The sequence below is a fragment of the Camelus bactrianus genome, chromosome 21 (genome assembly GCF_048773025.1).
Source record: "Camelus bactrianus isolate YW-2024 breed Bactrian camel chromosome 21, ASM4877302v1, whole genome shotgun sequence".
In the NCBI taxonomy this organism is placed as follows: Eukaryota; Metazoa; Chordata; class Mammalia; order Artiodactyla; family Camelidae; genus Camelus; species Camelus bactrianus.
Window position 1 is genome coordinate 8,732,527 of NC_133559.1, and position 137,902 is coordinate 8,870,428.

The following is a 137,902-nucleotide window of genomic DNA, read 5'->3' on the forward strand; positions in this document are numbered from 1 at the left end:
ATGTTTTGTTGTCATCTAGGACCTCAGCTGGGAATGTCAACTGGAACACCTACACCTGACTCCTCCATGTCACCTTGGCTTCCTCACTGCATAGCAGTAGGCTTCCAAGAGCAAACGTTCCAACAGGACCAGATGGAAGCCATATCATTTGCTATGACTGAGCTTTAGAAGTCACATGGCCTCATTTTGATGTAGTTATAGACATGCTGAAATTCCAGGAAAGGGAACAGAGATGAGATGCCACCTCTCAATGGGAGGAGGGCCAATGCCTCTATAAGAAGAGCATGGGGACTGGAAGATTTTGTCATGGCCATCTTAGAAAATATAGTCTGCTATATTCAGTAATTATCAAAGAAATGAAAACTAAATAATGATGCTTGCATTTTTCAAATGAACAATAGACTCAACACAGAGTAAAAGCCAAGTTCTTCTGTATCAGGCCAGATGGGCTAAGTTGTGCTGCAGTGATGATCACACCTCAAATCTCAGTAGCTTAACATAATAAGTCTCAGTGCCGGACAGTGCTTGGCTGTCTCTCCAGGGTGCCACCAGCTGGCGACTCAGCTCATGACATGTGTCACATGCAAGTTAGTAGGGGGAGCCTCTGCTCCACATAGTCATTCATGAGGGACCAAGGCTAATGGAGGCTCTGCCGCCTTGTAGCTACACCACCTGGAACACAGATACCACATGAGGAAAAGAAAGACCAGAGAATCACATGCGGGATTTTTATCGCCTGAACCTGGAAGTGACACGTTACACTTTTCACTCACATTTCATTGACCCAAACTGGTCAGATAGTCCAACAAGGAGCTGGGAAATGTAACAGAGTAATTGGAGTTTTGGGTGAGTGAGTGGTGGTCTCTGCCACATCTTGTATGGTCCCAGTAAGGCCGTACACGATCTGCCCTTCCACCTTACCTCTCAAACCTTTTCACCAGATATCCACATTTTTCCAAAACGCTTATTACTTCTCACATACTAAAGTATCTGTCTGTCTTTGATGCAGTGTCAACTCCATGAGGACATCTATGTCTGCTTTGTTTAATAATGAATCCCAAGTACCTATGATAGTTCCTGGCACATAGAGGGCACTCAATAAATATTTGTTGAAGGTCTGAATTTATAAAAATACTTGCTCTTGGCAAGGTTGTGGTAAGACTAACACTTCTATGCCCTCTTAGTGGGACTATAAATTGGTGCAATACAGTTTTAAATAAACTTTTAATTTTGGAATAGTTTTAAATATACAGAAAAGTCGCAAAAACAGTACAGAGAGTTCCTGTATATTCTTAAGCTTAACATCTTACACTGCTGTGGTACATCTGTCAAAACTAGGAAACCAATATTAACATATTATTAACTAAGCTCTAGACTTTATTTAGTTTCATCAGTTTTCCCATTAATGTCCTTTTTTTTTTTTTTTAAGTCCCAGGATCTGGTCCAGGGTACCACGCTGCATTTGGCAATTTGTATTTTTTTTTTTTAATGTATGAGTACCATGCAGAGGAAGGGGCCCTTTTATGCTACACTCGTGGTGGTAGAAAGGCAACTGAGAGGTTTTGCAAGTCCCACGAGAGTAGGTTTGGGTTGATTTGCAGGAGTCAGGCTGGGCTTCATTCTGGACACAGGACTACTGGCTCCAGTTGGGTGTACCCTTCTGTGCCCTCTTTCTTTGTTACTTGATACAGATTTTCTGGAGGACATTAGGCCACATGTAAAAAGCGCCTTTTATAAAGTGCCTACACTTTGACACAGCAATTTCCCTTCTAGGAATATAGCCCAAGGAAATAAACCCAGGCACAAAGATTTAGGTACAAACATAAGTCAGAAAGAAATCTTTGTACGTAATAAAATGTGGTGCTCAGGAATTTCAGGAGGCTGGGATTTGCTGGGAGATGTTGAGTAGCACTCAGGGTTTAAGGAATGAGATGACTTAACCTGGGAAAGATGACACGCTGACCCCTCTGGGGATCCCAGTGCCAGAAACTGGTGGCTGTCTCTTCAGGGTGCTGCCAGCGGGTGACTCAGCTCCAACTGGCTTCCCTTCCTGGGTGTGGCCCTCAGAATTCAAATTCCCACGGCAGAGGGGAAGGGAGTCTGTCTGTTCTAGAGCCTTCAGCCAGAGGTCCTGGTCAGCGGGAGGCAGATTCTGCTAACCATTAACCCCACCAGTCATCTGGTGGCAGGCGGGATCAGTTCCCTAAAGGAAAAGACCCAGAGAGAACAATGCAAACAGAGGCCCCTACCAAGGATGTGCAACCTAGCAGTCTTTTGTGTACCAAAACTTAAACCCTCTAGGTGGTTATTTTATAGTGGATGGATTAAGTAAATTCTGGTATATCCCATTTAATATGTGGGAAAGTTTATAATGTTAAGTGGAAAAAGCAGTTTACAAAATAAGATGCATATTGTGATTCAAATTACAAATATGATTGAAAGAAAATGCATCAAAGTGTTACAAGTGGCTGTCATTTTGTGATGGTATCATGAATTATTTTTACCTTTTTTTTGCTTTTTTAAATGTTTTCTAAATTTTCTACAATGAATATGCATTATAATCTGAAAAAAACTAATTTTTAAAAAAGTTTATGCTCTTTGATCTAGTAAGTTCTGTTCTAGCATTCTAGTCTAAGGAGATAATTAGAAATACAGATAAAGATCTTATACCCAAAGATATCTATTGCAGAATTATATAAAATACTGAAAAAAGGAAAATAACTGTTCACTATTGTAGGAATGTTAAGTACATGAAATATATGGGTTGTCTTATAGACTTTAATAATGCTTTTGAAGACATTTTAAAGACTTGAAGAACTGTTTTTCATGGCTAAATGAATAAAACAGAAGCTAAGACTGCATATATAGCACGATCTCAGCTACTCCATTCAGTCTCTGTAGTTTAATTCAACAATGCTAATGCATTCTTATGTCACATTACTAAAAGTATGCCCTGTAGAATAGTTCTCCGACTGCAGTGAAGGGCGACATCTTGAAATTTCCCATCTGTTATGGACTGATATTTTTGTGAAATACAATAAAACATAGATACTAGAAAAATGAAATGAAAAGACCTGTGAAGTATAAACTCAATTTTTTATGATTAGATTCAAGGATAAAATTGCTGGCTGCGAGTTCCTAAATACTTGCTCTCAGTTTCTGCATGTACCTGGTAGTGGACCAGGAACAGCTCTTGGAGTCGAGTCCGAGCATCACTGCTCTGGAACATGGGACACGCCAGTCCTCCGTGTTGCTCACACCTCAGTTCTAGAGCCATAACGTGTGTTGGCTTTCTTTTTCATAAGAGTGTATAAGTTCATTGTAATAACAGCACAGAAAGATACTTCCCCTCATTCCTACTCCCCAAAGGTGACCACTGCCATGTTTCTTGTATATCATTCCAAACAACATATACCATTGACAGCTTTTGACATTAGTACACTCAGATCTAGCTCATCATTTCTGTTGCCTGCATTATGTCCCATTGTGTGGTCACTGCCATTACAAACCAGACTGCCATGAATACTCCAGAGCTCTTTGCTCCGTTACCCAGTATCTCCATAGGAAAAATCCCTTCCTGGGCATGTGTGACTACATTAAAAAAAAAAAAGGCTTTATTAAAATATAGTTCACATACCATAAAGTTCACCCTTCTATGGTGTACAGTTGAGTGGTTTTTACTACATTCACAGAGTTGTGCAACCATCACCACTATTAATATTTAATTATCCCCAAAAGAAACCCCATACCCACAAGCAATCACTCTCCATTTTCCCCTTTCCCCAGGCCCTGACAACCACTAATCTACTGTTCCTGTCGATTTGCCTATTCCGGACATTTCATATAAACGAAATGATACAATATGTGACCTTTTGTGTCTGGCTCTTACTTAGCGTAGTTTTCAAGGTTCTTCCATGTTGTAGCATATATCAGTACTTCATTTTGATGGCAGAATAATATTCCATTGGATGGATATATCATCTTTTGTTTGTTTATTAATCAGTTGATGGACATTTGGATTACTTCCACTTTCTGGCTATTATGAATAATGATGCTATGAACTTTTGTGTACAGATGTTTGTGTGGACACATGCTTTCAATTTTCTTGGGTATATACTTAGGGGTGAATTGCTGGCTCATATGGTAACTTTATGTTTAACATTTTGAGGAACTGCCAAAATGTTTTCCAAAGTGGCTCCACTATTTTACAGCCTCCCTAGCAATATATGAACTGCAGTTTCTCCACATCCTCTCCAACACTTGTTATTACCTGTTTTACTTTAGCCATCCTAGTTGGGGTGGGGGGAGTGGTATCTCGTAACAATTTTGATTTGCATTTTGCTAACAACTAATGATGTTGAGCATCTTTTCCGTGTGCTTATTAGCCATTTGTATATCTTCTTTGGAGAAATGGCTATTAAAATTCTTTGCCTATTTAATTGGACTATCTTTTTACTTTTGAGTTCTTAAAGTTCTTTATACACTGTAGAAATAAGTCCCTTGTCAGTTATATGAATTGAAAATATCTTCTCCCATTTTGTGAGTTGTCTTTTTATTTTCTTGAAGGTGTCTTTTGAAACACAAGTTTTGAATTTTGATGTTCAATTTACTTTCTCTTTGGTCACTTGTGCTTTCAGTGTCCTAAGAAACCATCATCTAAATCCAAAGTCATGAAAATTTTTATCTATGCTTCTAAGAGCTTTATAGTTTTAGCTCTTATGTGTTGGTCTATGATCTGTTTTAATCTTTGTGTGTGGTGTGAGGTAGGGGCCCAAGTTCATTCTTTTGTATGTGGATATCCAGTTTTCCCAGCACCTTTTGTTGTAAGACCACTCTTTCCCCACTGAATTGTCCTGCCACCCTGCACTGACATTTTTGATAGTGCCAAATTGTCCTCCAAAGAGGTTGCACTGGTATGTATTCCCACCCATTGGAGCTAAGTGCCTGTATCTCAGATTGGGCATCAATGGTTAAGAAAAGAGTTGATGAACTAAAGCTCATCAGGAACCATCACTAGAGTGGAGTGGGGTGGGCTTGGAAGAAAGTGGCATGAGAGGGTAGGTAGAAGGAAGTGGAAATGTTTCAAAGAAAAATGCAGGGGAATATAAATGCTGAGCCAATGTGTCTGCGTTTAAAGACTTTCTGCCCCTTACCAGCCTTGTAGCCTTGGAAGTTATCTAACCCTCTGAACCGCAGTTTCATCATCTGTTAAACAAAAATGGTGACTGCTTACCTTTGTAGAGTTGTTGTGAGGGGTAAATGTATATAATTTATCCCCGTAGCTATTGTGACTATTCTACATGTGGTGTATGCGGCTGAGATCATGTGACTGGGGGGAGTGTCACAGTGGGATAGTGTTAGAGCCATTTGGTGAGTGTGAGATTGTTAATGATGACTGATCGTGTGTAGAAACTTGCATCCACTGGTATGTGTCACTGTCACCCAGAGCAAGGTGTTACTTGAAGTCTTTGCTGTGACATGTTAAGCGGGGGGAGAGGATGTGACTGAGATTGAATGTGACAGCAAGACAGATCCTGAGTGACAGAATGGAACGGAGTGTGGGGAGGCAGGCTGCAGCGGGCAATCTTGTGTGCACCCACCCAACAAGAGCTGCTTGGGAGTTCGGATATCAGGACAGGTGTCTGTCTAGACCATCCCCTCCTCCAGACTCACCCCCCTCTCACCCCCACCTCACTTCCTGAAAGCCGGGAGGAAAGAAGGGGGGCTTTCCTCATGGACAGGGGATTTTGATCAGAGTACAGATCCTATGATACTAAGGCGCTGCAGCTCAAGCACCTTTGGTGTCTCAAGGCTAAGGAAGAGAACCTGCCGGAAATGTGTGCAAAACGGGTGGAGTAGAACTCGGACTGGTTTCTCCTCCTCTTGGCTGTAGTCTTCAGAGTGGCCGATAAAAACAGAATTGAAACCTAAGCATTCCTTCCTCCTCTCTGTCCCCTGGGGGAGGGAAGAGAGGAATAAATGCCACATCTCATTAAGCATTTATGAGCTCAGGCAGGCAGAGTGGGCCCACAGCGGAGGCAGGCAGGAGGCTGGGGGAGGCTGCAGGAAGGGCTCCCAGCTCACTCAGGGAAGATCTGTCTTAGAACTTGGGAGCCTGCTCTGTAGGAAATGAAGTAAAGGGTTAACAACAGATGCAGGGGTAACAGCTGGTTTTATTAAAATGAAATCAGAAGGGCACAGGGACAGGAAGTTGGGTAGATGTGGGGACAAGAGAGAGACAGTGGCGGGGACAAGACTGCAGATCTACGGAAATTGCCCTGAAGAGTTAGCTCTAAGACACAAGAATCCTGAGGGTAAAAGAGAAAAGGGAAAGACTGCTCTTTGTCCCGTATGAAGCTGAGAAAATGAGATCTTAAACATGAGTGACCCAAGTCGCCTTTATATACAAGGTATAAAAGAATGGCGCAAATATTAGTTTGAATAGGGAAATGGGAGCTCTTTCTCTGAGCTCAAAAAGAAAGAATTAAGGCCATGATTAAGGCTGCACAGTGATCCAGAGTGCAGGAGTAGGAGACAATAAATACCCTAGTGACCCACATGTAAAACAGACCATAAACAAGGGAATGAGATTTGAGGTTAACGGAGGGTCATCTTGCCTATGCTGCCATGGACGACAACAGTGCCACAATGCCACGTGGGCATTAACGAGCGCTGTCTGCCCTGGTGTGAGGGTGAGGGGCTGGAGGGTGTGAGGCGTCATGGCAGCAGAGTGGCTGGGCTTTGGCAGGGCAGGAACACGCACCGCTGATGGAGTGGGGGTGGGGGCAGGGAGCTGAGCCCTGGCTTTGGGGTCTGCAGAGAGAGGGGAGGTGGAGGGAAATCAGGCTGCCAGGGCAGTGCTTACAATACTGGAAGGGCAGCAGCAGACATGAGCAATAGCTGTCCCAGGCCAAAGGGCAGGCCCTAGGTTCATTCTCTACCATCTGGCTGGAAAACCCTGGAGTTCTGGGACTTCAAAGCCACACAGCCAGACTCAGAGGCAATTAGAGACCCTGCCTGTGGCCAAGTAGACAAACTCCTCCAGATGGAGAAAGGTGAGACTCCTTGAACCTTGCGCAGTCCTGAGCTCTGGGTGTCTGCAGGGAAGTGGAGTAGTGCATTAGTGTTAAGAAAAGCATCCAGCGAGGGGAGAGGAGCTCAGGTAGCACCCATGGCCTCTGTCACTTCCGCAAGAATTTCTTGTTGAGGAGGAAGATGAGAAGGTTAACATTGACCTTGGCCTTGTTGAAGAGTTTCATGACAGCCACACCTTCGTACTGGAGCTGCAGGAGGTCCTGGGATGGGGGGAAGGGGCAGGGAGGAGAGTTTGAGGGTTCCTCGTTGTGGCCCAGCCAGCCAGTCTACAAAACACCAATATCCGGGAGCTTTACACAGTCATCCCGGCGCACTGGCCACTGAAGTGGGCGTGGAAACTCCCCTCACAGATGAGGAAACCAAAGCCAAGGGACAGGTACAGTGACTTGACCAAATGTCAATTCAAGCAGAGCCACGGCTTGAAATCATTTAAAAGGCAAAACAGCAATGCAAAAAGATTTGGATTTAAAATCACTGCTTCCCTGAACACTGGCCTATGACTTAGGTCGGCTTCTTAACCTTTTAGCCTCAGAGCCTGTAAAATACGGATAATGCTTCAGAGCTTCGGAGAGGATTAAATGAGGTAACATGCAAAGTCCCTGACATGCGATAGGGCTTCAAATATTAATCCTGCTCTGACATCACCAGCCCACTCCACTCTCCTCATGCTTGGCAGTGGGGTCTGTGTCAGGGCACAGGGAGAGAGGCTTGGGCTGCACAGACCGTCTCTTCAAGAACAGACGGTACGGATAGGATGGGAACAGAGCTGCTGTCACATGGGCACATATTTAGGCCAGTACCTAAAGCCCATCAGGTGTCTTGAGGGCTCATGGGAGGGTCGCCTTACCTGATAGTTAAGCTGAAATCGCTCCATGTCCACACCCAGGAACTTGGCATTTACTTCGAACTTTCCTGCCTCATCTCCAGGGGTGATGTCAAAGATCACATTTCTGAAGCTATCAAGAACAGGATTCAAAACGGAGACACACTGCCCCTTTCCAGGGCCGAAGCCCCACTCTTCCATCCCAGGCAGCAGTGTGTGTCACCTGGACCCAGGCTTCCCCTTTATCACTCCTGGGGAACACACATCTCTTTCTCTTCCCAGTTTTACTTCTGCTCACCACACCTCATCTCTTCTGTCTGCCTGACCTTAATCAGCTGTAATCTTCTCCAGGACACTTTCCCGGCATCTTCTGCTTGACTTGTGTACAACTGTGCTAGATCACGCCCACTGCCATTAACTCTCTGCCTGGAGATGCCCTGTCTTCCCCATCATCCTAACAGCGCCTTTGAGGCAGGGACCATGCTTCTCCCACCCAGTCCCCAGCCCAGAGCTCCATCCCCAGGTTAGGGCATGGGCTGGGTCTGACATTCTGCCCTCCAAAGACACATACTGAGAGGTGGGAAGATCTTCAATTTCCACCAAGACACCCTTCTCCAGGAGCTGGGCAGCAGTGTAATGGAGAGATGGCTGCTTCTTCCCTTTGCCAGAACTCCTGATAAGAAAAGGCCCCAGAGAATTCATCTAACAAACTCTTCAATACCAAAGACACCAGTTCTCTCTGTGGCTGGTAGGAAGGAAATTAGACCCTGAGAAGGACTTCTTACTGATGGAAGGCAAAGAAGAGGGCTGCACTTGAGCCCTAGACTTTGCAAGTGAGACTCAAAGACCAGAGTCAGGAAGGGATCATTCTGTGCTGGGGTGAGATGTCCCTTTCAAAGCTGGTAAAGAGTGGGCCAAACGGCGACCTGGGTGGGAGGAGAGGTCACATGTAACCTTCAAAGTGCAGGAAGGGAGCACTTACTTGGAGCTGGGGGCCAGGTGGTCCAGGCAGGCCCGGATGTACTGGCTGTAGTAGTCGCCCTGCTCCTCATAGAAGGTGGTCTTGGCGCTCAGGCCCTGGAACGTGGTCTGGAGCTTCACCAGCTCTGCTTTCCACCGCTGCCGGCGCCTGCGCTGGTTGCGGATGTCCTGGGGTTGGGAGGGCCAAAGGAGAGGTGAGTTGATCCTTCCCAGGAGAGCCCCAGGGCCTGACTCAGACCCAAGAACAACTCACAGTGAGGATCTTCAGGAAAAGCAGGAAGAAGAAGATTTCAAGGCTGTTTTTCCTAGGACAATCTCAAGGACTCTATCCCAAACCCTCAAATGATGCCTTCAGGGTCTCTCTGCCATTGAAGAATAACCATTTCAAGGTTCTTGTGTTTTAGTTAGAGTTGCAGGAATACCCAATTTCCTGACTAATTTTGAGACCATTCCTTCAAAAAGGACTCTCTGGAGGTCACTTGGCCTTCCCCTGACTGGTGACAGATTTAGGTGGGCGTTCACCAGGGAGAGACCTGCCCTTGAGGTGCCACCACTATGCACATATACACCCCAGGCCTAGGCCGTTACCTTGGCCAGTTCATCCACCAGCCCTTGGTAGCCATCGCTGGCGCTGACCAACCCCAGGCCCTCGAGTCGGCGCAGGTTCCGCAGGACACGCTGCTGCTTCTCTGCCAGCGGCAGGAGGCAGTGAGCTGTCAGTGAGCGGTGTCGTCGCAGTGGCGCTGGGGTCTGGGCCTCACAGGCCTGGCGTCGGCACATCAGCCGCTTGTGGGCTGCTTCCTGTGGGGCAGAGATGCTGGAGCGGTCTAGCAGGCCCTGCCATTCTGCCTCCAAGCCATGGTACTGGTAGGGGAAGGGACGGAGTGGGGTGGCTTCTGAAGAACATCAAAGTATACTACCTCAGACACAGAAGGGCCTGGTGATTCACCACAGAGGAAGTGTGGCCAAGGGACACCCCAAAGGAGTACAGTATAAAGGATTCTGGGTAGACACTGGCTGCGACTTCCCAACAATGGAGCTTTGTGATGGCTCCAGGGTATTTGGGACATTTCCCTCCTTCTGTCCTGTGTTTCAGGATAGCCCTCTACTGGTTGTCCCCACCTTTCCTCTGGGAAGCCCCTGGCTGAGTCGGGATTCCAGCTGGCCCAACTGGCCCCTGGCCCCCTACCCACTTACCACTTTCTCCTGCCTCCAGGCCTTCAAGCAGCCCACTCCCTCTGCTGAGTGCCAGCCCCTTGGTGCTCATGACAGCCTGCCCAGACCGCTTCTTTGAACCCCTAACAACTCCTAGCACTGACATCAGGGGCCGGGGGCCCGGCAGGGCTCACTCTTATTTCAGTGTAGGGGAGGGAAGGAGGTGGGGTCCTGGGACTCTGCAGCCGAGGGTCTCTGCAGAGGCCTCGGCATTACCGGTGAGCGCAGGTGTCTGGGGTCCCGGGGAAGGGATCAGCCATGCTGGCGGGGGGTGTAGAGACAGTACCTACGGTCAGCCTGGCCACTCACCTGCTCTCTGGAGGCTGACAGGGACAGGATCTCCTTGAGGGAGTCCCCGGAATGGAACTGCATGATGTCAGCCAGCATCTGCTTGGTGCTGTGGGAGGTGGGGAGCAATAGGGGCGAGGTGAGGGACAGGGGAAGGTCTGAACATGCGGCTGGCCAGGAGGCTGAGAGTAAATGGACCCCACCCTGCATCGTGGCTGCCAGGGATGCTTGGGAGGCAAGGAGAGAGAGCAGTGGAGGGAAGAATTATGAGAAGAACATAACCAGGAGGAAGACCCAGAAAGAGGAGTTGATGGGCCTGTGATACAGAACTACTATAGTTCTGAACACACTGTGCTCTTATTCCCCTGTGTCCTCTGCATCCAAAACTCTCTCACAAATAGTTTTCCTTTGAGTCCATAGGCCAAAGGACATACTTCCTCCTCTGTGAGACTGTTCCCTACCCAGGTGTCCCTTCTGAGCTCTCATGCACCTGACACCCACCTCTGTCTTGGTGGCTCTCTAATGTGTGTTCACCCCAGCCCCGCCCGGCTGTAAGGCCTTCCATGGCCAGTCAGAGCTGAACACCCGGCTCACTGGTTTATTGGGTGAATGGATGAGCAGAGGGGCTGCCTTGTTGGCAGAGGGATCAAGGTGGCAATCTGGCTCCTCTTCTGCCCAGATGACCATCCCAGCCTTGCCAGGGGTCCTCCCTCACTTTCGCAGAATTGGAGATGAAAAGCTCCATCCCATCTCCTGACCGACCAGGGCTCACGAGGACAGGGAATTAGAACACGAGCTCGTCCACTGACTGGCTGTGGGACTTCAGGCAAGTCACTTAACCCGAGTTTCTTTCCTCCATTGTAAGGCAGGGAAACCATCATCTACCTCATTGTTCCTAAGATTAAATGATGTATAAGAAAGCAGTCAGTAAACAGCACAACAACATGCAAACACCCATGTTGCCAATGTCCTAACTGTTCCTTTGCCAACACAGCCAAAAGCTGAGGCTGTCAGAAGGAAAACAGCGGAGACCGCAACAAGGGGATGGCCAGTTAAGACTTCAGGGAGAACTCTTTGAAGGGTAAGAGAGCCCAGGAAGAAGTAGGATGGCCACTCCAGAGCAGGGCATCCTACTGGCCTGGGGGCGCTCGGGGACCGAGGCTGCTCTCACCCACCTCAGAAGCAGGCTCCGGGCATTGTCATCGTCCACGTCTGTCTCTAGCCCCTCAAACTTGTTGGTGAGTGTCAGGGACACTTCTAGCTTGCTCAGATCCATGTTCCCATCTGCAGCTACGTTCTCCCCTGAGGCAGGTGAGGAAGGAGAGAGACTAGCACACATGCACATGCACAGATGGGGCTGTGCTAAATATGCTGCTCCACACGCCCCTCTGCCAGGAAGCTTTCCCACACTGCCCCGCGGCATGCCTGGTACCTTCAGCCCTGAGCACCAGCGGAAGGGCTGTTACCCACAGAGCTCACCCTTGTTACTGGGGATGTGCCTCCCCAACACCCTCAGCCTTGGTGCCCTGAGGGCAGCGGGGCTGTTCCCCCAAGCCTGGAGCTCCTGGCTCTCTCCTATCTGTCACCGCCTTCCTCCTGCCCTTCCACCCTTGTAAGCCAGCTTCCTTCCATCTCATGGCTCCTGAAATCCCCTCTTTTCAGAGACACCCTTTTGAGACCCAGAACAGGCCCTTATCCCTCCATGTCTATCTCACGTGATTCAACTGGCCATTTATATGACGGTACTGGGTCCCTCTACTGTCTGTCCACTCTCTCCACATCAGCCTGTGTCCATGGGTCCATCTCAGGACCAGAGGGAGAGAGGGAGGGAGAGTGTGGAACCAGCTTCCCGGCACACGTCCCAGACTGAACAAAAACTTGAGAGGGCACGCTGCCCTGCTCACCTGCTTGTCCGCCCCTCCCTGCAGGCCCCCCCGTCGGCCCCAGCTGTCAAGTATGGCACGCACCGACAAGGTCAGGGACGGTGGGCAGCTCCCCAAGGTCCTCCAGGAGCTCGTGCAGGGGGTCGCGGTGATCAGGGGCGATCCAGTCCTGATGTTCCAGCAACAGCTGCAGGCAAAAAAGGCAAAGGTTTGAAGGCAAAAAAGATGCAAGGTTTGAGCCCGGCTCCCTTCAAGGGCAAGCCCATCACCCCATCGTGGACTTCCACAGCCCTGCCCACCTACCCAGTGCCCTCAGGTTGCAGCCCCTCACCCTGTGCGTGTTGACCAGCTCCCCCATGGTGATGTACACCACGGGTTTGGCCACAGCCACCATGTCTGAGTACTCATCCATCGCAAAACGCTCTTCTGGCTCTGGCACCTGGCAGGCTCGGCAGATGAACCTCCTATCTCCAGAGGAAGAGCATGTGAGAGTGGGGCGGGCCAGCACCCCAACATGATCTGTTCCCATCAGCCCTTCCCTGGCCCTCTCCAGTGAATGCTCAAGCCAACCCTGACTCTCCAGTTTCACCTCCAGTCCCTCTGTTCTGCCCCAGCATCTCTCCCAGTGTCCCCTTCCAGCCAATTTCATTAGTCCTCTTTTCTCTCCACTGGGGAGTCCTTCCAGCAATCTATCCTCCAGCCCACTACTACCCTCTACAGCTCTACGCCTCTCTTCCTCATGGACTTGAGAGGGGAACTGGTACATGAAAGAAGATGGGAAGAGGAGAGGGGGACAGGGAGGAATAGGATGCCAGGACCCAAGACCTGAACTTGTGGTGTGTCTCCTCCAGATAGTCATTCAAGACCCGCAGGTGCTGGCTCTCCCTGGAGAAGGCCTTGCCAGCCGCAGCGTGCTGCAGGAGTTGAGCCACAGCCCCCAGGGCGTGGCGCTGGGGGGTGGCCAGGGCGCCGCCCGCTGCCATGGCCACAATGTCGAAGGCGTCAGGGGCCACTACCGCTGGGTTCAGGAATCGGTAGTACAGGAGGTTCCCTACCACCTGAGGGCAGAGGAGACTATCCTAGAGGCGCCTGGGCCCGCCTCCACAGCCCCAGCTCCCCTCTCCCAGCTCACCTGGCTGGAAGGGACCACCTGGGTCAACCAGTCATCATACAGAAGAGAAAACAGACCCAAAGCAGGCCGGCAACTTGCTCAAGGTCACATAGCAAACTTGAGCAAGAGCTGGGACTAGCACCCAGTTCTGACAAGTCCAGGTTGTCCACTGTTAACTCATGTTAACAGTGCCACCTGAACTCTGCTAGTGAGCCAGGCTCGAATGACAGGGAGGAGAGTATTTTCCTTCTTGGATTTTTACAGCATAGAGGTTACGATCCTTTTGTCTCAGTCTGGGGACTCACAGGTACAACAGGGGCAAGGAGAGCTTGGGAGGTTGGGGATGGGAGACAACACCTGCCTTATAGACCTCATTCTCTGTGGCATCAGGGAACTTCTCTGCCAGAGTTGTCTTCAGAACCTTGGCCACATAGCGCATCCCATACCTGGGGGCAAAGCAACAGGCGCAATATGACTGCCCATTCACACCAGAGTTGAGGGCATGAGTGCCTGCCTCTCCTTCCCCGGGCTCAGCCACACCACAGGTGAGCTCAAGCCTGGCCCTCCCCTGTCTACAGCCAGCTTCCTGCTGCCTTCCTCTGAACATCTCCGGGCCCTGTCCCTCCTTCCTGCCCTTGTGTCAACGCCCAGGACCAGCGCCTTGTCATCCATTAAGCTCTCACACAGCCTCCAATCTGGCCCGAGAGCCTCTTCTTTGGCCCCCTTAACCTCCCCTGGGATACACCCCAAATCCCAATATCCATCCTGCCTTCCCCACAGAGGCACCTGTAGCCTGTACCTTAGATGTCTGATACCAACAGCCAGAACCCCATCCCAGGACAGCCTGGGAGGCTCTGAGGCAGCCAACCTTGTCTGTTGTCACAGGGCATCTGTGAGGGGCCTGGTCTGGGCTAGAGGCAGGGGCCAAGGAGAACAAGGAAGTAGAGTAGAAGCAACCAGTCTGACTCCACCACTAACTTGAGATGTCAGCTTAGGCTATTTCGTTCCCCTTTTACGTTTTCAACCTCGTCTGGAAAATGGGAATGCTCACTCTTGCTCTACCTCATAGGATTTTTGGGAGGTAAGGATCAAGTGAAATTATGTCTGTGAACGTAATGGCAGAGTGCTATTCCAACATGCTAGGCTTTTTAAATTATTATTATTATTATTATTATTATTATTATTATTATTATTATTATCATTATCATTATTATTATTATTATTATTATTATTATTATTATTATTATTATTATTATTATTATTATTCCTGCTACGGATGTGTCACCTATCAATTTAATTAAATACATTTAAAAGCTATGTCCACCTCCTAGGGTACCAGGGACAAAAGTTTACAGCTCATCTTGTCCTTTCCTTTTTTAGTCCTAGGCCAATCTTTCTGAACCCTAATTGTACACTCTTAGTCCAGTTCTGCAGGTTTGGGGAGCAGGGTCACGAACTCTGTGGGTCCCCTCTCTAGCAAGGTCCCACCTTGCCCCACAAAGGCTGGCTGGCTGAGTGATGGTCTAGATGAGCCTCGCCTTGTCAAATTTTCAGTCATTTGCTTTTCAAAAAAAAAATTATTGACTAAATTTTAAGACAGGAAAGTTTTACTGGTTTGAAGTTTTCATATTTTTGACTTTGTGGACCAAAGGATTTCATATGTTCCACCATTTACACTCAGACAACAGCATGTCCCCATAATCATTTGAGGTTCCCTTCTCTGGCCCAGTGATGTCCTGACTGTCTACACACAGACCTGTGTGCTGTACTCCAGTTCAAGTCTTTAGCAGGGCTTTGAGCATTCTCCACCTATCTCCTGGAAGACCTCGAGCACCTCTAGCCCAGTTTCCCTTCCTGCCTTCCATCCTTCAGGACTGTTCTGCTCTCCCCATCATAGCCTGGCCCTCTTGAGATCCTGTGCTTAGGCTGGGGTGGGGCTGTTGCACATACGGAATTTGGTCCACGGATGAGATGATGGCTACAAGGAACTTGTCAGTTATGGCAAGGAGGTTGCGGAGGGAGATGTCCAGTCGTCTCTGGACCTCTGGATGGCTCAAGGCCTGCTCTGGGGTTACGTCATAGGGGAGATGGCTGTGGGCAGAGAGAGACAGGGTATCAATCAGAGCCGCCTTTCATGGTCTCCCCTCCCTGAGGTCCTACCCCTTAAACTCACCTAACAACAAGAGCTCATTCATACGTGCTAAGGGCAGCCCACAATGCTTAAGGGGGTTAGGCCAGAATAAGAGAAAGGACTCAGAGAGGACTAGAGCGATGTGGGTGGAAGGAGAAGAAAGAGATGGAGTACCCACGGGGTGGTGGAATAGCATAGGAGGGAATGGAGGACCTGGAGTCTACGGAAAGATCCTAAAAGGAACCAGAGGAGACCAGTGTTCCCCTGCACCTGGTCTTTGGCAGTTGTGGTAGTAGGCCCCTTTGGCTGGGACAGGGCCTTGCAGTTCCCCCACCTATATACCCACACACCAATCAGAGAAGCCACCAGCACTGCCTGTTCTCCTCAGTGCTCCATTTCCCTAGTACCTATGCACTGAGTTAATACTGCCAATTTATAAGGCCAACATATTTCTCCCACTATCTTATTTGCCTATTCATCTATAAATTTGAATATTCAACTATACCCCTATCAGTAAGGAGTCCACATCCCAATTCCCAGCAAACCTGACATATCATTTGCAAGCACTGACATAGCAATTAAACACATTTGCATATTTATCTGTGCTCATTCTATGTTAAGCACACCAGGTCCGGTGTCATTTACATCAGCTCCATGTTAATTACCAGAGGGGGTCTAAAAGGCTACCTTATTTCATCCTATAGGACTGGTGTCATATTTGCATAAATCAGCATGCTCATTTATATGCCACCTTCAAAGCACACTCAAGCTTCCCCAGTGAGGCCCAAGACCATGCTGATCAAAGAGAGCTCTCCCTCTGCCCATCTGCTTACCTGCGCTGCCCTGTTTGGGCCTCGGTCTGGTTGATCCAGCTCTTGTAGAGGTGGACAGGGTCTGTGTGGACACTGAGCGTTTTGTCCTCTAGCACGTCTTGGATAACCTTGCCAAGGATCTCCTGAAGGGCACTCTGTCCCCGCCCGTTACGGTAGAATCTCACCACCAGCCTCACCACCGTTGGGTTGCCTGTCACCATGTCCTGGGGGTGCTCCACTTTTGACCTGTGGATCAAGAGGTCACTGAAGCTGGACTCCTGCCTCTGTGTAGAATAGTTGCTTTTCCTTTTGAGCTTTTGGCTCTTCAAACCCTACTCTGGTGTCCCTCCTCTTAAGGAATGTCCTGTTATTTCTATCTCAGCCTTTGTGCTAACATATCAGCACATGTCCTCCCACCGTGCTGTCCCAGGAGATGTCTTGCCTCTGGGGGAGGCAGAGAAAAGAGGTCTTCTGATTCTGTTTCTACTTCAAACCTCAACAAATTGTCACCTTGTGAAGGAGCCATTTCTTAACCCATTCTCTTCCCATTCCTTTGCATCTGGAAAACCTACTTGATTTCCTCTTGGAGCGCTGTCTTGAACAGCTGGAGCAGGAGATAGGCCTCTCGGCGGTTGGAGGCATAGTTGTACAGACTGAAAATAACTGATTCCATGAACTTGGTGGTTTTGTTCTGTGGCATCTGAAAGATCAGCTTGGCCAGGTAGATGGGTTGAGTCTAAGCAATGAGGGAGATAGGAATGAGTAATAATGCACTTCAGGACTGGTGATCAGATAAAGAAAGGATCCGCAGATTGGAAACTGGGATAAAGAGAGCACTGCCACACTTTCTCAGGGGTACTGGAAATATTTCAGAGAAATGAAAGGAGACAGTCTCTTCCTGGGGACAAGGCATTAGGATTGTGGAAAAGGACACCTTACATGCAGGCAAAGGCACAGATGTGAAGGCCTCAAGGTCCAAGACCCTCAGGAGATGGTGGAGATCTCTCCTTCCAAAGACCTTTGTTCACCTGGAGCAGGTAGAAGAGGTGTTGGTAAGCTTCTAGCTTCTGCCGTTTCTCTTTGCTCAGCGACTTTAATCCCTTCTGCTTGTCCAGAACCATCATATCCGACAGCTGTTCCTTATTCTTCTTGGTCAGCTTCTTGCAGTGGGAGACCACCTCCTGCAGGGGCAGGGGAGCGGGTAATACAACCAGCCCAGGCCAGCACAGAGCACAGAACATATGGTCTAGAATCAGCGCCTTGAAGAGCCAGGGCTTTCTGCTGTTCAAGGTATTCAAGGCACGAGCCAAGGGAGAGGAATGGTTCTAGGGTGAGGAAGGGCCTCCTACTGCCTTGAGACTCCATCTGGCACCTCTGCTCTCACAGGGTGAGTCCCCAAAGAGAACTAGGTTGCCAGGCTGAGGCATCGTGTCTACTATTATTTCTTATTAGACTGTTGCACAAGTCTGAGGTGGAGATATCACCATCACTTCCACCTGTCACTGCATATTTGTACGGTAATTTACGCTTTAAGAAGCTTTCATGTCTATTTTTACATTTGTCCTGGTGAGGTGGGCACTCTCATGATTCCCACTTTACTTAATGAGGAAACAGACTTAGAGGTTAAATGACCAGGCTGCAGTCTCACCACTAGGCACCAGCAGAGCGAGGCATTCCAATTTTATGTCCAGTGCACTTTCTACTGTATCACATGGCCCCAACAAACTACCAGAAGGGCAGAAGACCACTGGGAAAGGACCTGAGCCAGGTGATAAAATCCAGACATTTAAAAAATATTTGCTTAGCAACCAGAGAATGTCCAGCATCACCTCTCCAGAGGCAGCTAGATTTGGGGGAAGGTGGGCCGGGGGGCCCCTCACCTGCAGGGTGATCCGGTTCTTTACCAGCAGGCCAATCTTGATGTCCAAGAGGTTGAGGTCCTGCTCCAGCTGCTGATTGGACCGAATCTTCCTGACCACCTCTTCCTGGAGCTTCAGCAGCTCTGCCTCAGCCAAGAAGTCCTGCTGACTTTGATTCAAGAGGTGGGCAAATCTGCATACCACGCTGAGAGGGGGATGGGGCGCGTGGACTGGCAGGAAAGGAAGAGGCACCAGAATTAGACATGCCCTCACCAGCTTCCTTGCCAGTCCCCTACCCCAGTTATCCCATCCTCAGTCCCCATTCTGCTGAGGCTAGCAGGTCCCCAACCCCAATCCTTTCTAACTAGTTCTGCTTACAGTTGGAGGGCAGTGGGCAGCCTCCCAGCCAGTCCTGCCGCTGAGCTCCTATCTCATAACCAGGTATGACATAAGTTCTGTCCTTCCCCTGTCTGGATTCACCTCCCACACCAAAGTCAGAGCCCTAACACCCTCTGATGATCCCCTTAGGCCCCTCTATTCTGATTTACTTCCTGCTTCTGCTGGGCCAACTTACTTTCATCTTTCATCCCAAGTTCACTTCCACCTATCAGCCCCCACTCAGCCTTGCCTGACCCGCATACAACTCTCCTCTGTCAGGAGTGTCTGCATAGCTGGGAGCACAGATAGAAGGAATGTTCAATGGTTTTTATATTATAGGGAGCAAGGTCAGAGCTAGAAGGATTCTTCTTGAACCTCTTTTGGAACAGGCATTTGAGCAAAGAGAGGCCTCTGAGCTAGGCTACAGGGAACAACAGCAAAACAACAACTAAGACATATAACATTCACTATGGGACAGAAACTGTTTTAAGTACTTTACATACTAAAATAACTCTGTGAGGTCAGCTCACTACAACTTGCTGATGAGATCACTGAGGCACAGAAAGGGTAAGTAACTTGCCTTAGGTTACACAGCTAGTAAGAAATGAAGAAGTCAGATTTGAAACAGGAAAAAAACTAGGCCCTGTCCTTAAAGGCAGTCCAGTAAGGGAAGGAGACAAATAAACCACCATTCACTACAGTGTGGTTAGTGCCCTGAGAGGGGTAAGCATGCAGACCTTTGGGAAAATAAAAGCGGGCCACCCAAGCCCATCTGCAAAGTGAAGAAAGGCTTCCCAGAGGAGGTGAGACCCAAACTGATGTCTGACAAGGTGAGAGCAAGGGCACTTGGCTGTTTTAGGAAGTGCCGGAAGTCCGTTGTGTCAAGAGCACAGTGCAGAGGGTGCAGCTGGTGAGGGACAGGGGCAGGGGTCAGTGAGGTCAGAGGTGCAGGGAGAGGCTGGATTGGAGCAAAGAGCTTCAGAAGCTGTGCTTAGGTGACTGGACTTTATCCTGAGGGCAATGAGACCTCACTGACAGGTTTTAAGGGAGTGACAAGATCACATGGACAGGTGTAATGGACTAATCTGTGTAGAGGACAGATCTTTGGAGAGTGAAGCATGGTGGAACCAAAGATAACTAATGGCATCTTGGATTCAATGATACAGCACATTAACTCATTTAATCCTCACAACAACCCTACACAATCGTTATCTCCATTTTGTAAATGAGAAAGTGGAGGCAATAAAGAAGTTGAGTAACTTGCCTAGGGCCACACGGCTAGTAAGTGGCAGTGCTCTTAGTGGAGCTTGGGATAATGAAATTGGGAGACAGACCTGCGAAAAACAAGTTCTTCTGGAAAAACGATAAACTAAAGAGAAGAAAAAGAAGATAAAGGACGGCTAGGGCAGTGGTATTAACGCAACAGCAAGGGGAAGAAAAAACAGAAAGAGCCAAGTTGGGGAGAGGTAAGGAGGAAAAAGCAGCTCGCTGCCTGGAAGCAGATGGGTTGAGTGTCTTTGGGCAGAGCAGGGCAGGTGGTGTCCCTGCCAGCAGGACAGGGCGGGAAGAGGAGATGAAGGAGGTGATTCCTCAACAGTTACTCAATCTTGAAGTCCAGGAGTGGAGCCTCAGCCTATAGAAGGAAACAAGCCTACCTCTTTGGGAACCCAAGTGCAAACCTGGAGATGGACCATTAGTCCGTCCACTTCACCAAAAGGAGGGGGACCTCTAAGGCTGGGCTTCTGATCTTTATGGACAAGAGTCAAGAACAGCCTAGAAGGACTTCTTTAAGGCTTTAGATGCACGCCCAACTACTGGGAATGGTAGGGCAGGAAGATGGAGCCCCCTCAAGAGCTCCTCCTCAAGCTCCCCAGCACTGTAGAAAGGACTCCAAGTGGCTTCGTGTGTGATGGGCCAATGAGGGTGGAGGCAGAGAGCCATGGGTGAGGGGAGAGGGCAAAGTGGGAGAAGGCTGGAACTCTAGAGAGAGGACAAAGATCCTTCTCTTTCTTTCTTTCTTTCTTTCTTTTTTTTTTTTTTTTTTGCTTTTGTAGTAGCAACAGGAAGATAATCTAAGCCTGGTACAGAGGCACAGACAGAACCTGGTAGGAGGGGCTTTTCCTGTGATGAGGCTGTTACTGGGGTGGGGCAAGGGGGCTTTTGTTACCATTCGTTCCACATTTCTGCACAGACAACTTGTAACTTCTCCTTACCTGCTGTGCGGTCCCAGGAGGGATATCTAGACCTGCCTGACTTTGGGGGGATTCCTATCTCTCCCATCAAACTGGGGGATCTGCAAAGGCAGGAGCTGTTCCTTACTTCTCCACCTACCCTGGGTCCTAAGCACACTCAAAGTTGGACACATCAGCTCTTGGTGAGAGAAAAGGGCTCAAGAAAGCCAGACAACTTCTCCAAGGCCCCAGATGGTAAGCTGTGAGCTGGTGTGACTTTGGGCCTTGCTAACTGTTGAAAGCCATGAGACCCGCACAGACAGACACTTGCACAGACAGAGGAGGGAAGTCAGATAGTTTACCTAATGTCCTGTAGTCATCCCGGGCTTTCCTGGCTCGGAAAAATGCCTGGATCTTCACAACAGCGTTCACCTGCCATGAACACAGATGGGAAGAGGGTTGCTGGCTGCCTGTGCCCTGGTCTCATAGATAAAGGTTGGGTATGGGGACAGAGGGAATGGGATGATGCTCACATTTTTCTGGAAGTAGCCCAGACGCCTCCGGTATCGCCTCCGAGCTGCCCACATCCGGGCCCAAGCCTGGATCTGGGGGCAGAGACACACTGCCTCAGAACTCCAGCCTCAGGGCCCCGCCTTCAGACCCAGGCCCATTCACCACCTCTAAGGGTCACAGGAGGTGAGAGGACTAAAACTTGTTCTCAGCAGGTCCTTCAAGAGACAGGACCCCACCCAAATCATGATAGCTACCTTAACTACAGCATCTGTGTTTGCTTTTAAATATTGCAACCGTTCCAGGTAAATCTTCCTCTGTCTGTAACCCCGCCAATGAGCCTGTGGATCAGGAGAGAAAAAGAGATAATCCAGCTGGTTCCCAATGGCCTAAGAAGCTTGTGGGAAAAGCCTTGTCCTGGGCTTTCCAGGGAAGGTGGGGTGGGGAGGTAGGAAAGTAGAGGGGGAAGGGGAAACTGGCCCTGTTCTCAAAGAACTTCCAACTTCATGGGGAAAACCAGATGTCTGTGTGTAGCCAGTCATGCCCTCTGCCACACTCCCTGGTCCCAGCACGCGCGCACACACACACACACACACACACACACACACACACACACACACAGACACTAACACACACCATGCTATCAAACATACACATTCATGCCAACCAAACCTTCTCACAGAAACAACTGTTAAGATACAAGCTTAAAAGATACACAGCATGCACTATATCCCCCTACAGTACACGGGTCCACCCATGTAGACTACCCACACAGTACCACACACCCCATAGTTTGGAGAGGCACGTGGTGGCATGGATGGAAAGTGTGTGCGGGTAAAGTCATGTGCCCACACACCATCTCTGCCAATGGCCATCTGGGCAGCAGCTCATTAATCTCTCATAACTCACACTGCTCTTTACAAACTACACCACTCAGTTCTGAACCCCAGCTCTAAGCAAACCTCCCCTCCAAGGTCCCCAGTACTTCAGCTGTCAGGCTGATGGCCTCTCCCCCATGACTAGTCTGCTGCAAAGAGTCTAAATGACCATCTCCTCCATAAATTATGCCCACTTTGGTCTCTACTAAGACTCAAAACTCATGGCTCCCTTCCATTTTGGTCTGCTTCCTAGGCACCCCCTCCCTTTCATCCGAAGCTTGTGTGAGATTAATTTTCCTAAAATACCACTCGGATTATGTTTCTCTCAGCCCCAAAGTTTCCAGAAGTTGTCAGCCATCAGATCCCATACGCCCATCTGACTTTCTACTAGGCCCTACTTCCTTCAGGACTTTAGCCACATCAGACATTTCACTTTCTTCTAAACATGATGACTTGTGATCTTCTGCCTCTGAATCTTTGTCAATGCCCACCCTCACCCATCTCTACCTTCTAAATCCTGTCTTTCAGGGCACACATGAAACATCTCCTGGGTGCTCAGGCCCTGGAGGACACTGTACCGCTGACATTGTCACGGTCTGGTACATTAAGAGTGTCCCCTTTCAGCCAACTGTCCTCCCAGCCCTTCCTAAAGCCAGCTCTCCTGGCCAGGCTTTCTCCTAAGACTTACACTGTCCCTGTTTGGAACGGATATAAAAGAGGCAGCTTGGCCCCATGAGACCAGCTGTCCATCTTGGAGCCTAAGGGCCAGGAAGCCCCAGTTCTGTGCCTTTCCTCAGCACTCCCTGCCCTCTCTCTCCAGGTACTTCCTGACATACCTAGACAGATGATGTAGGGAAAGGCAGAGGGGTCTCTTCTATGCTCTTATTAGTGGCCCATCCCCAAGTGGCTTCCCCTTAAAGAGGAGCCCTCCCAATCTGGATTGGTCAGAATTTAGGACCCTGACTGGGGTCCCAGCCAGATCAGAGCTCTCAGGAGAGACTGAAGTCTCGGCACATGCAAGCAGCTTCATTTTGGACTCTCACTCCTTCCTGGCTGGAGAGCAGGTGGCCTGAGGCTCTGGGCCCCTCTCTCTTTCTCTGTATCCCACGACCCAGGCCATAGCCAACACAGCTCCAGTACTGGCAGCAAACGTGCCTCCTGACTCTATCCCTTCTCCCACTGTTGGTGTGGCTTTTCAGCTCCTTAGAGTTGGTGGGAAATTCCAAGCTGGGCTCAGGAGGGAGGAATCTCTATGATTCAAATCACTAAATGCTGATTACCAAGGTTCTGTATTGAGTTCTGGGACCAATGCCCTGAAATTTAACATCTCCTAATGGCTCCCACCAATAGAGCACTTACTGCGCTAAGTGCTACGTGTAATTTTCCTACTTCACCTTCACAGTCAACATGAGGTGAGTACCATCATTATGAATGAGGAAATGGAGAGTTGTAGACAGCTTAGGTAAGGTACCAGAGGTCATATGACCCAGAAGTAGTAGGACCAAGAGGCAAACTGCAGCCTCTGACTCCAAAGTCCGAGCTCTCAATGACCAGCACATGTGCCAGATCATAACTGAGGGCAATTTGCCAGTCTCAGTCTGTGCTTCCGTCTCCCTTAGGGTTTCTGGGTTTATCTTAGTGTCTCTACCATCACAACGCCTAAAATCAACTGTACTCCAGTTCCTTTGACAGGAGAGATGTAATCACATATGTGTGTCTCTCACAGCCCTCTCCCTTGCCCAGTGCCAAGTGGCATCCTTTGCAGATACTGGGCATTTGGAGGTGTTCATTAAGTAAAGTCCTTTTACACTGCCAACATCACCACGAGACCCTCCAAGTCACATCTGCCTGAGGAGGGCTCTGCCTGCTCAACTCCTAATGTTGCTGGCTTGTAAAGTGCCTGGGCCCAAGGCCTATCTTCCCAGATGGCCTCATGTCCCAGTTACTTGTGGGCCAATCCCACAGGCTACACTGGACCATCCAGAGGCTGGAAGAATAAAAATGGAAAGAGCTGGCTGGAGTGAACAGGTAAAAGTTCTTCCCTAAGGGACTCCACCCCTTTTCTGTTTAACCCCCACCACCTCTTCACTGCTCCTTTTTCAGTCAGGAGGTCCTCCTGGTGTCTAAACCCTGAAGGCTCGCTACATCTTATTCCACTCTCCCCATGGGCAAGCTGAAAAGCAGCTCTCACACTCTCTGGATAGTGATGATGATGACAGTGACTAGCACTTATACCATGCTCTTGCCTATCTGCCAGGCACTCTTCAGATGTATTTTAGATTTTACCTCATGACAACCTCTAAGGTGGGTGCTACAATCTTCAGATTCTGTTTTCAGATGAGGAAACTGGGAGAGAGTAAGTAACTTGTCGAGGTCATGCAGCTAACTTGGTGGAACAGGGATTCAAACCCAGGTAGTCTGGGCACCAGAATCCATGCTCTTAACCACTCTTGTTGAGAGGCCAAAAGATCATCCCAACCCCACTCAGCAAAAAAGAAGTAGGGAGGAAACCCCGAAGCTCAGAAAAGTCCAGGCCGTGAAGTCTCAGACAGCCAGAGCCTGCCACCTGGATCTTGACGACTGCTGGGAGCCAGGTCCTCAGAAAGCGAGAACGTTCAGCAAACTTCTGCCGAACCAGGAAGCCACGGAGGCGAGTCTGGAGCCGGATGATGAAGCCCACGTTAGCCTTCCAGAGCTGTTGGCGGTCATAAGCGGCGGTGACCTTGGTGATGGCTGACTGTGGAGGTAGGAGAGAGGGCCTGTGATGTCCTGGTAGGCGGGAGCCTCTCCCGCAAGAAACCTCCCATCCATGAACCCCATTCCTCCTTTACAGGGACCCTGTCAACCTGGATCTCCTCCCGAGTCAGGTGGGAGGTGTTGAGGCGGCAGCCAGTGGGTCGCTCCCAGGTCCCCTGGAAGGTCTGCAGATGGAAGTAATAGGCGGTGCCATCCTTCATGTCATGTTGAACCCAGAGTGCTGTATCCCCTAAGCAGAATCCAAGTAAGCAGAGAAGGCTCAGAGGAGGCGAGAGGTGGCAGGGGCAGGCAGGGTAGCGGAGGGTCAGGGTAGGGCTATTACCTGGACGCCGCTTCTTTGCTACGGTATCTTCTAGGGCTCGTTGGTAGCCATGGGCACACTCGGGAACCACCCCTCGGAGGGCCACAGTGGGGTTCCTTAACACCCGCTCCGTCTGAGCTGCCTTGCCCTCCTTGATGGCTTGATTGATGGCAGCCACGCCGAGAGCCACTAATAGGGGTATGAGGAGGAAGTGGTCAGTCTTTCCCTGGGCCCCTCCCATGGGTCCTATCCTGTCTATCGGGAAGGGATTCAGAGAAGAAGGCCACAAAACCATTCTGGCTGAGAAGAAGGACAGGGACATCCCAGGACAGACAGACACAGATGAAAAGAAGCAACAGGAAGCTGGGCTTGGAGGAGAAGGTAGTAGTCAAGGAAGGCTTCCTGGAAGAAGGCAGTGTGGGGCTGGGCTTTCCTTTGTAAAAGGAAAGTCAGAGCACAGAAGCTCCATGGCAGGATATGGTCAGAGAACCTAAGGCAGTTTCTTAGGAGGAGAATAAAGTCCAAGAAGTGGGGGGAGTTGATGTAGTACCTGCCTTGCAGTCACTCACAGACGGAGGAACAGAGGGACTCCAGACACTGAGAACTAACACCATCAGCACCCCATACCAGAATACCAGTGTCTATTTGCATTGACCCTGCCTACTTTTCCTTAAAGCCAATCCCTCTTGTCCAACTGCAAGACTAAACATTCTCTAACCAGAGTTGATTGTTAGAACTCAGACTCAAGCTACCAGTGAAAAATGGGATGGATTTTTGGCCCCCACCTGACTTCACATGCTCACATTGTGGGAGGAAAGTGCCCACAGAAAGGCACAGAAGGAGGCAGTGGGTGGACTTTGGGCTCTGGACTCCTGAGGATTTCCTGCCCAGCTGACTGCTAGGAAATTCATCCTACAGTCCAAGCAGCAACCCTCCCGTTCTCAATCTGGCCTGCCTCCCCACAGAGGTTGAAATGGAGAGGGAGGTGACTGGGGAGACCACCTGATTGTCTGGGCTCCCGCTGAGTCCACATCTCTTTGCCTCCCCCAACCCCTCCCCCTCCACTTCTGCCCTCTGCATCCCCGGTCCATTTACTTTTCTGAGCTGTGTCTGTGTCCTGGTTGGCTCTAACCACTTCCTGGCGGATTTCTTCCAGCCACAGCACAGCTCCAGGATCCCCTGTCACCTGGTAAATTGAGAGAGATGGGATAAGATGAGAGCCCAGGCTGGTCTCCCCAGGTTCCCAGGCCCAGCTGCCCAGTGGAGCCGAACTGCAGGCTGACATTGGGAGCCACAGGGATAGCGGTCTCCACTCCCCTCTGCCTACCCTGCATAGGCATGGCCTTGTGGCTTCCTTGGATTGCTGCCAGGCTCACAAGGTTCTTTCCCACCTTGCTTTCAGGCCCAAGCATCAACTCAGCTTGGCCACAGCACCCCAGAACCCTCTTAAACTCTCAGGATCCACCACCCTCTCAACAGCTCATCTCCCTGCCCTTGAGCCTCAGCCATGTCCAGGGAGAGCCCACACTGGAGGCTCCACCTACCTGTGCCTCCTCCCCGTTTCCCCACGCCTCAACTCAGTTTCTCAGGCTGACCCTGACCCTGAACCTCCACCTTCTCCATTCCATTCCTCTCCACACTCCTCTGCTGTACAAGGCAGTGCAAAGATGGCACATGACAACAGGTCAAGTGAGCCTCTGCCTGCCACAGTCAGGCTTGTTCCCTCCCTTGTCTCACCTGACCCCAACCCCAGACTCTACTCTCTCCCAACTCCCCTCATTAACAGAGTGAACTTTCTAAGCTAACATTTTATTGAGTGCTATGTTCATGGGCAGTATTCTAAAGCACCTTCTTATGACCTAACATTTGAAAAGCACATAAGACAATGCTTGGCACAGACTGAGAACTCAGTCAGCAGTAGCTAGTACTTTTGTCATATTATCTCACTTAAAGCCTGTGACTCTGAGATACATTCATTATTATCACAAGCTTGTAGGGGAGGAAACTGAGGCCCAGGGAGGCTAAGTAACATGTGCAGGGTCAGGGTGCCAGGGGGCAAACTCTACTCTGGCTCAGGAGTCCTAGCCCTTGAACACTCTCCACGCTGCCACCTGCTCCGGGCGTTACAGGTTCAAAAGCCTGCTACAGCCTTCAACTCACTTGACTTTTACCCCCTCTCCACTAGGTAGGTAGGACCAGGGCATGTAGTATTTTACAGTTGTCTAAGGAGAGCTCAGGGACATTAGGGATTTGCTGTTAAGTCCCATGGTCAGTAGTGTCAGAGCTCCCAGACCTGTGCCCTTTCCATGCTCAAGGACCCCACAATTCTCTCTGTGTTGTTAACTAGAGCTCTGCCCTTCTTCCCCCATGGCCAGATCAGAACCCCTCCTGCCTCCCACCCCGAGAAGGGACTATGTCTATCAGATTGGCTTTCCCAGGGTGCATACTGGGCACAGCTCTACCCACGGGGATATTCTTACTGCTCTGTGACCAAACCAGCCAGCCCAAACCTCACCTGGGCCTTCTGCCTTTTGGCCGCCACGAGGAGGAGATGGTACCGAGGGGCAACAGGAAGGCTGACATCGTCCAGGGCAGCCGCGGGAAGCAGAAGCGAGGATAGGGTCTTCTCATGGTTGTCCTGGTCCAGAGCCTCGTTGATGAGGCTGACCGCAAGGACCTCTGGGAAAGAAAGATCTAGATGGGTAGAGGGTCCAGACTTACAGTTAAAAGATGGAGCTGTCAGAGTTGGGCGGTCTTCCCCCAGTCATGGACTCCACTCACGATCAGTCTCTTCCTGGACCTGGGCATTGACCTGGCTCACGGTGGCCTGCAGGTCATTCCAGCTCAGAAAGGCCCCATCCACTCCACGCACCTGTCGCAGCTTCACCAGAGCATCAAAGTACCTGGCAGCAAGGTGAGCGAGAATGAGGGGAGTGGCACGGGCATGGTCAGCCAGAAGTCAGGGGAAACTTCTGAACTACTTTCCTCTCTTGACCTCTAGGACGTCACATTCTCCTGGTTCTCTTCTCACCTCAGAGGTTGTTCTTTCCAAGTCTCTTCTGCTGGCTCCCCCCTGACCGCTAAACGTCGGAGCATCCCAAGGTTCAGTCTTCAGGCCTCTTCTCTCTCCACGCTCATATCCTAAGTGATCTCACCTAATCTCATGGCTTCAAGCAACATATTCTAATAACTCCCAAAAGTATGCCTGCAGCCCATTCATAAATGCCAGGTGCCTCCTCGGCGTGTCCATGTAAACGCCTGACAATCACCTCAAACCCAGCAGCTCACATCTGAACTCTTGATTCCCCCAGTTGAACCTGTGCCTCCCAGTCTTTCCCATCTTGGTAAATATTCACTTCAGCTTCTCAGGCCAAACATCTTGGAGTCATACCCGACTCCACTCTCTCTCATGCCCCATGTCCACTACATAACCAAATCCTGTCAGTTCAGCTTTCAGAATGCATCCAAAATCGGGACTCCTTTTCACCCCCTCCACTGCTATCGCCCTAGGCCAAGCCTCCATCACCTCTTGCCTGGGTTACTCCAAAAGACACTTGTCAGGTCTCCCTGCTTCTTCCCTTCTAACCCTGTGTTGATTCTTGGCACAGCAGCCAGAGTGATCCTGTTAAAAGTAGGTCAGATCATTTCCCTCCTCGCTCAAAACCCTCCCGTGGCTTCCTTCCTCACTCGGAGTAACAGCCTATATGATCTGGCCTCTGCTACTTCATCTCTCATTATTCTCCCTCCCTCCCTCCACTCTGTCTCATGGCTTCCTGGTGTTCTTTGAACACACCAAGGATGCCTCTTTTCCAAGGCCTGTGTCCCAGATAGCTCATGGCAATCACCTATGCGCTTTAGGTCTCTCTCAAAATGACCCCCTTACCAAAGAGTCCTTCCACAGCCACACTATGTAGCAGAGACAAACTGTCCCTACCCTGTCCCCACCCTTTATCCCCCTTGCCCTGTTTTATTTTTCACCATAGCTCTTCTTCTGTTCTAATCACTTGACATGTTTGCTTTTTGTCCGTCTCCCTCTACTAGCACACTAGTTAGATGAGCACAGAAACTGTGTTTTGTTCCCTGTTGTCTCCCAGCACCTAAAATAGTATCTGGCATGTGAGTGGGTACTCAAACTTTTCTGATAGGAGAGTGAATAAATGGAGGAAAGGGGAATGACTGTGAACCCGCCCACTCCCAGGAGAAATACAGGCCAAGGAAACGTGAATAGACCCAAAGGGTGGGCCTGAGACCAAGAGCACCATGCATGAAGCTAGTCTCAAAGCACAAGAACCTGGAGTCTAGGCTACCTTCCCTCCATTACGCATCCCCTCCCTCAGCCTTTCTAAACCTTTCTCACCGCTGAGCATTCTCTCCTTCCACCTCTGCCAGACCCGTGGCAGGATTCACCAGACTGCTCCAGAAGCCGCTGGCATCTCTGGACTCCAGAGCACGGTTAATCAGGACCACAGCTGAGAGCATCTCCACGGCCACGAAGAGCTCTTCCTGGCCAAGCTCCTACAACAGAGGGAGGGCTGATTCTCCAGCGGGCTGGTGAACGGCCTCAGGGCCTACTTGCCATCCTGCCCCTAAGACTCTCCAATATCCCAGAGTCTCTATCTCAAAACCCCCATGGCCTAATTCACTCACTAATAATTAATCCTACTTAATACTCGAGAATGGTTACCATGCTCAATGTGTAAGTACTTCACGCACATTCATTTAATTTTCATTAACAAGCCAAAGAGGTAAGCACCATTAATATCCCCATTTCACAGATGAATCCATAGTCAAGTAATATAAGTTATACCTAATTGCCTGATACGGGAGCCCACACTCAACCAGTGAGTTCTGCCTGCTCCTCTCTGGTCCTACCACACATCAAGAACTGCTCTAGGCCCTGGGCACACAGAGAGGGAGCTAAAGTGGGCCCCTCTGTGCTGCACCACACACCCCAGAGGCTCCGGCCCCTTCCATGCCCAGTCTTCTCCTCCTTTTCAAACATTTGCTTATGCTATTACCTGTCTGGAGCACCCTTCCTGTCCTCTACAAACAGAATGCTGCAAATAATACTAGTAGTAGTAGTAATAATAATGATGATAATAATAATAATAAATAACTAAAACTTTCATGCCAGGCTCATTTCCAAGCACAACTCATTTAATCCTTAAACAATCCTATGAGATGAATACATTATTGTTCCCATTTTCTATATGAATTGAGGGGCAGAGAAGGTAAACAACTTGCCCAAAGTCACAAGCTGGGAAGTAGTAGAGCTGAAATTTCACTCAGGTGGTCTGGCTCTAAAGTCCACAGCCTCAGTCACTCTGCTTTACCTCAGGACTGATTTTATGCTTCCTTGTACTACAGGCTCAGACATCGAGACTGAGCCCTTCTTGAGGGTCGTGCCTTCAGCTGATGCTCTGTAAATGCCTGCTGTGGGTGAGGACTCTCTGTTGAATCTTTCTTCCAAGAAGCCTTCCCAGACTTGCCCTAGCTCTGCTCCCTCCATTTCCCTAGTTTGAAGGCATCTTCCATTTGCATCACTAACTCCTCCCTCCCTATATTTCTGCCTGGACTCTCGGGTGAATTCTAACTCCTTCAACAGGCTGGGGAGTCCCAGTGTGGGGTGGGGGGCTATCACCTCACTGTCAGAGAAGCTGTACGGACTGGGGCAGGTGGGACAGCAGAGTGGTTAAAAGCATAGGCTTCAAGTACATTCAGCTTTCTATGCACTCCCAGCTCTAGCTGTTTTGGACAATTTGTTTCCTCATCTCTAAAATGGAAAGAATAATACTTACCCAGTAGGGTTCTTTTTAGGATTAAATGAGTGTTTAAAGCAGTGTTTGGTCAAAGGTTTTTGCTGTTACAGTATACTCAGGATGGCAAGGATGGTAGCCTACTTCTCACCCCTAATCTTTTGCTAGCATCTAAGAGGACCCTCAGGGGGCACTCTAGACTGACTGCTCTGATCCCTTCAGCTGCTTGGGAACCTGAGAGCTGGACCCTCACTTCTAGGGCTTACCCCCTGCCGCTGCCGCTGGAGCACTGCCAGCTCCTGCTGGTACACAGCCGAGGCAAAAGGGTACACTGGAGGCAGCTGGGCTTCAGGGCACATCAGCTCCCTCACAGTGTCAGCGGCCACTCCCCTCTGGATGGCTTTGTTGATCCTCTGCACAGCCTGGAGCACTGCAGGGGAGGAGGGAGAGGCTGGTCAGGCGTGGCGTCCAGTGCCATTTCTACTTTCCTGGCTAACTAGTTCTGCTGGGGATCTCTGAGGAGAAATGGATTTATAATTGTTTTTTTGTTTGGTCGGTTTGTTTGTTTTGGGGAGGAATTAGGTTTATTTATTTTTAACGGAGGTACTGGGGATTGGACCCAGGACCTCACGTATGCTAAGCATAGCACTCTACCACTGAGCTATACCCTCCCCTCCATAACTGCTCTTAAAAACTGTTTTGCTAGGTTCAAAATGCGTTTCTAAATGTTCAGGAGGAAAAGGGGCTGGTTCGCTTTAAGAAGAGGCTCCGGAAGAAGCAATTTGTCAGGCCTAGAAGTTGAGTGGCTCAGCAGGTAACATGGAGGGGCTGTCATAGCAGAGGTGAGTTCCTAAGGTGGTGAGCACAAGATTGACAGGAGGCTATGGTACGCAACTAAGATGAGGTTAGTCAGGGGGCTCCAGGGACCAAATCTTGACGGCAGCACAGAGGAATAAGGAACTAGCTCCAAGGTAGAGCCATTTGGGCTGAAAAGGGAAGGAGTAAGCTAAAAAGGGGCCATGGTGCATCAGTGTGGTTTTAGTTTTCAGATGCTGAGGCTTATAAAATGCCAAGCAGATATGGGCATTGACAACAAGGAGCACAAAAACCACTGGGGAAAAATAAGGATACAAAATTACCCACACTGCATTGCTGTCATTGCTGTGACGGGTACTTCCCTTCCCCCAGATGCTCCGGCAGTGCAGGGAGGAGGGATTCTAGGCGGAGGGAGTGGGAACATTTCGCAGAGGAGAAAGCATGTGAGGCAGCTCTGCAGGATATCTTCATCTGATTTCCATGGGGGGAAATGTGGGACAACTGTAATCCAGAGCCCCAGAGGCCTGGCAGTGGGCAAGGCTGGAGGCAGTCAAAGAGGAACAAGTCATCTGACTTGGCTGGGCTGGTGGGGTGTGAAGAGAAGGGTTCAGGGAGACACTCGGAAGGTCTCACCTACCATGCTGAGGAGACGGGACTAAAGTCTAGGAGAAATATGGAAGAATCCATGAGGCTCTGAAGATGTTCAACAAAGCAGATAAGATCAGATCTGGGCTTGAGAGATTACTCTGGCAACAGGAATGAACTGAGCGATAAGGCAGGTAGTTAGTCAGGAGTGGCCTGGGGGCTCCGCGGGCTAGAGCCGGAGAGCTGTACCAGACAAAGGTGAAGGGTTACTGAGCAAGTCCGGACGGAGGCAGGCATTTGTGCCAGGGGCGGGGCCCACAGGCTGCTGCAGGGCAGCCTGGCACTCTACTTCACATCACCCTCATTATCCAGGTTGATCCCCTAGCAGGGAGACAATCACAAACTCACATTCTTTTAATAAAGAATTATATTTGTATAGCATGTTTTTAAGGGCAACTGAGCTGGATCGTGGGTTTCTCCCTTATCTGGGTAATCACTGTACTTCAGAAGCCAAAGGAACTCAAGCAGCTTGAAATGGTCAAAATACAGGGGGAGTGCCTAGAAGGAAACTGCCTGTCCCAGAGTCTGGCCTGGTGTGGTACGTACTATCATTATCTCCAAGGCCTTAATGAACTTCTCAGTAGCATCCCCCTGGGCAACCAGGTATAGGGCACACTACATGAGGGGCTGGAAAATCAGGTAGCAGTCTGCATTGCTCTGCACAGAAGCCATCAAAGGGGTTACATGCTCTCCCAAGATCCAGTGATACACCTAGGCCAGGTCTCAGCCTGGAGATGACTTACTGGCTTGCTCCTGATCACCCTTTATGTTGGCTGCGGCCACACCAGCTTGGACCTCCTCCTTTTCCAGAAGCTCCACCAGGCCTAGCTCCTGAAAGAGGGAAGAATTGCAGCAGAAGAGTCCTTCTGGGGCCATGAACATGCCTCAGGAGCTGCCAACATGAGCTCCCAGGTCTACTCAGTCACCTACCCTCAATCCCACCTCTTCCCTTTAGGCATACTAGCCTAGCTCACTCATCCCTATGAACCCATCTCTAACCTCTGACTTTTTCTTACCCAGCAAACATCTGAAAGAACATAGGCAACACAAGTATAAATAGTGTCCGGGAGAAAGTCAACAGCACTGAAAATAAGATGGCTAAGTTGTGGCCCCAATTTAGTAACGGGGGAGCATATCACTGCCTACTGGACTGCCCCTGGGTTCCCCCAGTCAGTATAAGAGATGCTTAGAGGGCAGAAGCTGATTAGTTTGGTCCATTAGGCTTTGGGGTAATTTAACCATTTAAATATGTAGTCAGCACTTACTGAATACAAAGAATTGACAGTGGTGATGCTTAAATAAGGTCCCCCTCCCCCCATCCTATAGTCAGATGGAGGAGGTAGCAGGTCTTAGAGCCTGACCTGTGCTTTCTGCTCTCTGTCTGAGCTCAGTTGTTCCAGGTACCAATCAGCAAAATCTCTCCTCACTCCTTGCAGGGCCAGGGCGGAGTCCTGAAGGGCCTCAAGCAAGGCCTCAGGGTTCTGTCTTTCCAGGGCAACATCAACAACTTCTAGAGCCCCAAGGACTGAAAAGACCAAGACACCATAATGGAGAGTGTGAGAAAGCCCATCCCTCACCATCCCCAGCCCAGGCCTCTTCCTGCCCATTCACGGATACCCCCACCCCTGCCCCCTGGGGTCCTGGATTCTTAGGGCCCATCTGGTCCAGCCCAAATTCTTCAGCTTGATCTTTACAGCCTTCCCATCTCACCACCCCAGACCCTGAGGATATCCTGATCCAAATGGGCAGGTGCCCACTCCATCCTGGGTCTTCAAGCAGCCTCTCTTGCCCTGATCCCCTATCATCCTCCACTATTTTCTCAAAGGACCCTAGACAAACCGCCCCCAGCACCTAGAGGTGAAAATCCTGCCCCTTTGCCTCTGTTCTCTCCATGGACCACCATTCAAAGAGAAGCCTCCTTGACAGGGACCACTTCTCCAGACACCTATAGCAGTAAAGCAGAGAACACACCGCCTTGACTTTCATCTTTCCTTGAGATAAGTGTTGGCCCAAGTGAGGCTGTGGGTCTTCTGGCCTGAGAAGCCAACTCCAAAACTCCCTATGTGGGGTGGGGGGGTTATCTCTCAAACCCTTCCTGGCCTGTCTCTCTTACCATTGACGTGGTTGATGTTGCCTTGGATTTCAGCCTGCGTTAGGTAGCAGTCATAGATGTCCTGGCTTTCTCCATCATTCTGCAAAAACTACATTGAGAAGGGAACCTGGGAAGACCAGTTCGATCTCTTATTCCTCCCTCCCTGTCTATAACTATTTCTTCTTCTGGGGACCTTCCCAAGGCCAAAGGTCAGTCTGGTTGGAAGGAATCTGAAGAAATCGTGGGATCTAATCCCTGGCACTGACATAGGTTGAACTAACCTTTGGAATCTCTAGTCCAATCTCATCCAGTCCTACATTCCAGTCTCTCAGCCCTGCCTGAAAATTCAACCCCCTCCCCCAAAACCTCTTCCCTTCCCTTCTCTTCTGAATTCTCACCATTCTCCTGAGATCCTCTCCTATTTCTCTAAAGTAACTGACAAGCTACAGTTCCTCTAAGCAACTCTGGAACACATAGACAGGACAAATAGGAGTTCTGGTTTCGCTTAAGATTTTCCAGGACACCCAGTTTTTTGACCCCTGCCCTCCAAGTCCCTTACGTGGTTCCTGGCATTGGCAGCCTTCTCCATCTTGGCCTGGGCCAGAAGCTCCTGGTAGATGGCTGCCAGAGGCTCTCGAAGATTCCCGAGCATAGCGTTGGGATTCTGCAAGGCAGCCAGGGTGTCCTTGACCACCCCTCGCTCCACTGCCTCATTGATGGCAAGAACAGCTGCATGGACTAGGAGGGGTGTGGAAACAAGGTCAGAAGGCCAGAGCATACCCCAGTCCAGTTACAGCATAACCAGCTGTAGGCCACTCTGACATCATCCCCTTTTTCCATCCAGAGGGGTCAGGCAAGGCAGGTAGCCTGATGGCCCTGCCCCCCATGAGAAGGGTCCAGAATTTACACAGGGACTATAAGGCTCAGGGTCCTCCCATACTCACTGAGCTACCCCAGCAGGGGAACCTGGGCTCTACCTGCAGCCTCATCCACCGAGAGTTCATTGGCCAGGATGCCCCCGATCTTGCTGAAGGCAGGCAGCTGGAGGCCATATTTGGCCAGTTCGGAGGCCATGTTGCTGAGTTCCTCGGCTGCAATGATAGCACAGGTGCCCATCATCAAGCCCGGAACCCCCAAGACCCTGCCCAGACTGTGGTGGCTGGGGAAGAGCTGGGCTTACCTGTGAATTTCACTTTCCCGTATAGATCATGTATCTGAGGGGCCAATCCCAGCCGGAAGAGGAAGAGACTGCAAAAGAATGGAAGGCATTGGGGCCTATTCATTTTGACATGCTGCCTATAATAGGTTTGCAGGAGATAACTATGGGGACTTGGAGATGAAGACCACTCAACACCTGCCCTCAAGTCACCTCCCAGCCACAAGGAGAGATGTTATTGTAAGTCAGCCCAAGGCAAGTGCTATAGCATAAACAAGATACTGCAGGGGAGACTGGGAAGGTGTCACAGAGAAGGACACACTGCAGTAGCAGGTCACTGGATGGATATGGAGGATGGAAAGGGCATAGTAAGCAGAAACCTGCTGAGTTAAGACACAGACTTGAAAGGACATGGGAAATGAAGTCAGGAAGGGATGATGTGGTGAACACAGGAACTGGTCAATTACTTTCCATGATTTAGCCAGCTGGCTGCTGATGGCTGGTTGTGAGTAGGACCAAACAGCCTTCACCATTCACACTGACTTGCATGTGACACTCCTGATGCGTCCTATTCTGATGCCTTGGCACCCTAGTTACAAGCTGAACTCTCCTCTGCCTGCCCTTTCCCTTTACCCACATAGGTCACACATAAATGTGCCCATAAGCATGCACATAAACCTAAACAAAACTATGTAGACTCTCTACTGAGACGATTTCACTCTCCAGAGGAGTGCTCGCTATGGTCTAACCTCTGTCCTTCCTGCTGCAATGTTTCTTGCTGTTGATTGGTGGTTGCATCCACCTAGAGAAACCTGGATGACAAAAGTCTTGGTCTCTCACCTGAGTGCATGGATGCAGTAGACCACCCGAGGCATGTTCTTCTTGTCATAAATGTCCGTGGTCTCTGGGAAGAAGGTCTGGAGGGGAAAGCAGCCAGTATTGCCATTGGAGAATTTTAAGCAGCACCAGATATGGGCTGAGGAAGGGGTCTTTCTCTCCCACTTGGGGTATGTGCTCCTTTCTTGCCTGGGGCTTGGCTCAATCTCCCCAATTTTTCACAGCCAGCACTGCATCTGCACATTCAGTGCAAAGGAAAGGCACTGGGGACAGGTACTAAGCCAAGACCCAACCAGACACAAAAGCCTAGATTAACCAAACACCAGACAAGGCTATCAAGGCTATAGGATGCAGGCCACAGGCTCCAGGAGAAACAGGCTCCCTATTCATTGCATAGACACAGCCAGCTTGCACCCCTCACCTTGGCCTCTCACCAGAAAGGTGGCATGCTGAGAGCTGGTCATGATCCCACAGAGGGCCCAATGAGGCATACATTGCCAAGGACAACAAAGAGTCAGAGCATGCCATCCCTGTCTGCAAGCCAGAGGCTACTGATCAGTGGGGACCCCTCTAAGAACTGAGTCACCCCAGGCATGGCTTCCCATGCCACCTGGTGACTGTAATGAGGTTTAACCTCGATAGCTCTTGGTTACCTTAGATACGTAAGAAAGGACCAAATCTAGAGACTTAAAAGTGTTCTAGCTTCTCGGAGGACACCTGGCCTCTACTGCTCTTGCCTCCCACCAAAGCATCTTTCTTAACTGCTGTTCCCTGGTCTCACAGTTCTCTTCTACAATGAAGAAAAACCCTGCAGAATCTTATGCCTTAACTTGTATAGTTCTTTACAATTCACAAAGGAATTCACACAGATTATGTGATCCTCCTGATAGCCTTATAAGGTAGAAAGGGGAGGGATTACTATCCCCATTTTACAGATGAGAAACAAACTGAGACTCAAAGAGTGAGAGGCCAAGCAGCATGCGTCCAACTGGGGTCTCAGACTAGGCTTCCAAGTCCATCACCTAGGGATGTGGTACGTCCTTGCCTCACGCTATGAAATTTCGGTGGCGAGGTGGCCAGCCAATGTGAGGCCCATCTCCTGTGTTATACAGGAGACTTGCTGACTAGTGGAAACAACGCATCTTGGACCAGGGAACTTTCACCTCCCTTTGCTTCCCTTACCTACAGGGAAGTGGAGGCAGAGGCCAAGTAACATGGTTCAAAGACACACAGCCCCAAGGAACTTAAACTCTTAGATTAAGTTAGTTTAGAAGACACATGGAGAAGAGTGCTAAAGGGTCTCAGAGAGATAAAGCATGTGTGTGGTGGGGGTGAAGGTGCCCGTGCAGAGTAGAGATGAACCCCAATCTTGAGGCCCTGTGTTACCGAAGGCAGACCGATGTGGGCTATTGCAGACAGCCAAAAGTTGATGTTGTCTGTGTGACGGAAATGCAAGCCAGTTGCCTGGAAGGGAAGGAAAGAGAAGATAATCTATTTCAATAGTTCTCAGGGTTCCCTCCGGTAGAGCCCAGACCACAGCTTGAAGATTCAAGGTGTCGGGGCAGAGGACTCTGCCCTATGGACTTCCCATCACCCATCATCACATTTGGGAAGGATGTCACAGGGATGGGATTAACAAGCTAGTAAGGTTTCCTAGAAAAGGGGAGTCCAGAGCTGGGAGGGAAAAGAAAGGCACAGGGAAGGAGCAGTAACTTGGAAATACCTTCAAGGTAGCAAAGCCCACAAGCCTCTGAGTGTAGACTGTGGGTAGAAAAGTCTGACTGGAAGTTCTCACATCAGAGGCATCTCAAAGCCCTCCTAGCAATGTCCCTTGCTAAGGATGGTACACATTGCCCAGCTGGGAGATACCAATTGATAACTGTTGTTCCAGTGCAGTGATTAATATTACCCCTTGTCATCCTCAAAAGTACCCAGGTTTGGACAACAAATTATATGGTCACCTTACTCTCACAGCTGTGAGGAGAAGATGTAGTTTGAGAGGAAGAAAGATGAGACCTCTGCTTCCCACCTGGTACCGCAGCTGCTCCACATCATAGATCTTCTTCAAGGGAACCACAGAGGGTGCAAAACAGTGGCCCAGCTTGGCCAGCAGCACTCCGTTCCGGAGGCTCTCCTCCAGCTCCACCGGAGAAGGAAGCTCCTCCTTCAAGCAGGCCTCCATCCAGCTGAAAGCAGGAGAGTAGCTTCTCACCCACTCTGGCAGCCCACAGCAGTTCATTCTAACTGCAGGACCTTCCCTCCCTCTCTCCCTCTAAGCATCTCTGCCTCCTGCTTCTTCCCTACTCCCAACTCCCCTCTCTGCCCATTCCCTGGCTGTTCCCACCTTCTCACAAGCTGCCCCAAACACATGGATTGGCCAATCCTGAGTCTCCATCCACCCCAGTAACATCTTCCCTGGCAGATGCTGAACCTGCCCATCTTCAGTGAAGCTTAAACAGGCTCTTACCTGTTACACAATATAACCTCTCACTCAGTCTGGTTATGCATCTGACTATTGGAACCAATGGAGCAAAGACAGTCTCTTCAACAAATGGTGCTGGCATAACTATACATCCGCATGCAAAAAAATGAATCTCGACATAGATCTTACACCTTTCACAAAAATCAACTCGAAATGGAGCATCAAGTTAAAGATAAAATGCAAAACTGTAAAACTCCTAGAAGACAACATAGGAGGAAAACTAGATGCGCTTGGGTATGGCAGTGACTTCAGATACAACACCAAAGGCACAGTCCTGGAACGAAATAATTGATAAGCTGGATTTCACTGAAATTAAGAACGTCTGCTCTACAAAAGGCAATGTCAAGAAAATAAGGAGACACGCCACAGACTGGGAGAAAATATTTGCAAAAAATATATCTGATAAAGGATTGTTATCCAAAAGACACCTCACCAAAGATATAAAGATGGCAAATAAGCGTCTGAAAAGATGTTTCACACTGTAAGTCATCAGGGAAATGCAAATTAAAGCAATGAGGAGTACCAGCATACACCTATTAGAATGGCCAAAATCTGGAACCCTAACAACATCAAATGCTGGTGAGGATGTGGAAAAACAGGAACTCCCATTCATTGTTGGTGGGAATACGAAATGGTACAGGCACTTTGGACAGCAGTTTGGTGGGTTCTTACAAAATTAAACATACTCTTAACATATGGTCCAGCAATTTGCACTCCAAAGGAACTGAAAACTTACATCCACATAAAAACCTGCCCACAGATGTTTATGGCAGCTCTATTCATAACTGTCAAATCTTAGAAGCAACCAAGATAACCTTCAGTAGATGAATGGATTAATAAACTGTAGTACATCCAAACAATGAAATATTATTCATCTCTAATAAGAAATGAGCTCTCAAGCCATGAAAAGACATGGAGGAAACTTAAGTGCATATTACTAAATAAAAGAAACCAATCTGAAAAAGCTATATATTGTACGATTTGATGTATATGACATTCTGGAAAAGGCAAAACTATGGAGACAGTAAAAAGATGAGTGGTTGCCGGAAGTTGGGGTTGGGGGTTAGGGGCAGAGAGGATGAACAGTTGAAGCACAGAGACTTTTTAGGGCAGTGAAACTACTCTATGATACTATAATGATGGATGGATATATGTCATAATACATTTGTTCAAATCCATAGAACATACAACATGAAGAGTGAACTCTAAAGCAAACTACGGACTTTGGATGATTATGTGTAAAAGTAGATTCCTCAACTGTAGCAAATGCACCACTCTTGTGGGGATTTTCATAATGGGTGAGGCCATGCCTGTTTGGGGGTAGGAGGTATATGGGAAATCTCTGTATCTTTCTCAATTTTTCTGTGGACCTAAAACTACTCTGAAGGAAAAAAAAAAAGTCAGAGAAAAAAAAAAAAAGATGCTATTCCAACTCTCCCTTTCCCATAGAATGGACTCTTGACTTTTTGCATTTGCTTTGGCGGCAGGTGCCTGGGGTGGGCAGGTTGGGAAAGGGAGACCAGAAAGAGGCAATCCCTCTGCTCACCGTTTGGCTTCCTCCAGCCGGCACAGGTACTGATAGGCAACGTTCTGCCGCCTCTGCTCATCCATTTCCTCAGCTGTGAGACGTTCATCTGAAGAGTCAATAAAGGGAGCATAAGATAGAGGGCCATAGCATTAAAGCTTCTTCTTAACAGACTTTCTTAGGCAACCCTGCTCAGAGACCCAAAGCATCTCCCATATGTCTGCCCCCCTATTCCCTGGACACTCTGGCTCCAATCTTCTGCTCCTGGCCAGTAAAGCTATCATAGTCAGCACCCTGTAAAGGGTAGACTCTCCACCCTTTAACAGGGGATTCTTCCTATACTGGGGGTGTTTCTCCCCTTTCTTCTCCAGCCATCTTCCTGGCCTCTTCCTTCCCAAATCTATTTCACAGTCCTTCCCTTAGGACCTCCCAGCAGGGATGTCCAGATCCCTCCTTGGTTGGAAACTGAGCTCCTCATTTCATCCCTAATTAGACTCTGAGTTCTCCAAGAATTGGACTTGTGTCATCCTCCTCAGGTACTCTCCCCGAGGCTAGGTTAACAGAACCAACTAGGACTCATCATTCAACAGCCACTCATTCATTCAGTACCTCCTGGATGTCAGGCACTGGGCTAGTGGACCCATACTCTCAAGAAGTACAAAGATTACTATTAGAAGAGAAAAACATGTAAGTAAAAAACTTCAACCTAATGTGATATATGTAATTATAGCTCATAAATAGTCTACGGAAGCAGCAGAGGAAGCAAAGGATTCTACCTACGAGTAGAATCTTAAAGAATGAACAGGAGGAAAGGGAGAAAAGGCAGTTCAACATACAGAAAATCATGTGAAAAGGCCACTCACTTGGAATTAAGTGGAAGGACAGAGAATTTTAAAAGATCACAAAGATATATTTCCTCTCCCTTCTAGTATAGGTCACCCGAGGAGGAAAATAATCTCCAAGCTAAATAAAATGCAGACAATATTCTGACTCCCAAACTCAAGAAAAGGAAATCTCTTAAACGAGACAGCATTCATATTCTGCCTTAGCCACGGCCTCCTTTTTTATCCTTTTACCCCCTCTTCTCCCTCATCTCTCTAGTCTCCTTAAGGAAGACAATACAAAAATCAGACAAAAATGAGAGAAAGCTACACATATACACCAAGAAAATAAAGTCAGAGACCTTGAAAAGATGCAGAACTTAGTAAATCTGTCTGACTCAGCACTTAATGTCGCCCTGCTTTTTATCTCTTTTCCTTATATTGCATATCCTGCAATATGATTTGGGGGAGAGGCAGGTCTTATTTGAACTGGCAGTTAAACAAGTTAAAACATACACACATGCACACACCCCTCCACATTCAGATTTGGAAGCACTGGCCAATCGCAGGAAATCCATCAGTTCCTCTGAGGGGGTGTATGAGGAACAAGTGCTGGTTGCTAAGCATGGAAAATAAACCAGTAAGTGAGTGACATCACCTCAGAGTTATGAATTGGAGACTGAGAGATGGGTGGGACTTTGTACGGACACACAGTCTTAAAAAAAAAAAAAATCAGCCTTCCTGCCATTTTCAGGTCTGCAACTAGCTTTCCTTCAACAGATCCGTGGACGTGGACTTTGCTTTTTGAATACTAATGAAGTGGCAGGGAAGAGGGTAGAAGAAGGAGCAGATTTTGCTTTTCACTCAGAAGGTCACATAGAAACCTTTCTGCAGGCCCATTTTCCTGGCGCCAGTCTCTCTAAAGAGTTTTTGAAAGTGTTGTCCATGGACTACTTGCATTACAATTATCTGGGGGGTGACGGAAGAAGCACAGCAATGCTCGTTATAAAGGCAGATTATGGACCCCAATCCAGACCTACTGTTGCTAAAGCTCTGGGATAGGATTCAGGAATCTGCATTTTAAGTAGCTCCCCAGGTAATTCCGACATCGTAAAGTTTGAGAGGCATTGTTTCAAAGAGGTATCAAAAAGTCAAGGAAGTTCCCCAGGTCTTATTAGGCGTCCGGTCCCCTTATAGCGTTTGGCAAGTACGGTAGCCTTCAGTAACTGCTGAATTTTAAGGGGCCGTCCAGACCACCTACATTCTCCCAGCCCCGGAGCCCTAGAATTTGGGAGTAAGGGAGAAAACTCTTTGTAAGCTTTGAAGACGGCCACAGAAATCAACGCATTTCTCTGCTCACAGCTTTACTCCAGCCTCCAGGAGTCCGGACTGAGTACAGTCTGGCCGCCCCTTGCCTGGCGCGCCCCGCGTCCAGCCCCCGCCCCAAGCTCTCCGAGGACCACAGAGTCCCCGAACAGCGGCACCACTGCCGGACCCTCCTTGGCCCCTTCTGGCACTCACAGACCGCTCGGCCCGGGGCCGCTCCTCTCCCCTCCATGTTCCTCCTTCTCCCAGGTTTGAATCTCCCGCCGCCCGGCCACCGCCCCGCCACCGCCCCTCACCGTCGCCACAGGCCGACAGGGCACTTCCGGTCTGTGCCGCAGGGGCCTCTGGGACTTGTAGTTCCAGGCTGCAGAGGTGCGCCTCCAGGTGGGAAGAAGGGTACCGCCTTGGGCGGGGAGAGGCGCTCCCCTTCCTGCGGTACTCTGGGATTCTGTTTCTCCAGAGCTCCTTCGCTGCCAAACCGCCTTATTTCAAGCAGTCCCTGCCCCTGCCTCTAACATTCCCCCCTAGTATTTCCATTAGCCCCGCTCCACTTCCTACATTATTATCTGGTCCTGCTAATTTGAGGTCCTACTTGGTGCTATGCACTAAACTGGGGATGCAGAGATGAACAAGCACAATTCGCGCCCTAAAGAATCTTGCTGTTCTGGAATGAGTGATAAACGTATAGGCCAAATAAATTAGAGGTTAGTGATACACAGACAGAGGAGATAATGGCTGTAATTAAGAGCAGTGAAAGATAGGACGACTACCTCGTGGAGGTCACAGTCAGGGTTGAAAAGTTAACTAGAATTGGTATCAGACTGAAGGAGAGAGGGATTTTACTCAGTGGAAACAGCATGTGCAAGATTAAGGAGGAAACTGAGGCTGAAACTGAGCCACAATTCAAATTCTCAGTCCAACCCCAAACTTAAGTTCTCAACCACTATATACTATACCACCCCCAAGGCCCCAGCCATGAGACTGAAAACCAAAGGAGTGAACAAAAACACTAATTGGAAAAGATACAAACACCCCAATGTTTATTATAGCAGCACATTTGCAATAGCCAAGACATGCAAGTAACCCAAGTGCCCATCAACAGACGAAAGGAAAGAAATATTGCCATTTGTAGCAATGTGGATGGGCCTAGAGATTATGCTTAATGAAATAAGTCAGAGAAAGGCAAATACTATATGAGAAAGTCAAATACTATATGATATCACTTATAGTTTCAGTCCCTGACCCCTCCCCAGGTCATTCTGTCCCCTTAAGAGGGGCTGCTGAGTGAACAACAGACTGAGCTGCAAATTTGGCTGTGGTAGCATCTTCAGGCAGTTAGGAAAGCCCCCCTCAGAGATGGGCTCCATCTGTGGCACATAGCACCATGCATTCAACACAGCAGGCATTCAGCAAAAGCTGCCCAGCAAATGCAGGTGAGCCCAGCTACTTCCTTATAACCTGGGAAAATGAGGACATTTGCTTTCTGATGCAGGCCACCCTTGGTGAGTTAGGGCAGTAAGGGCCCATTGTCCTGGGGCCTGCTGTCTTCTCATTAAGCAGATCTTGAAGGCTGCAGTGGAGCTGGGAAAAGGAGTCCGGGGGCAGAGAGGCTCTTCTGATCTCCAGGCCTTTCCTGCCCATCACCCTTTCACCCTGTTCTCAAATATGAAACTACTACACAGAAGCATAGTGTGTAAGAATGTGTCTCTGTTCATATAGGTATATGTGAAAGGGTTCACCTTCTGGGACAGCCCAAGCCTTGTTAAAGCTTGCAATCACAGTTAGTGGAAGGGACCAGAGTCAGAAAACCTGAGCTCTAATCCCAGCTACATGCCTGCTCTGTGACCTCAGGCAAGTCACACCTGTTCTGAGGCCCTTTCCTCTGTGAAATTAGGGAATGGGATAGATGATCTTTGAAGTTGTAACTAGTAACAAGCCCTTGATGGAGCCTGACTTTAGGGGTGGGGAGGGGTGGGGCAGGAAAGACAATGGAATCCAGGTATCTGTGCCCAAGCAGCAGCCAAATTCAGCACTAAGATAGGGCAGCTAAGCTGTCAGTAAAAGAATTCCCTAGGAGTGGAGGGAAGTACCTGGTTGTCTGGTAACCCCAGGGGCTCTGAGCTAGGCACCAAGACCCGGTGGGGGTAGCCAGGAATGCCCCAGGTACAAGGGTCTTAAAAGAGCAGGGGGGGGGTTCCTTTAAAAAGAGAATGTATCACCTCTACCTACTTCTAAAAGTACTTTATGTCTTTTATGACATTTGTCACACTAGGTTAGAGTTGTTCACTTTCTTGTCTGTCAATGTGTGTATACTTAATGCTGCTGAACTCTATGAATAAATGAAAGGATGAATGAACGGAGCACATACAGGGCCTCTCCTCCACCGTCGCCTCCTCCATGTACACCCATCCACTCATAATCTAGGTTCTCCTGCTGTCTCGTTTCAAGATATAATTCAGGTCGGTTCAGTATAAGCTGTTACTTGCACTGAGTCTTAGAGGACTAAAAATTAATTGGGACGTTAGAGTGTGAGTTGATACGGTGTCCAGAGTGATCAGTGAAGCAAAGTGAAGGCAGAGAGAAATCCTTGCAACACCAAGGGTCAGAGGTGGAGGTAGAGCTGATCTGCCCTAGATGAACAGCACTTTGGAGAAAGACAAGGGTGACATACTGACCCCTCTGCTTCCCCTTGTCAGCACTATGTCTTCCCTCAACACTGAGGATACCCTCCAAGAGCCCTCACCCTCAAGTTCTGAGAAGAAAAAGAAACCAGGGACAACCCCATTCTCCGAGCCTGTGCCTTCAATCTGGAGGCTGCTTACGTGGAGACCGGGGACCCAGCCAGAGGCCTTGAGCTGCTCCTACGGGCCCAACCTCAAAAGAAGGCCCAGGGCAGGTGTCATGGTGACCAGCGTTTCAATGTGGCTTTGGCCTACCAAGCCCTAGGCAACCTGCCTCAAGCTTTGGCCTGGTACCACAAGGCCCTGGGCCACTAAGAGGCTGCACTAGTACAGCTTCAGCTGCCTCTGACCTGGCTACCAGTGACCTTGGCCATGCCCTCTAGGGCGACTCTATAATGACCTAGGCCTGGGCTACTCCCAGCTCCAGCTGTTCCCGCTAGCAGCAGAGGCCTTCCTGCAGGCCCTGCCCCTGTGCCGGGGGCCAGGAGAGGAGGCCACGGTGCTAAGAAACCTTGGGATGGCCCACAATGCCCTTGGCAACTATCAGAAAGCCCAGGAGTTTCACCAGAAGGCTGCTGACCTGCATGGTGGGTACCAGGGTCTGGGGAACGGGATTGGGACCAAAGGACTAAAAGGGGGTTCCAGCTGGGGCCCCAAGGCTGAAGAGTAGATGGACACTTAAGACTGATTATGGGGCTGAGAATTTCAGAACCAGAAAGGTGAGGACTAGGGGAACAGATGAGATAACCAGACAGGACAGAGGGATGGGCCCAGAGGCTGTGGCCTGGGAAGGCAGCAATGGGCAGAGGGAAAAGCCCTGGCTGGGAGAGGAAGCTTGAAGAGCAGCCCAGTGTGTAGTGACTGATGTTCAGCAAATCACTTTTGCTTTTGAGCTTGTTTCCACACGTATAAAAAAAACGGAGATATTAATACCTGCCTTGCCTGCGTTTTTGCCTGCCTCAAACTAGCCAAGGGGGAGGCATTCAGGCCAAAACCTAGGGCAAAGAGGCTGTTTTGAGAGCTCAGGCCTCTGTGGGTGCATCTGGAGGTGTGCTGGGGTTGAGCACCAGGACTCCTGGCAACTCTCCATTAATTGTTGGGCGTAGGGTCCTGATGCCCCAGCAGCTGAGGTCCTCTCAGGAGGGTGTGTGCTCTTGTCACCAGGTGCTGTGGGGCAGTGGTGGGAGCAGGGCCAGAGCTTTGGCAGCCTGGCATTTGCACTGAGCCAGCTGGGGGACCACAAGGCCGCCAGGGACAACTACCTGCATGCTCTGCAGGCTGTACGGGACACTGGTGAGGGTGAGGGGGCTGGCAGGTGGCTTAGGGTGGGGAAAGGCTGTGGGGAGGACCTCTGAAGGGGAGGGTCGGTCAGGGTAGAGAGCCATGGGAGGACCTCTCAGGCTCTCTCCCCCAGGGGACATGAAGGGGCAGTGGCAGGCCTGTGAAGGTCTGAGGGCTGCTGCAGCCAGATTGGGGCAGCATGACCAGGCCTTGAAGTACTATGAGGAAGCACTGGCCCAGTGTCAGGTGAGACCCTCCATCCCAGAATCTAACACTTCCCTGCTATCCCCTCCAGCTGCTATCCCTTCTCTGGCTGACATGCCTGCCTTTCCCCCACCATTTATTCACTCATCAATGGTGATGAGCAGAGCTGATGTCCTCAGGGATGTTGCACTTGGCTGTTCATATGTGGTCATCTGCCCCGGGGATACTGAACCATACTTGGGAGGAGTGGAAAATTTCAAGTCCTTGACTGCAGTTCCCAAAAGGGCCACAAGATGGGAGCAGTGCCCCAAGGAAGTTCCTCTCTGTGCCCCTCTTTTTCTGGCTCCCCCTCCCACCCAGGCTCTCTCAACTGCTGCATGTCTTTCCAACTGCCTTCTTCCCTCACACGGAGATTTCTCAGGCAACCGCCTACCCCAGGAATTGAAATTATACTTCAATATTTATTACGTTTGTTAACTAGGTTTTATGTCCTCTTATTTGAAAGGCTAGGACACCATATTTACAATTTGCAGGCAAAATGAAATTTGCCTGGTACAGGCAAGAGGACTGGATCGAGGGTCAGAAGACCTGTGTTCCATTCAGTTGACTACCAATTTTCTGTGACTTTGCCCCTGGAGGCCCAGGGAAGGATGAGGTGGTAGACAAGTTGCTAACAGAGACTGCAACAAAACAGAGGGCCTCACCCTGTAATTTCACCTTCAGACACGTGGCATACCCAGGTTTGCCTCTAGTACTTCTGTCTTTCTGGGGCCATTGTGTGGAGGAGACAATACACGCATGCCACATCCACAGCTGGGATAGCTGTTTTCCTCAGACTGATTTCCTTTTCCCCTTCATTCCCAGACCTCAGCTCGAAGCGGGTCCCAGGCTCCAGGCAGGGCCCGCCCAGTAGCAGGTACCCCAGCCAGGGTGGGAAGGGGCACAGAAGTGCAGCACAGGTGAGTAGGGCAGGAGCAGCACTCTCCTCAGCCTTCCTGTTTCCCTTACCGCCCCTACTTGTTTCCCTGCCTCAGGTCTGACACTGAACCCCAGGACCAGCCCCTCTCCCCTTTCTGCTTGTTTCTCAAGGCCCTGGCCAATTTCCCCTAAACCCTTCCCTAAATTGCCTCTTCCTCCCCACATCCGAGGCTCTCCTAACTTGTAGAACACACCTTGGATCTTGGAGCACCAAAGCTGTTGAAAGCCTACTACATTCCAGGTACTGGGCCCTCTTCTTACTTTAGTTTACTGTTTACTAGTCTCTTCCTGCAAAGGCTTGGAACTCCGAGGACAGAGTTCCTTGCTACTTGTTGCCTTGAACTCACTGATAGTCTTTTCAGTATGTTTTCTTCCAGGCTCCGGTAACAGTGGTGAATTATTCCCCAAGTCTGGCCTCTAGTCAGCCCAGGTTTGCCAAGCACCTGCCCTGCACCCTCCACATACAGTGACCAACACATCCCGACACCCACCCTTCCTTGTTCTTCTGAAGATGTCTCTCTTCCACCATGATTCTTGGTACAGAGACTTGTGATGAACGTGTCCCTCTCCATTCCAGGTCCAGGTCCCAGGGCCCATCTCCCACTTGGAGAACAAGGTCCCCTCCGAATGGAGAACCCTGGCATTCTAGTACCCAAAGGCCCACAAGCCAATAGGTAGGTCTCTGGGGGAAGGGAGGAAGCCTAGAAAATGGATGACAGTAGATGTGGCTTTGGATGATTTTAATGTACCATGATCAGTGTTAAAGTTGGTGGGATACGTGGTCTGAAGCTTGGGGATACACTGCTTTGAGAGCCTCTGTCTTCACCCTTCAGCAGTGTAAACAACCCTCACCCAGGTCTGGAGGCCCGTGGTGTCCCCTGCCTCCTGCACAGCCTGAGTGTCAGCCTCAGAGAAAGGGGGAGTCCTGCTAAATGGGGGAACATGAGGCTTAAACCTCCTCCCTCCTGCCTTGGAGCCCACCAGCAGAGGTAAGGGCCAGAGAGGGTAACAGGAGCTGGAACTAGAGCAAGCTTCCTTCTGTTCTCTCCCTAGTCACTCCCACTGGGAAAGCCCCTCTCTGCCTCCTTCAGGTCCCCCAAACAGCCCGGGGAAACCCCCAGCAGGAACCATCAGAGGAGACACACCAAGTCGGGCTTCTGTATGATCATGTGACCTCACCTACTGACCACAGCACGGCCTCTACAGTTCCTCCCCAACATGCATACTCCAGGGGTTTCTGCGACTGGGCCCTGCCCACTTATCCGCGGGGAAAACTGTATGGACACAACATATCAGCAAGTGGGCACCCACACAGGCTGGACAAGGGCTTCACAGACTCAGCACTGAGGCATCCTGTGCACTCATTGAGATTTTTTGACTCAATACACAAAAAACAGATGGTGAATCTCCCACCATTTCTGGATTCAACCTCATGATTGCTAAAGAATCTCGCCAGTTCTTAAAACTATGACGTCTTGGGTCAAGAGGTTTCCGAGTCACTGACTCCATTTTCCCCTATGGAAAATGGGGATATAAAGTTACAGAAGACACATCACTGACCGACGGACCCACTCTTCTACTCCCGTGAAACACGGAGATGCTGGACACAGGCCTCTCAGCTGTAGGAAAATTGCTGCCACAACAATGTGATGTTAACACTGCTTCTCCTAGTACGTACCAGTCACTGTTCTAAGTGCCTCGTGAGTGCTTTCGTTAACCCTCAGAGCAGATGAATCCCCCTGTACAGATGGGAAGGTAGAAAGGTTAAGCAGTTTGCCTCCCAGGTCACACAACTAGTAAGTGAAGCTGTGATTCAAACATAGGGAGCAAGTGCCTTCCAGCATGCTGTGCAGTTCTGCTCCCCCAGTTAAGCCACTGCTTACCAAGAGTTGGTTGTGTTTGATACCAAATGTGATTATTCCCAGTTGTATTTGCTACTGTAATCTGTAATTTAAAGTGAAGTGTGAAAACAGTTTCTATGAAAACTAAGTTGAATCCTTAAGGAGGACATGATTCAGGTGAGTCACTTTAAAAACTGCTGATGAAAATGTGAACAGGGAGCCTATTACAAATTAGTGGGAAATCATTGGCACAACATCGTAAAATGACTAACTCAGTAAAAAAAAAAAAAGTTTTAAAAAAGCCTGCAACAACAAAAAAAACCAAATTGGTAGGAAATCAAAAATCTAGATGAATTTTGCACTCAGATGGCTTCAAAATACCATTTTTTTGTTTCATCTTAAGGAAACAAACTGCAGGTGGTATCTAATTGGTGACGTTTATAGGAGAAAAATGGAGAACTGTAACTCTTCAAAGACACCTCCGCGCCCCCAGCCGAGAACACGGGGAGGGGCACCCCAGGGCCTTCAGACGGTAGTCGCCCTTGGAGGACCCCGGATCCACAAGCGCGTTCAAAGTGTGGATAACAACGCACCAGCTCCCTCAACTCATGAGAATTTTGCTAGCACCGTTCATCAAAGGACAGCGGAGAGTTGAACAAACGTTATGGGCAGGGAAGTGCCACCACCACGTCCTCAGAACACAGGTCTACAGACACAGGAAAACCAAAGTTTAGAAGTTAGGGGGTTAGAACCAAGGTGCCCACTATCCTCTGAGGAGGGAGCCCAGTATCCCACCACCGCCCAGAGGTTCCCACCTACCCGGAGGCACCCAGCGAGCATGGCCCAACCACCTTCAGAAAGCCCCCTCCCCACCTTCCGCTGGGATTGTGGCGTGGTGTCCTGGGGTTGGGGTTCAGGGGTCGGGCCTCCCTGCCCAGCCAAGACGGTTCACACCTCCAGACGACCGTCTGGCCGCTGGATGCAGGCACTCTCTCCTCTCCATGCAGAGGCCGGGCCTGGGGCTTGGGTCGGTCTCCTCCTGGAGGCTGCTCGACCCGTCCTGGCGGGCCCTCACCCGGGCCCCGGAGTCCAAAGTCCATCTTTCCCCGCTTTCCTGCGAGTCGAAGCTCCACTGAGAGCACGATGTGCGCCTGCCCCGCAAGACCAGGAAGATCTCGCCTGCGCCGCCGGCCTCCCGGAACTCTACCTCGGACACCGCTACCGAATCCCTTCCCTTGCAAAGCGCTCCGGAGGGCAGACGATATAAAAGTGACCGCCAGGCGGCGCCCGACGACTGGCGCCAATGTCAACGGGACAGGTCCGGATCCCAGGAACACGACTTGGGCAGCCCAGAGCCACATGAGCGAGTTCCCGAGCTCTAGGGTGGACTTATTTTGCAGTCGCCATTGCAAAACTGAAACCATACAAGTACCCACAGAACAAGAGATGAGTGTTTTAATTCTATCATTTTGAGCAGAGGTCTTTCTCAAGCATAAAAACAAAGCCCCAAAATCATAAAGGAAATAATTTATAACCTCAACCACATAAAAGTTTAAACAAAATCCGTTTCTGCTTAGAACACAACAAAGTTCAAAGACAAAAAAATGGGCGTGGGGAACATTGGTGCCAATGCACATGGAATGATAAGAATATTCATTTCAGCATTACTTACCTATAATAAAAAATTGGGGGTGACTAATAGCCATTCACTAAATAAACTTCCAGTGCATCTGTAAAATGCAACAGTATGAGAGAGTGCGTGTGTAATTGTGCCTGAAATGCGGTAAATGTTGATGGTGAACTCTTACATGAATTTTTTTTAAAAGGTGCAAAACTTAACTTTGATATACACATATATGAAAGTACATGTATTTGTCCTTAAAAAGATACGTGGACAGGCAAAGGAATTAGAATTGCTACTACAATTCCAACAACCAAAAGAAATGTTGCCCCTAATCTAATGCTTATTTATAGAGCTGATAGAGACTGTGTGATGTTAGACACGTTGTTCAATGAAACACAGCAGAGATTCAAACAAATTTGCCCAAGCCCAACTGATTTTTGGCAAAAGTGCAAAAGCAATTCACTAGAGGAAAGACGGTTTCTTTATGAAATGGGAGTAGGGCAAACTGACATCCACAGCAAAACATGAAAATAAGAAAACAAACAAACAACATTTAGCCTAAACACTTAAACCTTATATGTCATATAAACATGAATTTGAAATGGATCACACACTTCAATGTAAAATGTAGCATTAGAACATATTCCAGGGGGAAAAATTCTTAGAGAAAAATTGGTGATCTAGGGTCAGGCACAGAGATTTTAAAACTTGACACCAGAAGTGTGATCCATAAGAAGAAATGGAGACACTGGAAGTCATCAAAATAGAAAACCTAGTCTGTCAGAATGGCCATCGTTAAAAAGTCCACAAAAGATAAATGCTGGAGAGGGTGTGGAGAAAAGGGAACCCTCCTAACACTGCTGGTGGGAATGTAGTCTGGTGCAGCCATTATGGAAAACAGCATGGAGATTTCTCAAAAGACTAAGAATAGACTTACCATATGATCCAGCAACCCCACTCCTGGGCATATATCTGGAGAAAACTCCAGTTCAAAAAGATACATACACCCCAATGTTCACAGCAGCACTATTTACAATAGCCAAGACATGGAAGGAACCTAAATGTCCACTGACAGATGACTGGATAAAGAAGTCATGGTGCATATACATACAGTGGAATACTACTCAGTGATTAAAAAAAAAAAGAACAAAAGAACAAAACAATGCCATTTGCAGCAACATGAATGGACCTGGAGATTGTCATTCTAAGTGATGTAAGCCAGAAAGAGAAAGAAAAATACCTTATGATTTCACTCATATATGGAATCTTAAAAAAAAAAAAGAAAAGAAAGAAAAAGTAAAGAAAAAAGAGGACACTAATGAACTCATCTATAAAACAGAAACAGACTTGCAGATACAGTATGGTTATGGTTATCAGCAAAAGGGTGGGAAAGGATAAATTTGGGTGTTTGAGATTTGCAAATGTTAACCACTATGTATAAAAACATTTAAAATTCAGATTTCTACTGTATAGCACAGGGAACTATATTCAATATCTTATAATAACTTTTAACAAAAAGAATGTGAAAGAAATATATGTGTACATAAAACAAACAAAAAAAGACGGGACCCTGGTCACACTTTGACAGATAGCAAATGAATGTATTTTTTGTTTTAAGTTGAAATAAAATAGTTCACTCCTGATCATGTCAGATAAGAGAACTTCTACTGTACTGTGAATTACTTCACAATGACATTTTGAGGATTCATTAAAATATTTGTAGAGGACCTACTATGTTCCAGGCACAGAACTAGGTGCAGATGACACAGCTGTTAATCTTCCTTATCTAAGTGGAGCTTCTTATCTTGTTGGGCCTTCAAGATGTCTTGATTAGGGTGCAGGTTCACCAACTGTAACAAAAGCCAATTTAACAGTGCCTTTAAACAGAAATTAAAGAAAGGAGAATGGATTTTGAGGGACAAGTAGCAGTGTCTGCCACACAAGAGTATTGCTACTGGGTCAGGCCAACCCAGTATCAATCGTCACTGGCTTTCCCATTTAATAGCTATATTATCTTAAGAAAACTACTTGACTTCCTCCCTGCTACTCAATTTCTCATCTATAACATGAGGATAAAAATGCATCATAGGAGCGACAGGACTAAAATAGATAATACATGTAAAGCATCTGGAACTCAGCAGGTGCTTAATCCACAAGCCCTTCTTAAACTGGTTTTCAAGGCATTTCCCAAATAAAACTCCAAAAGTCTGAAAGGCAGTAAAGTGGACTAGGTCTTCGGCACTGCCTTCCCAAGGACAGCCCTCATAAATTCCGGGTGTGTGTGGTGGGATATGTCTTGTGTGGTGGGATATGTCTTGTGTTGTTATTTTACACTTACATCTCATCAGAATGAAGCCAGCAGTTGACAACCTTTTAATTACACAGTTCTGCATTTGGAGAGGCATTTCAGCATAGGATAAGGCTTAAGACTGCAGACTCTAGGTCAAGGTGCTCTGATCCTAGCTCCACCGACAGCTATCACTGTATCATTAGACATGTCATTCAACATCTTTGAGCCTCAGTTTTCTCATCTGTAAAGTGGGGATAATAACAGTTTTTTGTGAGAATAAAATGATATGATTCATGTCAGCATCTGGCACATATAAATAGTCCAAATGTGATCTAAATCAAAGGAACATGCTTCACATTGTGTTTTAGAAATGAATCTTCAGAAGCACCAAATTTATTTTCTCAAATAAGTCTGAGGAGAGTCTTAACTAATACACAAAAGTGAAGCTACTTATATGCCAGTTAAGTTATAAAATAAAGCTAATAAGGTCTTGGATAAGATTATCCAATTGTAATGTCAACTCTACATTTCAGTTTAGGTGAGTAAACTCAATTTCCAACCATAAACACGGTCTAACAAAAACAATTTTCCACCACAATCACAGTCTGATAAATTCAATTTCCCACAAGAAACATGTAAAACAAAGCTGAAGGCCAAGGGTACATCCCATAGGTGACAATAAACCTCTTATTAAAAAGGAGATTATCAGAGGAGTAGTAAAAAGCAGGAGGGGTTCTTGCCTTTCTTAGTGAACCAGCCAGGAATACAATTCATGACACAGAAAAAGAATAAAGTAGCATAAAAACAAGACCTTCATTCCACCTGAATGGTTATCTTTACCTTAGTGCCTTAACGGTAACTGGCTTGTTATTTCCCAAACTTCTCCCTTAACCATGTAGGAATGTGCTTGCATTCTTAACAACTCGTGGCTGGGGGGAGGGGATAGCTCAAGTGGTAGAGAGCATGCTTAGCATATATGAGGTCCTGGGTTTAATTCCCAGTACCTCCTCTAATAAATAAATCTAATTACCTCCCTCCATCAAAAACAAAACAAAACAACAACCTGATAGTAAAAACTCATGGCTAAAAAGTTGTCATCTTATCCATGCTTTTCTTGAAATATTATCTAGACCTGGAGTCTACGGTTTCAACTATATTTTTAACCACAGCGTTATCTTGATAAAGAGGTATAATCTTTATATATGATTAGGGAAGCACAGCGTGCTCTCCTTGTAAACAGACAGGGGAAGCTCCTGTAGTGGGGAGGGGGGTTACTCAATTATACAAAATGTTTAGCAGTTTAAGTAAGAACATTAACTTACTTTATACAGCCCTATGTACCCGGAGCTGTCGACAGCTTTCCATGGATTACCATCCCATGAAATATGTACTCGTATCCTCATTTTATAGACAGGAAACTGAAACCAGGAGTGTCCAAGTTCACTCAGCTAAGAAAGTGGTACGGCAGGAAACTGGGCTAACTGCTATACTATACAGCTTCACAAAAGAGCTACAAAAACATGTATTGTTATCAAAGGGCGGTTGGGAGCAAAGCATTTCGGGACATCTTAAAATGCGAGGGAATATGTAAACGTTCCCGCGAAGGGCGGGATCCACACTCTAAGGGAAGTCGCCGGGACCGAGAAGGGGCCGGGGCAGGAGGGCGCGGAAGCCGCGGAGCAGAGCGCGCCGCGAACCGGGAGCCGCTTCCTGCAGGGGGTGCGCGGGGCCTGGCCTCTCGGGGGCGGGGCGAGGTGCCGCGCATGCGCCGGGCAGGCAGGGGAGGGCCGGGGGCGCGCGCCCAGCGAGCTGGATGTCCGGACTGCGGGCGCTGCTGGGGCTCGGGCTGCTGGTTGCGGGCTCGCGTCTGCCGCGCGTCAGAGTCCAGGCCAGCGCCTGTCGCGCGGGACCCACCTGGTGGGGGCCGCAGCGGCTGATCTCGGGTGACCTCAGGGACCCAGAAGTCATGGCGAGTTCAGCGGTGAAGTACCTGAGGTAGGCGAGGTTCCGTGCGGGCACGCGGGGCGCGGGCCTTGGTGAAAGGCCCTCCCTTCCGGGGGCGGGGCCGAGCACCTGAGGGGCGGGGACTCAGGCTGTGAGTTTCCTCAGCCAGGAGGAGGCCCAGGCGGTGGACCAGGAGCTGTTTAATGAGTACCAGTTCAGCGTAGACCAACTTATGGAGCTGGCTGGACTGAGCTGTGCCACAGCCATTGCCAAGGTCAGTGGCGCAACTCTTGACCTTTAGGTCGAGTCGGTGTGCAAGCTCCCTGGGCACAATGAAGTGGGAGGACGGCTGGGCCAAGTCTGGGCTGTCACTTGCCCAAAGCCCCTCTTAATCCCCTTTGACTCTGCCTTCAGGCATATCCACCCACGTCCTTGTCCAGGAGCCCGCCTACTGTCCTGGTCATCTGTGGCCCCGGGAATAATGGAGGAGATGGCCTGGTCTGTGCTCGACACCTCAAACTCTTTGTGAGTATGTGGGGAAGGGCTGTGGGGGAGAGGATAAGGTTTCTAGGATCTCGGCTTCAGTTACCCCTCTCCTTTCTTCATAGGGCTACCAGCCAACCATCTATTACCCTAAAAGACCTAATAAGCCACTCTTCACTGCACTGGTGACCCAGTGCCAAAAAATGGACATCCCTTTCCTTGGTGAAATGCCTCCAGAGGTAGGTGGCTCCAGCTCAGTGCCCTCCTCCTCAGTAACTGCTGCCTGTGCTCTGCTCTTTACTCACTCTTCCAGCCTGAGCTCATCTGCTTACCTTCCTCTCTCGAGGATTAACTCAGAGGGCAGGGGTAGTGCCTGACACAGAAGGTGCCAATAATATGCTATTTGAATTGAAGTGGTGTAAGAACCTTCTCCATACGGTGTGCTCCATGAATTCCCAACACCACCTTCTCTAAAGCTTCATTTCCCCTCTCTCCCATGGTCACTCCTTTCACTCTGTAGCCAGTCCCTCTTCCTCTAGCCTGCAGTAAACACATTATCTGTCCCTATTAGGAGCTGAAGTGACTGCCTCATCCTAAACCCTGTCTTCAATTTATGGATTTAGGAGTGGGAAACTTGAGAACTTTAAAAAATTTCTTAGCACATTTTACAGATGAAGAGACTGAGATGCAGAGAAGGGCTTTGTCCAGAGTCACAAAACTAGATCATGGCAGAGCCAAGAGCAGAACCTTTCCCTCCTGACTCCCAGTCTCAGGCTGTCTTACACTGAGCCTCCTCAATGGTTGCAGGCACTCAGAATAGAAAATGTGACTGGACTCAGCTTTGCCTCAGTGACCAACTTGCACTTAACTCTAGGCAGCAGCATGCCATCTGAATGAGATAAACTTTGTGTCTATGTGAATGGTCTGTGGGTACAGAGGACAGCCGTCTCCTGTTAAGGGTTCTTTGTGCACCTGCTGGCTCTGACATCCTTTCCTTTTCCTGCTCTACCACAGCCCATGCTGATTGATGAACTATATGAGCTGGTGGTGGATGCCATCTTTGGCTTCAGCTTCAAAGGTGATGTTCGTGAGCCATTCCACAGCATCCTGAGTGTCCTGCATGGACTCACTGTGCCCATTGCCAGCATCGACATTCCCTCAGGTGCTGGGTCCAAGGAGGTTGGGGGGATTGGGGCCCTGTCCTGTCTGGAGGTAGGTACTGAGGAGTCCTGGTTCTTGGCCCAAGGTTCAGACTGAGTCTAAAGTAAGTTGAGTCTAGAGGCACAGAGCACAGCTTTATGGATCCCACAAGAGGGCTGGGGAGCAAAGAATTCAGGAGTGCCCTTTACATGTTAACTGCACGAGACCAGAGCCCAGGAGTACACGGAGCTCCAAGGATGCAAATTGCTCAGGTGGGGACCCAGGGGTCTTCCCACACCTTTAGGAGTAGGGTAGAGCAAGGTGTGGAAGTGGACTGGACATCTGGTCTCTTCTGCTCTTCCTGAATACTACCTTCTTTTCAGGATGGGATGTGGAGAAGGGAAACTCTGGAGGCATCCAGCCAGACTTGCTCATCTCCTTGACAGCACCCAAAAAGTCTGCAACCCAGTTTACCGGTCGCTACCACTACCTGGGGGGTCGTTTTGTGCCACCTGCTCTAGAAAAGAAGTATCAGCTGAATCTGCCACCCTACCCTGACACTGAGTGTGTCTACCGTCTGCAGTGAGGGAAGGTGGGTGAGCATTCTTCCCAATAAAGACTTAGTGCCTCTCTCCCAGAGAGCTCTTCTGGCAATAAAGGTTAAGAGATGACAGGAGTCAGAGAGCAACATTGGACATATATATGGTGCCACCTCTCTGGGGGAACGGACTGTGCAAGGGGGGGTTGCTGTGACATTTGGGGGCAATGACAGTTGACTTTCAGAAGCTGAAAAAGGCTCCCAAGTGAGGTGTGCTGTCTTTTACACACAATTCTTATTTGGGACATGGACACGGACAGGGAGCTGGGTGAGGTTCTCCTTCCACTTAGCAGCACAGCAAGACTACAGGAAATGAACAGAAGGAATTTCTTCAGAGGGCTCCAAGGAAACTAATTTGTATTCAAGACCTTCTCAGGCTGGGAATGGAGATGACAGTCAGGACCTATATATAGGCTAGGAGCCCAAACTGATGTTTATTCAGTCACTTGGTATAGTTAGGAACTGGCAACCTATTGGCTGAATTTGCATGGGTGTTTTTTAGCCTTCGCAGTATTTAAAAATCAGTACATTTCCCATAGGTCTTCATTTCCAACTTCTTTTAGGCAAGATGTCCCTTCAGAGGGCGTCTGCATTCCTGTTCCCACAGCTTTCAGCATCCTTGTCCTTTGGCTGCCTGGTTCCTGCAGGCGCTTGAGTTCACAATCTCTGGGTTAGAAGCTGGAAGGGGGACCAGGCCTGCTCCCTCACTCAGGCATAGTACTATCCCTCTGCTCTCAGCAGACTGCTATTCCAGAACAGTTTCCTCCTTCGGAGGGACTCCTTACTGAGGGGGTGCACAAGCCCTGCATCAACTCAGGTCTCTGAAGCGTCAACAACTCCTGAAGAGGAATCAACCAAGCCCCACCTTGGCCTAGCCTTCAGTCTCTCTTCTGTTTCTTCTTTGTTGCTCTCCCGTCAGTGCTGACTCCAGGTCTTTCCTCCTCTGGCTGCTTCTGCCTCCTCTTCTTACCTCTGCCACTCGAGCCAGTGCGTGCTCTGCTCTCCGCTACCCTAGTGCTTCCACCTTCCTCATCTCCTTCGTCCCTTACATCCAAGACATCCTCCTCCTCCTCTTGATGCCTCTGTCTTTTCTTCTTGCTTCTCCTGCTTTTCCCATCACTGCAGGATCTGCTTTCTGCTCCTCTGGTCCCACCATCTACAACAGCCTCCTCAGCTTCTTCATTCTCTATGTTCAAGTCTTCTTCCTCATGCTGCCGCCTCTTCCTGCTTCTGCTGCATGGGTCAGTGTATGCCCTACTCTCTACCTCCTCTGTCCTGACACCATCGGTAGCCTCCTTACATCCTTTATTATCTGAGACCCTCACCTTCTCTTCATGGTGCTGCCTCTTCTTCTTCCTTTTCCTGAAGGACTGATCAGTGTGTTCCCCAGGCCCACTTGTTCCTGTGGTCTCTTCTCCCTCGTTCTCTACAGCTGTTCTCTCTCTCTCATCTGTGACCTCTTCCTCCTGATGCCGTTTTTTCTTCTTGCTTTTCCTGATGCTTTGGTCAGTGTGCTGTCGGTACTCTTCTGCACTCCCTTCAGTTGCTATAGCCTCTTCCTCCTCTTTCTGCTTCCTTTTCTTTTTCTTTTTTTTGGGGGGCTTGCTCTCAGATGGCAGCTGAGGCGTCCCAGGGTCTTGGCCTTTGAGATGAGCCAGGAAGGCCTGCTCCTGGGCCTCTAACCGAGCAAGCTTAGCCTTCATTGTGATCCCAAGACGGGCAGCCCTGAAATAAATGGGGCCCAAGTCAGAGGGAGGGTATCAGGGAAAACAGGCCTAATCTTTGAGACTGCAGTGGAATGTTGGTAAGGGAGGAGCTGCCTATCTTTGGGCAGCTTCAGAGATGGGCAGAGAGTAGGAATCATTTTCTCTGGGGTGAAGAAAGCCAAGAATTGGCACAGGCCATCCTCAAGGGTGGATTTGTGATGGGGAGAATAGAAGGGAGCCGGAGAAGCTAACCACTACTTACTTGTGTGCTGTTCGCCCCTCACAGGCTTGGAGTAGCATCTCATCAGTCAGACTGTTGGGGGGAGGGGGGAAGAATCAGGAATTACAAACAGATCTGGTGGAAAGACTGGACCTCTTCTTCCCTCCAAAACATTCCGTCAGCACTGAGTTCCTATTCAGGACCTGGCAGTTTTCTATGTGGTGGATACAAAGAACAGTACAACACAGTTCCACCCTGAAGAAGTCCACAGTCAAGCACTACATTTGGTCCGTCCTTTTGAGATTTGAAGGCATCTCCTCCCACATGCCCCTAGCACTAAAAAGAAGTCTCACATCTTTGGAGGCTTGGGCACCTGGCTGTCGTCATCACTGCAGCTTTCCAAGTCCTTGTCTGGCTTCTCCCCACTTGAAGTCAGTGTGGCCGTCTAAAAGGAGGGATCATGGGGTGAACAAGGGCCACTGCCATCCCTTTTCCTTCCTGGGAAAGCTCCCCCCTGCCCCCCAGGAATAGGCATAGGCACAAATTTGTCAGCCCCCAACATCACTCCTAGCAGACCCACAGAGAGGTGCACCCAACTGCACACTTCAACTTGGGCAGGAGGTGGGCTGCAGTTGGGGGTGGGTGGGGTGGGTCAGTCTGAGCCTCCCTGACTCACAGCCAGCTAGTGGGCAGAACAAGAAGGGAAGAAGAAGTGCTCTGGGTCTTCAGGTCTCCACAGTGGGACAAGTGCCCCCTATCCCATGGTCATCCCATGGTCCTGGAACTGACAATAAAGATGGTACTTTTCACGCCCCCCACCCCCATACCTATGCATAGTACTTTATTTGAACAGATTAAGAACCTACTATAAACTAAGAGATTGGGGATATAGAGTGGAATAAGAATGAGATAGGTCTAGCCCAGATGAAATCTACATGGTTGAGGGGGAAAGGAATATGGTGAAACACAGGCAATTATGATGAAAGGTGTTGTCTGTGCTAGAGGAGGGGCACCCTATCAGGCTTCAGGGTTGGAGGAATCGTTTCTACAAGTAGCTGAGCTCTGGAAGACAAAAAGTCAGCAGGTAAAGGGGCAAAGGGATCAGAATGTCCCAGGCAGAGGGAATAGCATGTGCAAAAACCTGAAGGTGAAAGAACGTGGTACCTTCAAAAGATTCAGATTCCATCTGGCTGAAGTGTAGAGGTCCTAAGAGAAGTGGCGAGAGAGAGGCAAGGGAAGAAGGCAGGGACAAGGCATGAAGGGCCATGTGAGCCAGTCTGACACATCTGGACTGTGTCGTCCTAGGTCAAGGAGAAGCCAGTGACTCGGTGTAATTTGTGTTTGAGAGAGAAAGCTCTGGACGCTTTGTGGAGGATGAACTGATTGGGGTAGGGAGTGAGACTAGAGTTAGTCTAGTTATGAGGCTGTGAAAGAAATTAGGTAGGAGATGATGATGGTCTGAACTGAGATAGAAGATGGCCACAGAGACAAGGAGAAAGGGGAAGATTTGCTGGATAACACGTAGAGCCCCCTAGCATATAATAGATGATCATTAAATGTTAGCTCCTTCTATTGGCATGCTGGAAAAGGGGAGTCTGAAGACCTGGGTTCTAGTCCTGTCTGCCACTCCTAGCCACTCTTCAGTGAGCCACTTTGCCCCCTTTTGGCCACATCTGCAAAACAAGGACAATGGGTCAGATAATCTCTCAGGTCTCCTCTGGCTTCTAAGTCCTTTGAATTAAACAACCCCTCCCTGCCCTGCTCTGGCAGCTCCTGACTGTGCCCTGCCTCCCAGTCCCTGTTGCTGCCCCCTCAACAGATGGTAGGGATCCATGCAACCTGAAGATTTCTTGCTGAGGGTCTGGGCAGTCTAGGTAAGCAACAGCAAGGTTGGTCACAGGATGCTGATATATTAGGACAGTCCTGAGGACAGGTAGGGCACACAAGGCAACTGTTCAGGCCCCAGGGGAGACCAGGGAAGGAAAAAAGGATGGGCCCTCCCACCGCCAGCCTCTAATACCTTCACAAACTTCTGATACAGCATGTTGGGCTTGGGATGATTACGATGAGTGGTCTCCTTAGAAAGGCGCCTGATTTGTACTCCATCCTGCGGGGAAGTATCCATGAGTGGGCGACATGCTGTGTCTCCCTCACCCCCATGTGTCCCAGGCCCTCATGTTTCACGTGACCATCTATTAGAGCTCATACCTGCCTAGTTTCCACTACTAAGCTGGCTGCAGTCTTGTTGAAGAGCTCATTCCACCAGTGGTTTGTGAACTCCTTGGCAGGGTCATGTCCCACCTGCCAGAGGAAGAAGTATGAACTCAGGGCCTGTCCTTCCCCGCTCTCCCCCTATCCTCAAGGCTGCCCCTGTCCATCCACACGGACCTCCCTCAGCCTGCCCAGTCTTACCCCGTAAGTGTCCTGCTTCAGCGTTACCCTGAGGGCCTGGGTGATGCCGTTCTCTTTCCGGCCCAGGCCTTTGCCTGCAGAAGACAGTGAATGATTCGGCTTATCCCAATGCCTGCCCCAAGCCCTCATGAGGCGCCCCCAGCACACGGCACTCCTTGCCATTCTGCACATCTGGCATCGGGCACACCCCATCTGTCTCAGAAGTTCTCCTAGTTTCACCCTTTCCAGCACCTCTCCATGCGGTCCTCCTGTCTGAACCTGAACTATCTTTTCCTTTATAATTCTTTCAGGACAGAGATCATGTCTCTCTACCTCTTCCAGTCCTCCCAACACTTCCTACTCACTATCCATCATATTCCTTCCATTCTTCCCTTTTCTGGAAAGTCTGATTTTCCTCCTCCAATTGAACAGACTACTTAGGGGTAATCCAGGATGATGCCTCTCCCTAGGCAGAGGGCAGTGAGGGAGCTGGGGGATGTGGAAGGGGACCTGTGGGGATCACCTTGAGTCCATCCATGCTTTAGCAGCTGTTCCTCAGCAAACTTCATCCCACGACTCTTGACCTCTGGAGTGACACTCATGGTGAGAAAAGAGTCACTGTCCTCAGGCCTTCACCAGAGAAGAGATCACTGTCATCCCTTTAAGAGGAAAAGAGAAAGTGCCCAAATCATCCATCAAACCCACCCTGACTGCTCTTGTAAGAATTCTTTCCTTAAGTTGGAACAGAGACAGAGGAAGGAGGCCTGGTCCTTGGGGAGCTCCCTGACTGACCACAAAGAGATCAACATCAACACGTTGAGAGTCAAGGAAGACTGAGATTGATAATAACACCTGTTTATGGAGATGCCACATGTCATGTTATCACAGGCCAGGCTGTGCTAAAGCTTTCCATGGATCATTTCCTGTAATCTTCCCAGCTAAGGAAGATTTCCTGAACTTTACATTCAGGAAAGTATTATTATCCCTATTTTACAAATGAGGAAACTAAAGACTCAAGAGTTTAGGTAACTTGCTCAGGGTCACACAGCTGATGCATGTGGAACTCAAACCCAGGCGGCTTGTCTGCAGAGGTCCCACTCTTAAATTCTCACCACCTGATAACATCTCCCAATTTATTACCATGAAAAACAATGCAGTGAGGTGCTTATTAACCTGAGTTATAATAGTACTTAGCAGAGCCATACCCTATACCTGTGGCCAGCATTTTCACTGTCCTCTTGGTGTGGGGGCTACACACCTCTTCCTTTCAGTCTTGTTGGAGCACCCCTTTTTTGGACTGTCCAGTTTAGGAAGGGTGCTCTTCTTGAATATTTAATGCATAATGGGGGATTACACATATTGTTTTACCATCTCATTTAATCCTGACAGTCCTGCAAAATAGGCATTATCCTTATTTTACAAAAGAGGAAAATGAAGTCAGGTTTCTTGCTTGGGGTTACACAGCTAGTAAGAGATGAAGCTGGAATATGAGCCCAGATTGCCTGACTCCAAAGTGTCCCTCTTTCTATCATATTACCAACTACAGTCATCCCTCAATATCTGCAGGGTGTTGGTTCCAGGACCTGCCATGGAAACCAAAATCCATGGATGCTCAAGTCCCACAGTCAGCCTTCCACATCGCCGGATTCAACCAACCACAGGTGTAGTACTGTAGTATTTATTGAAAAAAAAAAAAACAAAAACGCATGTAAGTGGACTTGTGCAGTTCAAACTTGTGTTGTTCAAGGGTCGACTGTACTTGCATTTCTTTACAGTCACTCAAGTGTTCCTCTTTTTGGACTCCACAATGGCATTATCCAACTTATATACCAACTTTGCCTCTGAACTGGTTAAGATGGCTTATTACACGAGACATTCAAAACTATCACTGCTGACTTGAGTCACAAAAAGTAACTTGTATTAAGATCATTTATCACAGGCATTGCAGACCATTTTCAAAGCTGATTAATGGCACTACTGGAGTAATCCTCTAGCCTTCCAAAGTAACAACTCTGAAGGGTAAAGCTTTTATTTGTGTTTAAGAAGGTCTAGTAAGTATGCTGGTTTAAAAAAAAAAAATCAGACACATCATTACATCACCCCTCCTAAACATTACATTTTAGGGTTAAGAGCAATGACCAGTCTGTTTAGATATAGAGTAGCAAATTCAGAGAAAAAACAAGTAGCAAATTTGGGATGACTCACATTTCTGTTCACATTTCTACTGTGAAGGATGATTACCTGAAAATCTAATTGAGACCTTGAGAGTCCCAACAAAAAAGCACCGAATGAAGAAATGGCTCCATCTTGCCTGATACTGCAAGATTAGTAAAATTCAAACACTGAGGCCTTTAAAGCCACCTCAAATCTGCCTCTTCTGAAGTTATCTCTCATCTATCAGCCCGCAGATTTCAATAATATTAACAACAACACTTATGCATTTACTCAGTGCCAGCCTGTTGCTACTTGCTTCACACACAATGTCTCATTTAATCCTCCCAACAACCCCATTAAAGATTTTTACCGTAACTTACAAATGAAGAAATGGCACTGAGAAGTTCAGTTACTTGTCCAAATCAAATAGCTGGCAGTGGATCCAGGACCTCAGGCATTCCAGAACTGATGTTCTTAACCACTATGCTCCTCAGTCTTTTATAGCTACTTGTGCTTTATGCTGTAAGACTTACGGTGGCCTGTCCCTTGTTTCAGTAATTCGTAACTATACGCCCTGGAAGTCACAAACGGGCTTTATTTCCCAACCCCAGTACAATTAATGCAGCTCCAAGACTCGAAAGTGCGTTATTCGGTGAACTGAATGATACACGTGGGTGGGGATTGCTTTAACGGACTTAGAATGAATAACTGTGGACAGAAGCAACTAGGTCCCAGGCTGCGAGTACACTTTCAGGAACTGTCTTCTCTCCAGTTGACCTGAGCTTTCTGGAAGCTTTCTGGAGAAGGGATCCAGGGCCATAATTCTTACAGCAGTCCCAAAGAGCCGGGTACCCTTTCCCTAGATCTCCTTCTTCCTGAGGTCTAAACTCCAGCCCTCCTGCCAGTTTCACTTGGGTAAAACTACTCTCCCGCTCTCACATTTGCTCCTGAGCCCAGGCTCCGACAGCCACCATTTGGAGAACTGCAGCCCCTTACCTTCATTGCAAGGTCCTCTCCGCAGAAACATGTGGCAGATGTGACTTGTGCGCCGCCATTTCCCCGGAAGTGCCTTCTCGGTCCTTCTAGGCTGTCGAAACCATAGAGACTCACTCCGGACTCGGAGCCTCAGTCCTCCCAGGAGGAACTGTTTTGGATAGGCTCGCTTGCCTGTTTGTTTGCCATAGAAACTCGGGTCCAGAGCGTGCCCATTTCAGAAGATTTGGGAAGTATTCTACTAACTACCTGCAGGCCCTGAGCGGCCGCGGGACTTCAGCCCTAACCCACACTCTCTGGATGCCGAGAACAGCTTTGGGTCCGACACTGACTAGTCTTGGGTACATTTACGAGGAAGGGAAACTTTAGGGGAAAGCATCGAGAGTGGCCTGAGAGATTCATGGAGGCAGAGATGGAGACAACATTTCTGAAGTGACGTGGGGATGAATACTCAGCCTGCAGGGACAGTTATTTATAAAACTCCAGAGGTTTCAGTAGGTTCATCAAACACCTTTTGACTCACTACTGTGTGCCAGGACCTTCCCCTTTGGTACAGGTGATAACAAAGGTTTGTAAGACATGAGCCCTGACTTCAGGGAGCAGGTGGTTTAGCCAGGGAAGGTTGGGACTGGAGAGAGGGTGGGGATTCCGGAACGCAAGGCAGGCTGAGGAGTTTACACTTGCCTTGTTAAGTATGTGGATCTACTGTACAGGGGAGGGGAAGAAGATACTGCAAGGAAATCAGCAAGAGAGGTTGCATACGCTTCCATCCCCACAAAAGGTTCTTAGGCTTCACTGAGCCACCCGAGAACTAACCTGAAAAAGGTATCCCTCTGCTTCCCTTTATCAATATCTACCATAACTTAACGCCCCCAGGAATTTCAAAGAGAAAAACTGCCATTTCACAGTAAAGCTTTGTCACAACTGCTTGATAAGTCATACTCCCTCATCTCCATAAGATTTTGATGCAATAGCACCAAAAGGAATAAAACAGTTAGGAATTTAACAAAACATAACAAAAGAAGTGCAAGAGTTGTACACTGAAAATTACAAAATGTCATTGAAACTAAAGAAGACCCACATAAATGGAAAGGTACCTATGTTTATGGATGGGAAGCCTTAATATTGTTAAGATCACAATATTCTCCAAATTGGTCTACAGATTCAATGCAATCTCTGTCAAACTCCTAGCTGGCTTTTTTGCGTAAGTTGACAAGCTGATTTGGAAATTCAAATTGGAAATGCAAGGGGTTCTTTTTCTTGAAAAAGAACAAAGTTGAAGGACAAACACTTCCCAATTTCTAAACTTACTACAAAGCTATAGTAATCAAGACTGTGGTTCTGGATCAACAGAATAGAAATAAGAGTCCAGAAACAAACCCACACATTTACGAGCAATTAATTTTCAACAAAAATGCCAAGACGATTCAATAAGGAGAGTGTATTGTTTTCAATAAATGGTGTTAAGACAACTGGATAGCCACATGGCAAAAGAATAAAGTGGGACCCGTACCTCGTCTCATATGCAAAAAATTAACTCAACATGAATCCAAAACCTCTAAGAGTGAAACTTCTAAAACTCAAAAGAAATTATAGATGGAAATTTTCATAACCTTGGATGAAACAATAGTGAGACAGGCTGGGACTTGAAGCCTGGGACCCTGGGCTGTAATAATTATACTGGGACAGAACAACAGAATACAAAGAAACTATAAAGAACTAAAAATAACTGTGTGCCTGGAGTTATGAGCAATAAGCTACAAAAAGACCAAAAACCCAACTGCCACTTCTGTGGTGTCTGGGAGCAAAAGCAGGATACTGGGAGCAGAAGCAAGATACTGCGCATGATCCCTGCACACAGCACCACCAAGGGGGTGGGCCAACCACCTAAGCCACCCCTCCAGCTCAACCCCTGGACCTGCCCCTACCCTCACGCGATTTAAGGGACCAGCTCACCCTCCCCTCCTCAGGCAGTGAGCATAGGAACCCATTACTTGTTTCTGCTCCATCATGCTGCAGCAATAAAGCCTTTCCTGAATTTCTCATCTGGTCTCTTATCAATTTCTATTGATTAAGGAGACCAAGAACCCTGGTTGGTAACAAAAGTTTCTTAGCTATGAGTCCAAATGTGCAAGCAACCAAAGAAAAATACAGTTAAGTTGGACTTCATCAAAATTAAAACTTTTGTACTCCAAAGCACACTATCAAGAAAGTAAAAAGTCAATCTACAGAATGGAAGAAAATATTTGCAAATCATATGTCTGATAAGGTTCCAATATCCAAAAATAAAGAATACTTACAACTCAACAATAAAAAGACAACACAATTTAAAAATGGGTAAAAGATTTAGATAGATATTTCTCCAAAGAAGATATACAAGTGACTAATAAGCACGTGAAAAGGTGCTCAACATCATTAGTCATCAGGAAAATGCAGATGAAAACCAGAGTGTGGTATCATTTCACACCTCCTAGGATAACTATAATTTTTTAAATGAGCAATAACAAGTGTTGGTGAGGTTGTAGAGAAATTCGAACCCTCATACATTGCTGGTGGGAAGGTAAAATAATGCAGCTGTCTTGGAAAACAGTTTGAAAGTTCCTCAAAAAGTTAAAAATAGAATTATTGTTAAAAATAGTATTATAGCAATCCCACTCCTACATATATACCCTAAAGAACTGAAAACATGTCTATACAAAAACTTGTACACAAATATTCATAGAAGCATTATTTGTAGTAATAGCTAAAATGTGGAAACAATCCACATGTCCATCAATTGATGAATGAATAAACGAAACATGGCAGATCCACAATGAAATGTTATTCAGTCATCAAAAGGAATGAAGGATTGATACAAGCAGCAACTTGGATTTACATGCAATGTGCAGAGCAGGCAAATCCACTGACATAGGTCAACCCGGGAAGAAGGAAATGGAGAGTGACTACTGATGAGTACAGGGTTTCTTTTTGGGTTGATGACATGTTCTGGAATCAGTGGTGATGGATAAACTCATGAACATACTAAAGACCACTGAATTGTACACTTTGGAAGAGTGAATTTTATGATATGTGAATTATATCTCAAAAAAAAAAAAAATCCACAGTCACACTAAAAATAGAAGGGAAAAATAGTAACCTGTTATAGGCAGTCATTCCAAGGTGACAGGATTACAAAAAGGTGCTTCTCCTTCTTTATATCTTTTCTCTGAATTTCCGGTTTTATACAATTAACATATTTTATTAAAAAAAACTAAAAAAAAAAAAAAAAGGCAGGGGAGGGAATAGCTCAATGATAGAGCACATGCTTAGCATGCATAAGGTCCTGGGTTCAATCCTCTAAAAATAAATGAATAAATAAACCTAATTACCTCCACCCCCAAGAAATAAAACTAAAAAACAAAATTTTTTTTCATTAGGAAAAATAACTTTAAAACAGCAAATGGATACTAATCAAAGTTCCTCAGTGCTGAGGGACTTGGTGCGGAAATGAGGAGAAATATGACTGACAACAGGGAGGCCTTCAGGAGGAAGTGAGTGTGGCCCTGAGAGTACCAACTCTTGAATTCCTTCCTAAATTTCTGGAGCAGAATTAATTCTGAAAAATTAAGGTCTTTGGTTATGTTGCTATACTCATACATATTTCTATAGCACAATGTTATAAAAATCATACTATGCTCACAAATCCCTATGGCACATACACTTGTATAACACTTCCCCTCCACCTCTTCTCAGTTTTGTGTTTTTTTTTGTTTTTTTTTTTTTCTGCTACTGAAATCCGAGCCTGGGGGAAGAGAAAATAGCTTGTGGTTGCAACTACATTGTGGGATTTAAAAACGCTGATATCACAAATACTGCCAGTGTTTACCTAATGTTATTTACTTTTCTATTGAGAAAAAAAAAAAAGGGTGCACCTACAGCTCTTAGGGTTTTCCTTAGACTGATATTATTTCCTAATCCTCAGACCTAGGCAGTTTCTAATTTTCCTACTTCAGTAACCATTGAGTTCATAACAGCAAAATATTACAATCCCTTGTGTAAAGTCCTTTACTATTTAAAAATAGTGGTTTTTATTTAAAACAGTGGTTTACAGTTTAAAATGTCATTTTCACAAACAGCATCAAATTTAATTCTCATCCTAGTCCCATGATGCATGTAATCATCCCAATTTGTAAGTGAGTAACCTGAGGGCCAGCTGGCACAGAAAAAGGAAATGTAATGAAAAGACTGTGGTCTCAGCCACAGACAGCTGTTCACTGATGCAATCTAGTGTAGGGTCTGCTTCACATTTATTTCTCTTTGAAGCACCATTGCCATCTGCCCGTCGGTACCATGCTTCTGGGTCAAGACCTGTCTCTGAGCCCTGCATCACTGTCACTCTAGTTCTTGTCTCTGTCTTTCCCTGGCCTCAGTATCTCCTTCTGTGAAGGGGCTTGAACACCTCAGGGTGTGAATATGCTGGTTGTGGTGGTGGCGTGGGGAGAGTGGATCAGAGGAGGGCTTGTAACGGGCCCTCTTTCCTCTGTAGGGCTTGCTGCCACTTCTGAGTCGTGCCAGAGGAGTGAAGTTTTCAAGGTAGCCCACACATCCATTTGGGTTGTTTTGTATATTTTTAAAAATGAAATATTTTCAGAAACATCAGTAAAAATGCTGTGGAAAATTGCTGAATGGGACAGAATAAAAGACACCAACATGAGTGGAAGTAGAGGTGGGAAAAAGGACCATGCTGGAAAGAAAAACAGCAAGGAATCCCACCCCCTTCTTTCTCTTGGCACTGTTGCCACAAATATGAAGAAAATTGCTTTGAAAAATTGGGAGTCTCTCCCTCTGAACTGGAGCTTAATTAAGCCTTGTCAGAGCCAGAAGTCTGAGGGCGCTCTGAGCCTGAAGACGACCCCAGATTTCTGCCTTTCCATCCCTGAGCATGCTCCGCCTCAGACAAGTGGTGATCCCCCAACAGTGCACAAGACTGTGTATGGACGGAGCCCTGCTCTGTGGTAGGCCCGGCAGTGCAGGTAATGCAGCCTTCTCGCGCCACCTGCTGGCTGTCTTTTTTATTGCACATTAAATCACGACAAAATTCATACACATAGTACAAAATGCCTTGAAAGTTTGATGGGACAGACAACAAAACGTTAAAATTTATTTTCTCCATGTGGTAGGATTTAGGGGGACTTTCCGTTTTTAAATGTTTTTACGTTTGTTAAATTGTCTAAAATGAAGTGCATCGTTGTGTAATCAGTTTTTAAGAAAGCAATAAAATTTGCCTTCCAATTTGCAAAAATTATTATTCTACAATTCATTCTGGCTTCATTTTTACACTTAAGTCTTTGAGCTTCTTGGAATTTATTTCGTTTAAGGAATGCGTTATGGATCAGATTTTTTTTCCCCAAGATGGCTAACTGGTTGTCCCAACCTCTAGCAATGATAGGCATCTTATCAAATAAATTATGCTACAGTCACCCACTGGAATATTATGCACACACATAAAAGAATGAAGAAGCTTTATGTCATGTGCTAATAACAGATGCTCATAACACATTATTAGATTAAAAAAGCAAAGTAAGGAACAGTTTGTATAATATGATCTCAACTAGTTAAAAAAAAAGAATATATGCATAATGTGTGTTTGTACTTATCTGCATTCTTGTAGATTCTTAAAAACTTTCTGGACATAAACAAAAGAGGCTTACCAATGGTTTAATTGTTCCAGAAAGAAATGAGAAGAAGGAAGGCAGGAAAGGAAGCAAGCAGGATTTTACTTTTCCTTTATCCCTTTGTTAGTGGTTTAATTTTTTTCTTTATATTCCTGTATTAATTTTGTTATGTTTTATAACATATAAATGAAAATAAATAGGACATTGACTTGTATGTGTGTGTGGTTTTTATGTCCTTAAAAATCAGGTGATCCCTTAGAATCAATCAGTCAGTATCTGTGTTTTGATTGCTTCTGCTCCCTTTGACACTTCAGCTCACCAGTAGTAAGGGGCTAAGATGTATTGAGTGCATTTTATGAGTCAGGCCCTGTTCTAATTATTGATGTTGTTATCCTCATTTTCAGACAAAAACACTGAAATAAAAAGAAGGTAAGTTGCCTAATTTTATCTAGTGAATAGGTTGTCTGAAGTTTATCTCCAGACACTCAAATTCCAGAGCCTGTGGAACTTAACCATTATGCCCTGTCTTTTGGTTAAGCTTACAGAAACTGGGGGTGGGGGGGAACCCTCAGTTTTATTTGTTCATTTAGTAAATATTTTCTGAATGGCCTAGTGTATGCCAGGTGAGAAAACTGTTCAGCTGTTTCTTGGGAGGCTTCCTGGAGGAAGCACAAGGGACACATTATAGTCTGTGATGTTGCTAATGGAACTGAGTTGCTCTAACAGTGGTGGCCCACTGGAGCAGCAGCCAGCCTAGCTGTAACTACAAGACGGCACTGTGGACTCTTGCTGAGAATGGCCACTTCCTCCAGTGCCCTTGCTGGTCCTCTGCAGGCTGGAGATTCCAAGTGTCCTCCCCTCAAGCGAGTTCAGTCTCGCAGGGAACTCACGTGCTAGTTGTACCAGTGGATCTGCTATTTGAGGGAAACAGAAAGCACTAGTGTGTTGACTTCAATATAGGAAAGTTGAGGAGTGAAAAGACACAATTGTCAAAGTTATTTGTTACTCATGTCAAAGATTTTTTTAACTCATTAATGCGGAAACTAGGAAGAAGACAACAGAGCTGCTTTGAAGAGCATTTGAGAAACAGGGATTTATACAGTCAATAAAAAAAGGACTGCCAAAATAAGATTACTAATTTAGATGTAGATTGGTCAACTTTCTAGGATAATAAAACCAGAACACCCTTGTGGTTGACTTTGCTATTGGGCAATAAACCCTATCATTTTATCAACCTCTGCAAGTTAACCACTAACCATACAGGACTATAAATGTTTCACCTGTGTCATTGTTGATTATTTATCAGACATGCTGGAGCAATAAAGTTACATTTCCCAGGAGAGTCAATTGAGTGTCATGCAATCTTGCAGACAATGCTCTACAGTGATACCAACAAGAACAAAACCCAAGCCATCTTCATTTTGCCTTTTCTAAGTTTGGAGGAATTTTCTTTCACAGAAGGGAGGAATTCATCTACCTTTGGAGATGAGCCACCTGGGTTACTTACTAGCAATTTACTAACTTTCTCTAGACATTGGTTTCCTTGCCCATAAAATGGGAATGATAATACTGTGAGAGTATTCACGTCTCCCATGTGAAAGAATGTAGAACTATAAGTTGGGGCTCACTTTTTCCAGTTATTCACATTCTGGTCTGAGAATGGTTGATTACTACTTGCAAATCTTCTTACTTCTGGGCTAAGTTTGACCAGTGTGAGACTAGGAGTGAGAGTCTGTATGAAGTAAAGTCAGATGCAACACAAATTGGCCAGAAGGAGAACAGAAGCAGGGATTTGAGAGAGCAGATCTTGAGACCTGGGAGAATGAGAAGGGCTGATAAAATGAGAACTTGGGATTTCAAGGTATTTGCAGAAGCGGCTGAACAAAAATACAATTTCAATGGTCTCCTTGAAAATAGTCATGAACTGATGTGACAAACAGAAGTGATAGGTAACACGATCAGTAATATGTAAAATATAATTGTTAAATCTTAGTAACCATGAAAATAGCCTCTAGACGTTTGTCGTTTACTGTTCTCTGCGCTTTCTACCATTTTGCTTCACCCCCATCTACCTTGGACATAGAACAGGTGTTATCCCTCAGGACAGAGATGGTTGACAAACCTGAATATCTGCCAGGTTAAGATGAGGACAAGACACTCCCCTCCCATTCCTTCAGGACCTTTCAGAGCCAGAAAGAAGCTGCCCATGGAGCCAGCCAGCTCCTCCCTCTGGACAACTTCACCTCTAGTTTCTAGGTTCTGATCAGTAAGGCCCACTTCTCAAAAGCCCCACATCAAGGGGCTGGTCTGACCCACAGGGAAATGAGTTCTGTCCAGGACTTCTGAGCTAGGCAGGGCAGCCCAAGATCCGGCACAGTCAGGGCTCCACATGGCATCTGAGGCGTGGTGGTGGCATCCTCCCATTCTTCACAGAGATGGAAATAGAGAGATTGAGATGAAAAAATAGAGAGGGACACCCTCACTGTTTAGAGAGAGACCCCAGCCCCATGAGGGGCCCCGTCTTTTCTTAGAGAATGTGGCTAGTGCGAGGATGAATGGGTCTAATGGGGCTCAGCTCTTTCCCACCTTGTTCTCTCCTTCTTTAAACTTTTTCCCAGTTGAACGAACCATTATAACAATGAACCTCATTCACAGTGTGCTTTTCACTTGGTAGAAGTCTGCTCCATCACCCTCACACCAGCCCGTCCCATTGCGTAGGTGTGGTTCCCATTTGATAATTCGGAAGTCTGAAGTTCCAGAAGGTTGGTATAGAGCCTCATAAGAAGTCAGTATCTGATAAGTGGTCCTGTGTTCCTCCCTGTAGCCTCCATGGCCTCATGCCCCCTCCACCCAAAGGCATGGCCACATCTTCTTCCTTCCCACTCTTGACTCTACCCACAGTACAAAAGCCATTTGGGTGTCCTGAGTGGAAAATATGCCTTTCCACAAGGCTGATATCCCCAGGCTCACCTCCCACATTGTACTACAGTGCAGCCAGGATCCAGCCCCACAAGAGGTCTGAGCCAGGGCCAGAGAAAAGACAGCATCCTGGGGGCTCCCAGGGAGGAGGAGAAAAGTGAGAACCAGCAGCGAAGGAGTGTGAGGCTGCCCTGCAGCGTCTACAGAAGACTCGGCCGCAGGGAGGCAGCTGTGAGTGCACGTGAATTTCACTGGAAGGAGAGGGAAGCCCCGCCAGGCACACCTAGCCTCGCTCTGCTTTGCCAACTCTTCCAGTCCTTCATGCAACAATCCCAGTAGTAAACTGGGACCATGCTTGCCATCACCAAGGGGCCAGGACCTTGGTCAGCTAAATGTGCCTGGAGGGTGGAAGCTGAGTCTGGGGTGTCAGGGAAAGAGGTGGCAGGACTTCATGCTTGTCCAAGATGGTTCCACCTCCCTCTCCCTGGTCAGCCGGTAGCAGGAGTGACAAAGGCCTCTCCTCAGAAGATACAGTTCAGTGAAAAGACCCCAACTCAAGCCTGAGCCGTCTTACCCCATTCCTACCTCGCAGTGTCTCCTGGGGAGAACTGAGAATGAACGTGACCTGGAGCAAACTAAACACAGTTGGATTATTCACACTGTATTTATTCCTGCTCTGTTCCTTTCTCATTCCATCCTCAAAGGGTTCTATCAAATAGTTCCAGGCCTTCCTCCCTGCCAGACTCAATCTTTTACGGATTTACATATCAGAGACTTCCAAACCACAGTTTAAAGCAAGGAGCTGCGAAGGGTGAGCCTGGGAACGGGGGCACTACTGTCATCCTGGAGCCTTTATATGCTGGGTCTCTGCGGGAGGTTGTTTGTTTGCGTTGGGCAGAAGCCAATCAGATGCGCGGGATCAGGGTGTCCTAGCAGAGGAGACAGGCGGCTATTTGTCTGTTCTCGTTTGTCCCTCACTCTGGGAGGAAGAGGGAAGGGCTTAGGAAGGGACAGAGCGGAATGAAAAAGACAGTCACTCCAGTGCCTAAAGGCCATGATCGGGGTGGGCTCCCTGCTATCAAATAAGGCCCCAGTAAAGGCCCTGGGCTCCGCTGTCTCGGAGAGCCAGGAGAGGACTGGAAGAGGGATTAGTGGGCAAAGCAGAACATTCTAGCAAAACATTCTATAACTGCATTCTGTGTGATCTTGGGCAAGTTGCTTTCCCTCCTTTCTGCTCTTTGTCTGGTAAATGAGGAAGCTAAGTGTCCTGAGGTCTCCTCCAGTTCTGAAAGTGTATGATTTAGTGACATGAAGCTACTGATGGTGGGTTGATCAGCCAAGAGAAAAGAGGCTAAGAGGTCCTCTGAAGCTCGAAACGTTTCTAACTGGCTATTTACGGAGGGGGTCCTCCTTTCGCATGGAAGGCATACAAAAAAGAAATAGGCTTATTCTGGCTGTTGGATATGTTGTATATCTTGATCTATGGTAGTTACATGGTGTGTACACATATCAAAATTTATTGAGCTGTACACTTAAGACCTGCCCCTTGTTGTATGTAAATTATACCTCAATAGAAAGGTTTAAAAAATAAGACTTAAATTCCAGCAGGAGTTTAGACTTCAAAAAGAATGTCCTAATAAAATGGACTTTAGAGAAGTGAATTTCCTGCTGGGGATGGTAAGGATCTCCTTTCTCTTGAGAACTTTAAGATTATCCATCTGCTGGAGGAGGTGGGGAACTAGGGAACAAACAAGATGACCTCTCTCGGAGAGCTTTCCAAAGTCTTTCCATCCTCAGAAATTCCTATGTCCTTCCCAGAGACACAAAAAATTCTCCTTGCTGTCTAATTTCCACCTCTCCTATTACAATTCTAACCGCTCATTCTGACCTCCATGGAGCCCAACCATCCCCTGGCCTTATACAAAAATCTCTTTAGAGCCTGAAGCTTAAATATTGAGAGGGACCCTATTTCAACTTTCTCACCAACCTTCTCTCTCCATTTCCCCATTTTCTTTTCCTTGGGGATGTCAGTTCCTGTTCTGAGCCCGCCCTCACCCAGGCCCTTTTTCCGGTGGTGTGTGCCAGCTGGTCCTGCATCCCACATCCCCAGCTGTTGACATTTCGTTGCCATTACCCACAGGATAAAGAAAGGGCCCCTGTTATTCAACAATAGGGGAAAAGAGGGAGACAATGGGAAATTGTGCTTCCGATGGGGTAGGGACAGAGAAGGAAAGGACAGACAGACGACGGACAGGGGGGCTGGACAGAAGGGATCAGGTTTCTTGAAGCAGCTGGAGGTCCTGGAAGTCTGATTCTTACCTTGAGAGTCCCCTCCCACAGGCAATGCGCACCCAGGCACCGGAGGGCAGAGGTGAGGACTATGTTGGGGTGGGTGGTGCTGCGTAGAGGAGGCCTGTAGGGAAAAATGGAGGCAGCTGGAGTTTGACACTTAGGGATCTTTGAGCCTCATTTGTTGTTCATCCCCATACCTATAGGTCCAACATCCTCATACCCACCAGTCAGTCCACCCCTTCTCTGGTCCAAGAGCATCTAGAAGATACAAGGCACTCCATTCTCCGAAATATTCCAAGTAATCATTCCTGTGTTGCCTCCTTTACTCCATCCATCATCATGGATCCCCATGCCTCTTCCAAAGCCCTGTCTTCCCCTGGGCCCAGGACAGTGAGTGCCGCAGATATAGTGCCCAGTCACAGAGCTGGACTCCGGTCACTTAGCCTGGCTTGGTGGAGTGATGGGTGGGGGAGTTCTTGGCACTTTGGCTTCTTTGAACTCAGGGCAGAAGCCTTTCCTCAAAGATGCAAAAGGAGAGACCACACTGACCAGGGGCCCCAAGTCCTGGGGCTCTGAGACACTTGGACATCCCAGGGGACCAGGCAACTCCTTCATCCGGAACCTCTTCCTCAAGCAGGACAAAACGCTGCCAATCACTGCTCCCTCCAACCCTGTGAAGAGACTCGCGTCTAACAGGTCAGTGTCAAAATATCTTACAGCATACTATTGATCAGAATGCTCATAAAATAATTACCAGTGAAATAATTTTATATTATACCTAAAATTGTCCCATAAAAATTATGAATATGTATATTAAATAAAACATCATAAGTTGGTGGGGTTAGGTAGGCACTGGAGCCCTGGGCTGCTCTCTCATGCTCTGTAAGGGGTATGAAGAACATATATGTGCACCTACTTTGAGATACAGAAATACAGATCAGTAATGAAGAGCTTGAACCTCATGTTAAATCCAGATTCAAGTCCCAGCAAACCCCTCCTTTTACTAACTGCGTAACCTCACTCAAGTTTCCTGAAATGTGTGCACCTTTAAGCATCTATAAAATGAGACTTATCATCATTCCTACCTCATAGGATTGCTAAGGGGAATAAATATTAAAGTGGACATGTAAAGTGCTTAGAGCAGTTTCAGGCATGTTAGACTTTAGACGTGTGAGTGGTGGCTATCGTTACTATTGGTCCCTCAATCAATCTGAGTTCCCGCTATCACTGTGCTTACCAGGTACTCCTGTGCAGACGTGGTTCTCTCGCTCATGTCTCTGTCCCAGAGGCTTTCGTTTATAACCATCAGGCAGTTCTTTCTGCGCCTAACCTCTCTCTCCCCTGCTGCACGCTCGGCTCTGTCCTTCATCTGCAGGAAGACGGAGCTCAGCAAATTAGCTTTCTGACTCCTCTTCAGTATTTCCTTCATCTGTGTCCCCACTCTTCTTCCCAGAAGTCCTTAATGTGAGCTCATTCACTAACACACACATTTATTTAGCACCTGCTGTGTGCCAGAAACTATTCTGGGAGCTGCAGATGACAACATATACACAACACTTACTAAATATCAGGCCCTATTTTACATATATTATTTCATCTAATCCTCACCACTACTCAGCGAGGTAGGTAGGTGTGCTATTATTGGCCACATTTTACTGATGAAGAGATTAAAGGCAGAGAGAGGTTAAGCAACTTGTTCAAAGTCATGTAATTAGGAAGTGGAGGAATCAGATTTTCAAAATGAATAAAACTAGGTTAAGGAGTCCTCAATCCAATTTAAACAAAATGGCCAAGGTGATAAAGAATAGGTACAATAAAGAAGGGGGGAGAGAATCAACTCCTGAAATAGATGACCACGTTTGAAATCATTTTTATTGCTTTATAATTTGTAACTTTGTAATTACTGGAAATCTCATGGATATAGTCTACATATGCATATGTATTACTTTCAAATTCGCACTGTAATTTAGCTGCTAACAGAAGTACTTCTAAGAAAAAAAAGTCCCCAGTCCAGTGCAGTAGGGGAACCAGAGGAGTAGCTCACAGTGCACTACAGCATGATGAACTGAGGGGTGAGAAAAGTTTTCCCAGAGGAGGTGAGGCTCAAACTGATTGCCTGAAAGAAGGTGAGAGTGAAATTGGACTGTGCTGGAGCCGGAACATGTCTGGAGCACAGTGCAGAGGGCACAGCTGGTGAGGGGCAGGGAGGAGGGGGCGATGTTGGAGGTGCAGGGAGAGGCTGGATCACAGAGAGCCTTGGAAGCAGATTAGGAGACTGGATTTGATCTCCAGGGCAATAGGGAGACACTGTTTTAAGCAGGAGAGTGACAAGACCACATTTACGCTGGCTTCAGATGGAATGGGTGTCAGAAGAGGATGGAGACCAGAGCTGGCAATCTGGAAGGCAAGACGTGGGAAGCAGATAGGTAGAGGAGGTGCTAAATCAGGACCTGCAGACTGAAGGAATGTGAGAGAGGGAGATGGGTACAGGAGGCCTGGGTGGAGTGAAATTTGTTACTAATCCCTCCCCCCATCTCTTTCCTTTTACCACCAACTTCTGCCCCCATGGCTTCCAGCTGGACAGTCCCCTCTGAGGAATCCCTGATGGGAGTTCATCTCCTACCCTGCCCCACCCTCCACTCTTAGTCCTAAGGGATGCCCACCCTTTGTGCCCTGCAGACTGCGCTGGGCTGACTCCCCATCATGCAAGGCCACCTTAGTCTCCCCACACTCTGCTGCTTCCTTCTCCCTTGGGCCTTCACCACTTTCCACAAAGCCCTGGGGGACCCAGGTAAGACCTTAGCTTGGCCCAGAATCTGGGGAACAGTGGTGGGGAAAGTGGAAAGGGCAGCTGTTGGAGGTACTCAGGAACTGAGAGTCATTGCTGAGTGGGCGGTGGAGGAGAGGGTTGGGGGAGTCTGGGGAGCAGAGGTCTGGATAGGCATTTGGGGCAGTGGGGGTCAGGGGGTTCCTGCCACTGTGGCCCCTTCTGCTCAGCACCCCACCCTGGCCCCCACTACCTCCTGCCCCCCATCCACGAGGTCATTCATTCTCGTCGTGGGGCCACGACCACGCTGCCCTGCGTCCTGGGCGCCCCGCCTCCCAGCTACAAGGTACGCTGGAGCAAAGTGGAGCCAGGGGAGCTCCGGGAAACGCCGATCCTCATCACCAACGGACTGCACGCCCGGGGCTACGGGCCCATGGGGGAGCGCGCCAGGATGCGGAAGGGGCATCGGCTAGATGCCTCCTTGGTTATCGCGGGCGTGCGCCTGGAGGACGAGGGCCGGTACCGCTGTGAGCTCATCAATGGCATCGAGGACGAGAGCGTAGCGCTGACATTGCGCCTGGAGGGTGAGGCCCCTTGGTTGCCGGACCCGCTCCCTCCTCTCCTGCGGGGTTTCGGCCGTTTCATCTCGGGTCTCCCAGGGCTCCTCCACAGCATCTCCCCCGCCCGCTCCCGGGGTACCCCCAGCCATCTCTTCTGGGCTGTGCCACCCTTCCTTCCCCCTCTCCTTCTGCCGGCCCTCCCCAGGCTGTCCGCCACTCCCCAGGTGTGGTGTTTCCGTACCAGCCCAGCCGGGGCCGGTACCAGTTCAATTACTACGAGGCGAAGCAGGCGTGCGAGCAGCAGGACGGACGCCTGGCCACCTACGCTCAGCTGTACCAGGGTGAGCCGCAGAACCCGGGCACCGCCCAGGCGCCCTCCGGGCTGTCACGTGGAGCTCCTTGGAGGCAAACTCCGGGTCGGACTTCCTCCTGTGAAGCCTCTAATCCCCCAACCATCTCCTGCCAGCGTGGACCGAGGGTCTGGACTGGTGTAACGCGGGCTGGCTGCTCGAGGGCTCTGTGCGCTACCCTGTGCTCACTGCGCGCGCTCCGTGCGGTGGGAGAGGTCGGCCGGGGATCCGCAGCTATGGGCCCCGCGACCTGAAGCGCGACCGCTACGATGCTTTCTGCTTTACTTCAGCACTGGCAGGTGAGGGGAGGGGCCAGCCACATAGGGCACCGGAGGGGGCGGGACCTGACTCTAGACAGAGGAGGTCCCGGCCTGTCAATGAGGCGGGGCGGGGCGAGCGGGCCAGGACCCCGCCTGAAAAATGGGGAGGGCTTTGAAGAATGGGGCGGGGAAAGTAGAAGGCTGGTGGCTTGAGATCCCAGCCCGCTCCATAGTCTCTTCAAGACGTCCCCCCTCCATCGCTCTGCCCACCCAGTCTCCAGCCCTCCTCCCTCAACCCCACCTGCACCCGCAGCTCCCCTACTCCCGCTCCTCCTACCCCGGCTCCTCCTACCCAAATTCGGACCCATTCCTCCACACCTGCCCCCCGACTCTGCTCCCTGGGGGCCTGAATCCCGTCGCACCCCCAGCTGGCCCTGCTCTCGGTCCGTCGGTGACCCGCTCCTGTCCCCAGGCCAAGTGTTCTTCGTGCCCGGACGGCTGACTCTGTCTGAAGCCCATGCGGCGTGCCGGCGGCGTGGGGCCACGGTGGCCAAGGTCGGACACCTCTACGCCGCCTGGAAGTTCTCGGGGTTGGACCAATGCGATGGAGGTTGGCTGGCGGATGGCAGCGTGCGCTTCCCCATCACCACACCGCGGCCGCGCTGCGGGGGCCTTCCGGATCCCGGAGTGCGCAGCTTCGGCTTCCCCAGACCCCAGCAGGCGGCCTACGGGACCTACTGCTACTCGGAATAGGGGCCAACCGCACCCCCTCCAGGGAGCGCGGGAGGGACAAAGTCTAAGTAAGTCGTGGCAGGGGTCTCTCTCTGCCTCTTTTCCGCGAGCCTCCCCTTCCATCAGACGTAGAGCGGCCCCTCCTTACCTGTCTTCCCAGCCGGGCGCTGCGGGCCAAGGATCCCGGCTGGCCGGGCGTCGGGGAGAGAGGGTGGTGGCGCCCCTGGTGGCGGAGCGCCGCTACAACCCTAGGACCTGCAGCGGTTCGCGTGCCCCTAGCCGACCTCGCAGCCCCTACTAGGCAGCAGGAGGGGCGTCCAGGGGGCATTAACTGACTTCTGTATACAGCAATAAAATAACTTTAGGACATTTTGTGTTGGGCGAAGCTGTAAGCGCGGCGAGGTGTCGGGGGTTGAGGGGGATAACCTTGCACCCAGCGTGCTGACGGCGCGCCTAGGAAGACAGACTAAGAGGAAGCTCCACTGCTCCTGAGGAGTGAGCCTGCAAGAAAGGGATTTCAAGGAGCAGGCAACAAAAGGTGGCAGGAGAGTTGGAGACACCGCCCACTGTGAGAACCCTGGGTGGTGGTGTGCCAGGCACCACGCGGGGGCGCCACACACTCACCTAAGACTGCTCTAGCTCATCTGCCAGGAGCGCTCCAAACCCCCAGGCTTAGCCCCTGGGCACCACGGAACAAATATAAGGTGGACCTAAACATACTTCAAAATGTGTTTGTCTCCTGCCAGTCTCCGAGAAGGGTTTGCAGGATTACTACTAAAGGTAGGAAATTCATACAGCTTTTTACAACTGACAGGAAATTAACCCCTCGTAAGGAGGAGGAAGCAAAAACCAACACAATAAGGTCCTCGCTGGGCTGATACTTCAGAGTGATTGCTCATTCGATTAAGCGTTTACCACCACCATGGCCTCAGGGCAAAAGGGGCAACTGGACCCGGAACATTCTTAACATCTGGCTGAAAGAAACATGCTAGTAACTCTAAACAACTCAAACTTCATTAATTTATTTTCCTTAATGTATACTATATTATATATCCTATTTATTTATTTAGTCATTTATTACTGTTCAAGCAATCTAACTGCACCACAAAAATCCTGGGCTAGAGAATAGTAGTGACTGGAACAAAGAGTATGAACTTTCTAATCGTGCTTGACACATGTTGTAAAATTGCTTTCCAAGAGGTTTCTTGGAATTATTGTTAAAGAAAATTTATCCCATGGGGCTTTATGTAAGGGACAGAGGATGACTGAATGAAAAGCATCTCCAGTAACTCTCATATAGCAAGTGAAATATTTGTGCCAGTTCCTAAGCTTTGGTTTTCTCATCCTGGTCATGTGATAAGTGTATCTGCCTCCCAAGTTTGTTGTGGGCAGTAATTGCAGTAATTGAGACAATGCCTGGACTGGGTAGTACATGCCTGGTACACATAAGAGGCACTCCATAACTGGTGCTTATAATCATCAATAAATAATAAGGATAATAACAGAAGAACAATAATAATTATCATTCAGGTTGTTATCAGCTAGCCTGTAGAATTGGTTGCTATATGGCACTGATTAGCCAGGGTAAACTAAATTATGCTGTGATAAAAAGCAATCTCAATGGCTTAAATCCCTAATCTCTATCTCTCAACTCAATGAGCCCTAATCTCAATGGCTTAAAACACCAAAGGTTTATTTCTCACTCAGGTTACATGTGCATCATGGTTAACAAGGGGGCTCTTCTCATTTTAGTTATTCAGGGACCCAGGTTGATGGAGAAGCCACCATCTCAAATGCCATCAATCACCATGCCAAAGGAAAAAATAAAAAGAGCTCTGAAGGTCTTATACAAGCAATTAATAGCTACAATCTCCAGGGACACCTGTCTTGTCTGTTCACAACTCATTCTCCAGAACTAATCACACGGCCCCACTCAACCACAAGGGGGCAGGAAAGAGCAATCCTGCTTTGGCCTGGAGGTAGAACTGAAAATACTTGGCGAACAGCACCAGCACTGATATCTACCACCAGCAAGGAGGGCAGCCTACGTTCTGGGACATATTGGTAGTCACCCACTCCTCTACACTTCTGGGTTTTCTAAGTTCTGATGTATTATGGAGTCAGAACCCCAGAAGGCCAAAATCCTGGGCCTTGCAGCTCAGCCTGTAGGAAGATGGCTTTTCTTCAGTATGATGCCTTCAGCCTTTGTCAAGAGGTCACATGAGAAATAGTCGTGGGAGGAGCTTTTCACTTGCTGCAAAGCTCTGTTTCTTTGCCCATAAAAACACGTGACCACCAATTCTTATTACTACTCTTCATATTGCTGTTACTATTATTTTTTTGTTATAGAGAATTTCAAGCGTACACAAAACTAGAGAGAACTGAACAGCAAACCACTTCATCATCCAGTTTGACAATTTCAAAACTCTATCATTCTTGTTTCATGAATCCCCTCATTTGTATCGTTTTTGCTGGAGTATTTTAAAGCAAATCTCAAACACCCTATCATTTCACCTGTAAATACTCAGTATGTATTTCTAATATATAGTGACTTTAAAATAACCATAATTCTACCATCACACTCCCCAACAAAACTGAATTAATGTTATCTGATATTCAGTTCATGATTAATTTCTCCTGAATATCTAAAAAATATAACTTTATAGTTTGGGCTCAAACCAGAATCCAACTAAGGTTTACAAATTGCATTTGATTACATTTTTGGTTGTGTATTTTAAGCCATAATACTTCTTTCTCCTTCATTTTATCTATGCCACTTTGTTTGTTTATGAAATGGATTATTTTCTTATCAGATTTCCCACATTCTGGAGTGTATCCTCAAAATGTCATTTATATTGTCCTGTCCCCTGTAATTATATTTAGAAGTTTGATTAAATGTACATACACTTTTCTCCCCAGGAATATTTCATAAGTGATACTGTACACACATCAGTATATGTACAGTATGTACAGTATGATACTGTACATACATCAGTATATGTACAGACACCATGGTGTCTGGTTGCTGGACTAAAATAGTGATGCTAAGTTTGATCAGTAAATTCAGGTAGTGTAAGTCTGATCCATTCATAATAAAGTTCTTCACTGTGTTAGATTCCTACGGCTACTGTGGCAAAGTACCACAAACTTGGTGGCTTAAGACAACAGAAATTTATCCTTTTACAGTTCTGGAGGCCAGAAATCCAAACTTAAGGTGTTGGCAGTCTCATGCTCCCTCTGGAGACTCCAAGGAGACTTCTTTCTTGCCTCTTATACCTTCTGGTGGCTGGTGGTGTTCCTGGGCTCCTTTGGCTGCATCGCAGCAATTTCTGCCTCCTTCTTTTCCTGTGTGTGTCTCCTTTTCTGTCTCACAAGGGCACTTGTCATTGGATTTGCCTCACCTGCCTAATCCAGAACAATCTCATCTCAAAACTATTAACTGAATTTAGGGAATGAATTCATGTAATAAATTACATCCGCAAAGACCCTTTCCCAAACAAGTTAACTTTTGCAGGTTTCAGGGATTAGGACGTGGATATATCTTTTTGTGGCCACTATTCAACTCCCTATACTCATCAACTTTTTCTCTAATGGCTACTGATGATCATTATTTAGATCAGTTCTTTCACTAGAATTGCAAAATAGAGATATTCCAATTTGGTCGTTCCTCCTTCATTTATTAGCTGTGAATTGTCTATAAAGAAAAATTTCCCTTATGAACTACTTTGTCACTAGGACATAGAACCCATTCAGGAAGGTATGATTCATGTTTGATTCTCTCCCATTTACTTTAAATAGGCACTATGGAGTGAGTGTTTGTGTACCCTCCCATCAAAATTTATATGTTAAAACCCTGATCCCTAATGTGTTGGTATTTGGAGATGGGGCCTTTGGGAGGTAATTAGATCATGAGGGTAGAGCCCTCGTGGTGAGGTTAGTGCCTTTATAAGAAGACACTTGGGAGAGCTTGCTTCCTCTCTCTGCTCTCCACCACAGGAGGATACAATGAAAAGACGATCATCTGTGAATCAGGAAGTGTGCCATCTCCAGACACCAGATCTGCTGGCCTCCAGTACCGTGAGAAATAAATGTTTGTTGTTTGAGCCACCCAGTCAGTGGTAATTTGTTATAGCAGCCAGAGCTGACTATGACAACAGGCTTCCCTAAAAGCAGACACGAGGCAAGACTTTGAGTACAAGGAGTTTACCTTGGAGGTCATGCTAAGAGGCAATGGTCGAGGAGTGGAGAAGTGAGACAGGAAAGGGAAGGGAGAGAAGCTGATGAAAGGTTGTGACAGAGCAGGTGAACCAACTGGGGCTCAGTTCTGCAGGGGAATTCTGGAAGGCAGTGTAGAACCTGTCTCAGGAAATCCCACCCGAGGGACAAAGAGTCCAGAGTATTACTGGTCAACTTCCTGTCTGAAAGGTGAGGGCTTCTCCTGGGAGCGCTAACCCTGTAGCATCCCTAGCAGAAACATGCTCCCACCATCAGGAAAAAAAAGTCCCCAGGCAGAGTCACAGATGCTCTTTGAGATGCTTTCTCCTTGCAGAGGTGAATGCGAAGGATACTGGCCACAGCTACCCCTTTGGCACTGCTCAGACCCATTTGTGCCTCCATGATAAGTTCACTTTGTTCCCTCACTGAGTCTTCAAGGTGGTGGCCAATCACAATTGCTAATCATTGCTAATTATTTAAAAAGGAAGTCTTATCACAGGAGGGTTAGTGGGACAAACTCAAGTCACGGTTGCTGCAGTTGGTTCCAAGGCTGTAATCAATATTTAACATCTCCCTCCTCTACAACTTATTCCATTGGTCTGTGAGGCTTTCACAGTGGGAAAACCCAACCTTTCATCTCTTCATCCCTCAGCCTTTCATTACTGTGCCCTTGACAGGCCAACATTGCCATAACTGCCTGTTCATTGGATAATCAAGAACAAATGTCTTTGCCAATATAATTCTTTTCTTTGCCTATGTACAGCTCAGTTGGCAGAAGGTGCCCAAAATGACCCAGAAGCTGCCATAGCCTTAGGTTTAGTGGTACCCCTACTGTGACCGCTGGTGGAAGCATCTCCCACCCTAGGAACTAGGGCTTCTAACCCTGCTGAGCCTTAACTGAGTCACAGATTCCCCCAGTGGGTCACTGGGACTGATGGTGAGAGGGATGTTTCTACTTCCATTCCCTGGTTCCTGAACCCATCATTTTGAGCACCATGAAATGGCCATTGGTTCAAAATATATATGCTACATTTTGAAAACAGTACCTTAATCCAGAGGATGTTTTCCCCAAGCTCGTATTAGATGTGCTGTAAAAAGGCCATATTAGGTATAATTATACAATGGAATAATACTCAGCCTTAAAAAAGAATAAAATAATGCCATTTGCAGCAAAATGGATGGACTTGGAGATTGTCATTCTAAGTGAAGTAAACCAGAAAGAGAAAGAAAAATACCATATGATATCACTTATATGTGGAATCTAAAAAAAAAGACACAAATGAATTTATTTATGAAACAGAGACTCACAGATATAGAAAACAAAGTTATGGTTACCAGGGGGTAATGGGGGTGGGAAGGGATAAATTGGGAGTTGGAGATTTTCAGATACTAACTACTATATATAAAATAGATATTCAACAAGTTTCTTCTGTATAGCACAGGGATCTATATTCAATATTTTGCAGTAACCTATAATGCAAAAGAATATGAAAAGGAATATATGTATGTATATGTATGACTGAAACATTATGCTGTACACCAGAAATTGACACGACATTGTAAACTGAGTATACTTCAATTTAAAAAAAAGACCATACTAATGTACTATCTGGCTGGCAATTTCAAGGTGATATGGTGTATTGTAGGGCCAATGGATCCTGTGGTCACATGTCCATTGTCACATTTCCTTCACTGTAAAGTGGATTCCTTTGGTTAGAGGTGATATATATGGGATCTCATAAAGAAAAATCATTTCCTTTATTTCCTTGGCTACTGATATTGGTGATGGCCAAGGCACTTGGGCAGGGAAGGCAAATCCATATACAGAATATGCATTAATCCCAGTAAGGAATTATTGCTCCCCACTGCAGACTGAAAGAGGTACGTTGTAATCAACATACTTCCCAGTGGCTGATTGGTCTCTTTGAGGGATGGTGCCATGTTGAGTTTTCAGCATTTGTCTCTGCTGCTGACAGACCAAACATCCAGCAGTGGCAGTAGCTAGATCAGCCTTGGTGAGAGGGAGCCCATGCTGGTGAGCCCTGACATAGTCTCCATATTTACTGCCACAACTACTCCATTCATGGGCCCATTGTGCAGCCCTGGCATGGCGGAGGACAAAGACTGGCTGTTATCCACTGGAGTCCTTCTGTCCCCTTAGCCATTCGATGTCTCCTCTGCAGTGAATGCTCTTCAATGATACTGCCATAGACACAATGCCCACTCCTGTAAATCCATCCATATAGCTCTTCCCTAGACTTCCTTATCTCCAATCTTCCAGTTTTGCCCTTTCATGGCCTGACCTACCAGCCAAACCGTTTACCACTGCTCAAGAGTCCATGTATATACTTCGCTCCAGTCACCTCTCTCCTTGCAAAGTAGATGACTAGGGTATCGTTTGAAATCTCCTGTTTGGAGGACTTTCTTTCACCATGTCTTTTAGGGCCACCCCTGAGTGGGGCTGGAGTGTGGTAACAACCCATGTTTAGCTCACATCAATCTATCAAAGTGATCCATTCATGGACCAGGTGTGGGCTTTTTTTCTCCTCTGAATTCTGATCACAGACCAGCCCAACAAGGCTACAGAGTGAGCTGAGAGAGATGGGACGGTGCAGCAGAGATAGACGATGTGGGAGTCGGGGCTTCCTGCCCATGTAGCTTCCTCGTGCCCTCTGAATGCACTCAGACCTCATCACAAATGTACATTTTGGATTGCTGCTATGCCCACCCATGTGTGCTTGTGACTTGGTGGGTCTCAGAATTTCTAGATCTTAATAGGAAAGGGAAACAGGAAAAGGAGGGAATCCAACAAGTAATTAAGTAAATAATCCAAATAATTGAGCAGCTGATGACTATGGGCAGCTGGAGCTCCAAGGTGCTGGGGGCTGGGGGAGGCTGTGGGGAACTTCCCTCCCACTGTTCCCACCTGAGAGGTGAGGGGCTGGGGTTTTAGTCTGTCAACTTGCCCTCTGTCACTGGTTGAGGGCTGTTGCCAGGGCCATTCTGACTTGTCAGGCATTTAGGCCAAGTGTACCCCAACATCGAAAATAATCCCCGAGCCTTTGGCTTGTTGAGGTGACTGCTAAGGGCAGATGGATGGAGGCACCAACAGGATCTGCTATATCCCATTAACTTTCAAAATTATGAGTTGATGCCTAACAACATCTGGAGGTGACCAGTGATTTTATTTTTTAGTATCATGAACTCATGGACTTCTTAATCCATTCGACCTGTTTCAATCTCTTCAGTCATTACTCAGCTTAGCACTGATGTTGTCTTGTCTTTGGCCAGTGGGAGTCATTTCAAGTTGGCTACTGGGTCCTTTTGACATGAGCCTGACCTGAGTCTCATAACTTCCTTGTTCTCAAGTATGACAAGTTATCCTGCCCCAGACCTGGAATTTCTCCGAAGGTTCCTTTTAGTGAAAAGTACTATTTAGACACCATGATCCGGACACAAGGGGTATTCACTGTTTCTGGTCTGTCACTGATTCTAAGCCTCTTCAGTAGACAGAAGATAAATATGCAAAGGATGAAGTCATGCTGCTATTTTCAATCCAGATTTAAGATTAGCAATTTTTGCTTAACTTTGCTTTTCTTACACTGAAAACCTTAGTTCTTAACACCATTACTATAATTACTTATTTGCTTTATCACCATAAATAGCACTTTTCAAAATAATGCCAGCATTAAGATTTGTCCATGGTTCTCTTTGTCCTTAGGGATCTATAGTCAAAATGCTGAGTTTCATAATCACTTGAAAGAAAATTCTTCTATGTGGCTTTGCCTCCAACTTCATATATAATTAGGTGCATTTGTTTCAGTCTGTTTTAAATGTTTAGGGATTGCATCACTTTCCCTCTGTTTTATTTAATCTAAAATTAATTCTAATTTAATTTGGTGCTTTAATTAAATAAAACATTTATGTGATTCCAAGATCAAAACCATAAAATAAGATGTTATTACCATTTTACAAGTGAAGAAACTGAGGCTCAGAAAGATTAGTACCTTCCTCAGTATCACAGAAAAGTGAGCAGTCTTTCCCCTCAGGGGACAGGGAGAGGGGCTGCGGGGAGCCTGCAGATGGAACTGACTTTTTCTCAAGAAGTAGATTTGCATGTACTCAGGGTTAAGCCTTCCAGTTCTTCAGCTGTTCTTTGAGAAACAGGCTGATGATCTCCTCTGTACACATGAATTTGCAGCCCTCAAAGCCAGGGTCTGTTAGCTCAGGGGGGACAGCTGGCTCCAGCTCACACAGCAGAGGCTCTCCCACAATGCTGTTCAGCCTGTAGATCCCCTCGGCACCCTACTTCCCCTCCCACCTACCCCACCCCCTGCCCGCGGTCAGCTGCAGGAGCCCTGAGTTACACCCAGCCCTTCCTGGGCCCTCCCTCGCCTGGGCTGGGGTCCCGTGCTTCCTGGCCCCTTTCAGAAGCTATCAAAGCCTCTATTCTCCAAACACAGCTGTGCCAGCGTTCAGTGCCGTGTCCATCCCCCCCTTCAGCCCCACTCCCATGTCCCCGCGGCATAGGATCCAGGTGCCTGTGTGATGTGCAGCGCCTGAGAAAAAAACCAAGATGCTTGGGCCCCTACCCCTCAGTCTGGGAAAGTGGGGGCAGGTGTTCAAGAGGCTGGAGGGACAGACTCTCCCTGTGGTTGGGAATATAGTGAGGAAGACCCAGGGCTAACACTGGAGCTGGGGGGAGGTTGGGATGCTAGAACTTGGAGGGGAGATTCTGTTTCCTGAACTAGGGTCATGGCCTCAGCTTTGTCCTGGATGGGAGGCTTAGCAGGGTGAGGGCAAGAGATTTACTGTTCTCATCCAGAGAGATTGGAAAAATCCCCAGGGCCCAGGAGGCTGGGAGACGGGCCAGCTGATTGCATGTAGAAGAGGAGAGCTGCCACCACTCCCTCCTTCTCTCTTTCTTCTCCTCACCTCCCCCATTTTCTCTCCCCTGAGAGAGACAGCTGGGGGCCCTGGCAAGAACATTGGGAGGCAGGAGATTTAGGTTTGGGGTCACGGTCAGTCAGTCAGTTTCATGCTATGTGACCCTAGACAGTCACATCATCACTTTGGGCCTCAGTTTCCTCACCCAGAAGATACCTAAAGATACCTGAGACATTCTCCTCCTATTAGTGGGACAGGAAGTTAGTTCTACTTGAAATCTGACTTTCACTCTTCCTGCTTCCATTGATCCTGTTTGCTTCCAGCCAGTCCATGAGGATCCCTTTCTGAGTCCTAGAGGGGAAGGTCTTGGTTCTCACCTCTTCTCAAAAAGCAGATAGAAATGGGCCAGGGTTGTCACATGGCCATGGGTCAAGATGCAAATATAGAAAGTTCCTGATCAGAAATTTCCAGGTCAAAGTGCAGGTCAGACTTCAGTATGCATTTTTCAGCTGGAAATGTTGGGAAGTCTTGAGGAAGTGCTCATTTTCTCCCCTGGGAAATCCTAGGGAAAGGACTCCTCTCTCAAATAGTGAGCCCTCTATCCAGTTCACAGAGGAGTGGCCCACTGACCTCCTGGCCAGGAGATCTGGTACAAATTACTCTGTGTTTGTGTGTGTATGACTAGTAAAGGAAAAGAATCAGATTTTGCTGAGCCCAAGCCATGGGCCAGGGCTTAGCCAGCCCAAGTGCAGCAGATGCTACCCAGAGCAGCAGATAGCACTCAGCCCATTGTACAGAAGAAGAAATTGTTGTAGAGAAACAAAGGTCTTCCCAAAGTTTTGGGAAATGCAAATGGCAGAACAGGAGCTTGACCTCAGTGCCCATGACTCCAGAGTCCTGGCTCTCTTCAAGATCCTCACAGCAGCAGCTGACTGTTCTCTCACCAGATCTGGTTTCCCACCAGGGGTCTGCTTCTTGGAACAAACTGTCTGGTACCAGTGCTTCTCCAGACCCAGGTGCTGCCAGCCTCCATCAAGGTTGGACTCCCCCAGAGCACCAAAATATGTACCCGCATTTCTACTTATGAAGGGAGGTGGTGAGGAAGGTCACTTTCTCCATCTTCTCTGGTCACAGCCAGGTTTCCCTGAGGCAAGAATTGTGGTTACATGTGAGCCACCACTAGGATTGAATTTCAGCCACTTGGTTACCTGGCTCTGCTTTGCTGGGCTCAAGCCCTAACAAGCCCAGATGGAGACAAGCCTCTGTGGGGATTAGGCTGGATACATGCCCCCATGCTGAGACTGTCTTTCAGCTCAGGGATGCCAAGTCCTAGGGCTACAGAGGTGCTGCCCAGATCTGTCCCCAAGGGCCTTCTCAGATTCCTCCCCCCTCCACCAGAGGACTTGGGACAGCATTCCCAAGCACTAAAATAGTGCCTGTTCCACAGTGGACATGGAGTATTCCAGAATTTCCACACAGCGGGGACTTGGGTGAGTCTAGATGAAAGGTCAGTGACCTGCCCTGAGGCTGCATTTGTATCACAGGCACCCCACTTTACTTGGGTTATTTTGGAGGTGCTGCTAGAGATTGTGGGAATCAAAGCCTCTGACAAGCTATCGTCGATGCCATCACTGGCATTCAGGGGAGAGAATCCAGGTGTCTGTCTGTGCTACCCACAGTCAGTGCAGAGGACTTTGCCTGGAATCCCAGGAGGGAGGAGGGAGAAAGGAGGAGGGAGGGGGAAAGAGAGTCTGGGAAAGAAGAGGGAAGTGGAGGCCCTGGAGCTGTGAGGGGGGTGTCATTGGTATTCTGGGCGCTGAGGAGTCCCCAGCGGCTGGGCAGCACTCACGGACCACCCCCTGGCACCAGGCTGCACATTCATCAGCGAGCTCTGGCCAGTGGGCCCTCTGGGCTCCCAGCAACGCCTGCACTTTGCACATTGGTTTGCATGAGCAGTAATGTTCATTCACGGTGCCACTTCCCACCCCCACCCCCATGTCTAGAGTTCCTGACTTGCTTTGCTTAACCCATGAATCTGCTCTCTAACCTCCATCCCTCCAGCTGCAAAGTCAGCTCGTCCTCTGTGCAGGGAGTAGGAGCACCACAGGAGACAAAATCCAATCAGAGCTTCCTCCAGGGAGGTGGCTAAGGTCATTTGCACCTCATCCTGCCTCCAAATAAGAGATTCCCTCCCCCGTTTTTATATATGTGTGGTATCTCTCCAGGAGCAAAGCCTCCTTCCCATTCTCCTTCCATCCTTTTCCCCACTAAGTCTGAGTCCCTCCTCCTTTCCCTTGACTAAGGGGAAGTCCCTCCGACTATCTAACTTCCATCCCTCCAGCTACAACATCATCCTCTAGCTCGGCGAGCTCTCCCTGCCCGCCCCTTCTGCCCTCCCTCCCTTCTCCAAGTCTTCGGCTTCTCATCCCCAGGACGATGTCCTACTTCGCTCGTCCTTGCTCTCACGGCTGCCGCCGCCGGGAACCGACGCAGAAGAGGCAGCAGGTCCCGTGATCTTCCAGAGCCCCCCGCGTTCCCAACCCGGGGGCGGGGGCGGCCCCTAGGAAGAGCGGGGCGGGGGCGGGGGGGGGGGGAAGAAAGGGGGTTTTGTGCAGCGCCCGGCGGCCCGGCGCCCTCTTCCGAGCGTCCTGCGGGCCCAGCCTCTCCTTGCGCCCGCGCAGTCCCCGCCGCAGTCTCGGCTGCAGCTGCAGGACCCAGAAGTGGACCCGGAGGAGACCCCCGGAGGAGGAGGCAAACTTCGCAGTGCTGAGCCCCCATCCTGGTCCTCGGCCGCCCGCGGGTAGGTGAGTGTGAGCACAGCCCGGCCGCCCCCTGGGAAGGGGAGAGAAGGGAGCACCTCCCACCCCGCAGCCCTTGCCCTCCGTGGCTCTGGCGCACCCAACTCGCCAACCCCTGACACCTCCGGGAGGTCCGCTGTCGGCCACCCCGGAGCGCCCACGGCCCTGCTGCCATCTCCAGCTCTGCCGCCCAGCTCTGCTGCTGGCACCCCCATTGCTGCTTGCAGTTTGACCCGCAGCCCCTTTGAGTCCGCGGGATGATGGGAACGCCCCTCTTGGTCCTCACATCTTCACTGCTGCGCGCTCCAGTCCCAGCACCGCCGCCGAGATTTCCGGTCTTGCCTTGGGCAGGGCGGTGGCAGTTCGAGGTTCAGCCCCCGGCTCTGTACCTATTCTGCGGGCATCACCGCTGGAGGAGCTGCGGTGAGCAACCCTTCTTCTGGGGGTACCTCCCTGTAGCCCGCAGGACAACCGATAGGATCCGCTGTAGAAGTGGTCTCCGCGTGCCGGCTGGAGCTAGAATGCCAGCTCTGCCCCTTACTTGCTGTGTGACCTTGAGCAAGTTAGTTGACCTCCCTGAATCTCAAGTGCCTCATCAGTGTAATGTATAAACAGTGTTTTTCCTCAAAGTTGAGGTTATATATAGGAAGCATGTAGTAAGAAGCCCGGCTCAGGTAAATGGTCAGTAACCGTTAGCTGGAATTTCAGTCATCACTTCCGCTTTCCTTCCTGGCACTGCTGTTGAGCTAGGGAACCCCCTCACTCGCCCCAGGTACTTCCATATCCGCTTCCTATCAGAATAGCTCTGTCCACTTGGTTCTAACAGGACCAAGATTTGCCACCAGTTTTGTGAGCACCATTAATATCTGCATTACTTCTATTCCAGATAATACTAGTAAGATCAAGGGACACTGTCACCCACAGACCCACCCCCAGTAATGCTGGTGCTTGTGTTGTCACGGCTAACTTTACTGTTGATAACAGCACCGTCCACATTTAAGATTTTATACGAGGAGGAGCTGTAACAGCTCAGCTGGCAATGTTGCTAATCTAGTTGTGCTTCCAATAAATAGGACTATTTATACGATTACTGCAATTACTCCTTCAGGCCTGCTAAGGCTTTACTGACATTGTGGAGGTTCATGTTGCCCCTCACACAGCTGCTAAGGGAATAGTTAAGAGCTTCCCTCCTGTGGTGACTGAAGCTCTGGCCTCCTGTGTATCCCTGCTAACCCTGCTGAGTGCTGGAGCTCAGCTCCTGTGGGCAGAACCTGGACTGCCAGCTGGTGGGCATTCAGCATAGAGGTGGTGGGTGGTGGGTGTGTTTGCATGTGTGTATGTATGTGCACACGTGCATTCTCTCTCTCTCTCTCTCTCTCACACACACACACACACACACACACAGCCTAGTCTTGATTCTCTGTGGATTGCATTCATGAAGTCTGTGAGGGAGATGGATGTCCATGGTCAGACAGGAATGATAATGTAATGAGAGGGAAGTTTCCTGAATAGCTGGGGAAACTCAGGACAAAGGCTGAAGTCCAGATGCTAGAGCAGAGGGATGGTGTGGCATTAGGAGAAGGGACAGGAAGACTGCTGAGCTCTTGAGGTTAGAGATGGAGTGTCCTGCTCTGGAGGATGAGAAGATGAGGAGAGGTGGGTGGGTGTGTGGGATGGAGAAGGCCAAGGCCTGAACCCCTGGGTCTGAGTCTGGTGCGAGGGGAGGGAATGCTTAAGTTTTCCCAGGACTGCTAGCTACGCCAGGAAGGGGCTTGAGGCCAAGCTTAGTGTGATTGGTGGGGGCATGGAGGGTGTGCAGAGCTCTCTGTGAGAACCACACAGTCAGGGCCACCCTCTTGGCCTCTCTGGCTCCCAGTCCTGGAGGTAGGGGTGAGATACCCTCCACGGTCCAGGGCAGCCAGGTCCTCATTAGACCAGACTTTCTCCCTTCATTCCCCCACCTACATAACAAAGGTGAAAGGGGGGACTAGGGTGATGGTCCCAGAGTGGCTCCAGCTATATGGGTTTCTGGGCCGCCCGTCAGAAAGCTGAGAGCCAGGCCTGTGAGCAGCTCCAGCTCCAACCCAGAGAGAGGGGAGGGAGGGTGCCAGAAAGGGGCCTGGCTCAGGACCTGGCACAGCTCAAATGCATGGCAAACAGTCTCCCAAGCACCCGGCAGGCACTGGCTGTTTATGCCAAATGGTCCCCCCCTCCAGCCTCAGAAAGCAGTTCTCTCAAGTGCCCCCATGCCCAGAGCTGGTCTCAGTACCATCTGATCTGGCCCCATCAGGAATCTCCTCCCTCTCAAAGGTCAGAGAGAGGCCCTGGGCATCTGGCTTTTGCCACTCTTCCCCTAATTCTGACCCTGAGGAAAGATGCCCTGCCATAGAGGGAAAATGGAGGTTACAGTGGTGCAGAGCACCCTGGGAGGATCTAAGAAGGAAATTTCCCATCAGCTCAGGCTCAGGAAAGGGTGGACATGTATGAAGGCAGAGCCTGAGAAGTCAGGGAAGATGGAGGGGGAACAATAGGCCTGAAAATGAGAGTGAGTAGCCAGCGGGAATAAGCCTAATCTCTAGGAAGTCTTGCCTTCAGTCTAACCTTCATCTCTCCTGCTGCACCATTGGCCTATTCCATGGCAGACTCGGGTCTCCATACTCTTCTGAGTCTAGCCTAACCCTTAAAGATGACTTTGACTCTGCAGCCTTCCCTCGTGGGGGCATATTGACCTAGTGCCTGACTCAGGGTCAATGCTATCTCTTCCGGGCCCATTTCTCAATGTCCCACCCTCATCCCTCCATTATGAGCGTGTAAGTGTTTTGGGATCCTCAGAGGAATACTCTGAGTTCTCAGAGCTTCTGATAGCCAAGGGCATGAGGGAGATGTTCCCTCTCATTTATTCTCACTTCCCCCCTTAGCCCACTGCCCTGTCCAGGGCCAGGGTGGGGGAAGGGAGAGGCTGGAGGAAGGCCAGACTGGCAGAGACAGGGGCTTTGTCCCAGCTGTTTCTGAGCCAGGAGATCCGGTGGGAAAGACCGTGCCAGGCAGAAAGGAAAGGCTGGGAGGAAGAAGGGAGAAGGCAGCCAAGGAAGGGGGGTAGAGGATGCTGGGGAGTAAAGAGAAGAGTTTCCTTGTAAGTAATAGTGGAGTGAGGGGAGGCTGAGGAGAGGTTGGGCTGGAGAGGAGCTGTGTAATGCCTGGGTTTAGTCTAGGAAACCTTCCTGGAGGAGGCTAAGTGGGTATGATACTCAGGGAGGAAGGGACAGGAAGGAAGAAAGTTTGGAGGGATAGTGTGAGAGGAGGAGAGTTCAAAGGAGTCTGGCACTGGGAGAGGCAGAGGGGACTTAGAGTTATGCTTAGAGCATAATAGCACCCATCATTCATGCTATAGGCTACAAGCATTTACTGAGCTCCTACTGTGTTCAGGATGCTGTACTTTTGTACAGGATTTTTTTTCTCTTAGGATAAAAGCACTCTCAAAGCACACAGCCCCATCACAGTGTGTGAGGTGGTAGTAATGGTGCATAGTTACAAGTAAGAAAACAAAGGCCTAAAGAGAGTAAGGAACTTGCCTAAAGTTACACAGTGAGTTGATAAGGACCCAGGTCTTGGCTGTGAATAAAAACCCCTTAACAGGGAGACGGAGATCAGAAATAGTGTTCATGGTGTGGTGGGGGCAGTGGGCTTGAAGGCCAGGACATGTGTGAGTCCATGTGGATGTGGTATGAGAAGAAGAGAAGTCCATTCTGATGTCTGACCCCATCTTTCCTCCTCAAGTCCCTCCATCAGCTTGCATCATGGCCCCGCTGTTCCTGCCCCTGCTGGCCGCTCTGGCTCTGGCCCAGGTCCCTGCAGCCTTGGCTGATGCTCTGGAAGGGGACAGCTCAGGTAAGCAACCCCACTCCAGGTCACTGTCTCTGTCTCCTGCATCTCCCCTATCGTAGGAAGCAGCTTCTTGCTTGGCCCTAGCCAACCTCTGCTACCCTCCAGGAATCCAGGGAGGAGATAGAATTGGGAGTGCTGTGGGGAGAGGTCTGGGCAGGGACACTTGAAAATAAGGGATGAGTTGTGGGCCCTGGTAGGGTGGTGGAAAGTTGGGGGTAGGGCCAGGGAGTGGCACTAGCATAGTTGCAAGGCTGCCAGTCTCCAGGGTGGAGGATGGGGGACCCTTGGGGCAGAATTCATCCTTGGGGCAGGATGAATGGAGCTGGGAGGCAGAACAGAGGTGGAGTTGGAAGAAATCCTGAGGGTGACTCTGAAGGGGACAGATAGGGAAACTTTGAGGACAGGACTGGAGGACCTAGGAGGTGAGGTCAGAAGACCCTGGGTGAGGCCCAGGAATCCTGGCGTGATACTGGGATACTCTGGGGATGAAACTGACTGGGAGACTTTGCCGGTGGTTCTGGAGACGGTGAGGGGTGGGCCTGGGGGACCTAAAGATGGGCTTGCGGGATTCAGAGGGCTGGAGCCCAGGTTCCTGGGGGCGGGGTTTCAAAAACGCAAGGGCGAGGCCTGGGAATCTGGGGGCGGGGCGGGAAGGATCCCAGAGTGGGGCTTGGAAACCCTAGGGTGGGTTCCAGCGGATCCACAGCATGAAGTTCCAACGGGGAGCCCCCACCCCACCCCCATCCCACCCCCTCCCCTCAGAGGACCGGGCCTTCAGTGTGCGCATCGCGGGCGACGCGCCGCTGCAGGGCGTTCTGGGCGGCGCCCTCACCATCCCGTGCCACGTTCACTACCTGCGGCCGCCGCCGAGCCGCCGGGCGGCGCTGGGCTCCCCGCGGGTCAAGTGGACCTTCCTGTCCGGCGGCCGGGAGGCCGAGGTGCTGGTGGCGCGGGGTCTGCGCGTCAAGGTGAGCGAGGCCTACCGGTTCCGCGTGGCACTGCCTGCCTACCCGGCGTCACTCACCGATGTCTCCCTGGCGCTGAGCGAGCTGCGGCCCAACGACTCAGGAATCTACCGCTGCGAGGTCCAGCACGGCATAGATGACAGCAGCGACGCTGTGGAGGTCAAGGTCAAAGGTTAGAGGGCGGGACGGAGAGAAGTTCCCTGAGAGAGGGAGGGAGGACTCCAGCCCTCAGGGAGCCTACAGTTTAAGGGGGTAGCAAACACCTAGAAGGCACAGACTGAGTTGGAAAAGGAGTGAGTAGATACAGGCCTTGGTTACCTCCTTTCTCTTCAGATGGAGGAAGTTCTACTCACAGTCTAACTTAAGCCCCTCATGCTGTAGAGTGAGCACAATTTGGACTTTACCCTTTGTGTACAAGGGAGTGACAAGGAGGGTGAAGGGAGGTCAGTGTGCTGGGTGATCATGCCTCAGGATCTTCTCTGCCCCTCAGGGGTCGTCTTTCTCTACCGGGAGGGCTCTGCCCGCTACGCTTTCTCCTTTGCTGGGGCCCAGGAGGCCTGTGCCCGCATCGGAGCCCGCATTGCCACCCCGGAACAGCTCTACGCCGCCTACCTTGGGGGATATGAACAGTGCGATGCTGGCTGGTTGTCTGACCAGACCGTGAGGTGGGCTGGGGCTGTGGACTATGAGCTTCTGGTCGTCTCTGAGGTGGCTATGGTCTCCATACGGCTCTGCCAGTGGCTGCCTGCTGCCTCAGGCTGGCCATAAAGGGCTCCCTGGCCCTGGGGAATGAAGTTGGTCCATGGAGGGTGGGTTAGGACCCTGCCCTGAGGGGTGTGCATTTCTGCAGAGATGAGAGAACAACTGGCTGCCTTGAAAGGCAATGTAATTCAGGAGGGTCACCATGGGATGTCTCCCTGGTAAAGGCATTTGTACCCTCTCCCCAGATATCCCATCCAGACCCCACGAGAGGCTTGTTATGGAGACATGGATGGCTTCCCCGGAGTCCGGAACTATGGAGTGGTGGACCCAGATGACCTCTATGATGTCTACTGTTATGCTGAAGAACTAAATGGTGATTGGGGGTGAAGGGTTCCCAGGAGAAGAGCCCCCTCGCCACTGCTGCCCATAGGTCCTCCAGAGGCCTCTGCTGGACTGTATCATCCCTTATCATCCTATGTTTAAGTGGGCAGCCAGGGGTAAGGAAACAGTGTTCCTCCCTCCCAAAACTGTCAGAGAGGCAAGTTCATGGCCAAAGCCTCAGACAGGTGGTAGGAGACTGAGTTTGAGTCTGACTCTGCTGCTACTTGCTGTGCATCTCTCTACCTTTTAGTATCTCTGGGCCTCAGTTTCCTTCTTTTTGGAATGAGGAAATTGGGCCAGTTTCCTTTGAGCAACAATATCCATCCTAAGGTTCTATCAAGACTTCAATCCTATGAAGTAGGGTGGAGGACTGCGTGTCACAGATGAGGAGACAGAGGCCCAGAGAAGCTCTCCCAGAGCCCCTGTGGGAGCCCAGGGTGGAAGGGACTACCTTCCTGGTAACCCAGCCTTCTCTTCCTTCCCAGGAGAGCTGTTCCTGGGTGCCCCTCCAGACAAACTGACGCTGGAGGAGGCACGGGCGTATTGCCAGGAGCGGGGTGCCGAGATTGCTACCACAGGCCAGCTGTATGCAGCCTGGGATGGTGGCCTGGACCGCTGCAGCCCAGGCTGGCTGGCCGATGGCAGTGTGCGCTACCCCATCGTCACACCCAGCCAGCGCTGCGGTGGGGGCCTCCCTGGGGTCAAGACTCTCTTCCTCTTCCCTAACCAGACTGGCTTCCCCAACAAGCATAGCCGCTTCAACGTCTACTGCTTCCGAGGTGAGCCTACTTCCCTGCAGAGGCTGAGACTAACCTCAGAGATACAGAGCTGAGTCATACAGCCCTACCCCAGCCCTGGCCAGTTTCTCTTGGGTCCTTGCCATTTGCCTGAAGGAGCCTTGGGTGATGATCAGCTTGTCACCTAGAGTTCTAATTCTGGTTGGTCTTTGCTTGGTCTACTTGGCCTCAAGGAGGGCTCACCTCTCTCATCTCCTCACCTGCCTCCACATCTTAGTCCATGCCTTGTCTCTTCCCATTTCAAAGCTACCTCTCCCATACTGAGCTGCCAAATATATTTCCATTTCTGTTCAGCTCATGAGCAGAGAAGAGATGACCAATATTCTCTGAATCCAACGAATGATCTGCTCTAGTTAACCAAATACCTTCCAGAGCTCTCAGAGGGGCTTCCAGAACCCTCAGCTTGAAGTTGTCGGATTTTTAACCACTAAATATTGATGGACAAACACAATTTCCCCCACAGGGAGCAGATCTTCAAGGACAGTGGGTGTAGAGATGGCTCCCTGCCCACATCTTATATTGGGAGCTGGAAGGGAGGCAGTGCCTAGGACCCCTAGAGACACAGGGCCCAGGCCAAGGGTGGCTGACTATCAGGGAGGCATTGCCATGGAGTGTCTGAGTTCTTGCCCCAGTCATGAGCTTGTGGTACTGTACAAGGGCTGGAGGCAGAGATGGGAGGAGAAGACTCAGACTTTACCCTTAGAGAGCCCCTAGTCTAAAGGAGAAAGACCCAATTTCTGACATGGGAGCCCCCAGTCTGACCGAAGACAAGATGCCTCATTCCCAGCATGAGGAAAGACAGAGAAAAGCATTACTTCCAAGGTGACAGATCTCCAGACAGCTTTAGCCTGAGGCTGGAAAGGGTGGGGAAGTGCAGTCCACAGGAAGACAGGTCCATCTGGAAAGGCTTACAGGAACACAGATAATGGTGATGATGAAGATGATAATTATAATAGCTAACACTTCTATGCACTGATTATAATTATGTGCCAAGCTCTGTTCTGATAAGAAATAGGAGGAACTGAATCAGGAGAACAGGGGAGGTAACAGAACGACTATGGTTGGGAGCAGGTGGAGGACAGACGCAGGCAAGGGCACAGGTTGGCTTGTCTGGGATGAGCAAGGCTCACTGGAGCAGGTGATAAGGGCAGGACGTGCTGTCCTGTCTTGTCTGGCTGAACACAGATGGCCCTCAGGGCTTTTCTTAGCCCAATTCCACCTTCACTTCATTGGTTTTCTGCTCTTGGTTCCTTTCCCCAGGGACAAGGTAATTTATTCTAAAATTCTGGTTATTTGAAGGGAGCAGATCCTGGAAGGATGGGGTGGCCCCTTCCTTTGCCCCTTTGCCCCAACACTGAGATCGTCAGGTGGTGACGATTGAATGTCCCTCTTGTACGCTACCCTTCAGCTCTCCTATGGCGATGACAGCCTGTCTCCCATTTCATTTCTAAAGTCTTAGGATGACTGGAATCCCACACAACAAACCCAGGGTCCCAAGATGCTGAGGTCATTCTGTCTATCCTTTTGCATCCATCTCCTTATTCAAGGAAAAACCTCTCTCGAGCCTTGAAAAAAAATTATTTTCTCTCCTGAGCCTTTCTTTGCCATTTTATCCATTGTATTTTTCATGTTTTTCTTCTGAGGGGGGGTGGTAATTAGGATTATTTACTTATATTTTTAATTGGAGGTACCAGGGATTGAACCCAGGATCTCGTGCATGCTAAGCATGTGCTCTACCACTGAGCTATATACCCTCCCCGCTACCATTCTGTCTAAAGCAGTACTTTCCATCTCCTTACTCCACTTAATTGTTCTTTATCTGGTAACATTTTAATATATGTTTATTTATCTGTATCTAGAATATAAATTCCCTTGAGGGCAGGAAACTTGCTGTTTTGCTCTGCACTGTATCCTCAGTGGCTAGGAGACTGCTTGGCGTGACACATAGTGGGTACTTGATTAATGCTTGAGGAATGAGTGCTGAAGTCCTGGGGTGCTCCAAGGGCCCCATGGGTGCTCCACAGGGAAGATAAGAGGGAAGAGAATTCCATGGTCTCTGATTCTAATCCAGAACCCTCATGTGCAGGCTGTGACCTGGGAGGGCAGAGTCACTTCTTTAACCTCACGTTGGCACTTTCCTCCTGCTGCAGACTCTGCCCAGCCCTCTGCCATCCCTGAGGCCTCCAACCCAGCCTCTGATCTGGTTTCTGATGCACTGGAAGCCATTGTCACAGTGACAGAGACCCTGGAGGAACTGCAGCTGCGTCAGGAAGCTGTGGAGAGTGAGTCTCGAGGAGCCATCTACTCCATTCCCATCGTGGAGGATGGAGGAGGTGGAAGCTCCACTCCAGAAGACCCAGCAGAGGCCCCTAGGACCCTCCTAGGTAACTCAAATCCCTTTTCCTGGGGATGTCTCCACTTGAGAGGGGCAAGTCCAGGTTGAGGCTAGGGTTGTGGCCACTGTGACTCAGCCCTGTCCTCTCTCAGCAGCAAAGTAGTGCAAGGCATCTCTCTTGTAGCTTTCCTAACTTTTGCCTTTCCAGAAAATTCCACTCCCAACTAGCTGGGTTTGGAGATGCTTGGACCAAGGAGTTACACTCTGGGAAGAAAGGCTCTCCTTTCTTTGATCTCTCCTCCCCCTCACCTACCCAAAATAGATGAGAAAATTTTAACAGACTGGGAGAGGGAGATGCAACCATCATATTTTCCTGGGCTAATGACAGCTCACAGAGCCTTCTCAAGTTTTGCCTCAATATTGTAGCTCCAGTTGAAATTCCTCTGGTGTGGAGCAAAGAAAACTCCTCCTCAGGGCAAGCTCTCCCCTGTCCCCTAGGGTTCACCCTCCCCAGCCTGGCGTCTCTCCCCTTCCTCTTCCTTCTTCCTATCCTCTGGCGGGTACTGTCCCTGGTGCTGAATCATCTATGCTTTGCCTAGAATTCGAAACCCAATCTATTGTACCTCCCCTGGGGTCCTCAGAAGAGGAAGGTAAGGTGTTGGAGGAAGAAGAGGAATACAAAGATGATGAAGAGAAAGAAGAGGAAGAAGAAGAGGAGGAGGTGGAAGATGAGGCCCTGTGGGCCTGGCCCAGCGAGCTCAGCAGCCTGGACCTAGAGGCCCTTCTCCCCACTGAGCTGGCCCTAGAGGAGTCAGTCTCCCAGGCATCCCCACCAGCAAGGGCAGTCCTACAGCCTGGTGCATCACCAGCTTCCTATGGAGAGCCAGAGTCTCCCAGACCTCCAAGTGTCCTTGGACCACCCGCTGAGACTCAGCCCACGCCCAGGGAGGGGAACATGGCATCCCCACCACCATCTACTCCAGTTGGGACGAGAGATATGGGGGAGGAGCCTGGGGGTCCTGAGCTGTCTGGGGTCCTCCGAGGAGAGAGCGAGGAGACAGGGAGCTCCGAGGATGCCCCTTCCTTGCTTCCAGTCACACGGGCCTCTGAGGGTACTAGGGAGCTGGAGACCCCCTCTGAAGAGAATTCTGGAAGAACTGTCCCAGCAGGGACTTCAGTGCCGGCCCAGCCGGTGCTGCCCACTGACAGCGCCAGCCGTGGTGGAGTGGCCGTGGCTCCCTCATCAGGTAACTTTGCCCAAGGCTCAACCTCCTTCTTTAGCCTCCTCCTCTTTCTCCCCCTACAACTCTGGATCACCTGACCTATTGTCCTTTAACCCACCATTGCCCCAGACTCTCCTGTCCTTTGCCTCCATTCTCCTACCCACCTCTACCTATGGGCTTCCAATCTTGGATACCCCACCTTGTGACTTCCATCCCAGCTCTGATTCCTCATCCTGGAATACCCAACTCCATGAGTGCTACCCTGTGACCCTCTCCCTGTTTCCAAAGTCCTCACCCTGTGACCCCAGCCCTACCACTGACCATCTGGGAGTTTTTCCTACCCTCAGCTCTCTACTTGTGACTCACATCTCACTGGGCCCCAGAGCACCCTCATGCCTTGTTACATGGATACCCCAGTCCCCCTACTGCACTCTTCAGGGCACAGGCCCATCCCTGACTGCTCATTCCCCTTTCTGTGTGCTGTCCCCCCTTCAGCTGCCTCCCACTGATATCAGGGAAGCCTGGGATCCCATCCCCATCCCTCAACCTTTGGGGTTCAGGAGAGCCCTTATTCCCACAGAGCCTTAAGTGATTACTTCTGTGAAGTATTTTTTGACTGTTTCATGGAAACAAGCCTTGGAAATAAATCTCTATTAAACTGCTTTATAACCCAAACTCTGGCACCCTCTGTCTCCACCCCAGCTGTCTGCCCCTTTCATTCCATGGATTTGTGTCCTGGGTAGCTCTTTGATGCTTCTCTTTGGCACCATTCCTCTCTGTTGATCTCTCTGTCTCCCTCTCCCCTGCCCCCCTGGGTCTCTATGTGTTTCTTTGCTTCTTCCTTTTCCATCTTCAGCCTGTACCCTTTCCTGTCCTAGCAATCTAACAGCCCCTTGCTGTTCCCACATCCTCTCATCAGGCCTGTCTCTGCCTTCCTTTCTGACTCCTGAGATCCCAAATCTGACCATACACATTACCCCAGAGAAGTCACTGTCAGTCTGCGGGAGTGATGGGAGTTGTAGTCCCTCACATCTGATGGGGAGAAACCTCTGTGGCCCAGTGTGTGTCCGTGTCCATTTGTATTCACTTCTGATCATTTGGATGGCTCCCATCTAGAGCCATACATACAGAGTACTGACCCTCAGCATAGAGGCTATTCCCTGACATGCAAGTGCCCCAGGACCCTGCTCCCCATCTCAGCAGGGGGATGGTATCTAACTTTCATCCCACTGCCCATGGCCTCTCCCTCCTCCACTAACTCCTGCACTAATGACCACCCTCACCCCCTATTTCAACCTCCCTGAACCCAAAAGATCTCAAAGTTCCTAATGCTGGAGAAGACACAAATAAGGAGGCAAGAATGGAGAGTGTGGAGGGAGGGGTAATGGGAAGTTAGGTTCTGAGGTCTGAGAGAAGTCCTACTATTTAGTGAAGGTTGAGCTTCCCCATAGAGATCTCTGGAGAAGGCTGGGATCCTCCTAGTCCCAGGACACCTCTCCTAGATGGCCCAGGTGGGCAGGGGGCCCTGCATCCCACCCATGCTCACCCATTTCAATTTCTGGCTCCCTCCCAGGTGGCCTTGGATTTCAGTGCTGTGTAGGGTGGATAGGGGCTTTGGTGGGAAAAGGAGCACCATTGGAAGTATCTGTGGTGTCTTAGTTACCCCACCTGGAGGATGAATGAGAGGTCTTCTGGCCTGCTATTGCACAGGAGGGAAGGAAGAACTTTCCAAAGGGAAGGAGGTGAGGACCAGAAAGTCTCAAGAGAAGTTCCTTCACTTCCAACCCCTCCCCACTTCCCTGGTTCAGGTTCTGCCACCCACAGCCAGGGGAGGGACTTATGGGGCACCAGAGACCAAATTTAAGGGTCCCTGTTCCCCAGGGTTGGAGAGTTGGACAGAGAGAAGCATAGAGGACAACAGGAAGAGCAGGAAAGTGAGGAATAGGAGGGTTTCAGGACTCCTACCCTCTATAAGACCTGGTGCTTAAAGGGTTAAATAAAACACCTCCCCCCCTGGCTTTGCCCTGGGGGATAGTAATACCAGCTTGGAAGAGACTGTTGGCAGAAGGGGTGATGACGGGGGAATGGTGCTGGAACAGCTGATTCATTTACCCAAAACAGCTAGGTCATCCCAGCAAAATTCTTTGAATCATCTCCAGCTTCTCCTCCCCCTACCTCTGCTCTGATCCCCACCAAGCAGTGGGATCTTGGGTCAGAGTAAAGCATTGTGGGCCCTGGCCTTGGCTGCTAGGAGTGGACGGCATGGTCTGAAGGGTCCCACCCAGGGCTGGGCTGAAAGCCCTGACCAGTGCTGTCAGTCTGTGGGGTCATCTTCTCCTGGTCATCCGGAGTAGAATCTGATGGCTCCTTCGGCACTCGTAGTCTAAGGACAGCAATATCCCATCTCAGGATCCAGAGAGAGAGTCCGGAGGAGAAGGCAGATGGCATAGCCAGACGGAGCTGGATCCAGCCAACAGATTGCAGGCCTTCAGGGTAGTGTGTTAGTCTAAGAAGACTGCCTGGAGGAGAGGGAGCCAGAAGGAAGGAGCAAAATAGATTGGAAGGGTTTCTAGGCTGAGGAACCCGCAGAGGCCTGAAGTGGAGGGGGAAAGGGGAGCCTGGTAAGGGGGAAGAGTCTGGGAAGATAAGAAGGGGAGGCAAAGAGGTTGGATGATGTTGGGAGAGTATGTGGAGCCAGCCCTGCAGGACAGTGGGAGCTGCTGCAGCTCCATTCCTGAGCTGGAGGCAAGAGGGCAGGGCATAGAGTGAGGGAAGGCTATTGGATCTTCACTAACAGCTTCTGGGGCTGGCTCTGCCCAGTGGCCAGTAGGAGGAATGGTTAGCTCCCTCCTGGACCACCCTAACATCAGGTCCCAGAAGCAAGAAAGGGCAGGCTGCACCTCACTGTTGCTATGGTGGCTGTCCTCTCCTTCAGTTCCACCCAGCCCACCTAGACTCCACAGAACTGTGCTAGGACCTGACACAAAGACAAGGGGTGAGGGACTAAACTCTAGGCCTAGAGAGGTAAAGTGACCAGCCCAATGTCACCCAGCAGAGCCAGGAGCTAGGTAACAGTCCAGGATGCATGACTGATGACCAAGCATCTTTCCCCTTAGTGGGGTTAGGTCCTGGGGGCCTTCCTGGCCACTTCCCCCCTCCCCGCCCCTGTTAAACAGGGCCCACACTGGTGAGTATGACAATGGCCAGAACAGGGCTGAGCCAGAAGTGGGGGTCAGTGAAGAAGGGGGGAAACCCAGAACCCAGGGCTGGGCTGTGACCAGAGGCAGACTCCAGGGAGAACCTTTAAGGTATTGTGATAGCCCTCAGACAAGGGGGTCAGGGCTGGGGCCTCTGACCCCTGTCCTGGAGGGCTCAGGCTGCAGAGCTGGTCACCCTTGCTCCCCCACCTCACTTCTCTCCCCCTCTCAGGTGACTGTGTCCCCAGCCCCTGCCACAATGGTGGGACATGCTTGGAGGAGGAGGAGGGGGTCCGCTGCCTATGTTTGCCTGGCTATGGGGGGGATCTGTGCGATGTTGGTGAGTGTGTTGAGGGGCTGTGGTGGGGGGAAATTGGAAGCCTGGACCCTGCCACTATGTGCTAGTCCTGGAGGGGGGCACTGGTTTTGGCTTTGCCATTAATGAATCCCCATTTTAGACATCACATAACGTCTCAGAGACTTACCCTCAATTTCCTCATCTGTTAAGTGGAACCAAAAATGCCTCTCGCGCGGGAAGGTAGGGGAAGGAGGGAGATCTGTGCTCCTGGCATCTGGCGGGCAGTCAAGACTTGGCCAGTTTCCATTCTCCTGGGAAGAGAGGAGGGTTCCGCTCTTCTTTAGGATGGACAGATCCAGGCTGGGACTCCAGCCCTCACCCTGGTCCCTGTTGCTCAGAGAAGGAAAGCGTCAAGTTTCCCTGCACCAGGGCCCGCCCCCTAGCTCCTAGTTGCACCGTTCCAGCACGCCCTTTGGCACCGCCCCCTGACATTAGCCCCGCCCCCTCGGTCTGCGGTAGTAGGAGGAGCCTCTCTGGTTTCCCGGGTCCTTGGCCTCAGCTGCCTGCCTTTCTGTGTCCCAGGCCTCCGCTTCTGCAGCCCCGGCTGGGACGCCTTCCAGGGCGCCTGCTACAAGCACTTTTCTACACGAAGGAGCTGGGAGGAGGCGGAGAACAAGTGCCGGATGTACGGCGCGCACCTGGCCAGCATCAGCACACCCGAGGAACAGGACTTCATTAACAGTGGGCTGGGGACGGGGCGGGAGGCGACCCTCGTCACATGTTCTCACTCATACACCCAGTCACTCATTAATCAATTAATTAATGAGTGTATGTGGTAATTAGCTCCCTTATACGTTAATGCAGATATTCATTACTTTGGTTTACCTCATTCATTCATTCACTTTTCCTTTCTCCCTCCTTCCTTCTCCACACGTGCGTAGTGGGGGCTTCAGGCAGGGAAGGGCTGAGGTTGGCGCAGGAAATACACCTGCATCAGCCTGGCCGTTGCTGGGGGGCTCATCTTTAGTCGCTCCCCACCTCCCTGGCTCTTCTGCTTCCATCTATCCCCGACTCTGATCTTGTTGAAAGTTTTACTCTTTTCCAGAGTTTCCCTTTTCTAGCCCTGGTGATAGTTTCCTTCTTCCCTCACCCCCCACGTCCCTGCTTTCCATTCTGCCCTTGTGCAGAGATTGGAGGGAGGGATGAGGATATTACAAAGCGCGGATTTTGGACTGCGGGAAGAACTCCCCCGCGGGCACCCACAGACCTCCTGGTAACGGGGAATGGCCGCCATCTGCTGGCGGCGAAGCTCACTGCACACCTTCGTCTCCCCTGCGGTTCTTTCCCAGATCGGTACCGGGAGTACCAGTGGATCGGGCTCAATGACAGGACCATCGAAGGCGATTTCCTGTGGTCAGATGGCGTCCCCCTGGTGAGAGGCTCTGGCTGCCCCTCATGCTGTCTAGGTCGCTTCTTCCAAACACCTGCCCTCCACCCGCAATGACCCCTATCCCTCCCTCTCCTTTTCCCCGGCCCCTTCCCTTTCTCTCTTCTCCGCTGGCCCTTCTCCCTTCCTTGTGTCCCCCTCTCTTCTTTTCTGGTTCCCATTACCCCTCCCCTCAAAGCCCTCGACCTCTTATTTCCCCTCATGGAGTCCCCTAGTCCCCATCTTTCTAGGCTTCCCGCTTCCGGTGCCCCCCCCCTGCCCCTTCTCAGGTCCTCGAGGTCTAGTCCTCCCAGTGCTCCTGGTGCTGGAGCTCCTCACCACCTCCTCCATCTCGCCCTCAACCCACTCCCAGCTCTATGAGAACTGGAACCCTGGGCAGCCAGACAGCTACTTCCTGTCCGGAGAGAACTGCGTGGTTATGGTGTGGCACGATCAGGGACAATGGAGTGATGTGCCCTGCAACTACCACCTGTCCTACACCTGCAAGATGGGGCTGGGTGAGGGCGGGCAAGGGGGTGTGTGCCAGGGGATCTGGGAACTGATGAGTGTGTAGAAGGAGGGTGCAGAGCTACACAGAGGAGTCAGAAATCTGTCCCAGGCCATGGGCATGGGAGGGGTACCAAATTAGGTGGGTCCGCTGGGAATCCCTGCTCTCTTTTGTGTCAGGTTGTGGCCTATTCCTCTCCTCCTTCATCCCTGTTCTGGAAACTGTTACCCACAGAGCCAGGCCCCCAGCTCCTGACTGTGTCCCTCCTGCAGTGTCCTGTGGGCCTCCACCAGAGCTGCCCCTGGCTCAAGTGTTTGGCCGTCCACGGCTGCGCTATGAAGTGGACACAGTGCTTCGTTACCGGTGCCGGGAGGGGCTGGCCCAGCGCAACCTGCCACTGATACGCTGCCAGGAGAATGGTCGCTGGGAGCCCCCCCAGATCTCCTGTGTGCCTCGCAGGCCTGTGAGTGCCAGAAGGAGGCAGGTGGGGGGCACTAGCCAACACAGCCCTTGCTCTGTCCTAGCTTTATCCACCACTGGCTGTGTAACCTTGGAGTTATCACTACCCCTCTCTGGGGTCCCCTTCAGTGCTGAGAATATGAGAGTCACACTGGGCTCTTCAGGGCTGAGCCAGGAAGTGTTTTGATGAGGTCAGGGGTCAAGGAGCAAGAACACCAGAATGCAGGCTCTGAGAAGAGAAAGGAAGAGGAGCTTAAGGGTGGAGGGTAAGTCTGTGTGTGTCTTCCCCAGGCTCGAGCTCTGCACCCAATAAACACCCCAGGAGAATATCAGAGGAGGCCAGTGTGGCGCTGGAAGGCATGGTTGAACCCCCCTCCCAATCCTGCTCCAAGTCCCTAAGGGGCAAGGCTGCCAGCATTGCCCTCTGCCTCCAACCCTCCCTCAAACCCGAACCTGTGCTCTTCCCACTACAGGGAATGACAACATGAGAAGGGTGGAGCTGAAGTCCAGGTGATAGTGCCTGAAGGGGCTTCTGGGAAACACCCGGGCAGCTCCAGCCCTGCCTTAGACCCTCTCACCTCTACCCTGGGCATCAGATTTTCCTCAGGGCCTCTGGTAGTTCCCTAAGTGCCTCAACTGCCCTCTCCTTGCCAGCCATCCTATCCCCTCCATTCTCCTGGGGGGCACTGTGCACACTCACTCTGTTTTCCAAGAGAATGGGTTTGCAGGATGGAGTACCTGTAAAACCAGCAGGAAATAAAGCTGCATTTGAGCCCAAGCAAGTCTGATGCTTCTGTGTGTGTAAAAGAGAAAAAAGTAGAGTTGGGCCAGGCCTCACAGAATAAATATATCTTCTGTGTTTCTTAGATTCTGAGAGTCAAAGAGGTCCCCAAGATGTCAGTGGATATAAGATTACCTGGCACAGAATAGCTGCCCAGTAAGTATTTATGGAATGAGGGAGCCCACCAGGGTTGGGGGACAGCTAAGGATATTTGGAAGAAGCTGGAGTCCCCGGAGTGTCCAATCACGCAGACCTAGAGGAGTTCAGTCTGGGGAGGGAGCGCGGCTGAGGGCCCAGAGAGGAAAGCAGAGAGGTTGGTGCCTATGTGTCCCCATCCTGAGGTTCCGGAGGCAGGTTCTCTCAGAGGGTGTGAGGGTGAAGGGAATACAGGGGGTTAGGCTGCTGAAAGGCTTACTTCCAGCAGAGAAGGCAGAGATGCAGAAATAAGGAAGAACAAAACGGCAGAGATCCCCAATCCCATAGACTATAGCCAGCAGAGGGCGCTGCGGATGCAGGCACGTCGGCCTGAGCGTGCGCATGCGTGAGTGGAGCCGGACGGGAGGAGTCCCAGGATACCACCAGAGGGCGCTGGGGTCTTTCTTTTTGAGGAACCCAGGGCTGGGAAGCGAGGAGGCTGGCTGGGTTGGGGACGGCGGGGTGGAGTGGGGGTTGGGGGGAGGGATAAGACTTCCGGGCTGAGCGGGCCCTGGGGTCTGTGAGTCAGTGGAGGCTGAGGTGATGAGGTCACTCTCTGAGCATTGGAGAGAGAAGAGAATGACGAGCCGCGCGCGCGCGCGCGCGCGCGCGCGTGTGTACCTCATCGCAGTGCCTTGAATTGTGCCTTATTGTGCCTTATGATAAACTGTGTGTCAGGATGCCGGCTGTTTTCACGATGGGGATGAATCATTGCTGCGGATCTTCGCATTTAACCACACTCGGTCACACACATGCACACACGTGCACTGTCATATGTACACACTTCTGCTTGTGCCCAGTGTTATACCACATTAATGTACACGGATAATTCTTATTCGTTTTCGTAGAAGTCAGTAAAACCTGATAAAATTAAGGGACAGGGAGACAGATCCAGAGGAGCAAAAAGCTGAGAGAGGGCAGGCAATATGAAGAGACCCAGAAAGGAGAGACAGGACAGAGAAATACAGGTGCTTGCTGGGAGGAGCTGGGGGATCTCCCAGGCCATCCCTGCCCAGCTTATGGGCCTTCTCCAGGCATGTAAACCCCAGACCCAGCTCCCACCTACCACCACACTCCTCTCTTCTCCCCAGGCTCTCCTCTCCCACCTTCTGCCCTCCCCACACAGCCCAGCCTCACATGGCTAGGGAGTGGGACTGTTTCTTAAGGAGCTACAGGGAAGAAGATGACCCTGGGGCCAGAGCAGAACCCCACTTTATCCATAGTACCCTGTGATTGTCCACTCATTGCACTTTTAAGGATGTCAGAGCATTAAACTGGAATTGTAAGTGGATCAAGACCAAGGTGGGTCTTTGAAGGTGGGGTCTGAAGAGAAGTCTGAGAAGGGGGCAATGTTTGTCCTTGGGTTCTTAAGGGAGGTGTCTGAGAAGCATATCCTCACAGAGATGGAGTTTAGTAGCAGGTTGGATTTCCCAGAGAGACCTGGGGGCAAGCTGGAAGGAGCTTTGGTCCCTGTTATCAATGCTTTTTCAATGAATCTCTTCTGCAGCAGTAGGAAGGGATCCACCATCTCTGATCTGTGGATGAGGAGCGTTCCAGAGGTAGATATAGGGCTGGAACTAGAATCCTCCCCCAACCTTTCCCTGACACCTGCTGACCTGCTTCGGCAGGGCTGCCGGAAACGGAAGCCTTCTCCTGGCTTTGTTGGGCTTCCTGGGGAAGAGAGAGCTGGTCCAGGGATGACTCAGCACCCTGCACAGAATACAACTCCTGGACCAGTGTGTGTGTGGCCTTTCTTGGCCTAGGTAGGGGGAATCGGCCCCTCATAGTGGGCCATCCTCCATCTCTTTGGGCAGCTGGAGTAGGGGCCCACCTGTATCTGCCTCTGCCTCCAGGGAGGCAGGAGAGATCTGACCATGTGCTCACCTTTGCCAAGCCCCTAGATATGTGATTAAGCTCCCAGCCTCCTTCTCACATGTCTAAAATGGGGTTCCCCCACGGGGTTTCCTGTTCCCTGGGACTGAGGGTGGGGGCAGTCAGAGAGTGTATGGGTGTGTGGAGAGAGGAGGCCCAGCCTGGGTGAAAGTTAGGGGCTTGGAAATTGAGAAGGGGTCTGAGTGCAGGGAGGTAGGCCTTCCTGAGGTCCTCCATCTGCCAGGGTCCCCAGCTTTCCCCAGGCTGCTCTGACCCACACCCCACCTCTTCATGCCTCCCCCACTCCCCACCTTCCCACCCCTGACTCCCACACACTACCCTGACCTCACTGGGGCCTTTGTCCCAGTGCTGAGGCCCTGTCTGTGGGCCTGTCTCCTGCGCAGGAAGAGAAAGGGCCCCATTGTCCTGGCTGCCTGCTGCGACACAGCAGCTCCCAAAGACTTCCAAAAATGCTCAGTTCGTCAGACCCCTGTGGGTGGGAGGGCTTTCCCAGGGGGCCGCAGTCAGATCCTGCCTGGAGTGAGGATCCAGGTGCCCTCTCACCCCGATATGTAAAGTTTCCTCCGTTCCCTAGGCTGGAGGTCCTTCCTGAGATCTAACTTCTGATCAGCCTCCTGTAAAGCAGCCTCCTTCCTCCTGGAAAGGGAGGACAGGAGGATTCATGGGCAGAGCAAGAGGAAGGGTTTGGGAAGGAGAGAAGAAAAAAGAAAAGAGACAGAAGGAAGAAGGAAATCCCCCTCTCCCGAAAGACTCTAGACTCTAGTTAATCGTCTGAGTGGGTAGATCTTGTGGCCTCTGTGTTTATTTCCTGAGGCTTCTTCCTTAGTCTTTAGAAGCTGTTAACAGAGGGAAGGCTGTTGGTTGACCACTTGGACTGGAGCACTTGCGGGGGGCAGCCCACAGCCCCCTGGCCCATGTTCTATGGACCCTAAGTGGCATCTAATGATTCTTAGTATCATTGGCAAAAATGTCTCTCTGTGCCTTTTTCCCCATCAAGGTGAGCTGGAATTCTCTTTTGATACATAACTTCCTGGCAAATGAAACAAACAGAAAAAGAAGGAATCCAGAGGAGGCCAAGAGACTCAGGAGCTGGGATCAGGCCAGGGAGGAGGGAGAAAAGGAAGTAGAAGATGGAGGAGAGGTGAAAAGCGGGAGAGGAATAAGGAGAGAGGGTCTGTGAGTGGTGAGTAGAGGAGGCCGTCAGCGAAGGGGTGTCTCTCCTTAGCAGGGAGGCTGGAGGAAGGGGCCAGAGCCAGGAGGCCATCTCTCCACCCCTGAAATTGAAGCCTCCCAGCCACTCCTTCTGGGACCCTGGGGCTCGGGCTTGGCTTGTTAGCAGTTGATCCCGCAGCTGCTGGGAGGTGGTTCCTCGACAGTGGCCCCCTGGCACCTGCCTGGGGGGGGGGTTATTTCTGGTGCCACAGCTGAGTCATGGGGGTGGGGAGAGTGAATAGGGCTGGGAGGAGAGGAGCTTGTGACTGGAAGAAGAGAAGGCTGAAGGGGGCCCTAGAGTCCCCAGACCTGGGACTCTGGGGCCCGGGGTCTGTCCCTTTGGGGAAAGTGAGACTGGAGGCAACAGCATGAGGAGTAGGAGTTAGGTTACAGGAGAGATGTCCACATTGGAGACCCTGGGTCAATGGGGCTTGGGGAGGGGATAGGGGAGCAGAAGGCAGAGTCCACTTACTGCTCCTGAAATGTTGGATAAGAGACAAGCCTGATCTGGGTGTGGGGGTGCTGTGGTAGAGAGGGGAGAGGGGGTCCCCAGGGTGAATGGAAGCAGAGATCTCCAGACCATGAGAGAGGAAACAGAGTGGACCATATTTTCCTCTGCAGACTCCATGGGCCCTCACCTGAGGCCATTCTGTCCTTCTTCCTGCCCCTGAGCCAGTCCTTCTCCTGGTTCCTCGAGACTCTCCTCTGGTGGGCCCGAGGACTCAGGGGCGGGTCCTTTCTTTATCCATTGGAGCTGCATTCACAAGACACCTTCTCTTTTCCCACCTCCTAGGAAGACCCTCAAGTCTAACTTCCATCCATCCTGCTGCAGGACCCATCCTGGAACTTACCTTCCCCTGTTGAGTGGGGGTGAGGGGGCGCACAGGGACCCAGGGGTCTGTCCCCAAGCCCAGAGCCCTTTGGGTTTTCTGGGCTTAGGTGGGCTTAGCCTCCATTCCCTTCCCTTTCTAGGGGCAGCCCCAGAGGGCACATTCCAGCTGAAATTAAATCACATTCCTCCATCCCTGCCTGACTAGGATTGCATTTCTGACAGCAGCTGTGACACCACAGGGTCAAGTGGCAGCAGCTGGTCCCCCAAGGAGGGGCTGAGGGCGGGGGAATAAGGGGAGCTGAGGGACAAGGGCCTTTGGAAGCAGTAGATGAACTCTGAGTGGTTGATCTCAAGAGGCCAGAGCAAGAAGGGTAGACCCTGCAATGGGAGGGGTAAAGGTTAGGCCCCAGGGTCTCAGAGCTGTGTGGAGCCTCAGGGAATGATCCAGTCCTGGCAGTGTTGCTCAGATGGGAAAACCCAGCCCCCAGCATCACCTTCTGAGAGGACCCGGGAAGGACACCCTCTCCCACCCCAGGACCGTGCTCCCGCCTAGACGTGAGGCTGAGGGGGCCCTTTAAGAGGCCACGCTCCGAGCTCCCTTGGCCAGGGCCCAAAGCCAGAGGGCTTTGATTTCCTCTGAGACTCTGGCAGCTCAGCGACAGCAGGGACAGCATCAGGCTGGGCTGAATGGAGAGCTCAGCCCCTGACCTCACCCTCCCAGGCGCCTCAGCCTGCATAGCCTTATAAGGAAGTGCCCCAAACAAACCGAGGAAGCCACCTCCGGCCCCCCACCCTGCCCCCGCCGCGCTCAGAGGCTATATTTACCCAGAGGAGGCCCCAGAATAACCTCCCACTTGTCCTCGTGCTGGGGAGGGGGGGACTTGGCGGGTGCTGCCTCCTCATTCCCTCCCCTGGGACTCCACCCCAACCCCCACCCTCCAGTGCTTCCTGTTGTCTGACCTCATCACAGTCGTTCATTCATTCATTTGTTCATTTATTCAGTTTGTGTTTACTGAGCACCCTCAGGCCCCCAGGCACTGCGCTGGACAGAGTCCATGCTTTCCCAGAGCTTTCAAGATGACAGGGTCTCCGAGGAGCCACAGTCCTCTGGTCCTCCTCCAGCTCCTGCCTAGGTGTCTCCTCTCAGCTGAGAGTTCCCTGGGGGCTCTGTCCTGGGCTCTGTCTGTGTGACCTCCAAGCCAATGACCCTCCAATTGTCATCTCCAACCCAGTCCTCTCTCCTGAGCGCCACATGCCCACCCTCCCCCAGGGCAGCTCCTCTGAGGTCACATTTCCTGCTGGATTCTCTAGCTCAGAAGATGAGACCACCCTCTCCCAGCTGCCCAGGTTTAATACCTGGGAGCCTCTATTGCTGAGTCCCCACTCCACCTCCTGCAATGGATCACCAAGTCCTGAGACTCTGCTTCCCTTACCTGTCTCCTCGCCATCCCCACTGCCACCCTTGTCCCCTGCCGGGACCACCGCAGTACCTTCCCTGATGCACTTCTGTCTGCTCTGATCCACCCTCACACAGCAGCCAGAAGGTTCTACTTAAAATGCAAACCTGGTCATGTCACCTCATGACTTACAACCCTTGATAGGCTCCTCATTTCCTCTAGGGAGAAATCCATATTTCTTAGCTGTCTGGAGAGGCCTTGGCCCACTGACCACCCCCAACTCTCTCTTCAGTCTTATTGTGAACCTTCCTCTCCCCCTCTGGCCACACAAGCCTTCTTTCTGTTCCTCTAATACCCAAGCTTCTCTTTCTGCCCCAGGATTTTGCACATGCTGTTCCCTGACTAGAATCCTTTTCTTGCCCCTCCTCCTTCCCTCTCCCATTGCTGGCCAGCAACTGCTCATCCTTCAGGCTTTCAGGGCAGCCTTCCCTGACCACTTCCTCCCAGACTCCCCCAGCCCAGATCAGGCGGGCCCCCTGCGCTATGCTTCCATAACTTCCTGCCCTTCTCTGTTTTCAAATGTGATTTCCACTCAGAAGCACTTGTTCAGTTAGAAGGTAAAGCTCCCTGAGCTGGGAACCCTGGACTCCCAGTGCCTGCATGGTGCAAGGTGCGGAGTGACGCTCCGTAAATATTTGACAGTCCCTGTTACTGTGCAACCCTCATTTCCCTTGCTGCATAGACAGAGTACCACTACCAAAGAGATCCCGCCACCCATGAGAGCCCCCGTTTAGAAAGTCCTGACTTCTGACTAACTTACCTCCCTCCCCTGTCTGGGATTGTTGGCAGAAATAGCTGGTTTGGGTAACTCTGCAGCGGATCAGGGACCCTGGTTTGGAGGGCAGGAAGGGCACAGAACCCAGGGAAGGGCTACTTGGCTCAGCCTCTGTCCTTGGTCCCTCGCCCAGGCGGGGAATGCCTGAGGCCCTGGGGAGACAAGGCAGAGGGTTCCTCTGTCCCATTAGAAGGACAGGGAGTGGGCCTTATTTGCCCGGATGCCAATTTGCTGGGCCCCAGCCTGACAGCCTGGTGTGATCAGACTCAGCCTTGTTAGCAGTGGGTACAGGAAAGAGAGTGAAGTCTTTGGCTGCCAGGAGGGTGGGGAGAGACAGCACCCTGGATCTCAAGGGCAGGGGTGTATGTGAAACAGGGGCCTGGGTGCCCAAGACAGAGTCTCCTAGATGGAGAAGGAGGAAGATGTGGGCAGAGAAACAGACAGTGAGATTCTGTCAGGGGGCCTCCTGTCCACCCCTCCTTGTCCAGAGGATGAGTTGGGGTTAGAGAGGCTGGCCCCATCTCATCCTCCCCTGCCCTCTCACCCTTGGTCCCGAGGAAAGGAAGAGCCTTCTCCTGGCCCTGGGATTGTCTCCAAATGTGGAACATTTGTCTGGCAGCCCCTGTCCCACCCCCACCCAGGGCATTTAGAAGTGTCACCAGCCCCTCCTCCCCTGCCGAGCTGAGCTGGGGAGTGATTTCTATTTGGGTATCCTGACTTCAAGGCCCTCAGGCCCCGCCTAATCCAGGAACCCCTGGTGCCTCCCTGCCCTACGCAGGGACCCAGAGAATTCCCGGAAAGGGGAGCTCTTGGGGTGGGTGGACCCCCAATCTCACCCCAGTTATAGTACATACCCTTGCTCTTTGGTTTCACCCCTGACAGCTTCAGTCTACCCTCCGCCCACCTCCACCTCCCTCTCTCCCCTGTCTGCAGCTTCACCATGCGAGGAAAATCCCACTGAAGACCTAAGCTGTAGCCCTCCGGCTTTCCCTCGCCTAACTCCTGCTGTCCTTGCCCTGAGAGGCCCCTCAAGTCACCTGGCCCAGCATCCTTCATTCTGTGGCTGAATCTGAGGTTCAGAGAGGTTAAATGCTAACCTGAGGCCACACAGCCAAAGGCAGTACAGGTCTCCCTCTTCCCTCACCCTGCTCTGACCCAGCGGTCTGAGCAGACACCAAGACCAGACAGTTGTTTGGGTTTGGGGCCAGGGGGCTTATTATGCTGGCGGCACTGAGGGGCCAGCGGGGAGGACACAAGAGGGTAGGAGTGGCCCCAAGGCCTAATCCCTGTAATCAGTGCTGTGGGCAGAGATGATGATGGGCCTTGCTTCTGCAGGCGCCAAGGTCACCTGGGCTGGCCCCTCCTTCCCAGGTCAAGCAGCACCCCCAGCCCTCCCCAGGTCCTAACACTGCTGCCTGCAGCCTTTGTCTGCTTTGTCTTCTCCATGAGGACTTCCAGATCCTCCTCTCATCAGGAGGCAGTCCCTCCCCCAGACTCTTCTTCTGTGTCAGCCCTCAGGCCCCCCTGAATTGAGAAAGGACAAGTCCAGGCTTTGTAGGTGGAGGCATTACTTTATTCAGGCAGGGATGAGCCAGACAGGACCATATGGCAAGAATATGGGGAACCAGGACATAGAGGCACCTCCTCACCCTCATTAGCCACCAAACAGACATCCCATGAGGGTGCAGTGAGGAAGAGCAGAGCTGGTGAGCCCTGGTGCATGGACCACCACAGCCCCCTCCCCTCGGAGGAGCCACTGGCCCTGGCCTTTTCCAGTGATGGGATGAGGAGGAAAAGGGTGCAAGGAAAAGGGGGCCTAGTCCTATAGAGATTCAGTTGGCTTCAGCATCTCGAGGCCGGTGCAGGCAGGATGCCCCCCAGTGCAGGGCCCAAGAGGCTGCTATTCATTCCTGGAGCCTCCATTCTTGGACCAGGTCCCTTTGCCACATCCATTTCTCCTTGGCCAGCCAGGCCCCTCAGACAGAAACCACAGGTCAAGAGATCATAAGGTAGGGGTGTTGCCTCTGCATAGGGAGGGGCCTGAGGACATCTCCCCACTCCCCAGGTCCTCAGCGCCAGACAGGGAGCTCTTTCTCTAGTCCTCCCCTGAGGACCAGGAGTCTCCATCTCCTTCTCTTTGAGTGAACTTCAGGAACTGGCCTGCGCCTACGTGAAGAGGACCCCCTGCCCAAGGGGTCTTCAGGGCACCCCCCTCCTCCTCCTCCAAGGGGCTCCCTCGGTCCCCCTCAGGGTCCCCTTTGGGGTCTCCCGGTTTCCCCTGCCCTACTCCCTCAGACTGTTCTAGTCCATTCACCACACCCCCATTCACATGCTCCAACTCTTCCTTCAAGCTGGGGCCCTGGCCATTGACACCAAAGGTGTCCTCTACCTCCAAGCCCGTGTCCTCCACCCCACTGAGGGTCTCTAGAGGGCCAGAGACGTGGTCCTCCCTCTCCAAAAGAGCAGCATCAGACTCTTCCTCTGAGCCTGAGTGCTCAGTGCTGTCCTGGGACTCAGTCTCCTGAGCAGTCATGGGGGCATCGGACGCTGCACCCCTCAAGCCATCATCCCAGGGGACACTGACATCCACGGTCTCAGACCCCAGAAGGTTCCCTTTCTGAGGGCCACTCAGGGCAGGGAGGCTGCCCACAGAGGGCCCTGGCTCCCACCGTCCAGCCCCTGGCTCCCGCCCCTCCTCTTCTTCCTCCCCCTCCTCCCCACTCTCTTCCTCATCTGCAAATCCATCAGACTCCCCATCCCTATCCCAGGCTGCAGGCTCCAGGAGCAGCTGGGGCACCTGGCCCAGAGGCTCTGCCACCTCCCCAGGGGCCCCAGGGAGGAGAGACGCCTCAGTCCCCAGATCCTCAAACTCTTCCGACAGATCAGATTCATGGCCACGTTCCTCTTCCTCCTCATCTCCCTCCTCCTCCTCTGAGGGTTGGGCCCCAAGGCCCTCAGAGGCCAGGACAGCAGAGCCCCAGCCCTCTTTTTTGGTCTCCCCTTGAGGGGAGGGCCTCTGCTCTCCAGCCGGTTCCCATTTAGGGGAAGCAGGGGAACTGAGGTAGAGGCCCAGGGGAGTGGAGTCGGGAAGAGTCTCCCCTAGTTCATCGGCCTCGCTCTCTTCTCTGCTTTCCTCCTCCTCCTGGAGGCCCTCAGGGATCCCCCCAGAGCCTAAATCCTCTTGCTCACCCTCCACCTTCCCCAGGACCTCAGCCCTGCCCTCCAGCCCCCAGCTTCCCTCTTGGCTCCCCTCAGTCAGGGACTGGGGCCCAGGGGCATCTTCAGGGATTGGGACGGGTGAGCAGGACTCAGTGGGCCTTGGGCTGGGGGGCCCTGGCACTGGTTTTTCATCCTCTTTTGCTCCTTCTGTCCCCAGGGGCCTAGGTTGAGGGGTGTCACTTCCATCATGGCACAAGGTTTCAGCAGGGAACATCTCCCCTGCTTCCCCAGGGGCCTCAGGCTCTGACTCCTCCCAGCCCCTGGGAGTCTCCAGCGGGTCTCTGTTCTTCCTGGGCAGTGTGGACAGCTCTGGCTCCAGAGCAGCTGCCTCTTTTAGCTCCTTCCTGGGCCCTTCCAAGTCCTGCACCCTCTCTGCCTCCAAACCTTCCTCCCCGAGGGATGGCCCCATCACCTCCTCTCTGGCCAGGCCACCTCGGTCCTCCAGCCCCACCATCTCTGGCTCTGGTTCCTGTTCTGCTCCTGCAGACTCACCCACGGCAGTCTCTAACCCCAAGGTGACCTCTGGGAAGGCTCGGCCCTGCCTGGGGGCCACATCCTCATCTTCCAACACCGGCTCTGTCACCTCCGACATGTCCCAGGGAGCTTGGAGACCCAGGGCCCCCAGCTGCTCTGGCTGCCTTTCAGGGTCCTGGAGGCCCTCAGTGCTTTCCTCCCCGCCAGCCCCCTCAGCTGGGACCCTCTGCTCCTTGGGCTCAGGGCTCCCTGGCTGCCCCTCACCTGTGCTCCAGTCCTCCCCTGCAGCTGTCAGCTGCAGCTGACCCTGCTCTACAGCCTCCCCCTTCCCAGCAAAGCTATCCTGTTCCTTCTGATCCAGCTCTGCCTCATTCTCATTGTCCACTCTAGCCCTCCCAGGGGACACTTCCTGATTCAGTTCTTGGTCCCTCCCCAACACATCTTCCCACTTCTGCTGATGTGCAGAGAGTGGCAGCTCTTGTCCCTCCTCTTCCAGAGACCTCAGTGACTCTTGATTCTCTCCGTTCTCTACATCCTCATCCTCTCCCAGGGACCTTTGACTTTCCTTGTCTACCTCCTCTGGAGATCTCAAATTCTCCAGGTTCTGCTCTCCCAGAGACCTCAGTGATTCTTCAGTCAGCTTTTCTAGGGGTCTCAATGTCTCTTGTTTCCCTTCCACAGACCCCAGTGGTCCTTGACTTTCTGTTTCTAAAGGTTTCAGTATTTCCAGGTCTTCTTCTCCTGTAGACTTTAGTGGTTCTTGACTCTTTGTTTCTAAAGATCTCACTGCCTCTACACTCTCGCCATTTAGGGAACTTATTAACTCTTGAGTCTCTTTTCCAAGAGATATAACTATCTCCTGGTCTTTTCCAAGAGACCTCAGTGGCTCTGATTTCACCTCTTCCAGAGGTCTCAGTGTCATCCGGTCTTCTAGAGACTTCAGTGGCTGTTGAGTCTCTTTTTCTAGAGATCTCAATGTCTCTTGGTTCTCATCTTCTAGGGACCTCAGTGGTTCCTGATTCTCTTTTTCTGGAGGTCTCATTGTCTCTTGGTCGTCTTCTTCCAGAGACCTCAGTGGCTCTTGATTCTCTTTTTCTGGAGGTCTCATTGTCTCCTGGTCATCTTCTTCCAGAGACCTCAGTGGCTCCTGATTCTCTTTTTCTGGAGGTCTCATTGTCTCCTGGTCACCTTCTTCCAGAGACCTCAGTGGCTCTTGATTCTCTTTTTCTGGAGGTCTCATTGTCTCCTGGTCACCTTCTTCCAGAGACCTCAGTGGCTCCTGATTCTCTTTTTCTGGAGGTCTCATTGTCTCCTGGTCACCTTCTTCCAGAGACCTCAGTGGCTCCTGATTCTCTTTTTCTGGAGGTCTCATTGTCTCCTGGTCACCTTCTTCCAGAGACCTCAGTGGCTCCTGATTCTCTTTTTCTGGAGGTCTCATTGTCTCCTGGTCACCTTCTTCCAGAGACCTCAGTGGTTCTTGATTCTCTTTTTCTGGAGGTCTCATTGTCTCCTGGTTGTCTTCTTCCAGAGACCTCAGTGGCTCCTGATTCTCTTTTTCTGGAGGTCTCATTGTCTCCTGGTCATCTTCTTCCAGAGACCTCAGTGGCTCCTGATTCTCTTTTTCTGGAGGTCTCATTGTCTCCTGGTTGTCTTCTTCCAGAGACCTCAGTGGCTCCTGATTCTCTTTTTCTGGAGGTCTCATTGTCTCCTGGTCATCTTCTTCCAGAGACCTCAGTGGCTCCTGATTCTCTTTTTCTGGAGGTCTCATTGTCTCTTGGTCGTCTTCTTCCAGAGACCTCAGTGGCTCCTGATTCTCTTTTTCTGGAGGTCTCATTGTCTCCTGGTCTTCTTCTAGAGAGATCAGTGACTCCTGGTTTTCTTTTTCTGGAGACCTCAGTGGCTCCTGGCTTTCTCTTTCTAGAGGCCTCATTGTCTCCTGGTTGTCTTCTAGAAACCTCAGCGACTCCTGGTTTTCTTTTTCTAGAGGTCTCAAAGTCTCACGTGTCTCATCTTCTGGAGACCTCAGGGATTTACGATTCTCTTTTCCTAGAGGTCGTGATGTCCCCTGGTCTTCTTCTTCTAGAGATCTCAGTGGTTCTTGATTATCTTTTGCTAGAGGCCTCAATGTTTCCTGGTTCTCTACTTCTTGAGATCTCAGTGGCTCTTGACTCTCCTTTTCTAGAGCTCTCAATGACTCAAAGTTCTCCTCTTCTAGGGACTTCACTAATTCTTGGTTTTCCTTTCCTAGATATACAAACGTCTCTATGTTGCCTTCAAGAGACCTCATTATTTCCTGATTCTCCTTTTCTAGAGATTGCCATGTCTGTAGGTCTTCTTTTCCTATAGGCTTAAGTAGTTCTAGAGTCTCTTTTTCTAGAGGTCTTGCTACCTCCATATCCTTTTCTTCTAAAGATTTCAATAACTCTTGATTCTCCCTTTCTGGAGTTTTTAGTGTTTCTAAGTTCTCTTCTTCCAAAGACCTCAGAGATTCTCTTTTCTCCTTCTCTAGAGATCTCACTGTCTCATGGCTCTGTTTTTCTAGAGACCTCAGTGGATCCTGAATCTCCTCTTCCAGAGACTTCAGAGTTTCTTTTTCCAAAGGACCCTGGGAGTCCTGGATTTCTTTCATGTCAAGGTTCCCCTCCTCTTGCCATGTTTCCTGTTGCAAGCTGCTCACTACTTTGACCTCTACGGCTGTTTCTTTCTCTGTCAGCTCCCAGATTTGCCCTTCACTTTCCTCCTGGAATCTGCTGGACTCTCTAGACCCACCGAGTTCTCCATCTTTGGCTTCTAAACTGGGGTGGTCAGAGCTGAGGGCTGGGGCCAAGGAGACATGATCTTCAGGGGACTGGCCTGGACTGGCCTCTTGCTGCCTGCCCCCAGGCTCCTCTGGTCCTGGCAGGACACTGGCAGGGATGGCCACCTTGGCTTCAGCCCACATGGCTTCTGAAGCCTGTTGTCTCCCAGCCCGTGGCTGGAGCAAGGAGAGAGGGGCATCGTGGGCTCTGATCTCAGCATCTGTAGCAGGACAGGGAGCCTGAGGTGTGGGTGGGATGGGAGTGCTGGCCGAGGTGGGGGTACGGGTCTGAAGGAATTCCTGGCTCTTCAGAAAGGCTGGCACAGGTGTCTCAAGGGTATCAGGCAAGGGTGAGGAGAGGGGAGTAGGGCTCAGGACAGAGAGCAAAGGTCCCAGACGCCGGCCCTCGGGGGTCCCAGGGACATGCAGCTCCAGCTTAGGGTCTGGAAAGGCAGAGGGGAAGAAACAGTGTCAGGATGTACTGGTTGGGGGAGCAGCTACCGCTTCTGGCAAGAGTGCTCATGGGCCCTGCTCCTGCCTCCCACCGGCTGGGCTAAGAGTATGCTTGCTGCTGTTGGGGGCTCCATTGTCAATACTGAGACTGGTGACTCTCAGGAAGGGAATCTCTCTGGGGTATAAAGAGGAAAGAAGGGTAAAGTTCTGGTGGGGAACTTGGCCCCTCCTCTTACCCAGGTAGCTGAGGGGAACCTTGGAAGTACTGCCAGGTGTCTGCAGCCGGGAGTTCTCAGCCTCCAGGAGGGTCCTGGGGACAGGGAGGGAAAGCTGGGTCAGTCCTCTGCTCCCAGGCCTGTAGGCAAGCCAGCTAGGGAAAAGTCACAGCTGAGCATGCGCATTCTGTTCCATGCAACACAGCCAGCTTCCTCCTTATTTCCACCACTATCACACAAAAGCCACATGCAGGGTTATACTTGGCTATGCACATGAAATTGCATGGTCACATCCACAGATATCACGCACTTGGTCACACGAGTCACACACTTATTTGGCGTACACAGCTGGGCTCACAGACACACAAGCAGATTCCCACACGGTTGGATGACACAGTGTACACACACCCACCAATGCTTAGACTATCTCCTCCCCACCCCAGGCCTATGACCTCATCCTCTGTGTGGGGGGCCGATTCTCATGCTAATTGCTGCCTTTGTCCACACTGCCATCTGGAGGGTCTGAGTAGGGGGCTTCCCAGGGGAAGTGGGAATTCTCAGGCCGTTCCCATGTGATAGGCTCCCTCCTCCCCCAGGGCCCCCAGAGCTGGTCACAGACAAAAGCAAATGAATTCAGCTCCCTCTTTCCAAACCCTTTTCATGCCTCAAAACCCAGCGGTTAAGCCTGCCCAGACCCTTCCCCTCACTGGTTTGCTTAGGGGTCAAGGACCTCATCTTGTGATCTCTAAGTACTCTGGATTCCAAGCCCTTCAGGGCAACGGAGGTCTTTATGTCTATGCCCCTGCCTTAGCGCCCCACGGTGATGGAGGAGGAGGGGACCAACAGAGGGAGGGAGGACCAATCAATTCAGCAAGTGATGCTGAACATCTGTCTCCTCTGTGTTCTTCTTCATGACCTCTGAGTCTGGTTAGTGTTGCCTATGGTCTCACCTCTGTACTTCCCGTTGCAGCATCGTGCTTTCTGAGCTCTGTGCTCCATGGAGGTGGAGCCTTTCTCCTCCTCATCCCGAGATCCTCACTTACCTTCCCTCTCTGGGCCCTTCCACCCCTCCCCACTGAACCTGTCCCAGGGTCCCTGGCTTTGTTTGCTTGTGGATTCTGAGGGCACAGTCCTCCTGCCTGTCCAGCCCTGGCCCTGACCCTGCAGGCTTGGGGTATGCAGCCCTTCACAGTGGTAAAGCCTCTTCCTCAGACTCCATCACTGGAACCTTGGCTAACCAGGTTTGTTCAAGGCCACAGAGCCAGAGAAGCAGCATTTCCTCGGCCTCAGCCTTTCCTGAGCCAACAGGGAATGTGGTCAGTAGAGGGGCAGGGCAGGGCCAAGGGCACTAGGACTTGAAAGGAGTCAGGCCCCAGGACATGCAGGATGAAAGGAACTTTGGATGTGACTCGGCTAATCTCCCATTGTCCAGACAAAGAGACTGAGGACCAGGTCAGGTGGCAAGTCAGTGTGACCACTGCACACCTGCAATTCCTCCTTCCCGAGGCAACTCAAGGACATCACCCTCTCGGTATGAGCACACAGAGAGACTGGGTTTTTCAGCCCCTTGGAGAAAGGGTCTGGATGTGGATGACCCACATGTGTCCAGCCCTCCCTCCTGAGGCTGTCCCACTCAGCTGTATCACCTGTCCTTGGAGGATTTCCTGGGCACAGGATACCTCTCCTCAACCCACAGGAGGAGCAGGTGGGCTTAGGTGGGATACATTGTGGTGTGGAAGGGATCAGCCTAGAGTCACAGGACCTAGTGGTGGCAGAGCTGACACCGCCCGTGGCTGTGGGCCCCTTCAGCCAGGAGAATACCCTGGCGTGTAAATGTGCATCTGAGTGTCTGGGTGGGTCAGTGTCAACATGGTACCTGTATGTGGCCACCTCCAGGCTGAGGGACATCTTGAGGTGTGCCAGCTGCTGCCGACCTTCCAGGACCTGGGCGATCTGGCTCTGTAGGCCCTGTTTCTCCTGCTCCAGGGCCTCCACTGCCAGCTGCAGAGCAAGTCAGAGGCAGTCGGTGAAGGGGCGGGGTCCTTCCTGCCAGCTAACTTGCATCCCCTTTGGCTGCTGCAGCAGCACCTTCTGCTCCTTGAGGAACTTCTCTGCAGAGCAGACTCCTGCCTCCCCTACCCCACTCTCTGCCTGGAGAACCCCCTCTGGAGCCTCCGAGGAGAAGAGCATAGGGGCCCCTCTCAGCCCTCTCCCACGGCCTGGCTCCTCCTCCTTGGATGCTGATTAAATGGTAGCACATGCTGCTCAGAATTCAGCTCCCACAGGAAGGAGGAGGTGAAGGAGGAGAGGAGATGGGTTACAGGGAGGAGGAGAGGGGGAAAAAAAAAGTGGAAGCAGAAGGAAAAACGATTAATCAAGAGGCCCAGAGCCTGCAGGACTGGAAGCCAAACAGCCCCAGTCCCAGTCACTGTCTCCTGCTCCCCACACCAGGCCCCTACCCCCTCCACTTCCCACATGTTCTGGAATCTTTCTCCTGAGAGGAGGGGTGGGGAGGTGGCTATGATGAGACCTCTGTCTGGCTCAGGCAGAAGGCTGTTTTCTCAGCTGCTGGTCACATCTGCGCAGTGTGAGGGGGAGCAGCTGTCCCAGGCGTCTGGAATGTGCTGGAGAGCTGAGAAGTCCTGACAAGGGAGAAGGGCTGGTGGCCCCTCACCCAGGGCCCCTCACCCTGGGCCCCTCACCCTCTCCTGTCAGGGGGAGGAGGGAGGTGGGAACTTGGACGTTCTGAGTGGCCAGACCATCCAACTCAGCCTGAGAGGGAAAGTCCTGGGCATCTTCTGAGTGACAGCAGAGCCTAGGGAGGGGCCCAGGGGCCCTCAAGGTTGGAAGGTACCATCCAGACAGTGAGGAAGCTGCTGGAACATCTTGGGCCTGTCTGTCCTTCCAGGGAGTACTCTTCAAGAGGGCTCTGAACCCCCTTTAGGCCAGCCCTACTCTAGACAGAGTTGTGAAAGTCTACTCCGTTTTCTCTAGGCATGGTTTTCCAAGAAGTGGCCCCTGAATCCACAGCCACTCCCACTCCCCAATCCCTTCCCCAGGTCTCTGAGCCCCAGAGGGACATCTCGAAGTCTTGTCCTGCCCAGGCCCCCGACTTGCTCACCTGGAACTTCTCAGTGGCCCGCAGCCGCTCCTGCCAGCGGCTCTCCAACCTCTGCTCCAGCGCGGCCCTGCGCTCCTGGAGGCCGCCGCGCTCCGCTTGGAGCTGCTGCAGCTCCAGGCGACCCTCGCGGGCGCCCTGCACGGCGCGGCCCAGACGCTCGCGGGCCTGGCCCAGCGACGCCTCCATCTGCGCCACGCGCTCCTGGTAGCCGCGCACTGCCCCGCGCCACGCCTCGCCCAGCCGCCGCGCCAGCTCCTCCACCTCGGGGGCCGGCGCGGGGGGCCCGCGGGGCGGAGCGGGGCCACGGGGGGCGCAGGCAGCCTGGGCGTTCAGGCCCGCGCGTTCCTCCTCGTGCGCCGCGCGCAGAGCCTCCAGCTCGCGCTCCAGCTCCGCCGCCTGGGTGTTCAGCCAGGCCTGGGCGCATTTCTCGGCCTCGACCGCGCGCCGGCTGTGGGCCACCTCCTCTGTCGTCCGCTCCCGGGCCAGCCGCAGCTGTTGGCACCGGCCCGCCACGCTCTCTACCTCTTCTGCCAGGTTATCGCGCGCCACTTCGGCCGCGTGCTTCTCCCGCCAGCGCTGGTCGACGAGGGCTCTCAGGGCCGCCAGCTCGTCGTCGGCACGAGCTCTCCAAGAGGCGTCCCCGGACTGTGCCCGGAGACCCCCGAGCTCCGCGCTGAGCAGCTCATTCTGCTCTTCTAGCGCCTTGACCCGGGCCAGGTAGGCCTCCAGGCGCCGGTTGAGCTCCCACATCTGAAAAGATTCCTCCCCCAGGCAGCCCTCCATCCTGCTCGTCTGACCCACCGAAGGTGGAGAGACGCGGAGCACTAGGAGAAGCCAGCAGCTCTCAAAGCTTTTAGGACGAAAGGGAAAAGGATACGGATGGGGACAATGACGGGGCGGGGCGAAGAGAGCCGGAGCAACTCAGAATCGGGAGTGGGAGCGAGGCTATTCATACTCCCGCCAGCCTGGCGGGAAAAGGGGCGGGACCCAGACCTTAACCCCTTAGAGTTCAGAGAAACGGCCGCAGCCTCTGTCCCCGCAGCCCGGAGTGCTGGAGAGTGGAACTAAAGGAAAATCTATGCCTGGAGAATCCGATCCGACGGTGGTGGCTGTCTGGGGGAGGAGGCCTTGAGGAAGGTTCATAACTCCAGATAAAAGCAGATTATGCACAGAATTGAGCCTGTGGAGGAGAGTGCCAGGGGATTCAGGCCTGCGAGGGAGTGGGAGTCTCAGTTACTCCGCACACGCAAGAGAGGTACCACTTACTGAATTCCTTCAAGACTCAGTTTCTTCATCCATAAAATGGGAGCAACAATGGACGTCTTACCGGACTGCAGAGAGGATAGATGTGGCCATGTTTTAGGTAAATAGCAAATGCTCACCCTCCTGAAATACTGGAAGAAGGCAGAATTGCTGAGAGGTTAGAAAGACACTACCTGGAAAACAAGAACAAATGTTAGCTGTATTGGGAGATTGCCTATGTGCACGCGCGCACACACACACACACATCCTATTTCCTCAGTCTCCACGGGGAAACGGAGAGATCGGGCAAAAAGGTGTTTCCCCCACTATTCGCTTCCATTCTTCCTGCCTTTCTTTCATATAACCTGAGTTTCACATACTCTGTTTAGGTAGTGGAAAGTTTCCCCCAGTTCTCGGGGAAGGGCACCCATCCTGTCCTTAGTGTCGGATTTTTTGGGTGGATGGCGCCCCCTGGTGGCTTACAGACCAGGCCAAGAAGAGGAAACAGAAAGAGGCAAGCTCTTAGTCACAGCTAGCCCACATCTGTCGAGCCTTTGTCATGTGCCAAATCATGTTCCAACATTTTATTTATGTTATCTGACTGAATCCTCAAAACATCCCTTTGTGGGTTTCACAGTTCAGGAATCTAAGAGCTCACTGAGGGTGGGAATAATTGGGAAGGCCTTGAGGAGGAGGGGGTCCTTGAACTGGGGAGTGGGGTAGAGAGGAACAGGCGGGATTTGGGGTTTGTAAAGGGCAGGCAGGATCAGAGAGGGAGAATCAGGAATTATGAGACTGAGGGGATCTTTGGGGAAGGAATTTTGCTCACATAAATCAAGTTTAGCTCTACAAGTGTTAATTGAGCACCCACTGTGTGTCAGCACTCTGTCCCAGCCCTGGAGGAGCTTATAGTTTGGTGACGTGAGGGCAAAGGTGATGGGTGCTCATAGTCTGGTAGTGGAGAGAAACAAAATAAGATTATTACAATACTTGGCACCTGAGGTGTCCAGAGAGACCTGGGGGAGCACAGAGAGCAGAGAGGGTTTTCTGGGTAGGGGGAATGAGCAGAAGGCCATCCCACCAATACCCCTGCCCCTGTCCCCAGGCCAGCTGGGCTTTGGGAACTCACCCCCAATATGTGAAACTGGCAGGGAGGGGCCAGTGGGCGTGGTGCAGGGGGACCGACTGAGACTTAGTGCAGACCAGGAGGCTGAGGCTTCTCCGTCCCTACTTTACCTCACAAATCCTGCTGTTTGGTTTGGGCTGGGGCATCCCAAGAGTTGTGTCCAGGGGAGCTGACTTGGAGGCTCTCCCTCCTCTTTTACTTCCTGGCTGTGGGGAGAGAGAAGCTGAATACTTGAGATTCCCTGGAATCCTTGAGCAGGTGCCCTGGAGACGTGGGATGGCATTGGGGTGAGGAGTTTCTCTCCTGGACCCCTCACTCTCACCCAGAGAGGAGACATTTGGCACCGTGTCTCATGGAAAGAGCACTGAATCTGACTTTTACACTTTCTAGCTGAATGACCTTAAATGAATCACATAGCTTCTTCAACTGAGCCTCAGTTTACCTATTTGGTAAAGGAGGTTAATACTGAATCATCCCCAGACATTTGTTCTGAGGATTAAACAAGACCACATATGTTAAGGTCTTTGTACAAAGCCTTTCTAAGGACCATCACCATGAAAGCCATCAAGCTAGAGCAGACTCTCTTTGCATGAACTGCTCTCGGTGAGTTCTGGGAGCCATGGGGAGCAGAGATGATCTGGAACTCTGGAGAAGAGCGGAGTGTTGCTTTTCCTAAAGCAAGAGAACCTGGGTGCCAGCCAACACAGCTGGCAGAGCTGACCCCAAGGCCCAGTCAATTCTAAACAGACAAATGATAATTGAGGTGATGAGAAACTGAGGAAAATGAGGCCCTCCATGGGCCAGCAGGCACTCAATGGGCAAAATGTGGGCCTGGTGTCATCTACTTCCCCCAGGGGTTGCACTGGGTTATTAGGATTTCTGTGAGGCCTTTTGCTGCACTTCTTATGTCCCTGGGCCCAGGACATGTGGGCTAAGTGATACGACAGCCGGTGGATACAAAGTTCAATAGCCATCCCCAAGGATGTCCGTGAGAAGGGCTCTGTGGGCTGCCCCGCAGGGTTCTATCCTTGGTCCTGACAATCACAAGTTATTTATTTGTTTGTTTGAACTGTCAACTAGACCAAAGAATGCGCTGCAAAAAATGCTAATAATGCTAATCAAAAGTGAGACGTGTGTATAGCTGTTACATTATGACTAACACAAAAAATTAAGAAAATACTCTCTGGCATTCAAAACTTTATCAGACTCAGCAAAGAAACAAGTTTTTATTAAAGACTTGAATACATGGTGGGGTCTGTTTGTTTGTTTTTAATGGAGGTACTGGGGATTGGACCCAGGACCTCGTACATGCTAAGGATGTGCTCTACCACTTAGCTCTACCCTTCCCGCAACAAGGTTTTATTAAAGACTTGAATAAAAACACAGAAGCCTTATTAATCAAATCTACATATTATGCAAAAACTAGGAGTTAGGGTTTGACAGAATAGGAAACAAAATGAACCAGATGACATTTAATAGAAATAAATATAAAATTCCACTTTGGATTTCAAAAAAAAAAAATCAATAGAGTTAAAAGAGAAAAGACTAATGCCTATCTCGTGAAGAAAACCTGAGAGTTTTAGCAGACCACAAGCTTGCTATGAACCAACACTGTGACGCGGCTGCCTAAGAAACTGAAAAGGATGTAAGTGATTTAATAGATGCAAGATGCCCATAGCAGGGGTGGTGGCATTCCCTTACTCTGTACACCTGGAGTATTGTTCTGGATACAGTATTTTAAGAGGGAACTTGATGGGTTGGAATGGATCCCAGGGGAAGATGAGCAAATGGTAAGGGAACTTGGAATAATGTTTGATGAAAACTTTCTAAACCTATTCATGTCTCAGGATTGCAGCTACGTTCCAAAACTAAAAATAATAGCCTCTGAGCACCACACATATTCTAAAGAAAGTTGCCAGACCCACCCAGAAGGCATTACTCTCCAGTCCCCAGGAGAGAAGGCAGGCTGCGTGCCACGGCACTGGAGGGCGGGGTGGCCAGCCCTGGAGGGCAGGCTGCAGCTTCCCATCCTCTGCTCAGAGGGGAAGGGTGATGCCCATCGAAGCAAATGGGCGCAGACTTCCAAGGGGACAACTCTTCAAGGCTGGGAGTCTCCCCAAAGGGCACACTGGTGTCCCACTCTGGGGCAGCTGTCTTTTAGGGCAGGGGGCTTGCTCATCTGCCCTCTGAGCTTCACTGAGTAGGGGACACAGACTCCAGAGAGGGATGACCAGAAATAGAAGGGGCCACAGGGAGCAACAGGTGAAGTTACCTGTGCCAAGAGGACTCTGTGCAAGGAGCCCCCCCTTCTCTAGGGCAGCAGCTTTGGGCATCACCACCCTCAAGGGAGGGCTGCATCTGAAGGAGGCTGACTCTAGTGTGGGGTAAGTAGCACTCACCCCTGTCTCCTCCTTCCTCCTGCAGAGGAGAAAGAAGCCTCAGAGCGAATCTTCCAAAATGTCCTTAAGGGACAGGAGAGGGAGACACAACAGATTGTCACTGCAGGCAGTGGTCAGAGTTCTAAAGCTGCTTCATTTTACCTCCCCTCTCTCCCACTTCTTAGCCTCATACTGCAGAGGCTAGGACAGGGGGCAGGAAGTCGCTCTTGCCCCCATCCCTAACTTGGCCCCTCCTTTCCATCTCCCTATCCCCTCTTCTCTCTTCCCCTCCACTTCCCAACTAGATGGGTCCTACTGGACATGTGTGGCAGGGGGTAATGTCAGCAAGGAGTCACAAGTCTTTTGACAACAAGAAAAAAGATGAGAAGAGGGAAATGAGAGGGATGGAAACCAGACAGAGGGAGGGACGACAACTTTGAGAAGCTCTGTGCCAAGAGATCTACAGAATTAGAGAGAGGGAGAGAGCCAGTGCTGAGGAAGTGGCCAGCAGAGCAGCAAACAGGCCCAGGGACCCCTCCTGGGAAGTCTGGCTTTGGCCTGAGAGCTTTGGGTACTGGCTGGACCCAGTCTTTCCATCCTGCTCTTCCCCAGCCATGTGAGGGAGGCGTGGAGCTGGAGCTGGTGCTGGGAGGTGGAAATGCTGCTTCCTTCTTCATTCTCTCCTTTCCCAACTGGAGGGGTGATGGGGTCGGCTGTGCAGCCTTCTCCTTTCCCTCGTGTCGACAGCAGGGCAGATGGCCTCCAGTTCTCCATCCTAGAGGAGGGGTTGAGGGAGGGCAAGTGGGGTGAGAAAAACATTGAACAAAGAGCCTTGGCTTTCCGTGTAACCTTGGACTAGTCTATTCACCCCTCTGGGTCTTGGTTTCCTCATTAATGTATTCAAATAAAGCACGTATTGAATGCCTGGCGTACCATAGGCACTAAATAAATGTTGCGATAGAATAAAGAATGATTCAGGTGGAGCCCTAACCTCAAGGAATCAAGGGGCTTGTTGGAGGACAGACGTGGGAGTGTGAAGTGGGTAGAGAAGCATGATGAACTGGGGAGGGAGGGGGCAAAGGAGGCAGCAGAGTGATTAAGTTTGGGCCTTAACCCTCCAGGCTGCAGAAGCGTTTTAACTTCAGTCGAAGGTTACCTGTTCAGATCTGCATCTTGGAAAGATCACTGCGGGGGATTGGGGTGGGTGGGATCGGGGAGACAGGTGGCATGGCCAGTCAGGAGGTGATGAGATCGAGGTGATGAGAACTGGACCTAGGGGCGGAGAGGAGGGAAGAGTGAGGTGTATCAGTTCCAGGAAAAGTTAGATGTGGAATGGAGAGAGGGGACAGGGGAGATTCCCATACATATGGCTTGGCCCTAGGATGGGGTGGAATGGAGGCACAGGGAGAGGTGCAGGGCTGGGGCTTACATTTAGAAGGATGACCCCAGAGTGAGGTGGATAAAGGGGAAACTGTGAGCTTGGATGAAGTCGTTCAAGGAGAGAGGGTAAGGGTACAGAAAGATGAGGTCTTCCTTTCTATCTCTGACCCTCTGGATCTGTGGTTTGATGAGGAAATTGCAAACAAGCAGCCACCTGGCTCTGTGTTCATCTCAGGGCTCCCATCCTGCAGAAAATAAAAGGGACTGCAGGGGTACATGGCCACCAGGGGCCGCTATTGCTTCAAGAAGAGCTACATTCCCTGGGGAAATCTGGTGGGGGGGGGACACACACACACACACACACAAACATACACACCCATTTTTTTAAACTGTAAGATTTAGGTGGTGAAGCAGATAATATTATCAACCTTATCATCCATGGTTTTCTATCAACGGAAACAACCCAGAGAGGCTAAGTAAACTGTCAAAGATCACACAATTAGAACTTGAAGTCAGAGTTCTGACTCAGCCCACACCTCCATCTCTCGGGGAAAGACAGTGATGATGGATGATGATGGGTGGTCAGAGGATGAGTCAGATAGGCTCTAGTAGGGAAGTCTTTAATCTCTACCATCCCTCGTGCTCCTCCTAGCATCTCACTCAGGGCCACCTTGGGCCACACGGAGCTGGGAGATAACTAAGTGTGGACTCAAACTCCTCTCCCCTGGTTAAAATTGAGTCTGCCTCTCCGACCACTACCCACCTACCCAGTTTGGGTGAGAAGTGGACAAAGAAAACCAGCTGGCGCTGGACTGGAGCTGGAATTAGAGGGCTAAGGTTGAACTTGGGCTGGGGTCCCAGAGAAGACACTGACAGTGCTTCGTGTGTTTGGCGGTACCTTGCTGCCCTGCCCACACTGAGCTCCTTTCAGCTGTTTGGTGATCGACTGTTCAACTCCACGCTGATCTGGCCAAACCCCAGGGCTGAGTGTGGCTCTGAGCACCCCACTGAAGGAGGGCACAGAAACACTGCAATGCGCCCGCTGAAGGACCAGGCACCTGGAGGCAGTGGGGCAAAGCTGTTAAGAGCACAGGCTCTGGTCGCAGGCCTCAGTTTGCATCCGGGACAGATGCTTAACCTCTCTGAGTCTCAACCTCCTTTTCTATAAAATGCAGACAATAACACTCTTTCAACCCACGTACAGAGAGCTCACCTCTCAGGCTGTCTTGTCTGAATACTAGTGCCTTGTCCCCAGCAGGTGCTCAGTGTATGTTTGTGAAAACGAATAAATGAGTGAATAAGGTGGGGGGTGTTTGGGTTGTTACCACTCATGCCGCTCAGAACATCCTTGCCTGGGCCTCCTGGTGCACGTGTGTGTGACATTCTCTGAGGAGCCACCTGGACGGGAACTGCTGGTTGGAGTGACTCCATTGGATAATGCCACAGCGTTTTTTAAAGTGGGCATACCAGCTTACTCTCCACCAGCAGTGTACAAAGAGTTCCCCTTGCTCTGTATTGCCTTGGTACTGTCAAGGTTTTAAAATTTTCATAATCTGTGAGATGTGTTCCTTCAATACAACCATGGAAACCTCACGAATATCATGCCGAGAAGAAAAAGCGAACTGCAGTAACGTATGCCCAGCAGATGCCATTTCTGTCAAAGTGCAGAACCCTGCAAAACAAGTGTTATTTGGAGATACGCACATATGTAGTACAAATATTTTTGAAAGGCAAAATAATAGTAAAAATAAAAGAGAGGATAAACAACAAGGCCCTACTGTATAGCACAAGGAACTATATTCAGTACCTTGTAACGACCTATAATGAAAAAGAATATATATATATGTATAATCGAATCACTTTGCTGTGTACCAGAAATGAACACAACATTGTAAATTGACTATACTTCATTTTAAAAAAAGAATAAAGGAGAGGCTAGTAGCCCCCTCTGGGGAGGAGGGAGGAGATCTAAGGGGGATGGACAGGTACACCACTGTGTATAATATAATTCTTTATTAATAGAGAACATAAAATATTTGAAAATAGACACATGCAGTGGGGTCATCTAAAGTGTCTGAGGAGCTCTTGCTTAAAAGGACCCAGACTTCTCTTACTGGGTCCAGAAATCAGAACCAGACCTGATGGGTAGAAGCTACGGGCCCAGAAGCCAGCCCAGACAGAGGAGAGGGCCACAGGACTTGTTTCTGTCCCAGAGGTGGTGGCCACCAGAGGGAGTGTGAGTCCTGCTATTGGGGCACAGAACAGTTAACCACTCAAGGGTGATTCATTTTGGGATCAGTCCTAGAGGACCTTGGTGGCCGCTTCAATCCTGGGGATTCCAACACTCTAGGAATGAACAACAATCCAACTTGACCCCGGGGCTCCTCATCTGTCCTCCCTGGAGACCTGCAGTTCCTACCCAGAACTATTGCCAGAGGGTTCTTTGAGCCAAGGCAAGAGGTCTGGAAGTTAATTCCAGGAAGAACTTGCCTGCATTGTGAGATCAAACAGAAACGGAATCTGATAAGGAAGAGAAAGAGGCAGTAGACTCTTGGCCACCGGCCCCTCCCCTGGCCAAGTAGGAGAGGGGCCCAGGGCCCAGGCTGGGGCCAAGGAGTGACTCCTGTCCAGTGCCTCCTCCCAGGGCTCTCAGAGTCCTGCCTCAGCCATGCCATCAAAGGGGGAGGCTCCCACTGAGCTGTAAGTTGGGTGTAACTTCTCAAGAAGGCACCAAGTGGAGCCAGGACACCAGGACACCTCCCACCTTATCTGTGGTGTTTGGGGGGTCAAGCTCTCTTCTTGCTGGGAGTCCAGGGTGGTGGGACCCACTAGGAGGGAATGTGAGGGGAAAGCATTGGAGGCGAGTCAAGTCTGAGGATACTGGATAAATGGTAGGAGAAGGAGGGAATCTGGAGGAGGTGTTGGTCTGTCCAGGGCAGCTGGGGGGAGGAGGAGGTATATTTATCTTCTGAGCTGGTGGCATTAAAAATAACCAGGGCCCCTGAGTAACCCAAGCTCCCCAGGCTTCTATGTCAGGGTGGAGGCCATCAGTGGGGACTAGAAAGGCAGAGAGATGAGGAAGCAGAGGATGGGACCAGCAAGGTCTCCTCCCACCCATCCCTCCCACCCCCCTCAACCCAGCTGGGGGCTCCTGGAGGCGGGAACTGGGCAGTCTGGTGCCCCTTGGGCTGGCTGGAGGGAGCAGGGAGGGAAGGAGGAGGGGAGTGGGGAGCCAGGCAGGAACAATGCTGGCGCCCAGCCAGGAGCTGGAGTCAGGGACTGAGGGGAGAGGAGGGATGGGGAGGGGCTGAGGGGTGGAGAAGAGAAAAAGAAAAGAGGGCTGAGAGAGGTGGAGGAAGTGTCCCGGGATGGGTACGCCCACATTGCTCTTCTTCCCTGTCCCTGAAGCCGCCTGAGGAAAGGAGCCTGTCCTCTGGATTCTAGCCCCAGGAGGAGCTGGAGCTACAGCAAGAGGCACTTAAGTTAGCCTTAAGGAAGGACTTCCCTGGAGGAATGAAGACAACGGAAGTAGTGAGCCAGAGAAGGCTGTGGGAGGGTGGAATCTCTCCTTCTCTGTTAAGTCCTGGGACACAGCTGGGTTGAGGCACAGGTTTTTGCCCTGAGACAGGCTGCGGGAAGGATGACCTCACCTTTCTGCCACTGTTTACGCAGTTCCTTGGCTGAGTTCTGAATCAGAGGTTGTGATGACAGAGGGACAATTACAGGAAAGTTTCACTGAAAGATTTAGCCTCTATACACAGCTGTGAGGAAAGGGGCTGGACCTGAGAACGGGCAGCCTGATGATGGCAGAGGCTGGCCATGGCAAGAGAGGGCCCTCCTGACACCTTGTCCCACGGAGCTTGCTGTGGGAGGTCCCATCCTGGCTCTGGTACTCAGGGGGAGGTGCAGGAATGACATGCAATCTTTTCTCAATGGATGGGAGGATTGATGAAAGCTCTTGTCTCAGGGACCACACTGGTCCTGCACACCGCTGTGTCTGGCACATAGTTGATGCTCCCTAATTTGGCCAAGGCTGGGCCTGGGCCCTGCCTTTGTGGGCACCCCTGAGAACAGTAATGACACCTCTGCCTTGTGTGACCCAAGTGGAGGATGGTCTGGCCCTGAGGTCTCCTTAAACTTAGGCACACCGCTGGATGGGCTGAAAGAAATTGGGGGCCGAATCAGGCCTCTGAGGAAGCTCTAGTGTCCTGCTCAGAAGCTGGGCCAAGGGAGGGTGGCTCTTCCTGCCTATGCCACTCCAAGCTGAGCCCAGGGTCCCTCTGCCCTCAGGCTCCTGCTGAACTTTAGCCCATAATCCCCGACCTGAGCCTGCAGGGCTCCCGCACCTGCCCTGGCCTCGCAATCTTTGGCCCGGAAGGAGAGATGAGGCTCAGTAAGGGGCACAGGCTTCCCCCTCCAGGGTGAGATAGAAGACAGGCTATGGAGGGGCCAACCATTTCTCTCCATCCTGGAGAACCCACTCCCAGGCTGGGGAGAAAGCGGTTGTGGAGGGGTCCAGGCGACACCTGGTGTGACCAAGCTTATTTTTACTGAACCCCAGCAGCCCCCTCTTAAGTGACCAATGATTTCTCTGCTGCCTGAGTGATCCCCCAAGCAGGCCACACTGCTTTCTGGTCCTCAGTTTCCTCTTGAACAAAGAATAGGTGTGATCCTTGAAGGCCCTTCCTTCTGGGACTCTTCTCTGGTTCTAGAATTCCCAGCTTCTAAGATTCCAGCTCAGGGTGGCCGGAAGGGAGGGTGCGTTGCCGAGGTCGGAACAGCTGTCAGGTTGCTCCAGCTTGAGTCACCAGCTTGAATCCCAGCCTGGCCTGACACACCTGCTCACCTCAAGCTGCGGGGGTGGGAGTTGAGACCGGAGTCCAGGCTGCTCCAAACGTCCCAGATCTCCCCTCATGGCTGCCAGAATTGCCTTCTTCTCTGCTTTGGGGTCTCCCCCTCCCTTGCAAGTGGCTGGGTCCCAGGGGAAGCTGGGAGAGGCTGATCAAGCTTGTGGAGGGCTGGGACAGAAATAAGGTTTCTGGGCTGCTGGGTGGGGGCAGGGTCAGGCCAACATTTGGTGAGGAGGCAGAAGAATGGAGGAGGTGACCTTTTCAAGTCCTTTCCAGTTGTGGGGAGGGGGGACAGACAGCTCCAAGGGATGAGAAAAGGACCTGAACGTCAAGGGAAATGAATGATGATTCCAGGGGAGACCAGGGGCTGGCTTTAAGTGGGGTCAACCTTGTCTCACCCTACCCCCTTTCGTGCCAGTAACTGGGCAAAGGGCTGACCCTGCTGTGGGGAGCAATTATCAGAGCCCTGTGGGGAGCCTGAGAGGAAGGGGCAAATGCCAGCCAGCCAGTGCGACGGGAAAGGAGAGTGGGGATGGGAGGGGAGACCCAGCTCCTGGGACACCCAAGGAGGAAGGCAAGGGAGGGACCCCTGCCTCCAATAGGGCTACTCTGAGGAGAACTTCTCTTTGAGTGGGAGCGCGGCTGGGAAGGAAGGTGGGACTGGACAGTGGGAGGGATGGTGAGGAAGGGGCCAGGCTATCCTCCCCTCGGGTGG

General features: G+C 50.4%; 7 protein-coding genes across 15 annotated transcripts; 4 read left to right on the forward strand and 3 right to left on the reverse strand.

The window, feature by feature from the left end:
* Positions 1–6,155: 6,155 nt before the first annotated feature.
* On the reverse strand, positions 6,156–55,601 carry IQGAP3 (IQ motif containing GTPase activating protein 3). 7 transcript variants are annotated; one of them, XM_074349584.1, is made up of 42 exons: positions 55,463–55,578; positions 54,871–55,058; positions 53,597–53,789; positions 52,991–53,108; positions 49,472–51,048; positions 40,524–40,611; positions 38,525–38,681; positions 37,882–37,959; positions 36,499–36,575; positions 35,683–35,750; positions 35,480–35,593; positions 35,062–35,240; positions 34,524–34,611; positions 33,772–33,935; positions 33,154–33,241; positions 31,216–31,379; positions 29,551–29,708; positions 27,975–28,096; positions 27,709–27,872; positions 26,289–26,379; positions 25,215–25,382; positions 24,982–25,121; positions 24,702–24,872; positions 21,515–21,598; positions 21,281–21,352; positions 21,110–21,179; positions 18,220–18,428; positions 17,368–17,520; positions 16,912–17,075; positions 16,361–16,585; positions 15,347–15,487; positions 13,758–13,842; positions 13,111–13,343; positions 12,617–12,749; positions 12,370–12,472; positions 11,578–11,704; positions 10,424–10,511; positions 9,488–9,700; positions 8,901–9,067; positions 8,490–8,591; positions 7,943–8,051; positions 6,156–7,295 (listed from the first exon to the last, which is right to left on the reverse strand). In XM_074349584.1, exons 6-42 carry the CDS (start codon positions 40,586–40,588, stop codon positions 7,182–7,184), a joined length of 4,848 nt encoding a protein of 1,615 aa, XP_074205685.1. In that variant the 5' UTR covers positions 40,589–40,611; positions 49,472–51,048; positions 52,991–53,108; positions 53,597–53,789; positions 54,871–55,058; positions 55,463–55,578; the 3' UTR covers positions 6,156–7,181. The 7 variants fall into 7 exon arrangements, with proteins under 7 accessions (XP_074205685.1, XP_045371866.1, XP_045371867.1 ...); XM_045515910.2 differs by lacking the exon at positions 54,871–55,058 and having other exon boundaries at positions 55,463–55,601; XM_045515911.2 differs by lacking the exons at positions 49,472–51,048; positions 54,871–55,058 and having other exon boundaries at positions 55,463–55,601.
* Positions 44,034–49,174, forward strand: TTC24 (tetratricopeptide repeat domain 24). The gene is made up of 10 exons (XM_074349971.1): positions 44,034–44,082; positions 45,410–45,637; positions 45,702–45,917; positions 46,495–46,623; positions 46,745–47,290; positions 47,680–47,774; positions 48,171–48,259; positions 48,339–48,467; positions 48,627–48,693; positions 48,847–49,174. The coding sequence occupies exons 1-10, from the start codon at positions 44,034–44,036 to the stop codon at positions 48,964–48,966; spliced, it is 1,668 nt and encodes a 555-aa protein (XP_074206072.1). The 3' UTR covers positions 48,967–49,174.
* On the forward strand, positions 55,312–66,649 carry NAXE (NAD(P)HX epimerase). 3 transcript variants are annotated; one of them, XM_074349586.1, is made up of 7 exons: positions 55,312–55,543; positions 55,658–55,766; positions 55,907–56,017; positions 56,101–56,214; positions 56,990–57,137; positions 57,499–57,707; positions 63,597–66,649. In XM_074349586.1, the coding sequence occupies exons 1-6, from the start codon at positions 55,362–55,364 to the stop codon at positions 57,699–57,701; spliced, it is 867 nt and encodes a 288-aa protein (XP_074205687.1). In that variant the 5' UTR covers positions 55,312–55,361; the 3' UTR covers positions 57,702–57,707; positions 63,597–66,649. The 3 variants fall into 3 exon arrangements, with proteins under 3 accessions (XP_074205687.1, XP_074205688.1, XP_010952189.1); XM_074349587.1 differs by lacking the exon at positions 63,597–66,649 and adding an exon at positions 59,706–60,457; XM_010953887.3 differs by lacking the exon at positions 63,597–66,649 and having other exon boundaries at positions 57,499–57,791.
* On the reverse strand, positions 57,930–65,273 carry GPATCH4 (G-patch domain containing 4). Its single transcript, XM_010953888.3, has 8 exons — positions 65,181–65,273; positions 62,554–62,689; positions 62,052–62,125; positions 61,848–61,940; positions 61,660–61,746; positions 59,993–60,084; positions 59,682–59,732; positions 57,930–59,438 (listed from the first exon to the last, which is right to left on the reverse strand). Exons 2-8 carry the CDS (start codon positions 62,630–62,632, stop codon positions 58,592–58,594), a joined length of 1,323 nt encoding a protein of 440 aa, XP_010952190.2. The 5' UTR covers positions 62,633–62,689; positions 65,181–65,273; the 3' UTR covers positions 57,930–58,591.
* A 12,096-nt stretch (positions 66,650–78,745) lies between the features above and the next one.
* On the forward strand, positions 78,746–81,152 carry HAPLN2 (hyaluronan and proteoglycan link protein 2). The gene is made up of 5 exons (XM_010953882.3): positions 78,746–78,833; positions 79,040–79,393; positions 79,594–79,710; positions 79,836–80,018; positions 80,452–81,152. The coding sequence occupies exons 1-5, from the start codon at positions 78,746–78,748 to the stop codon at positions 80,730–80,732; spliced, it is 1,023 nt and encodes a 340-aa protein (XP_010952184.1). The 3' UTR covers positions 80,733–81,152.
* An 11,268-nt stretch (positions 81,153–92,420) lies between these two features.
* On the forward strand, positions 92,421–109,554 carry BCAN (brevican). Its single transcript, XM_074349588.1, has 14 exons — positions 92,421–92,617; positions 96,389–96,499; positions 97,259–97,633; positions 97,952–98,126; positions 98,409–98,536; positions 99,030–99,323; positions 101,492–101,725; positions 102,276–102,923; positions 106,329–106,436; positions 106,977–107,135; positions 107,744–107,826; positions 108,194–108,338; positions 108,601–108,791; positions 109,079–109,554. Exons 2-14 carry the CDS (start codon positions 96,409–96,411, stop codon positions 109,184–109,186), a joined length of 2,739 nt encoding a protein of 912 aa, XP_074205689.1. The 5' UTR covers positions 92,421–92,617; positions 96,389–96,408; the 3' UTR covers positions 109,187–109,554.
* Positions 109,555–117,483: 7,929 nt separating this feature from the next.
* Positions 117,484–127,143, reverse strand: NES (nestin). The gene is made up of 4 exons (XM_010953880.3): positions 126,212–127,143; positions 124,967–125,091; positions 123,112–123,185; positions 117,484–122,865 (listed from the first exon to the last, which is right to left on the reverse strand). The coding sequence occupies exons 1-4, from the start codon at positions 126,992–126,994 to the stop codon at positions 118,028–118,030; spliced, it is 5,820 nt and encodes a 1,939-aa protein (XP_010952182.2). The 5' UTR covers positions 126,995–127,143; the 3' UTR covers positions 117,484–118,027.
* Positions 127,144–137,902: the final 10,759 nt, after the last annotated feature.

Bases quoted from the DNA above. Each gene is read 5' to 3' on its own strand.
- IQGAP3 (XM_045515909.2), bottom strand. From the start codon at position 42,881: ATGGAGGGGAGAGGAGCGGCCCCGGGCCGAGCGGTCT. The intron at 33,936-34,523 runs GTAAGAGAGACA...TGGTCTTTTCAG, and splicing joins CAACATCAACCACGTCAATG to TCCTTGGGGCTCTAGAAGTT. The intron at 26,380-27,708 runs GTGAGGTTTGGG...TCAATTTACCAG, and splicing joins CCAAAAGGCAGAAGGCCCAG to GTGACAGGGGATCCTGGAGC.
- TTC24 (XM_074349971.1), top strand. From the start codon at position 44,034: ATGCATTCAACACAGCAGGCATTCAGCAAAAGCTGCCCAGCAAATGCA. The intron at 45,918-46,494 runs GTGGGTACCAGG...TCTTGTCACCAG, and splicing joins GAAGGCTGCTGACCTGCATG to GTGCTGTGGGGCAGTGGTGG. The intron at 48,468-48,626 runs GTAGGTCTCTGG...TTCACCCTTCAG, and splicing joins AAAGGCCCACAAGCCAATAG to CAGTGTAAACAACCCTCACC.
- NAXE (XM_074349586.1), top strand. From the start codon at position 55,362: ATGTCCGGACTGCGGGCGCTGCTGGGGCTCGGGCTGCTGGTTGCGGGC. The intron at 55,544-55,657 runs GTAGGCGAGGTT...GAGTTTCCTCAG, and splicing joins TCAGCGGTGAAGTACCTGAG to CCAGGAGGAGGCCCAGGCGG. The intron at 56,018-56,100 runs GTGAGTATGTGG...CTTTCTTCATAG, and splicing joins CTCGACACCTCAAACTCTTT to GGCTACCAGCCAACCATCTA.
- GPATCH4 (XM_010953888.3), bottom strand. From the start codon at position 62,632: ATGAGTGTCACTCCAGAGGTCAAGAGTCGTGGGATGAAGTTTGCTGAG. The intron at 59,733-59,992 runs GTGAGACTTCTT...TCCCCCCAACAG, and splicing joins GTGCCCAAGCCTCCAAAGAT to TCTGACTGATGAGATGCTAC. The intron at 59,439-59,681 runs GTAAGTAGTGGT...CATTTATTTCAG, and splicing joins GAGGGGCGAACAGCACACAA to GGCTGCCCGTCTTGGGATCA.
- HAPLN2 (XM_010953882.3), top strand. From the start codon at position 78,746: ATGCAAGGCCACCTTAGTCTCCCCACACTCTGCTGCTTCCTTCTCCCT. The intron at 78,834-79,039 runs GTAAGACCTTAG...CCTTCTGCTCAG, and splicing joins CAAAGCCCTGGGGGACCCAG to CACCCCACCCTGGCCCCCAC. The intron at 79,394-79,593 runs GTGAGGCCCCTT...GCCACTCCCCAG, and splicing joins GCTGACATTGCGCCTGGAGG to GTGTGGTGTTTCCGTACCAG.
- BCAN (XM_074349588.1), top strand. From the start codon at position 96,409: ATGGCCCCGCTGTTCCTGCCCCTGCTGGCCGCTCTGGCTCTGGCCCAG. The intron at 98,537-99,029 runs GTGATTGGGGGT...CTTCCTTCCCAG, and splicing joins TTATGCTGAAGAACTAAATG to GAGAGCTGTTCCTGGGTGCC. The intron at 101,726-102,275 runs GTAACTCAAATC...TGCTTTGCCTAG, and splicing joins GGCCCCTAGGACCCTCCTAG to AATTCGAAACCCAATCTATT.
- NES (XM_010953880.3), bottom strand. From the start codon at position 126,994: ATGGAGGGCTGCCTGGGGGAGGAATCTTTTCAGATGTGGGAGCTCAAC. The intron at 125,092-126,211 runs GTGAGCAAGTCG...CTTGCTCTGCAG, and splicing joins GGGCCACTGAGAAGTTCCAG to CTGGCAGTGGAGGCCCTGGA. The intron at 122,866-123,111 runs GTAAGAGGAGGG...CTGCCTTTCCAG, and splicing joins GGTTCCCCTCAGCTACCTGG to ACCCTAAGCTGGAGCTGCAT.